General features: G+C 38.6%; 6 protein-coding genes and 2 long non-coding RNA genes across 15 annotated transcripts; 4 read left to right on the top strand and 4 right to left on the bottom strand.

Annotated features, from left to right (window-relative positions):
- Window positions 1-5,553: 5,553 nt before the first annotated feature.
- On the top strand, window positions 5,554-58,386 carry LOC110835132 (uncharacterized). Its single transcript, XM_022075054.2, has 3 exons — window positions 5,554-5,734; window positions 41,236-42,672; window positions 54,797-58,386. Exons 1-3 carry the CDS (start codon window positions 5,720-5,722, stop codon window positions 55,037-55,039), a joined length of 1,695 nt encoding a protein of 564 aa, XP_021930746.2. The 5' UTR covers window positions 5,554-5,719; the 3' UTR covers window positions 55,040-58,386.
- Window positions 58,387-66,846: 8,460 nt separating this feature from the next.
- Window positions 66,847-70,899, bottom strand: gdl (gonadal protein gdl). The gene is made up of 4 exons (XM_022075165.2): window positions 70,579-70,899; window positions 68,745-68,905; window positions 68,389-68,522; window positions 66,847-67,655 (listed from the first exon to the last, which is right to left on the bottom strand). The coding sequence occupies exons 1-4, from the start codon at window positions 70,674-70,676 to the stop codon at window positions 67,506-67,508; spliced, it is 543 nt and encodes a 180-aa protein (XP_021930857.1). The 5' UTR covers window positions 70,677-70,899; the 3' UTR covers window positions 66,847-67,505.
- Window positions 70,900-71,102: 203 nt separating this feature from the next.
- On the top strand, window positions 71,103-94,723 carry LOC110835168 (osteopetrosis-associated transmembrane protein 1). Of its 2 annotated transcripts, none has more exons than XM_087349642.1 (6): window positions 71,103-71,489; window positions 78,035-78,215; window positions 83,126-83,243; window positions 84,481-84,725; window positions 86,603-86,771; window positions 94,499-94,723. In XM_087349642.1, exons 1-6 carry the CDS (start codon window positions 71,389-71,391, stop codon window positions 94,552-94,554), a joined length of 870 nt encoding a protein of 289 aa, XP_087205768.1. In that variant the 5' UTR covers window positions 71,103-71,388; the 3' UTR covers window positions 94,555-94,723. The 2 variants fall into 2 exon arrangements, with proteins under 2 accessions (XP_087205768.1, XP_021930819.1); XM_022075127.2 differs by lacking the exon at window positions 94,499-94,723 and adding an exon at window positions 90,053-93,051 and having other exon boundaries at window positions 71,104-71,489.
- A 3,256-nt stretch (window positions 94,724-97,979) lies between these two features.
- Window positions 97,980-101,181, bottom strand: Eaf6 (chromatin modification-related protein EAF6/MEAF6). Its single transcript, XM_022075151.2, has 4 exons — window positions 101,030-101,181; window positions 100,459-100,662; window positions 100,281-100,317; window positions 97,980-98,445 (listed from the first exon to the last, which is right to left on the bottom strand). The coding sequence occupies exons 1-4, from the start codon at window positions 101,120-101,122 to the stop codon at window positions 98,177-98,179; spliced, it is 603 nt and encodes a 200-aa protein (XP_021930843.1). The 5' UTR covers window positions 101,123-101,181; the 3' UTR covers window positions 97,980-98,176.
- Window positions 101,182-101,186: 5 nt separating this feature from the next.
- Pex2 (peroxisomal biogenesis factor 2) lies at window positions 101,187-114,242 on the top strand. Of its 3 annotated transcripts, none has more exons than XM_022075131.2 (6): window positions 101,187-101,360; window positions 107,637-107,777; window positions 107,898-108,077; window positions 109,444-109,647; window positions 110,864-111,058; window positions 114,118-114,242. In XM_022075131.2, the coding sequence occupies exons 1-6, from the start codon at window positions 101,322-101,324 to the stop codon at window positions 114,205-114,207; spliced, it is 849 nt and encodes a 282-aa protein (XP_021930823.1). In that variant the 5' UTR covers window positions 101,187-101,321; the 3' UTR covers window positions 114,208-114,242. The 3 variants fall into 3 exon arrangements, with proteins under 3 accessions (XP_021930823.1, XP_021930830.1, XP_087205769.1); XM_087349643.1 differs by lacking the exon at window positions 101,187-101,360 and adding an exon at window positions 107,478-107,498; XM_022075138.2 differs by lacking the exon at window positions 107,637-107,777.
- Window positions 114,243-116,445: 2,203 nt separating this feature from the next.
- Window positions 116,446-129,948, bottom strand: LOC147873771 (ubiquitin). The gene is made up of 2 exons (XM_087349647.1): window positions 129,769-129,948; window positions 116,446-116,878 (listed from the first exon to the last, which is right to left on the bottom strand). The coding sequence occupies exon 2, from the start codon at window positions 116,875-116,877 to the stop codon at window positions 116,644-116,646; it is 234 nt and encodes a 77-aa protein (XP_087205773.1). The 5' UTR covers window position 116,878; window positions 129,769-129,948; the 3' UTR covers window positions 116,446-116,643.
- A 24-nt stretch (window positions 129,949-129,972) lies between these two features.
- On the bottom strand, window positions 129,973-141,708 carry LOC110835210 (uncharacterized). Of its 5 annotated transcripts, XR_015535330.1 has the most exons (7): window positions 141,353-141,708; window positions 138,806-138,868; window positions 136,901-138,395; window positions 136,261-136,407; window positions 133,614-133,809; window positions 131,796-131,898; window positions 129,973-130,115 (listed from the first exon to the last, which is right to left on the bottom strand). It is a non-coding gene; the product is annotated as an uncharacterized LOC110835210 (long non-coding RNA). The 5 variants fall into 5 exon arrangements; XR_015535328.1 differs by lacking the exon at window positions 136,261-136,407 and having other exon boundaries at window positions 131,792-131,898; XR_015535329.1 differs by lacking the exons at window positions 136,261-136,407; window positions 141,353-141,708 and having other exon boundaries at window positions 138,806-140,074.
- On the top strand, window positions 140,676-143,682 carry LOC110835218 (uncharacterized). The gene is made up of 3 exons (XR_002544838.2): window positions 140,676-141,112; window positions 142,166-142,271; window positions 143,429-143,682. It is a non-coding gene; the product is annotated as an uncharacterized LOC110835218 (long non-coding RNA).
- Window positions 143,683-144,179: the final 497 nt, after the last annotated feature.

The raw sequence follows: 144,179 nt of genomic DNA, 5'->3' as shown, positions 1-144,179 counted from the left end.
ATATTTAGTGTTCTGTCTGACGACAGGTCCATATGAACAGGATCCTTCCATCCTTTTCTCGGACTGGGACCTGTTCATATACGTTCTTGGCAGATGATCCAGAAGTGGTTTGCCATTGCCTTCTTCTGTGTGTGAATGGAGTAATTGTTCGGATGACACGGAGAAACCGGGGAAGTCCCCGGAGGAAAACTCCGTGTTGCCTAGACCACGGCCTTGCCCAACACAAGTTATAAATCCGGGCACCGCCGGGAATCGAACCCGAGACCCCCAGGATTACAAGGCCAGCGTTCTAACCGCTAGACCACCGTGGTTGTTTTATACTGAATTATCAAAATTAATTTTCAAAATATAAGCGGCGATTTAATTTAACGTGATATGCATTATGATTTTCGAATATAAACCTTCTCATTATTAAGTAGGATTTGAAGTTTTCACGGCTGTGAGTCTAAACATCACAGTCTTCTGGGTTGTTGCGCCGTGAAGTCTGGTAGAAGTTCACCGACGTTTTAGAGGTCCTTGCTGCATCCATCATCAGGGCGATTATCGCACTACCACACTACGTGGCTCGACAACCCAGAAGACATGAATCTTTATACTCGTCGCAGTAATAACCTCATATCAACAAGAAATTAGTTTATTCAAATCCTAACTTTAAAATACGCATGTGTTACTATTTCCACACCTCTTTCAGCAAGTCAGCAACTTTCGAAAGCAAAGAATGGACCTTCCTTCTTATACCGTCTCATAAAATAGCGTAAAAGGATTCTTTCTCGACTATGAGTTCTACTGAAGCAGATAATCTGCACAGTTATCTGTAAGTTTAATTTTACGCGTAAATGATCCGTTTTGTAGCAAGCCTTTAACTTAACACTAATTTACCGAGGGCAGGAACATGTAAGCATTGCCCTAGGGCCTCTCTTTCCCGCACCAATTTATTACGTAACTTGAACAATACAAATAAAGACAAGAAGCCCCTGTGAGAATGTTATGGCTTTACATAGTTCAATAATGGTTTTACAGAGTTCTAATGTCGACGGAACTAGTTGTTCTGTGCGCATGAAGAATTACGACTTCAAAGCTTGTAGTAAGCAAAACAATATGACAGAATCTGTCATACATCTCTGTTGTTATTGTTCGTATCCTCAGGTATCCTAAGTTTTATAACAGTTGTCTTAAGAATTAATGTATAACAACGTCTATGAAAGTAACACTAAAATTAATGAATATTTTATGCATTAAACATTAAACATTACTTTTATTTTAACCCCTTCGAGCCCAATGGTAATTGTATAACCCACCTGATTCAACAGTCAATAATTCTTCATTTTATGTTTCGCATGATTCTTACTGTAAACAGAAATTACTTTCTGGAACAGAATTAACTATTGATCGTTATAATAATTGTTTTGTTTTTGATTTTTAAGGAAAATACTGAATTCTTAAATGCTATTTAGATGAATTCCAGTTCAGATATTTAAATTGGTTTGAGTCTGTTAATATAACACGTAAGTTGTAATTCATTTCTATAACACCCTTCTTCAATTAGAGTTAAATAGTAAAGATATAAAACGTAATGCTTCTAAGCACTGTATCATTAAGGTGGTGGGCGTGGAGGTTAACCTACATTTGTTCTTGATCGTGACATTAGATGGTGGCGACGGTCTGACACGCGAGGTGTCTTAAGGCGTGTCCGGCGAGCAGACGAGTACAGCGTACAGATTGCTCAGACTCGCGAAACCGTCAACATCTGCTAGACGCAACTCGAGAAAGAATATTCTGTGCGCTCCTTTATGGATTCACGGCGAAGTCTGAAGCCAGACACTTCACCGAATAAGACAACGCGATCTTTATCAGCGAAGTGGCTGCGAGAACATTTTCAGAGACCCGACCCTCGTCAATTTATGATTTCATGTCCGCGATTAATTGCTTTAATAACTCAACCACAATATTGGAATTGCAATCAAATTATGAAGATTAAAACTGATTTTCACAGAAGTTGAATGGAATAAAAAATATATAAAATGTGTTTAATAATCTGGCCTCTTCATGTAAGTGTAACAAAGTTTTAGAAACTGAATATATCAGGTCATAAAGGTCCACTGGTTGAGATCAACCCCTTCTATGGGATTCAGCTATAGATTATTCCAACATGAACTCTTAAAAATTAGTGCTCTGCTTAGGCACACTGAAACACACCAGTACAAATTTTGATATACCATTTTCACAACCGCCTATGTCTGATCTTATATTACGTTCGATTAATTTATTTTGTTTTTACATATTTTGTTCCTGACTATATTCATATTAAGCCACGGTGGTCTAGCGGTTAGAACGCTGGCCTTGTAATCCTGGGGTCTCGGGTTCGATTTCCGGCGGTGTCCGAATTTATAACTTGTGTTGGGCAAGGCCCGTGGTCTAGGCAACACGGAGTTTTCCTCCGTGGCATCCCAACAATTACTCCATTCACACACAGAAAAAGGCAATGGCAAACCACTTCTGGATCATCTGCCAAGAACGTATATGAACAGGTCCCAGTCCGAGAAAAGGATGGAAGGATCCTGTTCATATGAACCTGTCGCCTGTCGTCAAACAGAACACTAAATAAATAAATGATGGCCACGGTGGTCTAGCGGTTAGAACGCTGGCCTTGTAATCCTGGGGTCTCGGGTTTGATTCCCGGCGGTGCCCGAATTTATAACTTGTGTTGGGCAAGGCCGTGGTCTAGGCAACACGGAGTTTTCCTCCGGGGGCTTCCCGGGTTTCTCCGTGGCATCCCATTCACACACAGAAGAAGGCAATGGCAAACCACTTCTGGATCATCTGCCAAGAACGTATATGAACAGGTCCCAGTCCGAGAAAAGGATGGAAGGATCCTGTTCATATGGACCTGTCGTCAGACAGAACACTAAATAAAAAAAATATATATATTCATATTATATATTGAAAGGGTTGTGACATCCCAAACATTGATAATCATTTACCTGTCATCCGTTTGCATTCTTCGTCATTTTATTCTCATATTACATTGAACCTAGTTAAATTTCCTTGTAGATCATCGTCATTCTTTGGTGTATATTCTTGTAGGATTTGAGGTTTTCAAGACAGCCATTTTCTGTATTCTGTTGTCTCCGTATAATAATAATAATGGATTTACATATTTAGGATGTATTTGCCTTCTATATTTCTCAAGATATTTACTTTGCTTTTGTGCTCGTTAACACTTTATTTGCAAAATTAATTAATTAACTATTAAAAACCGAAATAAATATTGAAGGGCAATGGTATTAGGCACTGCGTTTTATATGGGGGACAAATTTAGATTTGCAATTACGAAGATCCCCAGAAAGTGTCCGCTCCTCCTTCAGGCAAAGGTAGGTTTGCTTAAAGCCAAAACGTGCCTGAAGAAAACTTCAGAATTCACTTCGTACCGCAAAGAAAACACAACACTATACCATTACGAAGATTAACACGTTAAAACCGCTGTTTGTAATGAAAATCATAAGAATTAAATGAACATAAAACAAAAACTTACTGATTGTTATATTTGGTGGTACATATAATTACCATTCGTCTTTAAGTGTTGAAAAGAAAACGAGAATATTCGAAATGCCTGTCTTAATCTCAGGCTAAATGTCTGTTTTAACCCGTTATAGAGAAATTAAATGACATTCAACAGATTTTAGATTATGTTACAGACGTTCAGCAGGATTTGTACTGTATTTTGATTCATTCCGTCAGTTTCCAACACAGAAAAAAGAGTGACACATTACACTTTGTTCATTCGGTTACAACTAAACGTTATGTTCGAGTGGCCATCACTCCTGCTTCGTATTCGTGAAATTCCTGGATAAAATCGACCCGGAGATCGACTCTCCTGAGGTTCTAGGGGGTTTGTGTCAGTTCCTTCAGGCAAATACTGGTATAACAGCCAAAATTAGGCCACGACCGCTTCCTTCCAAACCCTTTCCAGTTCATTACTCACTATATCGTCATCGTCCTCTCATTCGATGCTAGTCTGAGACATTGAAGCGTTGTTATAGAGAGTTAGAAATAAATAAATCTGTTTGTCGTAAAGTTTTTGAGCCATGCACGGACTAAATTTACAGAAAAAAACGTTGCTCCTTTTTTAAGATAATTGCTTGAGTTGTTATTCTTACTGTTACCATGTAAATATTGAACACCGAGTAAATCCATAAAAGCAGTCTATAATCTGTTCTCTACACTTTGTTTCTTTTGTGTATATCCTGCTTCTCGTATGTCGCTGAACACCTGCTAGATACGTGACTCCAGTTTGTGACTTCCACATTTCAGCAGTTCCACATGAATTCTACGATTTTCAGTGTTAAAGTTCTTCTTGCATCAACATGTTAAAAAATTCGTTTTCCCTCGTAATTTTTTTAATGAGAGGATTAATGTAAAATTACATCAACTTTGAGTTTTGAGGTCCTCAATGCAGCGAGCATGAAGATGTCTGTCTTCTGGAATGTCGCGCCGTGCAGTCTGGTAGAAGTTTACCGAAGTTTCAGTGTTGCTTGCTGCCTCCGTCATCAGGGCGATGAGTAAAACATCCGTAAACGTCTACCAGGCCACACGGCGAAATAACACTTGTTGACAAATCAAAAACAACTACCAAATCGAAAGGTTATACGCAAGCAAAATAATGGCTTATAAATCTTAATTCCTTTTGTTTTAAACGCCCAAGAAAGTAATTTTCCGAGACAGTAATATGTTAAATAAAACTGATAACTGATATGATGGAAAAATAAGAAATCCTACATAAAATATAACACACGAAATCTTAATCCATAAACCACATTTTCAAATGCAGGTCAGACATACTACTCAAGTTTGTGAACTAATAATAATTACTTTATTCCACAAAGTACACTGCTCGTTGAAGCTTAAAAATGCCTCGCATTTCATGGAACCAATATACTAATAATATGACGATGAATAATCTCAACCAACCACAAAGACATTGGAACGCGTTGAATGTCCTGTTCACATAAGCCTGCCATTGAACCATCTTCACACATTATTTATTTAATACTCACTTCTATTTCCCAATCTTTCAGATTTATAAACTAAAATTTTCCTTGCATTTATCGGCTGCTTGCTTTGCTTTCCATTAAATATTCATATAGCATTCTTTTCAGTGGGACGAACGAACTTGATTCATTTCTCCGTTTTATTCTTACGTGAAACAGTTGAAGGTGTAACAGAAAAAAACCGATCGATTTCCACCCCTCTCACATCTCTTCTCCTCTCACCATCTCACACACACACACACACACACACACACACTCTCTCTCTCTCTCTTTCTCTTTCTCTCTCTGTTGTCCAGTAACTGACGAGAAGCGGTTTCTATCTCACTAGCCACCATATTTCTTTCACCTGTGTGTCTCAGTATGAACTGAAGTTGGCGAATGTAGAGCGGTCCCAACACACATACACACCTCCCCCCCCTCCTTCCCCCTCCCCTAAGCTCTTTGCAAGACGCAGTGCTCCCAACCTGCCGTTACACTCATAGGCTGTTACAGATTACTTCTGCAGTTGCCACATGAAGAATTGTTTTTAAAGAGGTGGGAGGTATGTAAAGGGGTTGTGATAAAAGACACAAAACAGGATTTAGAACGTATATAAATGTGACTACAGTCGCACTTCTCCTATCAGTTTGTGTGTGGATTTTCTGTAAACAAGTTCTCCAAGACTCACAACAATGGACATAGCCAAGGTATGATACAAAATAAATGAACGTCAAAAACAGCAGAATTTTGTGATTACTTTGGTTTGTTATAAACGTTTCGTAACATTTGTTATGTTGTACATTTAGCTTCGTGTTTTTGTTGAGCGTATGTTATGAAGAATATTGTTCAAGAAAATGAGGATCTTTCATGTTGAACTGTGACAATTCTTTGTTTTATGTATGGCTATATTCAACTCCTTATACAATGATAACATTTCTAAAACACGTCTTTTATATTAAACTTTATTCATAATACTTATTATCAGGTTAGATATTAGCGTATCAGCACATTCATTCAGTCGGTGTTCAAATTACATAAAAAAGTATGGAAATCTGAATAAATTTCCGAACCTAAAGAAAGTTTAGTGGTGGAAAACAAGCTTCCTGGAATTAAAAATATATCTGCTACATAACGCATAATTCTTTTTAAACTACCTTGTAATTCAAACTCTTTACATACAATCTGGAAGGTTAGTCAGACTGCATTTTCTTGTTACGTAAACCATACTTTTTTAAAAATGTGACACAACATGGAACGTGTCTACGATACTAAATGCAGAGGTCATTATATCGGACATGTGCTTTAAATCATAAAACTAAAGATGCATTACCCATATTTCTTGCAAGAACTTTCATAAAAGGAGCTGTAAAAATTCGTAATTTTATAAAAGTAAGGTAACACCGGGATAATTACATAGTTCCGTGTATCCAGCCAAGATATTGCCACTTAAGTCGAGAACTGCAATGTTTGCAGAAACACTGACGAGATTTAAATTAATAAAGCCACTCAAACAGACCTTAAGCGTCAACCAGAAGACGCATGAAGTTAATAAGATAATGTTGGTAGTATTTACAGCAAAGCAACTAGCAAGTAGCAACAGGCGACAAGCAATATCACATCGCCTGTGCATTCACACCAATGTAATAAAGTTGCTAGTTTGTGAAAAATGTCAGTAAATGAACTGATAATGTAATAGTGCGTGTTGTGTAATTTGTACTAACCAATATTTTGTTGTTTGTGAGTAGCGATGCGCTGTAAACAAAATAGTTAATTGAATAAGGCAATCAATAGACTGATGAAAACAAAACCCAACCATAGCAACATGTGATATGTATCGCTTTGTGATATAGCAGGAAAGTTGCTTTCAACAATGATTGTTTGTCACTGAGAGACAATTTTAAAAGCCATGTAGTTATCGTTCCGGTGTGAACTATTCGTATTGTAATGAACGTGTTTCTATAAGCGATATCAATCATTTACCTCTCGTAGCTTGTTACTAGTTGCTTCGGTGTAAATTCTGCCCATAACCATCTGTTTTATTAATTCTTAGACTACAATAATTTGGAATTCATGCCGAAAATTGGGGCAGAAAGAGTGGATGGCAATCCTGCTTCTTATCCGAGACGTACCAAGTTCAAATCCGGGCCCGAATACCGCCGTCCCAGATCAAAATTTTTCGTACATTTTCTCAGTTCCTCAGACAATACTCGATTCGTACATTAAATTAGGCCACGAACGGTTCCTTCAATATCTTATTCAATTTATTTAACATCACATCAATCAACGGTGTAGAGTCCGAGCTACCGACAGGGTAGTTTAATAAATCACTAATCGATAGAGAAATCGAATATTTCTGTCTTCTGGGTTGTCGCCCTGATGACGGACGCAGTATGACCTCTGAAACGTTGGCAAACATCGACCAGACTACACAGCGCAACGAACCAGAAGACAGAAATCTTCATACTCACTTCTGTGAAAACCTCAAATTTTAGATAGGAGAATCATTTGAAATTATCATTTATTTGCCATCTTTCAAAAATTCTATCTTTACGCACAGAGAAAAATAACCTTTATTACCTGCTGTTAATTCATTGACGTAGCCACGGTGGTCTAGCGGTTAGGACGCTGGCCTTGTAATCCTGGGGTCTCGGGTTCGATTCCAGGCGGTGCCCGAATTTATAACTTGTGTTGGGCAAGGCCGTGGTCTAGGCAACACGGAGTTTTTCTCCGGGGGCTTCCCCGGTTTCTCCGTGGCATCCCATTCACACACAGAAGAAGGCAATGGCAAACCACTTCTGGATCATCTGCCAAGAACGTATATGAACAGGTCCCAGTCCGAGAAAAGGATGGAAGGATCCTGTTCATATGGACCTGTCGTCAGACAGAACACTAAATAATAATAATTCATTGACAGTATAAATAGAATAGAGCTGTAAAATAATTCATGGAAGGTGCAACAAAAGAGAGGCAATTAATATTTTATTGCGAGGTAGGGAAAAACAAAATAAGCATTGGATTAGAATAGTTGAAGACTGGTATTTGGAAGCAAATCGATCAATCCAGAGAAGTTTTGAGGGGAAAAGACGCCCTCAGTATAGAGAGGAAGAGGATTCCATACGTATAGCTACTATTAAATTCAATTAAATCTTCTTGCCCGCCAGACAGCCATATGAGGTGGTCGCAAAAGATTGACGTTTCGAGAACCGCCTCGATTCTCATCATCATGTATCTGACGTCTGCCAAGCCCAGGAAGTCCTAGGCATCTGATGAGAAGGAGTCGTTTATCGAAACGTCGGTTTTTGCGATGGCCTTAGAAGACTTCACTGAATTTAGTTGTGGCGAAGGCTGTAGATGAATATTATCGAATTGTCCTTCAACTGAGAAGGGCAAAAACAACGTTATAGAAGTACATGGCTTAATTTTAAGGAAGACGTAGCTTATAAATCGTACTAATGTAACAGAGTTAAGAAATATAAGAAGATTCTTGTATAGAATTGATTATAAATGGGAGAAAAGTTAGTAATATATACGTACGTACGACATCTCACCTTAGATAAATGGTTGATTAAATTTAGTAATACAGTAAAAAGGACTGAAACCAAATTTGTCACCTCACATTAAATCCGCGTTTCTGCAATTAGCGGCATTAACTGATAGAGTCTTATTTTATTATTTAGTGTTCTGTCTGACGACAGGTCCATATGAACAGGATCCTTCAATCCTTTTCTCGGACTGGGACCTGTTCATATACGTTCTTGGCAGATGATCCAGAAGTGGTTTGCCATTGCCTTCTTCTGTGTGTGAATGGAGTAATTGTTGGGATGCCACGGAGAAACCGGGGAAGCCCCCGGAGGAAAACTCCGTGGTGCCTAGACCACGGCCTTGCCCAACACAAGTTATAAATTCGGGCACCGCCGGGAATCGAACCCGAGACCCCAGGATTACAAGGCCAGCGTTCTGACCGCTAGACCACCTCATCTTATTATTTATTTAGTGTTCTGTCTGACGACAGGTCCATATGAACAGGATCCTTCCATCCTTTCCTCGGACTGGGACCTGTTCATATACGTTCTTGGCAGATGATCCAGAAGTGGTTTGCCATTGCCTTCTTCTGTGTGTGAATGGAGTAATTGTTGGGATGCCACGGAGAAACCGGGGAAGCCCCCGGAGGAAAACTCCGTGTTTCCTAGACCACGGCCTTGCCCAACACAAGTTATAAATTCGGGCACCGCCGGGAATCGAACCCGAGACCCCAGGATTACAAGGCCAGCGTTCTAACCTCTAGACCACTGTCTTAAGGACGTAAATTGTTTCATTGTTTCTCTTTACCGTCTTTCGACGACATTTCTCTCTTTCTGTCCTCCAATCTTACACAGCACAAAACATAATTCCTTTCCAGTAAGTTTTGACCATTTTTTTTAATTAAACCTACTGTTACGTATCAATGCCCTGGTTATCCCTTAATCTGCGCCAGTTCAATCCCACATTTTTTTTATCAATTTATTAATTATGCCCTCAACACAGTACATACAAGTTCCTTATCGGTTTTTACAAGAGATTTCAACGCATTTCTTTGTCCCCCATGTACGTTACAAAAACCGTTTGTTTAAGAATGTTCTTGGGTTTATCACCAAAATAATAATCACGAGGTCTTATAAATTACGACGTTCTCGGGTAAAGGAGTTCAGTCTAAAAATTAATAAGCCAATCATGGCTCCTAATTTAGGTCCTGTGTTTTATGTTACTTTAATTTAGCAAAATTTTTGTTTCAACTTGAACTTTATGTATAAATAATATAATCATATTTCTAAAAAAAAAAAAAAAAAATAATAAACCTGAAATAAACACGAAAGAACTGTCTGAAAATTGTTATTCGTCTGAAGAACATTTGTCGGTTATTCCCCTTCGCCTTTGTACCGGTGAATTACTTGGCGAACAGAAATTACAGACAAAAATTGGTTTGTGTTGTCAGAGACAGATTGTTGAACAATTAATTGCATTGTATGAATCGGATTTTACAAAATTAAAATCAACCTAAACCTTCACATCAGGAAATAAAGATTTTAAAAAATTTTCTACGTCTTTTGCGTTTTATTACAGTCCCATGTAATTTTCTCGGGCATAAATATGGAAACTGAATTAAGAATCAAAATCATGTTTTTAGCAGTGCCATATTTTCCGACACTAAGTAACATTCACAAATAGTCTGCAAACTACATTATTTTATGTGATTAAGAAAATGGGTTGTTGGCTTCCTGATGGTCAGCTATATTACCAGAATATCAAGTCTAAGTCTTTTTTATAAAACAAGACGAAAGACTTTTACAGTTGTCTGGAGTATCCTACGACATATATTAAAAATGCATTCTTCGAGATTTACTGGAATATCGCTGTCCTGTTAGACACAAACTCATTACAGATGATACAAACTTTTTTCTGTTCAACTAATCACACTGCGTGAATCAGAAAATAGTCGTGTTTTGTCTCGCATTTCGTTGACAACCATAAATAAAGCTGCTTCAAACACAATTTCCACACTTTAATAATTTGTATGTACTGTTTTCAACTACGTGTATATGAGTAGTTGTTATGATAAGCCTATCTGTCTCTTTAGGCGTGTTTCTTCGGGGTATATTTGACTCTGGGCAAAAATTATTGCAACAGATTAACTTCCATTATTTTGTAAAAATTCCGGCCATGAAATGTAATATGAAGTATGTAAAGGTTTTTCGTGTCAGATACATGAAAACAAGGCAAAATATCGAAAAAATACAAATGACCACTAGGAGTCCGACAATATGCAAACTATAATGAATTAAATCTTAAAAGATTTTTATAAGACATAAGAACTGGTGTGAAATCGCAAATAGTTCATTATTAAATTCCATTACGTTATACTTAAAAATACATTAAGAAACGATTTAACGCAAAACCTGGATGTCTAATAGAGTATTATTTTGAATAAGAAAACGTAATTACTGGGCACGCATAAACAGGTAGAATTTGGTTTCTCCGCTAAACAGGATACCCATATCTTACGTTTATATAATTTATAAAATAGTGTAGTTGCGTCATATTGTGATTTATTAAATTAAAATTAAATTATTCAGTAATAAACCTTGATCGGATACGGTAATACTTCTGGATCACCTCCAGACACAACTGTGTTGTCTACTATTTCATCTCTGACCGATGTAAATATCAAAAGCATCACTTCAAACAATAAAGTTGATCCATTATATGAAAATATCTGGACACGACCTCCAAAAAATTACACTATGAAAAATTGTAAAAAATTGTAATTGAGTTTTAAATTTAATATAATTTTACACCTGATGATGGTTTAATAAAACCGAAACATGTTGTAACTGTTCCAATTGTAAATCGATTATTCGATATGGAACACAGAATGATATTTTAATTATTTTAATTATCTTATTTTAAATACATTGTGATTTGACGGAATAACCAAATAATTTAATTTTAATTTATATAATTTATTTTATGTTATAAAAATCCCATACAATATTTATATTTCCTCCAGTTTTCTCATTAATCAAATGCAAATTGTAACTTTTCTGTTGCTCTATTTAATTGAGGGGACAATCATATGTGTGCACCCTTCGTTCAAAATGTGTGCAGGCAACGACTTATATGTGGAGTGGCCAAATGAGTCAAAGGACTTACATTTTCAAGGCATTCGACCCAGAATTTCAAAAACTTAAAAATTATACTCTTAAAACATAACAAGGCATGTGGAAAAACCTACAAGACATCAGCTGATCCCCAAGAGCCCTGAAGAAATATTTAATGACCGTCAATGGTGATATACTAAAACTATAACATTTTGTCATTGAAGTGCTGAAACGTGGGTCAAAGTTACGCCAGTTGACGGCACCACTTAACGAATGCCGATAGAAAACAGCAGTTTTTAAATAATTTGTAAAAGAAACAGACTAACTATTACATTTCTGTAACTGTGTGTCCAAGCTGTGCAAAAATTCTCAGATTTTAGAGTATGCTGAATAAAACAATTAATTTTTAAACCTTTTTATTCAGAAACTTGCAAAGTAAAATTCGTTATTCTTATCCTTTAAGGCTTAATTTTTAAGTAATTTCCAGTCCCGAAAATATAGCAATTAAAAACAAATATGACCCTCTGGAGAACTGAACGAACCATCACAATATCGTAAAAGTCGACTTACGTTCTAGTCAGGACAATGGTAATTAGTCTGTCGATCATTTACCGAGTTGTAATGCCTCCATCTTTAAGGCGTTTGTGACGTAGGCACTGCGATGCGCCTTGAGAACCTCAAAATTCAACAACGATCAACAACAAATATCATTTCACGTTCCGCATCGAATAATCGATTTACAATATTTTATATTTTATTATCTTATTAAAATTGTGATTTGACGGGAAATATTAAAATATTAAAATAATAATCAGATTTGTTAATATTCAAATAGTTTTTCTTTTTCATTCTACCTGTAAACTTGCCAACTTCCATGACAGTCTATATAACCTTCCCAGCAAAGTTGTGGAATGTAGAAAATGTCACACTTTGCACTAATTCAGAGGAAGAAGACATTTCTGTTGACACAAAGGAAGACAGTAATTTTATTCGATTTCAGGACGCATTTGTAAAGCGCTTGAACAAAAACCACGTGGTTAGGGAATGTAATTTATGTAGTATAATACGTTTAAGAGAACATGTTGCCTGCGGCCGTTATCTGAAATGGTTGGAATGCTTTAGATACCTGAATTAAGTCAAGTACAATACAACTCCACTTCAGTCAGAAACATTAAGGATGGATTAGCTTAGTATTAATTGGATGCTGTTCTCAATGATGCAATCAGATTACATGTGCTGACCTGATATGCTCTCTTATCGTGCTACATCTCTTACAGTGGCTTAATTCATTTAACCTGCGTTCAAGCCCAGTGACATTAATGGATCTGAAACATGTGTCTTACAACGCAAATACGCTGTTTTATTAGGAAGCAATTAGGCGAATTCGCAACCCTGCGGAGCACATATTAAAACTACCCGTCTGTCCGTCCATCAGTCTGAATGTTTGTTAGCACGGAAAATTTTGAAAATGGCTAAACTAATTTCGATTTGATGGTAAGGACTTTCAATAAAAATGTTAGAAGCCTGCATAGCTAATTTGGTTTAAATCGGACAAAAATAACGAACACATTACATGAAGCCTTAATTGCGTTCTGTGCGCATAAGAAGTTGAGTGGGGGAATCCCCGAGTGGGGAATCGACACTCGACAGGGAATATTTTTAGCAACAATGAGACTGAAGGTCCCATTCTTGTAACACTGTCCCTCAAAAATTACCTAGGATCTCATTATTACAATAATGACCGAAGGTCATAGTTGGAACAATTTGCTGCGAAACAATGACCTCTGATCACATTAATGCAATAATGTCCTACGTAATGTAGTGTGAAGAACACTTTCGAAAGTTAGAGTACTCCAAAGAGTATACGATTTTAATCTTGGACGGCTAGTAACAGGAAGTCGAAAGATTCTGAGCCATTACACTTAATCTGCTCGTACTCTCTGCACTAATGGAACGATTAGGTAACTGCAATTTATATAGAGGCAGAAACAGTCATTTGGGTCGTGACAACCCCAGGCACTGGATACTGGGTACGACCCGTTCTTCAAGTGCCTGAGTACTGCGGGTCCCAAATTTTCGTTGGCTCGATCTATAGACATTCGACAGGACTCCTTGGACGAGGGGGCCCGTCGAACAACACAGAAAACGCGGACAAACATCCATGGCTTGAGTGGGATTCGAACCCACGGTCCCAGTGACCAAGCGGTACAAGGCCCGCGCGGCCACTGTGACCCCACCCCAGGCACACGCCAAGGTTATGACACTAACTGAACAGATTCGGAATGAGGACACGTCAGTCAAGGGGGTAAACAAATATGTCTTTAAACAAAGACAGAGAAATTTACATAACACAGCATCATCACAAGTCGTTTTTAATTATTTTTGACTGAGAAACAAGACAGATAAAGAGTTATCCGCAGTTCTTATATCGTATCAGGACTTCCAGATTTACTAACTCTGTTACCACGTTGCCCTCTTCACGGAAAACGGTTCAAATAACTTATTTCAAATTGTTTGTTTATACAAATGCTTCGTGCTTTCTTAGTTTGATTTATAGAACTAACGTTAAAATCAACTATTTATGTTGAGTTGATAGAGTCTCTGTATCAAGTATTAGCGAGTTTCTTTTCTCTGTGGAGAACGCAAATTGTGTAACATACCAAACGTTTCTATTTCATGTAAGTTTACGTAACACTGGAATTGTTTATTGATGCATATGCACATATTATGCTTAATCATAACTCGAAAATTGATTCGCCAATTTGACGCAAAATTGGCATATTTATACTTTGCAAGAAAAAGTGTATATAGGTCAAACGAGAGGAAATGGCCATTAGTGAGGATGGTTTCTGTAAGAGAATAACGACGCTAAGATCAAATTTGTTGTTACCGCGACAAAATTTGTTATCCTTATTGCATTTAGCAAAAAAAAATACCAATGTTATAAAGGAGAGCTGTATTGTGTGGCATTCACGTTTTAAAAATGGCCGAACCTCTGTCGATGATGACGAGCGTTCTGGACGACCATCTTCGAGCACAACGCCCGAAAATGTTACGAAGATTCGGCAGGCCATTCACGAAGATCGACGTCGTACCATCAACGACTTGTGCGACATTGTTGAGATAGGCTATGGGACCTGTCAGTTGATTCTAAAGGAAGAACTCCACATGCGACTCATCATGACAATGCGCCAGCGCACACCGCCTTCAAAGTTCGGCAGTTTTTGGCCTCAAACACCATGGCCGTCATCCCGCACCCTTCTTATTCGCCGGATTTAGCTCCGTGTGACTTCTTCCTCTTTCCAAAGATGAAAATTCAGCTAAAGGGAAGGAGATTTGAGACGATAGAAGAGATTCAGGCAGAATCGCAGATGGTGCTTGACAGGCTGACAAAGAAAGATTTCCAGAGATGCTTCCAGGCTTGGCAGCGGCGCTGGGATCGTTGTGTTCACTCCCAGGGGAACTACTTCGAGGGTGATGGATGAATTTAATACCTGAGATAAGTGTACGGGTTTTTATACGCGCAGTCTTGAAACTTTCCGATCGCACCTCGTACAGTCATTTTAAAAGTTTTCAGTTTAAATCAGCATTTAAACTCATGAAGAGAAGAGTTAAGATCGTGTCAAGTAGCTACTTACACTGAGTGACGGAAATGTTTGAATGGTATTACACCAGGGTTCTGTTTTACTGAAGGATAAAACGCCAACCTTTCCACGTAATAAGTCAATCCATTAACAAGAGCTCGTACTGAAGTTAAGAAAAGGCAATGAATAATGAAAGGTTTTGAATAAAATGTTCAGAAGGGTCCCAAATAGGATTTGCTGAAAAGATACTTCCCGTCGTCTGAAACGACAGATTATGCAATTTTAACTTTTTTGTTCAGTTTCTGTTTATATGAAGTGAGTTGTTAGGTTCGTAAAACGCTCATTAACGACCAGCTCTGTTAAAATTGTTCTCCATGTTTACTGCAGGTATCGATGCAAAGGGGAACTTTAATTTCGTGTTCTCAGCTCAGTTTAAAGACCTAGACAACCGCTCGTTTCACGGGTCATTAATTTTTGTGACGGATGAGCGGAAGCCACTTTGTTCTGCAACAAGCGTGAAACAAAAATAAACATAATTTAAAAGCGTAGTTAAACGACCTTAAGTAGCCAAGTAAGGTGTAACAGAAGAATATTTCAACGTAAGACGGCTGTTGGGAAGTTTCCACATACTTTCCAGAACTTGTGTTGGCAGGAGCATTAGGAATAGTTACGTGTAAGTTGCTTCTTGTCTGCAGATTCTTGACTCGCGCATTCAAATTAAAAAGAAGTCACCAAGTCTGGTTCTCAGGGATACACTTATTCCATAATTGGCTTACACACTTTTAAAGCCATGTTTTATTATTTACTTTCGTCTTTGACCGTCTCATGTCCTGACCAAAATTTTACCTTCAGCAAATTGATCTCTCATTTGCCATGAAATTTAAAATAATGAGAAACCTTATTTATATTAGAAAAGTCTTATTTTATCGTATTCTTGGAAAATACATTACGTCAATTTTCCAAAAAGTGCTTCGAGTCTGTAAAAATTTGTATTGAACAAATAATAGTCTCTCAGCTGATAAAAAAATCCCTGTCCTTAATGAAATCCGAAAGTTCATTACCGTGTTCGACACTGGAGCCTATCCTGAGCCAGATTAATCCAATTAATATTCTAAAGCTTCCTCCGTCAAACTTAGCCTCAAAAAGTATTTTGTGTTTCCACATAAAATTATCTGCGTACCCGGCATATCAAATTCCAAAATAAATAGTCATTTTCGTTGTTAGGCCCTTCCAAAGAATGCGTCAAGAGTCCGATGTGTTCTCAGACATTTCTATCTGTATAAGCTTTTCGTGGTTACGGGGCAGTCAGCTTTCCGCTCAACCTCCAAGCTAACATTAAACTTCAAAAGTTTAGTACATAAAATTAATGTGTGTATTATAGACAAATAGATTACTTGTAAATTGTTTAAGTGATAAACAATACTTTTATCAAAAAAGTGATGTAATCATAAGCTTGTGTAAGTCTCGTAAGATATTTAAGCTTCAAAAACGTCATTACTTTATATTGGTTACTGACTTCGTAGCTTCCTAGGAAAGAGAACGTATGCCTTTCTTCCAGAGGACTTCTGGTCCCTGAACACAAGCAAAGAGAGAGAGCAGTCAGTTCAACCAGTGCTGAAGAACGCGTTCACCACTGGAAAACACCGAACATCGCGGAGGAGTGATTATGTATCTATCCTGTTTCTTATTCGGAAGGCCCTAGGCTCACATCTCTGCCGAAGACCGACTGTCCTGAAGAATTTTATGAATTATCCTCAGTCCCGCTAGGCAAATGATGAGCAGTCCCTTAAATTATCCCACGATTTCTTCTGATCTGTTATTCATTAATCGCTTTTTCATTTTACTCTGAATAATCTAAGTTGTTGTCAGAGTCGTTCAGTGAATGATAAACAAATGCCCTAGAATACCCGTTAAAATTTCAAGGGCGGAATTAGAGAAAATGTAATCAGTCACTCATATCACACGTATTTCCACTTTGCGGAAAATCAGCCAGACAGACGTCTTGAACGTGATTGTTTGAAAGCTTGTATTGATTTATTAACATTGAAAATAACTTTCATGAAGAAATTGCAGGAAGATTAATTTGGAGAAAGCTTGCAAAAATTCATTTCTGAACTTCATCTTCCAGTCTCTGTGTACTAAAAGTGTGAAATTTTCAATCGTACCTCTTGTTCTGGTGAATGTGTACGGATCTAAGAGAGATAAAGCAGCGAGAAGTGGGAACAATTGTAATATGAGGGGTTTCACAGTTTGTTCTTTGCGTCATTTGTTATAAGGGTGAACAAATAAAAGAAGAATACATAAAAACCTAACAGAAAAGAGATCAGTTGCAAGACCAAGGCTTAGATGGATCATATTAAATTGTATCTCAAAGAATCTTTTGTGGATTCATAGTTACAGTAAGAGAATTCTTGAGGAAACGGTGATGAACCCTTGGACAATGTTTAAATTGGTGAAAGGGTTATGTAGCACTTATTGGAAGAACTGATGATTTCGTACACAATGTCATATAACCTGAAGACAAATTACTACGAGAGAGAAAGAGGTGAAGACGGGAGGATAATATTAAAATTAACCTTCATGAAAAGAAAGTGATGATGGAGGTCGGGTTCATTATATTCAGCGTAGAGTCCTATGGTTGTATACTGTGAACACGGTAAGAAATCATAGATTCTATAAGAGAGTGGGAATCAGTTAACTAGCTGAGAGAATATTTACTTCTGTGAAAGAACTCTGTCTTGGTACGATATAGAAATTTATCGTATTTTCTATTCATTTTGAATATCAGATATATTACAAGACTGTTATAGTTACTACGCACAAATAAGTGTGTAATGTAACACGGGTATAACGAGGAAGCTCGAGTCTTTTATTGTCAGAAAAAAGTTTCAAAAATCTAACTCATTTGTCAGGCGCACAACCGGTTTCGGGTGCCAGAGGGCACGACAGCCTTATAAGGCGAGAACGTTGCCGGGAAAATGAATTAGTACAAACACTTTCGAAACGAAATGTGATCAGAATTGCTGGCTGTTTCCCGGTTCGCCTAGCTTCCTTAATTATGCAATTATGGACACATTCCTTTCGTTGCTGGCGTCACATGAAACAATTCGCCACCTATTTACTGCTCAGCCTGAAACTACTGCAGAAGACCGACCCACCTTGCCTTCAGGGGCTGCAACTTCATAAAATAAAGACCAGATGGACGTGGCTATAACAACTGTGTGATGAGACCTGAAATGGCCCGAGTATCAATTCGTTGAAGTGAGACCGACTTCGAACTCGCTCTGTTGTTAATATGGGCTCAAGATGCGCACACTAACATGAGGACCCGGTCGGTTCAAACCATTAGATTCGGCTACGATTCCGTAATATTGGGTGGATCTTAGTCTGACTTCCCGGCCAAAATATTAGGTGATTGTTTTGGAGGTCGTAATACTTCAATTATTTTTTTAAATATTTTTATTTATTAATTTTCTTTTATTCACATTTGAGAACGAGAAAACAGAATTTTGTTCCTCTTTGAAAATGTTAGAAACAAATTTCTCCTTTCCTGTCTGCAGGATGAGTCAGAATTTACAAAAGGAAACACAAAATTGCACAGAGACATTTGAAAAAAATGTATTAAATGCGACATATGAAGAAGTTGTTTGAAACTTCTTAATTCCTTTCAAACCTTGAAATTATTTAAAATAATTTATTCTTTTTAGAATTTTAACAAAGAACGAAAATATTTAAATAAATGTAGAGTTAACATTTAAAATTTTACTATCTCCAAAAGCCGTTTTTACATATCGATTAAATATACCTCATCAGGAATCGAATCCCAGCCGCCCACACTTTAATCAAACACGCGCCTAACTGAATCATTATGGGCATCTTGAGGACCCTCCCCTTTGATGAGAATTACGAAGCAGCAGTTAAGGAAGTTCAAAACAAAACTGCGTATTACAAAGAAATGGTTGAGTGTCGACGCCTAATGTTTTGGCCAGGAAGTCAGAGGACGATCCACTTCCATATTGCAGACCCGGAATCAGAATCGACCAGGTTCCCTTTTAAGTTTGGTCTAGATCTGTAGAGATAAACCCGAGAGCAAAATAAATAATGTATGTACTTTCAGATTTATTTCTTGTGAAAGATAATATAAATACAAATTATATTTGCAGACTAAGTTAAGTCAAATTAATCCATTCGGTTCCACATATTTTTGTACTTGTCTCCAGTCTGGAATTGTAGCAAATAAAATATAACTAACTACAGGGTCTGGTGGAGGGCTTTGGTTAATTCGGTGATGAACTTTCGGGCTCCCTAAGCTATCTAGTTAGTTAGTGAGTATTGTATGGGCGTAAAACAGATTCTCGAATTAAGGAATTAGAGGAGAATATTTGAGAAATAAATGGGAATTGAAAGTTTGTAAAAAGAACTGCTTAATAAGATTTTCCTTATTTCCGCTCTTCACAAAATATTATTAGTTTGGACAAATCGAGAGGGGTAAGATGAGACCCCTTGACAAACAAGGCTGAATGAGGAGATAATATTAAAATGACTATTACATTAACAAAGTGTGGTGGCGTTTACACGATTCACGTGGCTCAAAGTAAAATCCAGTTGAGGACTCTTGTGAACAAGGAAACGAATAATCGAGTTACATGAAAGAATGGGTAATTTATTGAATAACTAAGCAACTATCAGTTTCTCAAGGAGTTGCTCCATGGAGCTTGGAAGGGCGTTGGTTCGAGGCAAGTCGGCACCTATTTCGAGTGAGTAGTTGGCAATAATTACCGTCTGCTACAACGGTTATAATATTAATTATAAATATATAGAAATAATTAAATAAATATTATAATTCATAATGCGGGTGAATATTATTGTCAGTTAGAATATACAACCTTCTCGAAGGTATCGCCAACTTTTCGAAGACAATTTGACGGGTGAGGAGGCTTGCGTGCTCAAATGACCCTTAGGGCTATGCCGGCCGGAGCTTCGGCTCATGGTAGGGTCACCCAAGCCGGACAGGTCTAAGGAGATGCGCTAGACTAAGAGTGATACCCTGGTCCTCCAGGTTGGGGGTTGGGTGTAGGGCTAACAACCTTTCACCTTTAAAAAAAGCACCGTTAGGAGAAAATTAACTAAGCCTCGGACCAGGACAGACTCTTTGGCACGACCATGGCAATTGAAAAAGGCCCAATATTGTCAGGGTGATTAAGTCGAGAAGAATGAGATGGGCGGGGCATGTACCACGCATGGATGGGACAAGAGGTATGCACCGGGTATTGGTTGGGAAGCCTCAAAGAAAGAGACTACTGAGGAGATCTAGACGTAGATGGGAGGATAATCTCAGGCGGGATCTACGGGAGATAGGAGTTGAAGGAGACTGGATTTTGTTGGCCCAGGACAGGGTCCGGTGGAGGACTTTGGTTAATTCGGTGATGAACCTTCGGGTTCGGTAAGCCATCTAGTTGGTTAGTTAGTTACAGTATACAATAAAAACTGCAAAAATTCATAAAAATAACTAGCTAGTATGACCCGTCAAATTTCACGGAAATAAGCCATTTTGTGTATAAATGTAACACTATTTAGTACAGCATTTATAACATTTCTGCAAAAGGAAACTGAGTATGAAAATATTTTTACGGAGACCGAAGCCAGATTCTTGCCAAAAGCACCAACACAAAATCGACCGCCTGACTCCAGACCTCGACACAAACGCTACCATAACCTCGTCTGCATTTTTCGTTACCAGAGTTTCCACCACAGGAACTTAACTCCAATTTTCTCCGCATCGCAAGAACGGCGCACTCGTCCAGCCAAGCGTGACGGACATTGGCTGTTGTATTAGGAGCAGAAAGAAACACGTCTGCAGTGAGGTTCTTCGAGGCATGATGTTTGCAATTAACCAACGCCATTCACTCTCTGCTCCTCAGCGGGTCATTACATGTCTTCCCTTAACGCTTACTGATGACAGCCTCCAGTAAACAAACTGACATCCCAGTTACTGTTCATGTCGTTAGATGTCTTAAGATTGCGGTCCTCTGAGTTGTAACACTCGTACAGACTCGTAGGTACATACCATCGTTTCGGGGAAACATACTGGGTCCATCTTCAGGGCAGGCCAGAAATGTTGGTACGAGTCTGCAAGGCGTTAAAATCCAAAAGAACAGCATCATCGTTCTCATCCGCCGAGCAAACCTTAAATATCCAAATTTCGTAATTGCATATTGTTTCGAAGCTACATAGACACACATACTCGTGGAAGTCAAATAATTATATACAATTAATACATTTATATTGAAGGGCATTTGGTTAATATGACAACATAATTGATGAAAAGAAAAACTAAGTCATCAGAGTATGATTTCCGTAGTAACCACCAAGCTTGAATTACGCTTCTTTTGACGAGGTAAAAGTTCCCCGTGTGTTTAAAAATGATTCATCTCCATTACGCACTGAATTATGGTTTTGGGCGGAGTCTTACATCCACCTCACACAGCACCCGCAACTTTCAACCTCAAACGTGCTGTTCTGTACAACTTCCTGGAAGAAACAAATTGAACACTTTCGCTCGAGAAATCACGCATATTATTGGCGTCTTAGTACTGATAATTGCACCTTAAAAGATTAACAATAGATCGAAATAACAAGGCAAACAGTATCAGATGCACGATATCATTATATGATGTTAGGTGGATTAAAGATATTAGCTGAGAACTTTTCATAAAAGTCAAAAATTTTGTGTACAACCTGTTTGCCTAATAATATTCGTAGGCTATGGCTAATGAGGCTAAACATGTTCTTAAAACTAATTCAAGTTTGGACCAGAAATATCTGTCGGTTTTCAAAATCTTCTGATCAACAAAACTCAAACAGCTGGATGAGAGGCATATCACATGTCTTTAAAAGAACTCCATGCCCGAGTGCACGTGGGATTTGTGCACAACGTCAATGAGAGACAAGTTTTTCTCTGAGACCTTCGGTTTTCTCCACTGTTGCTCCATATTCCTTCATGTATCGTGCGGCTGAAGTTCCACACAGACAGCCTCACCACATCTCCTTTTCCCGCGAGCTGTGTTTATCTAAATCTGTAAGACTTCAACATTTTCCTACTTCAGCAGACACTGAACACGTTTGCGTCAAATGTCATGACCAGATATTCCAAATAAAGTACAAAAATGTTATTAAGACATTATTAAACATTTAACAGTAGTTGAAAAATACCAGCAGGAATGCTTCACTATACTCTCACCTGAGAAGTGAGTTGTGATAACACGTAAAATATTCAGTTTATGGACTTCAGTGTTTGGACGGTGGGTGTTATCTGTTACTATGGCAAATCCTCAAGTTTCAGGACATTTTCTCTGATTTTTACGAAAACAAAATCAAGGAACTGAGGTATAGGCGAACAAGCGAGATTTCAGGTTTTCAATGCGACGAGTATGAAGGCGGCTGTGTAGTCTCGTCGAAGTTCACCGACGTCTTAGATGTGCTTACTGCCTCCATGAACCCATCACCTTGACGATTTATACGAGAGTGCACGGCGTAACAACCCAAAGACAGTCATATTTATAAGCAAATAGTTTATTACACAACGCCACACGAAATTCATTGCGGTCTACTCACTTCCAGGAGAAACTACTTTCAATATTAAACAGGATCCAATTTTTTATACAAAGATAGGAAGACTCTAGGAAAAGAATATTCCATTCTTCCGGCTTTAATCGTCAAATTTACGTAACCTATGGCTGAATGTAAATATTTGAACCAAAAGAATTGATACAAATCACCAACAGAAAGTATTATCACTTAATTTCAAGTACGTTCTTGACTTAATTCTCTCAACGGGTAAATAAGGTTTGAAACGAAATATCTAGAGACGCCAACATTGTGAAACAAAATTATATTTTTAAACGTTTGTCAATGAATTTAAAATAAACCACAGACCTCGGCTGTCGTCAGGAAATACCCGAGATCTCGTCTCAGACAGGTTTACCTTAATTCTCTAAGTACCGGATAACACTAAACACCTTAATGTTACGACCGAGCATTTGGCAATCCTGTTTCTATTTCGAAAAGGTGACGGGTACAGATCTACACAATGGAAACTGGCTATTTCTACTGAGGTTTTCTTTTCATTCCTCGGTCCCTCCGAGCAAATGCGGAATTGTACCATAAATAAGGCCAAAACCGCCTCCTTTTATATCCTTCACAATTCACCATTATTTAATCACCCTACCTTTCGAAGCCTGAGCTAATCATAAATCGCAGATGATGATAATTATGAACAGACCGGACACTTACTCTTCTGTAGTCGTATTTCATATTTCAATGCCAGAATTTAACCTCTGAAGTTGTTACAGTCAGTGCTTCTTCAGAAGCTAACAGCCCCTCAAGACAATTAATTAAATTCGCAGTGTATTACAAAAAAGAAACAAGGTCATTAAAGTGTTCACAAAAGCCCGCCACTGGACCTTATCCTAAGTTAGATTAGTTTAGTTCACATCTGCTGCTCGAAGACACATTTTAATATTATCCTCTGATCTACGTCAGAAGTTTCCAAAGTTGTCTCATCTCTTCAGATTTTTCGTCTAAAATGTTGTACGCATTGCTTGCCTCTTCGTAACGCCTATTTCATTGTCACTGGTTTCATCTGGTGTGTTATAATGGTCCTCGTTAAGCTATTTTCTCCAACCTCCTCTTTCGAGCCATTCTAGTGTACACAGTCTTCAAATAAACTAAGTGATAACACAATTTTCGTGTTTAATTTTGGTTCATACAAATTAGTCTGTAAGAATGGAAACCCAAGATTAATCTAAATACAAAAAGACTGGAAAGGATTACTCTTTGAAGTACATCAACATTCCAAAGGCGTACTTCACTCTACCGCCACGGTGGTCTAGCGGTTAGAACGCTGGCCTTGTAATCCTCGGGTCTCGGGTTCGATTCCCGGCGGTGCCAGAATTTATAACTTGAGTTGGGCAAGGCCGTGGTCTAGGCAACACGGAGTTTTCCTCCGTGGCATCCCAACAATTACTCCATTCACACACAGAAGAAGGCAATGGCAAACCACTTCTGGATCATCTGCCAAGAACGTATATGAACAGGTCCCAGTCCGAGAAAAGGATGGAAGGATCCTGTTCATATGGACCTGTCGTCAGACAGAACACTAAATAAAAATAAATACTTCACTCTACATCATGTATGACACTGTTGCGTTCTAGAAAACTGAGGTTATCTGGCATCTCGTGTCTAAGGCCATTTCGCAACATCGTCTTCAAGCGATGACTTCGCCCAAAAGTTGTTTCGCAACTATGGGAGGTCTTTGATCCCATTGTTGTACAACAATAGTTTCCAATAATGGAGTTGACTCTTGCGGGCAGATAGACAATTGTTATTTGCTCGCGCTTTGGTGTGAAAAACCTTGAGATTTTACGCTCTCACAGCGGTGAGTCTGAAGATGGCTGTCTTCTGGGTTGTTGTGCCGTGTAGTCTGCTGGAAGTTTACGGACGTCTCAGAGGTCCTTGCTGCTGTCATTATCATTGTCAGCGTATGATTAGGATGACGGAGTCATTAAGCATATCTGAAACGTCGTTAAAATTTTACTTTACAATATACATGGTGCAACGTCTCAAAGGATTGTAAACTCCGCCTAACAGTCTAGTTTTAATATTTATTCCACAAAACGTCGGAAAAGAAAGTTGTACAATCTTAAAAAATTTGTTGCTGAATTATCTGGCTTCAAATGATGACTGTTAAGAGGGTTAGTTGTTAAGTTTGTCTGTCAGTCAAACGCGGCTTAACCCCACTCCCTTGACAAGAGGGCTCTTCGACTTAAGAATGAATCTTGGTTTGTAAGTGAATTAAAGTTTGACTGCTGTAACACAGGTTGATATAAATAAATATCTGACGTCTGTGTTCATTTCGAATGTATCAAGTTAGCAAATCTATCTCTGACGAATAAAATCATGTATTATTACATTAAGGCTGTACATCGTCGTTGATAGATTGTCTCTGATGTTTCAGTCGCAAATACCAGCATATATTTACGTATTTTTAGGGAACGTCAAGTTATAACACATATTTGTTAGCAAGGTAAAAGACTTGAGGTGTGACTTGTCAAATATTCTGCCAATCTATTTTAGCTAAACACAAGTAATGTTGCAAATATTATATAAATTGTCTCCTATAAATTACTTTTTATATCCACACTGAGAATGTGTAAGAAAACTGAGAAGAGCGTGATATATATATGTTTTATGAAATGTAAAATTGCATCGATTTTAAAATCAATTTAATTTATATTAACTTTTTAAAAACGGTACAACTAATTGCACCAATCACTCGATATACAAACGTGATTCTTTTGAAGAAATTTGTTCACAAAGTGGAAATTCGTAAATCGAAAATGAACTTATTAATTTAAATTTAAAAAATCACTCAATGTTTTCCGACACATGTCAGAATAACATGCAATCACAAAAAATAAGGACAGTATTGGTTTTGATGATAGTTATTAATTTTAATTAGGTAAAGCACTGCTGAAATGTTAAATAAGGCGTTTACATTGTACAGCATATATATTGTTTAAATCTTGTCCGTCTAATCACAATAAATTCTTATTAAATATTAAAATATTACATTAATTAACATTTAAAATATTTAAAATATTAAATGATGTTCTTTATCGAAATATTCGACATTTACATTAGACCATTTCGATAAAGAACTTCATTTAATATTTTAAATGTCAATTAATGTAATATTTTAATATTTAATAAGAATTTATTGTTATTAGACGGACAAGATTTAAACAATATATATTAATTATATCACAATATGACGCAACTTTACCATCTCATTGTACAGCAGTTACTGTGTTACTATTTTTACAGTAAAATCATCAGAACCTGTTGTTTTTCTCCGCGTTCCTTACTTGCGAAGCGGACACTCAACCATAGGAGAAATGTTGGCTATTCTTTGTAACGAAAATAATGTTCATAAAGTTATAAACAGGAATAAATTTACGTGGTTCGTTGTATCGAAAATTTGTAAATCGGAAGTTCCTAAATCAGTGGATATCGATAAGAAAGGGATTTATGACGTATCATAATTATCGTTTAGTGGCATTCAGCGACAGTTTGTGGCTCCATGTTAAAATATTTTCTTTTGTCAAATCCATTATACAGATGTCCGAAAAATATGTATACATAGCAGAAACTTTGGTGGCTGTTCGTCGCTGTCAGATGTGCCACGAAGCTAATGGTGATCACTTTGAATCGCTAATTCACAAATTGACAGTACTGACGTATGTAATGATTTCGTTTATTAAAATTTATTCATTTCGTTTATGAATGTGTGTACACATATTTCGAAACACCGTGTAGTTATGTAAATAACGCCAGTTAGACGACTGCTTACGCCTTGTCCTTCCTTACTTGAAACTGTTGGCATTAGCGTTCTTGTTTGAAGATCTAGACTTTCGCCTTTGTTTACTTTTGGTTCATCAATTAATTTTAAATCAGCCGAAAATGTATGATATAAATATATTTAATAATAATATTTAAGTGATCCGTCTTCGTACAAATAGTATAGAACATCACTAACATGGAAACAGAGTGAGTTTGTGTCAGGTGAAATTATAACTATCATAGTTATCCTTTCACGTGGTTCCAAACAAAGTGGCCTCTCTGGACAGTGGAACGACAATTATACTTTTCATAAAATGTCGGTTTATCAAAGATCTTTCATCTGTTTATGTTACATATATAATAATAATAATAATAATAATAATAATAATGAATTGGAAGGTATGTGGAAGTCAGCGGTCATGGTATAATTTTTATGCCTGAAAGGACTGAGAATATCCTCGAAATTCTCAATCAGGATAGCTGTCCTGGCCAACATTCGAGCCCAGAACCTCCCGTCTGCCAACAGCCAGTTTCATAAAGCTGCTGCCCTCAGTGTTTCTTACCCACAGACTGTTGTATCTCATTACAAAATTATGCAGTGTTCAGGATTGGAACATCATTTGCAATTTTTGGAATATTGCAGAACAATTCTGGTCGCCCCAAGCACAGCATCATTCTTCTACATCGAGCTGCGTTCCTTTCTCTTCAGAGTGATACCTTTGTTTGTTGTTTGACTTATTTAAAGACCTTTCCTCAACTACATAAGTTATATAGCTTCGAATGGGAAGATAGCGATGGATTGCAAAGAATGTAGAAGGACGTGCTTATGGCATCAGCCGAGCGTTTCCAAACGTTTCTGTTCGCGATCCAGGATTTCAAAATTCTTCTGCCTGACGAACTTCGTCAGTTATAGGCAAATTAGAATTTTTTTTGTAAATATAACAGTGTTATATTTTGATATTTGTTGTTTGAATAGAGGTGCCCGAATTTATAACTTGTGTTGGGCAAGGCCGTGGTCTAGGCAACACGGAGTTTTCCTCCGTGGCATCCCAACAATTACTCCATTCACACACAGAAGAAGGCAATGGCAAACCACTTCTGGATCATCTGCCAAGAACGTATATGAACAGGCCCCAGTCCGAGAAAAGGATGGAAGGATCCTGTTCATATGGACCTGTCGTCACACAGAACACTAAATAAAAATAAATAAATAACATTTACAAGTACAAAAATAATCTAAAAATCGTTGGCAACACTTGCTTGGCCAAATTAACAATAATATAAACATTTTTACGTTTTGTCTTTCGCAAAGTGACCAATCAAAGTTTCCTCGCGCCCCAACTTTGAGTCGCGATCCAAAGTTTGGGGCTTTTTGCAATAGCCTTAAATCATTAACAACTTCGTTGAGACAATAATCTTAAAATTGAGATTCGAACCAGTGACCTCTAAACTTTGTACCAGGAATGGAAATCATTCCCCTCCGCCATACTATCTGTGAATTCGCTTCACCCTTTCTCATAGCTTTCAGAAGTTCCTCACGTTCTAGCTCCTTATGGGCCTAGGCCACACGCATGACACCAGGTCATTGATGTAACAAACAATGCTAACCGGGATCGTATTTGGAACAAATTCTTGCAACGATGGGAACAGATTATTGACTCGTAACAGTGGTCTCGGATTACATTCCAGAAGAATTAACAATGGATATCATTGTTGTCCCTGATACCATTGTTGCATTTGTAATTCCGTTCGAGTATGAAGCTGCAGTTGTTTTGAGCAGTGGTTATAAACGAAACAACCTGGTGACGTTATGTGGCGTCAGAAACTGCAGTCGAAATCCTGAGAGTACACATTTGTAATAACGTTTATTATTTACGGTTTATCATTTTACCAGCCCACAAAAAGTGTAGCAGTTTATAAATGACACGTGACTAGTTTACTAATTTTAACGTATGATGAAGCCGTGATTCTATATAAATTCTAATCCATTAATCATTTCAAACGAAATTATTCTGGTTGCCGAGTAACAGAACAAGCGAACACTTAATTTTCACCTTGTACCAATTTATTTCTCGTGTCTAGACGAGGACAAAGATTTAAAAGTTTGTTACATCTTATTTGGGCCTACATTTAAGCGTAATTAGCTTACAGTAGCTGCTAAAAAATTGCATGATTCAGGATCATAACAAAATCGTTCAGCATTGCGACAATCAGCGGAGCCCAGAGAAGTAAAGACAGAATGATTTGAGGTTCTCACAGCGGTGAGTATAAAGATTTCCGTCTTCTAGGTTGTTGCCCCGTGTAGTCTCGTCGATGTTTACCAACGTTTCAGTGGTCATACTTCCTCCATCATCAGGGCGATGAAGATTTCTGTCTTCAGGGTTGTTGCGCCGTGTAGTCTCGTCGATGTTAACCAACGTTACAGTGGTCATACTGCCTCCATCATCAGAGTGATGAAGATTTCTGTCTTCTGGGTTGTTGCGCCGTGTAGTCTGGTCGATGTTTACCAACGTTTCAGTGGTCATACTTCCTCCATCATCAGGGCGATGAAGATTTCTGTCTTCAGGGTTGTTGCGCCGTGTAGTCTCGTCGATGTTAACCAACGTTACAGTGGTCATACTGCCTCCATCATCAGAGTGATGAAGATTTCTGTCTTCTGGGTTGTTGCGCTGTGTATTCTGGTCGATGTTAACCAACGTTTCAGTGGTCATACTGCCTCCATCATCAGAGTGATGAAGATTTCTGTCTTCTGGGTTGTTGCGCCGTGTGGTCTGGTCGATGTTTACCAACGTTTCAGGGGTCATACTGCCTCCGTCATCAGGGCGATGAAGATTTCTGTCTTCTGGGTTGTTGCGCTGTGTAGTCTGGTCGATGTTAACCAACGTTTCAGTGGTCATACTGCCTCCATCATCAGAGTGATGAAGATTTCTGTCTTCTGGGTTGTTGCGCCGTGTAGTCTGGTCGATTTTAACCAACGTTTCAGGGGTCATACTGCCTCCGTCATCAGGGCGATGAAGATTTCTGTCTTCTGGGTTGTTGCGCTGTGTAGTCTGGTCGATGTTAACCAACGTTTCAGTGGTCATACTGCCTCCATCATCAGAGTGATGAAGATTTCTGTCTTCTGGGTTGTTGCGCCGTGTAGTCTGGTCGATTTTAACCAACGTTTCAGAGGTCATACTGCCTCCTTCATCAGGGCGATGAATATGAAGATTTCTGTCTTCTGGGTTGTTGCGCCGTGTAGTATGGTAGATGTTTACCAACGTTTCACAGGTCATACTGCCTCCGCCATCAGGGCGATGAATGTGCCAATTGGCAATTGACCCTGCAAATGCGGGACAATTGCGAATGAAAAGAAAATTATTCTAATGATTTCATTCATTTTCCATTAATGCGTACCTATTTTATACTTAACCGTCACGGTGGTCTAGCGGTCAGAACGCTGGTCTTGTAATCCTGGGATCCCGGGTTCGATTCCCGGTAGTGCCCGGATTTATAACTTGTGTTGGGCAAGGCCGTGGTCCAGGTATCACGGAGTTTTCTTCCGGGGCTTTCCCGGTTTCTCCGTTGCATCCCAACAATTACTCCATTTACACACAGAAGAAGGTAATGGCAAACCACTTCTGGATCATTTGCCTAGGAAACATATGAACAGGTTCAGAGGGAACTTGTTCATATGTCACCAGGGGTCGGCTCCGACCCGATGGTACCAAAAAATGTATACTTGAAAATCCAAGTCTTCGTAGCTCTTGAGTACACCGTCCTTCTGTAGCCTGGCCTTGGGCCGTAACAGGAGACAATTTATTCATATCATCGCATACAATTTCCATAACGTCTCTCCACAAAGTTTTCATCAAAATATTTCCTTCCATGCTACATACGTGCTACGTGTCCACTGTACACGTTACCCTAATTCAGTTAAATTATGAATATCAAATAATGATTTTGCAATATGTATTTTAAGCTTTAGTGCAGCGTACAATGAAGAACTTCATAACAACCATCTCTTTAAGAAACATTATTAAAATGATAAAATCAATGAAGAGATTTGTTTGAGGCATGTAACAGGCAAAATTTTGATCGTAAAGCCCGGAAAGGAAAAGGCCTCTTGGGAAACAAGAGGAATAGATAAAGGGATAATATTAAAATACTGTTTAAACAAATATGGTGTAAAGATTTCACTGTGTTTATCTGCAGAAAGGGGCGAATGACTAAGGCTTGTGAAAAGGTTCGGGTTACGTGAAAGCAAAATGTTTCATCAAAACTAAATAACTCTAAGCCTCTGAAGCATTTTGCTAATGAGCTTCGGTAGTTATTTTCCTTGCATCATTTTTTGAGGTAACGAATGGGAATGGAGAACCAAGCGAACAGATAAAGACCGATCAGAACGGAGTTGGTCATTTGTAAAACCACGTGAGTATACAAAATTCACTTTAGAGACAAGTAGAAATAAATATGCTAACAGGGACACTACTTATTTTACGTTTGATTTAGTTTTCCCCAAGAATATTTGGCAGGAGATCTAGTTTTTATAATTATAATTCATTAACATAATTTGTAACTAAAGTTATTTTTTGGACTAGTCTTGTTTTGAAAAGCACCCGCATAATATTAAAATATCTCTGTATGATTCATGTTCTACCACGACTGAGGTGAGAAATTTAAAAACCCCATAGATTTCAGTGATTTCTGTATGATCAAAATCTAAACAAAACTTAGTAATAAAATAACGAGTCCAGGACTTATGTCGTTTCACCAGGAAACAGACTATGAGGCTGCCCACGCACAGTAAAGGATTTGACTGGTGTGGTTCTTGTGGGAAACGATGTATTTGTCCCTGGTAATTGCCATTGTAACAGCAGTTCAGTTCACTCAGAAAAGTAGACTCGTTTGGTTCTTCAGATTATCGATTCATTTGGTTTTCGAGAAAGAAGGAAGTGTATCACAGAACGCGGTTTCAGTAGTGGTTTAGTTGGCATGAGTCATGTCTTTGTTTGGAAGAAAATTGTAGTTAGGTCAGTCTCGTTTTATGGCACGCACGAAATACGCAAGACTTTCACGATACAAGGAGATTGTAAGCAGGCACGTAACAACCAAAAAATGCCCAAATGCAGCTCATTCCAGGTGAGCCAACTCCACTTCCTGGCGTGTGATCTGGGACACATTGTGTAACTTATCTTACATGCACAGAGCAAGTCAGTTGCCTGCGCGCGCCGTCCATTTGCTACTACTGATCGTGTTTTGTTTTCTTCCGGGTCCGTTACGTATTGCCAACAATTAAGTAACATAGAACATGCTCCACTGCTAACAACCTACTGTATAATTTTGCGTGCCAACGAAAATTAATCAGAAGTCGTTCTGTCGTAATATATAAACGTGTACAGAGCCGTGATTTGGTCTGTATGTGTTCTGAACATTATTTCCATACCACAAGATGTTATGTCACCACGTAATTAAATAAGAAAGTAGTTACTGCCGGTTAGGTTTCAGACACTGTATATGGCGACTAACTTTCTTTGTTTAGAAGGTAAATAAATCAAATCCTGTTTGTTTCTCCATACGTTTCGTCAGTCACTGTTTTCTTAAAAGTTTTGCGGGGAATGTCATGACAAATTTTATAAAACTTTCGAAAAGTTTAATAGAAAATGTAAAAGAAAACTGAAATGTGGGCCTTACGAAACGAAACAAAATATCGACTTGTTTCACGTTGACTTGATTTGAGTCAGAAAAGGCCCTAGGCTGACAAACAGCTATTTAGACTGAGAATTTTACTCAGCTCTTGAACACGAATTTCTGAAAATATTAACAGAAACAGTCATAACTAATTTCTTATATAATCTCTCACGATTTTATAGCAATTTTTAGCCTGTGGCTGAACTTCGGTAAATGTGAAGTTTCAAGTTTTCATGGCGGCGAGTAGGAAGTTGGATGTCTTCTGGGTTGTTGTACGATGTAGTCTGATATAGGTTAACCGATGTGTCAAAGATGTCTGCTGCTTCCATCATCAGGGCGATGACTCATGCTGAACTAAAGAGTGCTAGAGTCGTGACAAAGGACAGATATAGCATAATATATGATAAAAACAATGGTCTATGTTTGGTGAGTTCAATGTCACCGCGGCATGGCACGTCCTCAGGTTGAGAATAGAGGAGAATGCCTCCAGATATAGAGAGTAGCTGAGAATATGTTTAATAAGCAGTTGCGGACAGCTGACAAGGCGTGGTCTTCCCTAATCTTAAAAACGTATTTTGTTAACGAAATGTTCAAAAGGGCCTCGGATTTGGACGGATTCTTTGGCACGAACGAAGCAATGTTTTAAGGACATTCGATTGGGCACGTAGAATATTAGGAGTCTCTAAGGGCAGGTTCGATCAAGTCAGTACCGGGGGGGGGGGGTTAGAGAAGTAAAAGCTAGATTTAGTGGGAACACCAGAGGTTAGGTGGGGAGGGGAGGGGTATCAATCAGCAGAAAATTGCACATTTTTCTATGGAAAAAGAAACGTTAATCACCACTTAGGGACATGATTTTTCGAACGTAATAGAATTGTTTCAGCAGCTAAAAGTAGAGTTTGTTAGTGACGCGATGTCGTATGTAATTCTAAATGGTCCTTGGTGTGATTGTACTGAATGTGCATGCCCCACCTGAGGATGAAGATGAAACACTTCTACAAAGAACGAGAACAAATATTTGACAGTTCCCTAGGTGTCATATTATAATATTTCCAGGCGATTTCAATGCGAAGGGAGGGAGGGAGGGAGGATAATTTTAAACCGATAATTGGCAAGGAAATTCTACATGGAATTAGTAATGATAGTGGGGTCAGTGTAGTTAATTTTATAACTTCAAAGAATGTAATTTTCAAAAGCACAACATTTTTTCACCGTAATATTCATAAACATACTTTGACTTTTTCTGATGGTGTCACACATAACCAGATAGTTCAAGTTTTAACTGGCAAAAGACGACATTCCAATGTATTAGAAGTCGCATCTTTCAGAGGAGTAGACTTTAGTACTATCATTACCTGATAGTAGCAAAATTAAGTGAGAGACTTTTAGTACGTAAACAAGCAAGGCAAAAGTTGGATTTAGAAAGATTTGATTTGAAGAAACTCAATGATGTAGAAGTTAAAGGAAAGTACTAGATAGAAATCTCTAATGGATTTGTGGCTTTAGAGAACTTACATGACAGTTTGAATATTAATAGACACACGGAAACAGACTAAATTACAATGATTGCAAAATCCAAGCTAATTCAGTGGAGACAATCTGATAAATTGAAGACATGAAACCAGCAGAACATTTAAGAATAAGAAGAGGGAATACCCCCAAAACAAAATTAATGAACTTGAAAACAATTATAGAAATAAAAATACCTGAGATTTATAAAAACGCATAAATGAATTTAAGGAATATTACCAACCTATAGTTAATATTATTAAAGATGAGAATGGTTATCTGTTCGCAGATCCCCACAGGATTTTTAATATTCAGAAAACATTCTTGAACCAGGTGTTAAATGTTTACGGGCTTCATGATATTACTCAGATAGAAACGCAAGGCTGAGGTATTAGGGCCAGAATCTAGCTTTATTGAAGTGGAAACTGCTATCGAGAAGTTTAAAAAGTATAAATCCTCGGGTACTGGTCAGATTCCGGCCTAATTGATTGCGTTTCCAAACACACAAACTTATTTGCTCTATATGGAATAAGGTGAAAATGTCACATCAATGGATAAATGGATCAATGGAAGGAATCCATAATTATTCCTATTAATTGGAAGGGGGACAAGACTGAGTGTGGTAATTGCCGAGGAATTTCTCTGCTATCAACCTCGTTCAAAATTCTATGAAACATTCTTCTGGCGAGATTAACTCCACATGTGAATAAAATTATTGGGGATCATCAATGTGGGTTCAGACAAAACAGATCAACAATTGATCAGATCCTTTGTATTTGTCAGATACTAGAGAAAAAATGGGAGTTCGGTGGGACCGTACATCAGTTATTTATAGATTTCAAAAAAGCCTATGACTCTGTGAAGAGAGAAGTGCTATATAATATTCTTATTGAATTTGGTGTACCAAAGAAGCTAGTGGGTCTAATAAAAATGTGCTTAAATGAAACTCATAGCAAAATTCGTATAGGAAAATATTTATCTGTGTAATTTTCTATCAAGAACGGTCTAAAACAAGGAGATGCTTTGTCTCCCTTGCTCTTTAACTTTGCGCTAGAATACACCATCAGGAAAGTCCAAGGTAGGCAGGAGGGTTTGCAATTGAATGGGACACATCAGCTATTGACATATGCTGATGATGTTAATTTATTGGGGGACGATATGAATACAATAAAGAGGAACACAGAAGTTTTACTAGAGGCCAGTAGACAAGTGGGGCTGGAAGTAAATTAAGAAAAAACTAAGTACATGTTAGTATCTCGTCATCAGAAGACAGGTGGGCAAAATTGTCTTAGGGTAGCTAATAAGTCCTTTGAATGTGTTACAAAGTTCAAATATTTGGGAACAACAATAACAAATTAAAATGACACTCATGAGGAAGTTAGGAGGAGATTAAATTCCGGAAATGCTTGCTACTTCTCAGCGCAAAATATTTTATTTTCCCGTCTGCTTTCTAAGAACCTAGAGATCAAAATGCACAAAACAATAATGTTGCCTGTTTTGTATGGGTGCAAAACATGGTCTCTCACTCAGAGGGAGGAACACAGACTGCAGGTGTTTGAGAACAGAGTGTTGAGGGGGATATTTGGGCCTAGGAGAGAAGACGGTGGGGCATGGAGAAAATTACATAATGACGAACTTCAAAATTTATACTCCTCCCCAGTATTGTCATGGTGATTAAGTCGAGAAGAATGAGATGGGCTGGGCATGTAGCGCGCATGGATGGGACAAGAGGTGTGCACCGGGTATTGGTTGGGAAGCCTCAAAGGAAGAGTCTACTGAGGAGACCTAGACGTAGATGGGAGGATAATCTCAGGCGGGAACTATGAGAGATAGGAGTTGAAGGAAACTGGATTTTGTTCATCCGGTACAGGGACCGGTAGAGGGCTGTGGTTAGTTCGGTGATGAACCTTCGGATTCCGTAAGCCATCTGGTTGGTTGGGTCCACTATTTGGGAAGCCTCAGGGGAAGACACATCTGGGGAGACCTAGACGTAGATGGGAGGATAATGTCAGGCGGGATCTATGGGAGATAGGAGTTGAAGGTGACTGGATTTTGTTGGCCCAGGACAGAGTCCGGTGGAGGGCTTTGGTTAATTCGGTGATGAACCTTCGGGTTCCGTAAGCCAGCTAGCTAGTTAGTTAGTTAGTTAGTTCTGAGGGAAATATTTGGACCTAAAAGTGACAGTACAGGAAGCTGGATAAAACTCCAAAGTGAGGAGTTCCATAATTTGTACTCTTGAGCATATTATTATGAGAATGATCACAGAGAGAAGAGTGAGACTGGTGGGACATGGAGCGGGCATGGGGAAGATGAAAAATGTGTACAGAATTTTGTGTGGGAAGTCTCGAGTGAAAGAAGGGCTAGACAAATGGATGTGTGTGTGAGGGGGATTATAAAGAAACCGGTAGCACGCCCTTGTAAAAATCATGATGAACGTCGGGGTTTCAAAAGGAGGGACATTTTACTAGCTGAACGACTTTTAGCTCCTCAAGAAGGGCTGCTTCATGGAGTTAGATCCCGCACAGAGCAAATCTGCATCACAAAGTCAGTGTTTTGATCGTGGTCAGGATAATAACCCCTGCTTATTTCAAGAACCAAGCCATGTCCACTCCCATCAACGTGTTGAGTGAGCGAGTCAGATGAAGCGTGATTATGTGGTCAGTGACTTCTGTAGGCCGAACGACCACGTTCTAAGACCAGTAAAGAACCCGCTAAGAAAACCGGCTCTCAGTCGACCTTGGAAGACCTTGGAGCCCAGTGGTAGATAGATGCATAGATTACCTCCTGCCAGCGCGTCAGTAGAGGTCACATGAGCAGAAAGCTGGCCATTGGTCCGCGTCGCTGTCATAGCTTCGCGTCGATTAAGTAAATATAGCTTTCCGTTTTCCATCACGACACTTCACTGTAAATCTCTTCACCTAGCAGGGCACCTCATGTCTGCTTCACTAATCTCCCCGTGCCATTAACCAAGTGAGGAACTGTCTTCGCTTACCCTCGCCCCATTACTGACAGATATAATGAGAAGCAAATGTCTCTCAGACTGTCAAGAAATTCCCCGCCTTTAAGGAACTTGTATGTTGATCAGTGTTCATAAGAGCCTTCATTGTTTACTATCTTCAAATAGCCAATCTTCGTGTATTATTTCCTCAACATTCATTTTAATTTTATATTTTCGCCTGTATTAGGACTATCAAATGATATCTTTCTTAAGATATCCCGACTAAAATACTGTACGCATTTCTCATCTAGCAGTTGCTGTCTCCCCGAAAGCGACAGACCAATTTCAAGGTGATAGGAAAGCCAGGCAACCCTTTCCTGACATTATTTTTGTCAAGAAACAAATTAAATTGAAAGCAATAAATGAAAAGAGAACGTCATATTAATTGTCGAAAATATCCACCGAGTTCTGTATCGTCACTTAATACCGAAGGTTAATGGAAACGTTTTATGTTCTACACGCTTCCCGTGTCACGGAAACGATTTACCAGACGAGATATCGTCTATTTGTTCTGCACGGGAGAATCGGGAAATGCGTCCCTAAATTCATTTCGGCGAAGTTGTGTGTTTATTAGTCCAACCGAATTGCACTGAATTGCAACCATCAACAAGAACATGAGATGTGTGACTTTTCCACCAAACTATTCTTCCAGTCAGTGCTACTGTTTTCAATAAGAGAGTGTTTTCATGTCAGACAATTTATGAAACTTGTATGCTATTCCTTTGAAATTAGAGTCCGCATTTTCAACATCGCTGTCACAAATCCCCTTCACTGGACGCAATCCTAAGCCAGTCTAATCCAATTGCATTTCTAAAATGCATTTCATTCAAGTTTTTATCACGTCTTGCAAGTGGTCGCTTTCTGATATGTTTCCTTACCATGACCTGTGATCCTAACCGAATGTCGGTACAATCGAACAGAATACTGAAACAATAAAAACAAAAAAATTAATTTCCGTCTCTCTCAGGTATGGAAATAATTAATCATAATGATCAAAACGTATGCAAAAATAGATCGTTTTATTATAAAATGTTATAATTGACAATGCCCAATATCTAACATGTCATAATGCGACTAACTTTCTTTGATGCAGATTATGTTAATTTTATGGACGGGAACATAGCAAATACGTTGAAGAAAACGTAGGTGCTCTATTACATTCTAGTGAGGACGCTGGTAGTAAGTAAGCGCGGAGAAAACTGTACGAGGTGCGATCGGAAAGTTTCAAGACTGTGTCAATAGAGGGCGAACCGGATGTAGTACGAGCTTCTGCCGCTAGGGGGTGCGGCCTACATTCATAGTGAATCAGTATGCCAGCCGGCATCATCGAATTAGCATTTGGTTTTTAGTTACGGGCGTTTTGGTAGTGCATTACACCGATGGTGCTTGACAGGCTGACAACGAAAGATTTCCAGGGATGCTTCCAGGCTTGGCAGCGGCGCTGGGATCGTTGTGTTCACTCCCAGGGAAACTACTTCGAGGGTGATGGATGAATTTAATACCTGAGATAAGTGTACGGGTTTTTTTATAGGCGCAGTCTTGAAACTTTCCGATCGCACCTCGTATTCATGTCTTGTCACCAGACTGCATGTTAGAACCTTAATACAAAAAGTATGTAATAATTATTTCGCAAATTGGTAAATTTTAAACACCGTATCTCCTGGATTTTAAAGTGCATTTTTTCACATTTTAATTTGTTTTTAAGTCTGGGAGAGAAAGGAATCAAAATTACATAAACGGAGAAATTGTGAGCTGATTAAATTTAGGGAACGCCACCACGCAGTCTAGAATCTTTCGTCTTTCCCCCATTTTCTGTAACTGCAGATGTAAGATATTTACCTGTGTTGTGTGGTTTCTCATCTAAGGGAAATAACGCATATACTGAATATGTTTGAAAATTTGGTTGCTGACGGAAACATTGGAACTGAGAGGCTGGAAGTAACAAGTGAACGGCAAAAGTTATAAACGAAACTTGATAAGTTACTCCAAACATTGTCATCGTATTCAAATCAAAGAGAATAGGATGGCCGGTTCATGCAACACGCTTGGGGAGATGGGAAATTCTGACAAAATTTTGAAAGAAAACATTAAGCGAAGATGACACTGGGAGACGTAGTCATTATTAATGGATATACTGTCCCAGAATTTAATTCAGTAGCTGGGTCTTGTGAACACAGTAGTGAACCTACGTGTTCCATAAAAGAAGGGGAAACTTGTTAACCAACTAATTGAATCTATTCAATTCTTTGCACCAAGCATCATGGAGTTACTTAGCTAGTGGAGAGAATTTTCTAGTTGAGTGATAACGTTACTTCGCAAATTATTAAGAATTCCACTACAGAAACTTCTCACCTAATATCCCAGATATCAGAAGCAGCTATAATCTTCAGTCTACATTCTGTAAGATGCGTGAATGATTAAGAACTATTTATCATTTGGTTCAACGAAAGTAATTGCTTTCTTCTACGGTTCATGCACGCTTGTTTTCTTCAAGATATGTCGTAAATTAAAACTTCTCAATTAAAGAAAATAAAATACCAGAACAGACGTGAAGTGTCGTGACTCGGCGCTAAATATCTTAATGGTCACTAAGAATGTCAGTGTCTTTGTTAGCCTAGAGTTGTTCGTTCTGATTCTGATCCTAGAACATGGCTTCTAACGAGGCAGACGTCATAAAATAGCAATTAGAGGCAAATCACTTCAAGGCTGTTTTCAACCCAAGTCTTCTTTCTGCACTAACTCATTCGTAGAAGGAACGTAAGAAAAATATAACAAAGTAATGTGATTATACTTGTTATGTGTTTCTTAACTGGCAAATCGCGACCTCCTTTGTCAATGGAGACGCATTTTGAATAAATTTGCACTGCTGTGTAGTTTTGTGAACAGGGTGTTGAGGAGGATATTTGAGCCTAGGAGAGAAGACGATGGGGCGTGAAGGAAACTGAATAATGATGAGCTTAAAAATCTGTACTCCTCCCCCAGTATTGTGAGGGTGATTAAGTCGAGAAGAATGAGATGGGCTGGGCATGTAGCGCGCATGGATGGGACAAGAGGTGTGCACCGGGTATTGGTTGGGAAGCCTCAAAGGAAGAGACTACTGAGGAGATCTAGACGTAGATGGGAGGATAATCTCAGGCGGGATCTATGGGAGATAGGAGTTGAAGGACACTGGATGTTGGTGGCCTAGGACAGGAAACGGTGGAGGGCTTTGGTTAATTCGGTGATGAACCTTCGGGTTCCGTAAGCCATCTGGTTGGTTGGGTCCACTATTTGGGAAGCCTGAGGGGAAGAGACCGCTGGGGAGACCTAGACGTAGATCGGAGGATAATCTCAGGCGGGATCTATGGGAGATAGGCGTTGAAGGGGACTGGATTTTGTTGGCCCAGGACAGGGAACGGTAGAGGGCTTTGGTTAATTCGGTGATGAACCTTCGGGTTCCGAAAGCCATCTGGTTGGTTGGGTCCACTATTTGGGAAGCCTGAGGGGAAGAGACCGCTGGGGAGACCTAGACGTAGATGGGAGGATAATGTCAGGCGGGATCTATGGGAGATAGGAGTTGAAGGAGACTGGATTTTGTTGGCATAGGACAGAGTCCGGTGGAGGGCTTTGGTTAATTCGATGATGAACCTTCGGGTTCGGTAAGCCATCTAGTTAGTTAGTTAGTTAGTTAGTTAGTTAGTGTAGTTTTGTAGAAGCTGACCACTGTTTCAGAGCTGATGATAGAGGCACTCGTCGCCCAGATGATGGCGTCATTACGCACTTCTGAAACGTCGGTCAATTTCTGGGAAACTACACGTTGTAACATCCCAGAAAACAGCCAACTTTGTACTCGCCGTTTGAACCTGAAATCCAGTGGCAATGAATGATCGGGTTCCATAAAACTGAGGGAATTTGTTGACTAGTTCAGCGAGTCTCAGCTTCTAAAGAAGGATTCTATTCCGTACAGTGAGCAGCTGCGTCTTCAAATTTTGTTGAACATGCAATTGAAACTTCCTACGAGTGTATACGACGGACGACGCACGAGCAGAAAAAGTACAAATTTACCAAAGAAACATTGCGATGTTCTGCATAAATCTGACACATCAGCTGATAAAATTATTGGGCCCAGTCTCTTTGTAAAATGTATATTTTAACCAACTTATGCCTTTGGTGTGGACATATCAAGGTGATATGTTATTCTTCAGTTATTTAACAACACTTCTTCAACTTGATTGATAACGCAGTGTAGAACTTCGATATCGATGTCTTTATAACACAGCCTTTCGTGTTTAAGTCCTTATAACTTCTTCATATATTCAGAAGTTTTTAACAACTGCTGAACATAGTCCAGAAATAACTATTTTCGTAATCCTTAATTTATTTATTTATTTGCGTTTATTTATATGATTTAAAATGACTTTTCTTAATTTTTACAGGTTATGATGATACTAGCCGGCGTCCTTGTCCGTAACCATGCTTATTACACTCCGGAACACCAGCATAACCTGAGATGTGGGCACCTTGGTTATGGCTACGGGGGGCTCGTAGGTTATGGTGGCTATGGGGGTTATGGTATAGGCCAAGGTCTTGCCTACGGCGCAGTGGCACCTGCCATACAGACGTACAACACTGCACCTGCCGTAGCCAATTACGCCATCGCCCCAACAGTCAAGTACACAGAAGCGAAACCACAAATCTCCTCCTACATTTCTGTGCCTGCCCGCACAGAAAGTTACGCAACCGCTCCCTCGGTTCTGTCGTATTCGGCAGGATCTTCTGAGCTATCAGGTCAGTCCACTCTTGCTTATTCCTCTGGCAACACCGCCACTGTTGCGTCTTCTTACCAGTCCGCAGCTCCGGTCGTTGTCAAGTACGCCTCACCTGTTATCAAGTACGCCGCTGAGGCCCCTGCAGTGACTTCCTACGCCAGTGGTCCAGTCGTGAATTTCGCGTCTGTAACACCCGCTGTGAAGTACACGACCCTGTCATCTGACGTTTCTGCATATTCAGTAGCACCAGCTGTGCAGTATACATCATCATCATCATCAGGTGGTCACGCCAGCTTGTCTCTTGCAGCTCCATCTGTCCTCAGTGCTTCAGTACCTACTTCGTATTCTACCAGTAACACAGTGAAACATGTTTCTATAAAGCCAGCTGTCGCCACATACTCAGTAACTCCAGCGGTTAAGTACGTTTCTGTAAAGCCTGCTTTAAACTATGTGTCCGTCAAACCGGCTGTAAAGTATGTTTCAGTTTCACCCGCTGTTAAATACGTATCTGCAACACCTGCCCAATTTATATCCCATTCGTCGGGTGACAATGAACTGTCCTACTCCTCTGGAGGTGCTTCAACTTCATATTCATCTGGCAGCGCCTCAGTCCCATACATTTCTGGTGGCGCCTCTAACACTTATTTATCTGGTGGCGCCTCTAACACTTATTTATCTGGTGGCGCCTCTAACACTTATTTATCTGGTGGCGCCTCTAACACTTATTTATCTGGTGGCGCCTCTAACACTTATTTATCTGGTGGCGCCTCGACTTCTTATTTATCTGGTGGCGCCTCTAACACTTATTTATCTGGTGGAGCCTCGACTTCTTACTCTTCTGGCGGGGCCACCAAATACGCATCTGGCGGTGTAGCTTACCAGGCCGTAGCAGCGCCGGCTCTATACAGAGCCCCAGCTGCCGTAGCAACTCCCCTGGTGGCAACCGCGCCTGCTGTAGTGACTGGTGTCGCGCCTGTATCCACGGCCTACGCAGCTACCGCCCCTGCCCTTGCAACCTTCGTCAATTCGGCCCCCGTGATCGCCACTCCAGTGAACGCCAAAGCTGTTCTCAGTCCAGTGCTCAAGAAGTACCACAAGGATCACGTGAGTGACTCTGGATATTTGTTGTCTGTCTGCATTACGAATCGAGATATTTTGTTTGAAATATTAGTAACCATGTTCCCACTGACGAAAGGTCCCGGACAGATAAAGTGGGAAAAAACAAAAGGGGGTTATCGGGACACATCTCTTTAAAAATAGGTTAGGTTAGGTTAGGTTAAGTTAGGTTAGATTAGGTTAGGTTAGGTTAGGTTAATGTGTTTGGATAAATGACATAAACTTGAAAGTTATTATATTTTATTTGGTACTTAACCTATTTTTAAAGCGATGTGTCCCGATAACCCACAAGTACCAAACAAAATTTCGACGGATTTTATATAATTTTTTGGTGCATTTAAAAATGCCACAAAATGTTTCGTAAATTAAGATAGCCCGGTACTGTAACTGATTTAATTGTTAGAAATAATTTTGTTTGCTGATAGCAATCTAGTAATTTCTGAACCGATTCTATAAATAACAATTCTCTTCCTTCCTTTTTGATTATATTTATGGATGATGCGACATCTTTCTGCCAACTGCAGAACTGTTAGTACGACATCAGTACAGACGAGTGACGACAGAATTTGAAAATAGAGTAACAAGAATTACTTTTCAATTCTTTGAGTAGTCACTATCCCGAAACTCCCCTAGAAAACCTGGAGAACACTAATAAAATCTCAACAGTTCGTTTCACTGTGTCGATATTCTTATAGAACTTAAGGTTTTCGCTCTGACGTACCAATATACGCTCCCAAACGTGAACATAAGAATTTCCTAAGATCTCTACCCTCGACATTAAGTTAAGGGCTTCATCTCTGTCAAAACACTTTGATGGATTAGGTGTATGGATAGATTTTTCAGCAGCTGTCCTGACGAATGTTGGTTGGTAGCCCGTTTGATTTTGTATCGATATTACAATATCACGGTTGCTTTCTTTTCGAAAAGTACTCGATAAGAACCCTGACATAATAAGCCTACAGGATCTATCGAGCAAAATTTGTGAGGTTTTCCTCAGTTCTTCCTTAAAAATATCAAGATGCGCTCTTAAAGGAGACCATGATCTAGTTCGTTTTCATCCTCCTCAGCTTAACTTTCAAACCGATTCTGTAGTTCGACTATTAAATCAATTTAAAAACAAGTCTGAAGATGTCGAAATATTTGTCTGTTCTACTCCGTCTCCGAAAATGTTCCTTTGAGGACTAACTCAACGGAGCAGAGTCCAGTGCGGACTTCTCCAGCCTGCGTTTGAGAGTATCGGCCATAATTGTTCGATTTAAGATCTCAAAGTGTGCGTGTTCTACACGCGTAAAGAAATTGCATCTCAAATGAAAGTCCTTTTAATAAACCAACAGCCCCTGTCGTGCGGTGATAGAGAAGGCGTGGCATTATGAGTGTTCATGACGCAGTGAGTCAAGAAACGAGCACATCTTACAGGACCGCCCAAACACCGCATTCCTGAACCGGCAGGTGACGCATCCAGGTGGTCAGAGAGACCATCTGCCTTGACTGCACGAGTGCGATGCGAAAACACATTTGAAATTAAATTCTGACGGTGGCGACTCTGGTAGTAAGGAATTAAAACGAGGCTAATAGCAGTGAAGTTGCTTCAGAAAATAGTATATTTGAGTCTTAGAACCTTGCATATAAAATCATGTACGTTGTTTGTATGCATGATTTTGTATACTATATTTCAGTGCCATTTCCAAAGACAATGTTGCAATAAACTGCATTTGTTAGAGAAATGCTTCATTCCCGTCAAGTTTTGTGGGTCATATACTAGGTTAATTTTTTTAAATAAATCATTAAATACTGTTTTGAAGTAGCTATAAGTCACCATCTGTCTTTATATTTCATAATTCATGAGGAACGGGGAAAATGTTAAAAACTGTAACTAAGTCAATTGAATAAAAATTTTCTTGGATATTATCCATCGTCTAGTAAATATAAAACGTAAAACGACGTTTCGGAGATGGGATGGGATTAGCTCTATCTAGTGGGCCCAACTGTGTAGGAACCTGAAGACGGAGATAGAGTCCCATCTCCGAAACGTCGTTTTACGTTTTATATTTAGTAGACGATGGATAATATCCAAGAAAGGTCCGGAGATAGGGATTAGCTCTATCTAGTGGGCCCAACTGTGTAGGAACCTGAAGACGGAGATAGAGTCCCATCTCCGAAACGTCGTTTTACGTTTTATATTTACTAGACGATGGATAATATCCAAGAAAGGTCCGGAGATAGGGATTAGGTCTATCTAGTGGGCCCAACTGTGTAGGAACCTCAAGACGGAGATAGAGTCCCATCTCCGAAACGTCGTTTTACGTTTTATATTTACTAGACGATGGATAATATCCAAGAAAATTTTTATTCAATTGACTCTTCACCATCGTCAAGAAGTTTTAGATTTGATATACTGTAACTAAGTGATTACGAAGGAAGTTCGTTCGGAAGCTGGTGACGGAATAAATATTAGATTTACATCTAACTCGGTTCTGCTAGTAAAGAGCATCGTGTCACAATATGTGTCAGGCAGATCAGAATAATCCAAGACGCGTTGTACTGAAGTCATTGACCCATAAACGGTCAGACATCATTCATATGAAATGATTTAAACCATGAAAATAAATCTCATACTTGTCAGCTAGTTTCTTATCTCGAGAGGTAAACTACGTTAACTCCACTAAATTAAAATGACCTTATAACTCAAATAAAATATTCTGTTGGAACTTGTGTACATTTTAATTAATCAAGCGTGGTTAATGAGTCCGGGTGTAGGGTAACGCTCCATCCCCCTTTACCTCTACAAAAGTAACCCCGTTATTATTATTCAGTGTTCTGTCTGACGACAGGTCCATTAAAGTAAAGTAAAGTTTGTCCCACTATACGCCATGTAGGCGTTTGGGGTGAGTGGAGGTATAGCTCCTCTCTTCCTTGACCTCGGCACTAGATGGGGGTGAGTGGTCAGCATCACGCCCCGGCCGGATTTACCCCCGGGAAAGGACCCCGGTACCCATTGTAGAGGAGGCTGGGTGGGCCCCAGAGCCGGTCTGGACGCAGAGTCTAGAGGAAAAATCCTCTGCCCCCGTCGGGGATCAAACCCCGGGACGACAGGTCCATTGCTCTGCCCAAAAAGAGCTCTCCAGTTTTCCCTATTCTCGGCTTCTCGTTTTAATTCCTGGAACGTCACCTTCTTTCCATGTTTAAGGTCGTCGGTTAGCTGTATCAGTCTTCTTCCCAGTCCTCGCCTTCCTTCAACCTGGCCTTCGATGATATCACTCAGTAACCCATTCCTTCTCATAATATGTCCCAGCCAGTTAGCTTTCCTTTGTGTAATCGCCTGAAGAATGTTTCTTTGCTCGTTGACTCTCCTCAATACTTCTTCGTTGGTCACTCGATCTCTATTCTTCTCCAACACCACATTTCAAAACTCTCCAGGTATTTCTGTTCCTTCTTCCTGAGTGTCCAAGTCTCTGCTCCATACAGCGCGACACTCCATACGTAACACTTCACTAGTTTCTTCTTCATCTCCAAGCCCAACTTGCTAGTGAGAAGTATCCTCTTCTTGACGAAAGCTGCCTTGGCCATGGCTATCCTTGCTTTTACTTCCTTGGTGCATAGGGCGTCCGTCGTGACTATGCTTCCCAAGTAACCCCATATAGATTGTAAATTAGATAGACCGAATAGTTGGACATTGCAGTGAAGAGACAAATTCCGGATTCTTGTGCGTAGCAAAATGCATTACCATTGTTCGAACGGAGGCATGGCATAGTAACTTCCACGGGCTCAGAAATAATTAACATATTCTCTATTATAATTCCTATATATTTGCACAAAATAAGTTTCTGAGAGCTGCTTTTAAATTGCAGTCTTCTGGGTTGTAAAACCAGATAGTCTCGTAGTAGTTACCGACGTTTCGGAGGAACGTATCACCTTCATCCTCAGTTGAAGATGGAGTTGGTAATTATCTACAAGACTACAAAACGTCACGACCCAGAAGACTGAATTTTATTATCACCAGTCCTTCCGAACGTGTAACAAAATTTTGGCAGAAGATGCAGATTCATGTAGTTTAGTTCTTAAATAAGTGTATTTATCTACCCGTGGTGGAAATGTTTGCGTATTGAAAAGCTCTGTAATATCACGGTTATTCCTTTCTTCTCCCTACTGGGATTCTGGGATACTGGGAATGACCCGTTCTTCAAGTGCCTGAGCACTGCGTGTCCCAACTTTTCGTTGGCTTGATCTATAGACATTCGGTAGGACTCCTTGGACGAGGGATCGGCCCGTCGCAAGGCCTCCACCTGTACAGACATCCATGGCTTGAGTGGGATTCGAACCCACGGTCCCAGCGACCAGGCACAAGGCCCACGCCTCAGACCGCGCCCCCACTGCGAACCCCCCTTCTCCCTAACATCATTTCAAAAGTAAATTCGTTCATTTACAGTTGTTTAAGAAGCTAAGCAAATGTGTTGCTTTCAATGTTTGTACACAAATCTACTAAATTCGCTTATGAGATAAAGCTCGGTACGATAATGGGCTCCTGTACTCCTACTGTTTAAACAGAATACCCACTTTAATTTCAGGCTTTCATAAACGATGTGTGTTCATTTAAAGACTGGGAAACCGGCTTGGATATCACAAAGCATTGCCGTCTACTTACGGATTGAATAACAAAGTTTCACCTAACACAGACAATTGTAACTTCGATAAAACCTGGTAAATTCGACGTAGTAACATTTATGTTTTGTATTTTGAAGTACAAGCAGTTTTTAATAAAATGTGCTCCACGGAAGATTTGATTTCAAGAGATAATGTGTCTGATTTCAATTTTGCAGTATCGGATTCGAGTCTCAGTTGAATCATTAGTTTCCATGACTCAGATTTTTGGGTATTATTCAGTCCCGCCGGGCAAATACAGGAACAGCTCCTTGAAATAGGCTGCGATAGTTTCCTTTCGAATCCTTTTTATTTCGCCCCGTAAGTAAAGGCATTCCTCCACACGTTCCAAATAAAATGTGTTAATCATATTTAAATAATCATTTTTGTCGTGTATGGAGTGTCGCGCTGTATGGAGCAGAGACTTGGACACTCAGGAAGAAGGAACAGAAATACCTGGAGAGTTTTGAAATGTGGTGTTGGAGAAGAATAGAGAAGATCAGGTGGACGGATCGAGTGACCAACGAAGAAGTATTGAGGAGAGTCAACGAGCAAAGAAACATTCTGCAGGCGATTACACGAAGGAAAGCTAACTGGCTGGGACATATTATGAGAAGGAATGGGTTACTGAGTGATATCATCGAAGGCCAGGTTGAAGGAAAGAGAGGACTAGGAAGAAGATTGATACAGCTAACCGACGACCTGAAACAAGGAAAGAAGATGACGTTCCAGGAATTAAAGCGAGAAGCCGAGAATAGGGACAACTGGAGAGCTCTTTTTGGGCAGAGCAATGGACCTGTCGTAAGACAGAACACTTAATAATAATAATAATAATAATAATCAGTATTTTTACTCTGAACTCCTCTTTGTAGAATTAAGTTAAAATGTATCTTAAGTAAATAAGATGTGGGCTTACGTACTGGATTAATCTGTCTCGGGGTAAAGGCAGGTAGCGAAATCTTTTGAACACTTTTACGAAAATTTGGGCTCCATAAAACGCAGAACATTTATTTATAGGACTGCCTGAGCGACTATCAGCTTCTTAAGAATAACTGCTTCTTGGCGACAGTTAGATTTAAGGACAGGTTTGTAGTGATTGGTACTGACCAAATTAAATATTCCTGACGCTTTCTAGTGTAGAAACAATACGACATTTAATACAAATCTATTTGAATCGTTTCAAAGATGAAATAGACAGACAGACAGAAAATCATACAGAGTTCAATTACATCTTTCCGTCAGTAACTACACCTACATAGTCCACTGTACTTAAGAAGGTAAGCTACTTAAGATAGTCCATTACATAATCAAGTCAGCAACAAAAAATGTTCATAAAAATTAGCAGTCATATCTGTTAGTTTTTAAAACTTAAAGATAACTACCTGAAGATGACGAGTTAAGGTCGAAACATATAGTGGATTCTTAACTGACATTGAAACTATAATCCAGAATTGTTACATAGACGGAGTGTCAACCTAACGAAACAGACAGACACTCTTTCCCCTTAATTTTAATCACTTAATCTTAAAAATAAAATTTCCGTTTCATTCTTTAGTGGTTTCAACAAAACAATTAATAAACGTCGCGTGCGAATGGTTAGCACTCCTCTTTTGTATTCCGAAGTTCTCGGAATTAACTCTAGGTCCACGGACTGGTTCATTGTCTCCAGACAAATTCTAGGAGAGAATCTTAAAATATGCCACGACCACTTCCTTTCACGTCCTTTCCAATTCATTATTTACTAGTCATCCTATCGTTCGTCTTTATATATGCATAAACATTGAGAGGATTATTAAATAAATGAGAAACAAACAAGTAGAAATAAATAATTTGAAACTGTTAACACACGGACTATAAATTGTCGAGAATTTGACCGGTAATCTGCGCCAAAAAAAAACAAAAACTTTAATTTCTAAATCCGTGACAGCCACACGCCCGCATTTCTCATGCTAAGAGATTTGTTCTTATAATTACATCAGAACTATATTTAAAGTAGCATTATTCTGTCTGTGGCCAGATTCATTGCATCGGTAATAACTAGTACACACAACTAATAATTAATACAACACAGCGGCTTACATATTTTCTCCAACACAGACAAGAAAAGTCGTTTCTGTGCTGGGAACCAAAAAACAACCACGAAAGAATACGGATTTATGATTTCCTCGAGGGGTTCCCGTCATGGTTTATGACAATTTAAATTTCAGCCCCGTCTCGTACACTTGAATCTGTTAGTTTCACTAATATAAATTATTAATACAGAGTATGCCTTTTAAAACGCGATAAAACTACGTATAATCACGCACAACGGTGCAGAGATTAAGTCACGATCAGGACGCCAACTTCGTACTCACGGCCGCCATAACCTCAAATCCGGACATTTCTGTCGCATGCCAACCCTTTGTAGCAGTGCTGTGTGTCAGCAGGAGGTTGTATTTATTTATAGTTCGTTTAACTACGCTGTTTCAGTACCTCAGACTATATAGCGTGAGAGGATTATAATGAATTGGTAAGAATGTAGAAGGAAACGTTCGTGGCCTAATTTAAAGTACTATCCCGGCATTTGCCTGGAGCGACTCAGTAAATCAACGAAAAACCCCAAGTTATGATAATTCTGTGCGACATTTTAACTACATAGGCTATGGTTTATATATCGTGAATTATGCGTTCTTTTTTTTCGTTTCGAATTACTTACTCTTGGAAATAATTTCCTGATGAATTTGACTACTCTTGAAAACGGGTGAAAGATAGCAGAATAGGTCTACACGAAGCCCTGTTCTTTGTTTCGCTTATGTTTTGACAACTATTTTATTTTTATTCAGTGTTCCGTCTGACGACAGGTCCATATGAACAGGATCCTTCCATCCTTTTCTCGGACTGGGACCTGTTCATATACGTTCTTGGCAGATGATCCAGAAGTGGTTTGCCATTGCCTTCTTCTGTGTGTGAATAGAGTAATTGTTGGGATGCCACGGAGAAACCGGGAAAGCCCCCGGAGGAAAACTCCGTGTTGCCTAGACCACGGCCTTGCCCAACACAAGTTATAAATTCGGGCACCGCCGGGAATCGAACCCGAGACCCCAGGATTACAAGGCCAGCGTTCTAACCGCTAGACCACCTCATCTTATTATTATTTAGTGTTCTGTCTGATGACAGGTCCATATGAACAGGATCCTTCCATCCTTTTCTCGGACTGGGACCTGTTCATATACGTTCTTGGCAGATGATCCAGAAGTGGTTTGCCATTGCCTTCTTCTGTGTGTGAATGGAGTAATTGTTGGGATGCCACGGAGAAACCGGGAAAGCCCCCGGAGGAAAACTCCGTGTTGCCTAGACCACGGCCTTGCCCAACACAAGTTATAAATTCGGGCACCGCCGGGAATCGAACCCGAGACCCCAGGATTACAAGGCCAGCGTTCTAACCGCTAGACCACCTCATCTTATTATTATTTAGTGTTCTGTCTGATGACAGGTCCATATGAACAGGATCCTTCCATCCTTTTCTCGGACTGGGACCTGTTCATATACGTTCTTGGCAGATGATCCAGAAGTGGTTTGCCATTGCCTTCTTCTGTGTGTGAATGGAGTAATTGTTGGGATGCCACGGAGAAACCGGGAAAGCCCCCGGAGGAAAACTCCGTGTTGCCTAGACCACGGCCTTGCCCAACACAAGTTATAAATTCGGGCACCGCCGGGAATCGAACCCGAGACCCCAGGATTACAAGGCCAGCGTTCTAACCGCTAGACCACCTCATCTTATTATTATTTAGTGTTCTGTCTGATGACAGGTCCATATGAACAGGATCCTTCCATCCTTTTCTCGGACTGGGACCTGTTCATATACGTTCTTGGCAGATGATCCAGAAGTGGTTTGCCATTGCCTTCTTCTGTGTGTGAATGGAGTAATTGTTGGGATGCCACGGAGAAACCGGGAAAGCCCCCGGAGGAAAACTCCGTGTTGCCTAGACCACGGCCTTGCCCAACACAAGTTATAAATTCGGGCACCGCCGGGAATCGAACCCGAGACCCCAGGATTACAAGGCCAGCGTTCTAACCGCTAGACCACCTCATCTTATTATTATTTAGTGTTCTGTCTGATGACAGGTCCATATGAACAGGATCCTTCCATCCTTTTCTCGGACTGGGACCTGTTCATATACGTTCTTGGCAGATGATCCAGAAGTGGTTTGCCATTGCCTTCTTCTGTGTGTGAATGGAGTAATTGTTGGGATGCCACGGAGAAACCGGGAAAGCCCCCGGAGGAAAACTCCGTGTTGCCTAGACCACGGCCTTGCCCAACACAAGTTATAAATTCGGGCGCCGCCGGGAATCGAACCCGAGACCCCAGGATTACAAGGCCAGCGTTCTAACCGCTAGACCACCGTGGCAGGTTTTTTGACAACTACTGAATGATTAAACTAAAGTTTTAATCAATTGAATAAAATTTTTGGATATTATCCATCGTCTAGTAAATATAAAACGTAAAACGACGTTTCGGAGATGGGACTCTATCTCCGTCTTCAGGTTCCTACACAGTTGGGCCCACTAGATAGAGCTAATCCCTATCTCCGGAGATAGAGTCCCATCTCCGAAACGTCGTTTTACGTTTTATATTTACTAGACGATGGATAATATTCAAGAAATTTTTATTCAATTGACTCTTCACCATCGTCAAGAAGTTTTAGATTTGATAAAGTTCTAATCCTCAACACAACGCCGCGCCTGGTAAACTCACTGTATCTGTCAGACCGGTTTACGTATTTGTCTTTGCTTTCCTGCTCGTTCTTCTTCGGTTATTATTTTCCTCACTTTTCCTTATGTCCATCCTTCTACCATCTTTTCCTAGGTATTTCGGATGTTCATATTTATACGTGACGCCTTGGCCTTGAGACGCGCCAATTGAAACGCGTTCCTACGCTCCAGTACGGGAAAGGATTCAAACGCAGAAGACATAACGTAATGCATTTAACTGTCAAGGCAAATAAATAATGATATCGATTAAAAGCGTTTTATGATAAATAACCTCTTATTTTTCAAGTGGTTCTCTTGTTGGTGCGTCCTTGGGTCGCAGATGGAGACAGCCTCCAAGCAGCTGTAAATATTCTGAATAAGCAGTAGCCGAAAGTCAACAAAAATGGGGTTCCCCACTTTTGGGGTCATACCCCTCACCTGAGAGTCAGCATTTTAAGAAATGTTACAACAGAATTCGAACTTGTACAGGTTTTTTGGAATGATCTAAGTAAGGGAAAATGTAATAAATATAAAATTTATTTCGCAAAACCTGGCATGAAGAGACCTCAGCGATAGTATTCTTATGTTCTCAGTAATTACAATAGATGGCAGAATTTTCTGTTTTAGAAGTGCTGCTAACATGAAGAAACTTTTAGATAATTTCTGATATGAGTGATGAAAACGTTAGGAAAACGTAGTACGCAGCACGGCTATATTTTTTATTGTTGTTCTAAGTTAAAAGGGGTGAGAAATAGAGACCAAAGGAGTTAAGGAGACAAAAAGTAAAAAAGGGGGCAAAGGTGTGGAATTTCAAAGGACTTTTCCTAATAGCATAGAAACCGTTTAAAGCGTAACAGCTCAGCTTATGAAGTTACAGGACTGATGGCAAGACACAGACACACTGGAAACTACTGGTCAGTATTTGTCCCGCAGGACCTTCCGATGGAGCTCTGCCCCTTGGGTAAAGCCGGACAGTTACCTTCATCTAGCGCAGTGGTTCATCAGACTCTCGAAAAATCTGAGCGTACTGGTGCAGAACACACGCGATGGAGGATCTTCTGCTTTCCAGAGGCAAATTAATAAAAACTGAAGGGTGTCCCAAAAATATATATACTACACATTATAAAACGGAATGCTAACCTTGTTATCGATCTCCGTGTAGCCCGCACGCACAAAATTACATCGCAATATCTTTGCCCATGGTTCAGACTCAGAGGGAATGTTGAGTTTCATTGAATAAATGCAAAAATCTTTCTTGGACACCCTGTGTGATAATTTAACATTTGTCTGTTCCAGTTGATTGAACTTTTAAGATGTCACATTTCATAGTCGCTCATTTGGCCTTTAATAAAAATTAGATTCATTACCGTCCTCGCAACAGAGCCTTATTGTTAGAGCCAGATTAATCCAGTTTAGGCACTTTCATCCTGTTAGGTTGTTGTCCTGTCATCTGAACAAGGAGTTTCCTAACGAACTCTTCCCATTGTTTATATCTTAATTGCATCATGATTGTGTTCCTCAATACAATACTTTTATTTCCGTCGTTACACAAGCTTGTGTAACGACGGAAATAAAAGTATTGTATTGAGGAACACAAGCATGATGCAATTAAGATATAAACTGTACAATTGTCAAATAAATTGCATATATCAATTATTAAATTTAAAACGTAAGGTATTGAAGTGCAATGAAAAATAAGCTTGTGTAACGACGGAAATAAAAGTATTGTCTTCCCATTGTATTTTTCGATATATTTTGTAAGTATTTCTCACCTCTGTCAGCTTATATCATCCTGAGAGTTCTTAAAGCCTTAAACGGGGCCACATCAACTTCCTTACACGTATTTTCCAAGTCATTCAATATCACACAACCATTCGATATAACAATCGATAAAGAATCGCTATATAAACCGAAAACCAATCAGTGACAGATAGAACATACATAAGACGTGTTTACTGAACCTCACTGGACATGTGTCCGACGATCTAACAGCACTGTCAAGACAGGTTTGTGGCTAGACTTCCGAACATGACAGCCTCTGAAAAAGGATTACCCTGTCTTGTACGTGCTTGGTGACTTACGATTTCTGAACTTTAAAATAGTTTCCATCTAAGTATTTCAATCCACCGTTTTCTATAAGTCTGACATCAATAAAATTAAAAAATATATATAATTCAGCAGATTTGATGTTCTCAAGGTGGCGAATATGAAGATGGCTGCCCTTTGGGTTGTAGCGTCTTGTGTTCTGATAGAAGTTTACTGGCATTTCAAGAGATGCTTGCTATCTCCATCATCAGAGCGATGAGGGCGCCCTGATGATGGAGGCAGTCTTACCAGACTGCACGGTGTTACAACCCAGAAGATTTTATTTTTAATCTTACTTTGACAGTTTTCCTCGTCTAAGAATTTTAATTTCATCTGCCGTTGTCGTATTTATTGTAGGCACGTTCATAACTCACTACAAAGAAAATAGTTTTTGTTTCTGTATATTGTGTTATTTGGAAGTTTGTTGTTTATTACTTTTGTGCTGTACCCGTGGGACCAATAAAGTGTCCGATCGTGTGTAGGAGTCTGAGGTACTGACACCTAAAAGTCTGCAAAGGCCTGAGCACAGATAACGTTCGGGTCCGGGACTAGTTCTGAGCTTGTTCCTTCACAAATTACTGTAACTCGTAATCACCTTTAGCGCCACAGCCTTCCTGCCTCTGAAAGTCTTGTTTTCTCCTGTGATTTTCTCTTTCAGAAAGACCACCCTCGCTACGCCTATGAGTACGGTGTAAATGACCCACACACTGGCGACATCAAGCGGGCGTGGGAAAAACGCGACGGTGACGTAGTGAAGGGACAGTACAGCCTAGTCGAACCCGACGGCAGTGTGCGAATTGTGGACTACGTCGCTGACTGGGAGACTGGTTTCCACGCTACCGTCACGAAGCAGGGACCATCCGTTCATAAGAAGAGGGAAGCACCGTCCAAGACTGAATAATACAAGTTACGATACTCTAAATAATCTTCAGTAACATGTACATTACCCAAGCGTGCAATGAGAATCAAAACTTTCTTGAGCGGGAGGGCAAACGCATGAGCTGTAAATCTGTAAGATTCTACCTACAGTTTACATAACTCACACACTTAATGGAACTGTGAAATTGATATCCCAAAGAAAAATAGGATAGCTCGTTCCAGGGTTTCGCCATGTTTAAATCATAAGATAATCTATACATCACACAATTCACCATAACAACCTCTTCTCTTTAATAGCAAGTCCGTATTAATCAACAATACATAACATTGCATATAACTGGAGGATAATGTCAAACATTTGAACTGGTAGAATTCAGTAGCGCCATACGTTTAATGCTTATTGCAGTCATGCATTGGCCATGTCATCCATAAAGATTTGGCTGTAATAGTGAGTCTTCTTGCCAGAGTTACACGCTTCTGTTATATCCCGACCACCGGCCGGAACTGCACGGCTCACCGCTACAAGATTTTTCCCATATGAGTCAAATATCGATCAGTAAAAAAACATAAACTTGCCTGTGTTGTAGAAGATGTTGAAAATTATGTTCCTGTGCACGCTAACACACTCGCTGTGTGTTTAAGTAGGTTTAAATTCACCCAAAGTTCTTCCTGAGGAACTTACAAATTTTTCTTTATGTATTTTCCTTCAGCCTTTCTTTCATAAGGAGATTTGTTCTGCAAATCTTGTTCTTCAAATTTAAGCATAAATAAAAGTCGTATGGAGTAAAATCAGGTGAATGTACTGGCCAATAAACAGGTCGTATTGTTCCGTCGCCAAAACACTTTCCAGAGTCGTCAGAGAATTGTCTGCAGTGTGGAAAAGTGCTGAAACCCTTTATCCCTTGGCATTTACTTGGTCTTGTTTCTTTCTCAATAAGCATATGGCGTTTGTTAGGTTAGGTTTCTTGTCCAGAAGTGATCCAGCAGACCTGACTTTATTAATAAGTTTAAGGATGTCTTTCGTGCTTCGAAATGCTATCCCGGGATATAAACGACAAAATTTTCTCCGAACCTTTTTAGCAGAGTCACGTCTCACATAAAAACACTCTGTTCAACAGTGTATCAAACCACACACACCAGCAGTTAGTCCTTAACGATCGTATAGTCAGCGCAGTAGTTTTTGACCGGTGGAATTTTCAAGGGGAAGGCTAGGAGCGAGTCTCGGACTGAACGCCCAAACAAAAGAAATGCACTGGCCGTGCCACCTCAGGTACACAGAGTAGGCCCGTCCGCCAGCTTCTCCACCGGCCAAAAACTACTGCGCCGACTATACAAACAGCTGCTCGCTGCAATGGTGTATGGGTAATTTCAGCTGCAGTTGCTGTTAGCGCTGGGCGGTGACCCACGCAGTTCCTGCAGGGAGCCGGGATGTGAGAGTTTGCGTGTAACTATGACAGCGAACGCACTTACTAACCGAAGACTACGTATGGGGACTAACCGTGTCACACATGCAATGTAATACTGGTCAATTTTGAAGGGTACTGACGATGGTGTGTTACAATCGGGATCACTAAATTTTAGGATTTTGTCCATCGTCTGTGTTTTTAAGAACACTACGTTTCGGAAGCTGGATCTGTTTCCGTATCCAACTTTTAACCTGAGGACGGAAGCAGATCCAGCTTCCGAAACGTAGTGTTCTTTTTAAAAACACAGACGATGGATATAGTCCAAGAAATAAGTGATCCCGAATTTAATAACGGGTGTATTATTTATTTCCAAATATATTCAGTAAGCACACTGTTAATGGACACTTCATATATTTAACTAAATATCGTTTCTTGCAAAGTTATTTTTGAAATGAAGTAATGATAGCTGAATTTCTGATAGAGTTATACGCCTATATTTAATAGTCCTTTTTATTTCTATATACATCTTTTGAATGACGCGTTGTCACGAACTGAGTTCGTGACACTCATTCTAAGTATTGTTTGAAAAATATCCCTTTCGCTATTGAAAGAACTAAAACCTGTACTTCTAGCAGCCACTAAACGTATTCCAAACTTGCCTGTTAGGTATCTCTGTTGTTACACAGCTACATTCAGTAATTTTCATTTCCCTGATTATGGTTTTACAAAATATTCCAGCATCTGATCCACCACCAATGGCAGAACACAGTATCATCACATCAAGAACAATTTTCTTTTCACTTAAAGACAATATGTAACGACTGTCAAAAATGGTATTTTATCTCGCACATTATAAAAAACACACTTATGGCCATGTGTAATTTAATTAATTCTTGTAATTTTACAAAAAAATTGACCATATTGTGTTCTACTGAAGGAACCCTAAAAGAATTACCTTTGCTACAGGCATCTCTCTTTAACTGATATTCATTATCTGAGTTCTATTTGGACCGGTTTGTAATCGGGTGTCCACCCCACTCACATATTTTTGCATGGATGGGACTTCCCTGCACATCGCTTACCAAATGGTTGCCATTAATCCTCAGAAAGCAAAGGACTCGTTTGCAGTAGACGTCTGAATTACTGATACAATTCAACCCACACTTTTGATGACATTACTTGGTGAACTGAAAGTTACCATCACGTATTTTTAACTCCTAATGCCATCTCATTCGTGACTTGAAACTGTAGATGTTCCTGTCTTATTTCATTTTGTTAATCAGCTGTATTTTAAAATATTAGATAAGGCATTCCTGACCATACAAGTGGCCATGTATGTATAATGGCTAATGGAATGAGACTCGCTATCCAAAGCACTTATCAATGCAGCTTTTATACCCACTGCAGAAACAGGTTCATATTTATTATTCCATGCTCTGTACCCTGTCTGACGCCATTCAGTTTACCAGAAAAGATAATGCAGCCCATGCTTCCATATTAAATAACATATTACATATTAGTACGTAATTTATTTCAGCATTATACCTAGTCCAATCTGTATTTGTATATAACCTTCATATAATAATTCATGGTGATCAAGATTTCCATTTATAGGCTTATGTCTTTTAAACATTCATTGTTCTTATTTTTGTACAATTATTGTAATTGCACTTTGGATGTAGATTTAATTTCATATTGTCATTTTCAGTTCATCAACATAATTAATAAATTGGTATTTTGTATATTTAAACAGCATGAGACACCAGTGTGTAGACAGTTGCTACAAAATATGTTCATAAAAGTCCACATTTTAGCAAACTTTAGTTTAGTAGACAGAATTTTAATGCGGCTGAAAGTGAGTTCAGCGCTTGAATGTGAACAACATGAACATTATTATGTTGGTAATTTATTAGAAGTTTATATGTTTTTATAAGGACATTAATAAAAATATTTTTTCAAGAAATGTTTACAGTGCTTTTCTTATTGTGAAACATAATGGAATGATACATGAATCACGCCTCACTTAATGGTACCTGCACCTTGTCCTGGTGGTGGGGCTTGAGTACCTCAGTAACCCCAAGAGCTACTGGTAGGGCCTCCCTAGCCAGATTGGTCGAGGGGAAGAGGTCAGACTACGACAGGTACCCTGGTCCTCCAGGTTGGGGGTTGGTCGCAAGGCTAACAACCTTGCACCGTAAAAAGGAAGATGTTTCGAAACCTCAATCAAAGCCTCGGACAGACGGACCTAACAATAGGACCGAATGGAAGAGCTGAATTGAGGAGGCCATGGACCAAATACAGACCAGAGAACCATAGAAGAAGAAAAAGAAGAAGACATGAATCACGCAGAAAACAAACCATTGCATACTCCGAAGTCCATTCTTAATTACTCTAATTTACACTTCCCCCTGACCTAGCCAAGCAGAAAACACACAGCATGTACATTAGAGGCAAGTTTTGGAGCTCTGAAGAATAACCAGATGTGTCTTATTGTGCTGGTACCCAGAGTCCTTCTTGAGAAGCGGAAAGTCTCTCAACTAGTCAATCGCTTGCATTTTTTGGACCTGAAGGTGAATTTCTCACAAGATAATGACTGGGCTTCACCCTGAAACAGTTTAATCCAGCCCACAACCTCACACAGTGTTTCTTGATCAATTTTAATTTGCCAGCACTTCAGAGGTCCTTCCTACCTCCATCATCTGGGTGATGGTAAACTTCTACCAGTCTACATAATGTTACAGCCCAGATGACAGCCATTATTGTACTCACCACCATCATAACCTCAAATCCTACTTGTAGTACAATAGAGATAAGTGCAATTATTTATATGGCTTTTACTTTTACAACTTTAAGTTTAAGGTCTGGTGTAGCTCAGTCAGTATAGTGACTGACTACAGAGTGGATGACAGGGGTTCAATTCCCGTCATTGGCAATAGCCACTGCATCCAGACCAGCTCTTGGGTCCACCTACTTTGCTATCCAACTGTTACTAGAGGCCTTTACCCTGGGAGTGAAGTGATGAGGGCGTGAATCTGATCACTCACCTGCATCTAGTTCTGAGGTCAAGAAATGGTAGGTGTTATGCTCCTGCCTCCCTAGACATCTTCATGGTATATATTAATTTTGTCATTGGTGAATTTCAAATAAGCTGCATGAAGGAGGGGGGTTAAAAAATTGAGGAGTAAGAAATGTTAAATTTCACCCACTGAAGAAGAAAATTGTTAACTTGAGCGTGGTCCCTCCAAATTCACTTTTAACAACTGATGTATTTTGAAGAGTTGAAAGGGGTTGTTTTCCCACCATTCACTAGAACTGAAGGATCATGTGACGGCCTGCAATTAGAGTATGTAAAGTAACCTACGTAATGTAATTATGAATGTCAGATTTCAAGTTCTCGTTGCAATGAGTATGAATTTACTGTCTTTTGGGATGTTCTGCCGCGTAATCTGGTAGAAACTGACAGAAGAATTTTGTATGTCCCATAATATTCTTAACTGCGCTATTACACAACTCATATTCCTTTGATGTTATACATGAAGATACACTGGCCTCCATTATTGCTTCACCATGCAGATACAACAAAAACAAGATCCACCCAGGATTGCATTAATATTAAACAATTTAATTACTATAAAAAAGTATCCTTCAAGGATCCAACTAGGGCTAATAAATGTGTGCTTAGCTTAGTTACCTGTTTATTTATTGTACTTTCACTCTTTGATAAGACAATATTTTCAAAATTACTCTGTTTCATTTCAAACATTGGTCTAATGTACAGCATGTTGCATATTTTTATATAAATCATAATTTAAATATTAGTAAATCATAAGCCACAAACAGTTTAATAATAACCTCATGGTCCACCCGAAGAAAATGTTAAGACTGAAACACGTAGTGGCATTTTGATAAGAATAAGATACTGAAAAGCAGTTGTACAGACAGATAATTCTTATATCATTGCTTCTTCAAAAAAGTTCCCATGAATTCTAGTATTGTGTCCTGCTGTCAAAGCAATCTCGGAAGTTATTTAGAATGGTCATTGTAACCATCTGAACCTCTTGCACATTCATCCAAATCTACTACTGCATAAAAATAATTACTGTTACAAAGCTATCAAGAAAGAGAGGAGCTATACCTCCATTCGCCCCAAGCGCCTGTATGGCATGTAGTGGGACAAACAAAAAAATTAGTATCAATAGCACACACACAAGTGGCAGTGACCTTGTAAGACCTTTAGTTATAATGGAAACATGGTCCTGTGCATAACATTTTTTTTTACAGAGTAATAACTTATTACCTCTTTTAAGGGATCCATCCTGTTGTGTGTTTACAGTCCATCTAATGCCTTAAGCAGCTTACCTATTTAAGTAGAGTGGACTATGTAGATGTAGTAATATATTATTTATTTCCGTCAGTACACAAACTTAGTTGTTAAAGACAAAAATAGCCTGAAGATGATGCGGTTGCATTGAAACATGTTGTGAAATAAAATAATGAGCGCTAAAATTGTAACATCGTAATAGCAATGATAAGCGCCAAATTTTAAAGTTTTAGCTTTAATAACACCAATTTTAACAACTAAGTTTGTGTACTGACAGAAATAAATAATATATTACTGAATTAAGCACAAACATGACGCATTCAAACTACAAATATGTAACTCTGTAGTTTAACTCGTCTGTCCGTATGTTTCTCTGTCTGTCTGTTTCATCTCTGAACTTATTCAAATGGATTTGTATTAAATTTTGTAATGTTTCTACACCTGAATGACCAGGTAGATTTAATTTGGCCAGTACCAAACACTGCAAACCTTGTCATACATTATCCTTAAATTTATCTACCTCCAAGAAGCAGAGATATTCTTATGAAGCTGAACTCAATTCAGCTACAGCTTTCTACCAGAAACTACCCCTGCATAATCCACTCTACTTAAATAGGTAATCATTACATAGTGAAGTCAGCAACAGAAAATGTGTATACAAATTAGCAGTCATATCTGTTAATTTTGAACACTTACTGAGAACCACCTGCAACATGTAGTGGATTCTTAATAAACATTGAAACTATAATAAAGAATTATTGTGTAGACAGACTATCTTAATTATATTATTTTCATGATACGTAATATAAATTCCTTGAACAGCATTGTTTCCTCCAGAGTAAAACCCCTCTAGTTGGACACCCCTATATCCTGGACACCCCTCTATATTGGACACTTTTAATTGGAACCGGCGAATATCCTATAATTTTACATGTCCACAACACCCTATATCTTGGACACCCCTTTATCCTGGAACTTGGTCACCCCTTTTGTTGTAAGTTGGACAGGTGCACGCATGCACTTAGTTTCAATGCTTTTATGGGAAACGTTTACAGTTAATATTTTGTTGTTTTGAATTTCTGACTGATGAATGCATTCTACCTGAGGGTGAGACACATTGAACACATCATTGGAATGCAGTGAAAGTGAATAGTTATTCTTTTGTTAAACCCCTCACTGGAGTTTTAACTTTGTCAGTACTATGCTTGCAACTGATTTAAACAGTGTTAACAGAAATTAGAATGGTATGCTTTCGCTCATAACCAACAAGGAATGGTTGAAACCTTATTCGGATTGCGGCGAAAATTAGAAAGAGGATGGCAAATTCCAAGATATAAGCAAAAAAGCAGTTTTTTGTGACAAACTTTTTTACAAGAAATAAGTGACATCATATGTTGAGCTACAGCTTAAGTACAATTAAAAAAATACATTCTGAATATTTAAAATTTCATTGAGGCTGGGGTGTAATGTGCAACCATGAGAGTGGGTTTCAAAATATTATTATAATTAATAATTAAATTAGTCTTAATTCAAGTAAGCCTACAGTAGTTAGATTATGTAAGTAAATAGATTGCATTGTCGGTAAACGTAAAGTATTGGTGCCCTTCCCTTTGAGCTTATCCATGCAAGTTTAATTTAATTTAATTTACTTTGTAAAAATTTAATTTACCCTTTTGCTTTTTCTTATCAATAATTTCTCTACAATTACCACACTGTCATTACACCACAATTTGAAAGGATGATTTTCCCCTTTCCCTCTATCCTGGACACCTCTGTAAGTTGGACGCATTATCGTGGAACCGCAAGTGTCCAAGTTAGAGAGGTTTTACTGTATTTCAAATTAATTTTGCGCAGGCACTGGTCCTCCAGAATAATTAACATCATATAAACTCAGGGTAAAAAATTAATATACTAGTAAAGAGAATTTTAGCTGGATTATGCATCACATAATGAAGATGTGTCAGGCACCAGAGTGAAGTAACAGTCTGTGATGTGATTTGTTGGCTCCCTCTATACCATGGGCACTGCTAAAGGCACAGAACATCCCTTACGATTCACCCATGTGCTGAGTTTTGATGAACAGGTAGTGCAGCATGTGTGTGGAGCCCAGTTCTTGTCCTGATCGCCTACTTTACACCCAAAGTACAATTATAAGCCTTTTTTATGACTTAGTTAACGTACACTTTCTTGAAGCAAATGTGACTTCTCCACATATGCAACAGAAGTTATCCGGACTATTCACATAATTACGAGGCATATTAATCCTACATGACACAAATACTGTGCAAGAAGTAGGAATCTCACAGACAATTGTTAATTGAAAACAAATTACCCAGTACCTGGCCGGATTCGAGGAATATTGCAAGAGTTGAAGATGCATTTAAGGCGGCAACAACTTATCACATAATGCAGAACGGGGTGACTGTAGCTGATCACGTTTTAAGAGTATGGTGATACTATAACTGATAATAATGTAGAGTAACTCACTAATATGAGACCCCAATCGTAATTCGAAAATACAAGCCTATTGACAAATTTTAATGTGATTTTCATGTTCAGCAGCCTAATATTAGTCAAGATTGGTTAGTTTCGTTTTCATAACATTTTATGTGTTGACCAGTGTTATTGTTGTACAAAACATATTATCTGCCAATCTTGTTATATGATTCAGAAACTTGGAAATGGACAAAAAGAGATGTAGATCATTTGCAAGCTACAGAAATGAAATATTTTATGTGGGATAGTTGGCAAAACCAAGAGATAGGATAAGAAATGAGAAAATAAGAAAGGAATTGAAAGTGAACGAACTGAGAGAATATTTAGAAACGAAAAGAGCCTATTGGTATGGACACATGAAAAGAATGGATGATAAGTGAATACTGAAAAAGGCATGGGAAATGAAGTTGAAGGGTAGGAGACCATTAGGTTGGTGGGAGGATCAGGTCCAACATTACATCTAAGATGGACTCGGAACAATTTGGAGTAAAGTCGATGAGGAAGAACTGAAGAGATGGAGGAAGCTTTGAATGGTGACCCATAAATGAGTGGACACATTGGAATAAGATGAAGAAGAAGGTCCAAATATACTCCTCAGCAACTTAATCTGATACCTTCTATCAGTGTTCTGTTCTTAAAGTAAGGATAGACTTAAACATTTTACACACCAGTACAAACAACAAGCAACAATATATGTGTATTTTTTTATTTATATTTTAGTGTATGCCATTGAAGATTGGCCCTTCTCATCTGTAATAATATAAGTAGAATTTAAAAATATTATCCTACTTTATAATATATTGCAGTTCAAGTATTTAATGGCTAGGTTAGGTGTGGTGATTTTTCAAGCTGTTTGCACCAGTATTAATTCAGAAAATCAAAGCAGCTGATTAATATCCTGCAGTTTCATACTCCACTAATTTATTCAGCATAACTACAGTCATTTAAATTTAAGTGAAGTTGTTTCAATAGCACAAGCGATATAGCATTTTGTTTGGGTAGCAGTAAAGATAATCTCTTCATAATCTGTACTCTCTGACAAACATACATTGTGCGGGGGTGGATTTATTGAGAGACTGCAGATAGGTTTTCACAGCAGTGAGTATGAAAATGGCTGACTTCTGGGTTGTAGTGCTATTTAGTCTAGTAGAAATTGACCAGTGTTTCAGAGGTCCTTGCTGCTTCCATCATCAGAGAGGCAGCAAGGAACCCTGAATCATAGGTAATCTACAAGAATACATTGCATTACAACCCAGCACCTTCTTTCTGCTTATCCAATAAAACTCACTGTATCATGAGAATCAAAACTTGCTGCAAAAGATCAGAAAATACAGACACAGAAACACCAATCAGACATCTATGCTAGATTACTCCAGTGAATACACAATTATGTAGTGGTTCATTTTATATTTTAATAGTACAGTATTGTTTTCTACAAAATGGATGATGAATTCTTAAAGTAATTACATATAGAATATATAGATCAGAATGTACAATACATATATTTTAGTAAGTGTTCTTCCACTGTAACAGAAGATTGATTTAGACATTTATATGTTTGTAATGGAAAATACAAAAACATGGGTCTACACAAGTCACCTTTGCACTTGAAGCCTGGAAATTTTGTAGTCATTCTTTACTTCACTCAGCTTACATGGCACTCACAAGTAGTGTCTAGTGTGTCAATCTTCAAGATGATTCATTTGATTAGCTTTGGCTGGACTGAGCTTAAAGCTGTCTTGTATTAATTTACAATATATACTGAAATGAAGTCTTAAGAAATTTTGTGTCTGTTTGGCTATCACAGCATGTTAAGGAGTAGATTTATTTTAACATGACACTACATTATATGAACCCTTTGTTCATATTATGTGAAATGTATAATAGTATGAATTATGTAATATGTATTGTATTATTATGACTTATTCTACAGCTTATTGTAGTCTGACTAACTTATTGATCCTTGGACTGTAATAAAGATGTAACTAAAACTTTTAATATTCTTTGATTGAATAGATGAAAAATGATGTCTTTGTCCACTAACATGATTCCCAATTAAATGAATAGCTATTAGCTTTTCTGCCCTGTTTGTCAACACAACTGATGTGCCTTCTGCTGTTGGCTTGCATACATTTTTCAGTATCCAAACATCTGTTGCCCCACTTAATGGTACCTGCACCTTGTCGTGGTGGTGGGGTTTGAGTACCTCAGTGACCCCAAGAGCTATGCTGGTGGTAGCATAGCTACTGGTAGGGCCTCCCTAGCCAGATTGGTCGAGGGGGAGAGGTCAGACTAAGACAGGTACCCTGGTCCTCCAGGTTGGGGGTTGGTCGCAAGGCTAACAACCTTGCACCGCAAAAAGGAAGATGTTTCAGAACCTCAATCAAAGCCTCGGACAGACGGACCTAACAGAGGACCGAATGGAAGAGGAGAATTGAGGAGGCCATGGACCGAATACGGACCGGAGAGCCATAGAAGAAAAAAACATCTGTTTTCTTTTCAAATCATTGCTGTAAGGCACTTATCACTGCAGCACGTCACCCCATTTAAATTTTAGTATCTTATTGTCAACGTTCTTAGCATTCTTTTAAGATTTTGTGTTCAGTTAAACAACAATTGATAGCCCTTATGGGCAGGTTATCAAATAAATTTGGAGAGGAGAAAAAATACTGAATATGAAGTTTATGGCCAAACCCCTCCACTCTCCTAATGAGACTTTTCACTTTTGCATGGGTTGCTGTCATTGTCTGTGTTGATATTTGCCAGTCATTTCCCTGATATACACTCATGTCATAAGTTCAGTCGGTCATGTTGCTAAGTTTGTAATCTTCACACCAAAGTATTTGTTTCTTAGCAATATATTACTTGAAAACAACTCTCCCTTTGAGCAGCACAGTGATTTCATCTGCAGCTAAATGTTCATGTGGATTTTTAAAAAATACTTATCAATGAGCATATCAAAGAAGGATCTTATTTGCCAAGGTCTGTTTTTGTCAGTCTTGACTAGTTGGTTTCTATTGTTGCAAAAACACAGAAATCTTAGTATGTGGAGATACTGATCTTGGTTTTCCATGTTTTTTAAAATAGCTGAAAGAACTATTCAAAAGTGAACTAGTAATCTCTCAATGTGTAACACTTGTCATGTCCCACTTGGATGACTAAAAAATACATACTCTCCTTACAGTCTTATCAGGGAGGGGGGAGTCATGAGTGCTCATCACTGTTTAGTGTGCCTAAACATTTATTAGTCTATTTTATATTATGCTTCTTTCAAAACATCTTTATCTGTTTATATCTGAATTTAAGGCATTAATGCTTTACGTTATGGAACATCAATAATCCTAACAATATGGATGGATATAAGTGACTTATTTGTTATGAACAGTGTCCATTTTATTAGTAGCAGAAAATCAACCTGTAAGACGCATGACTTATGTTCAGCAGATCAAACCTTCAACAGGTTACAGTCTAACATAATTCCCACAGTTTTCTGAAGTCCTACATGTAATACATTAAAATAGGCCATAACATCTTCTTCCACAGTCCTTTCTAATTGTTATCTTGCTCAATGCTACATAATCTCACAACTGATATAAAGCCATTAAATAATCTATAAATGCATTTATTAAGTTATCAGTAAATCTATGAAAGCACATTATAATGTTCCCATGTTCTACAGCAAGATTCAAAAAGTATTTATGGTAGATAAACAATTTCTGGACTAATCTTTTCCAAGGAAGTAGGAAGTGAGAACATGAACTGGATTCATCTGGCTCAGGATAGGGTCTGATAGCAGGCTCTTGGGATTACTGCATTGAACCTTTTGGTTCCATAAAAGATGGGGAATTTCTAGCTAGGAGTCATTATCAGCTGCTCAAGGAGAAGTAAGTTATTATATCTAGCAATTTTCATAACTCTTTTTCTACAGATACACAGAAAACGGACATTTATTTGTTCAGGCCATAATTTATTATAATACTGCATAAATTATTATATAATGTTAATAAGTGTGAGATCCCTCATACTAATTGGAATAATGAACAAATAGCATGCATTTATGTAACTATCAAGAGTTTGAATCTTTGTGTTCACACTACACTATACCTGATTTATTGGTAGCTTTCATTGCAATAAATTACCAAATTAATTTTCAATTAAATTATACAGTACCCATAAATTACAGATGTGTATGAAATATAACTTTCACATTTCATACCAGTAATACTTTGTTACGCTTCACAAAACTGAAAACAAGATACCAAATTTCAGTTTTCTTCTTTCCCATACTTTTGGTTTTTACTAAGTCGAAGAATGAAGTCCAGCAAATACATCTGCAATTTTACGTCTAATGGGTTGTTTGTTACAAAAAATCCTGGAACTCCTGCCTTTTCTAATGTGACTTGTTGATCACTAACCTGCACACAAACAAAAATAAGTCAGATCAAAAAAATTATTTACACAAGAAAACACAAAAATTCCACAGGCAATATGAAAGAATATATCCTGTTTTGAAATTCACAAATTTAAATCTCCATCTCCTCTAAGTAAAGAAAGATATGTTGAACATAAAGTGATAATTTTAATGCAACAGAACTCTGTATTTCAAATATTTGAAGCTTCTATCTGTGTGTCCACCTCTTACTCAAATAAAGAGACGTTAAAGGTTATGATTAGAAATCCTTAAAATCCACACTAAAATACTCAGCATAATAAACAAAATGGCTGAATTTTGGACTAGGGATGGAAAAAGTAAATGCAAAAATATACAAACCACTCTTCTTAATCTGAGTTACAAAATTTGTAACAGAAATTATGACCTACAAGCAAAACTGTAACCTGTCAAGCATGATTTTATGCCCCTATTGTGGTTACAACTACCTGTGGCTCTCCAGTCTTTACCCAAAGAGGATTTGTGGATGATGGAGGATAAGTATTGTATTTTGTAAACACTGATGCTACATGATTATAGCTTAGTTTACAACAGCTGGCAGAACTTGGAAAAACCAAGAAAGATTCCACTCTTCATGCTTTAAATCTTTTGTGGAATTGATACTATCACATTACAATATACCTTAAAATCAAATTCTCAAACAGTACAATACCTTTGTAATCATTACACATTTGTAGGGTTAAGGACAATGATCTTACCTTTTGGTCAAGTTGAAGAACTAATTTCATATCAGTATGTTTTAATTCTTCTTTATGTTTCTGCTGGAGAAGTATTCGTTGTTTCTGCCTAGCCACAGAATCACTCGTATTTTCAAGCATGTCTTGCATTTCCACTAAAACAGGGTTGTAGTTCAGATGAAAGTTATAAAACATGAATGGATATACAACAATAACAAAAAATCAGATTAGATGCTAGTAAGGAGGTTGGGCTAAACATAAACACAGGGAACACTAAATAATATGTTCATAAGTATTGCTTACATACTATATGCTACTGTTTTTGTGCTTAAAATTAGTATACTCTAGACATATTACCAAGTTGACAATGTACTCACTTGAATGCTTATTGATTAACTGCAACCTTTGCTGGAACAGGTGTTTTTCAGTTACATGTTGAATTTCCATTAAACCCTTCACAATTTCAAATATTGTGTCATTTAAAAGAGCATTTGCTAAACCAGATAGCAATTCACATGGCACTCGTTGCTGGTATTTTCTGAGAGGGAAATCAGAATATTAGAAATGAGTAATATTTAACAGCTCTTTAATACCAGTACTAATAACCATTCCATTAATTTTCATGTCAAAATACAGTAAAATATTGAAAATAAGTACAAAGTTCAGGTTCTTCAACTTTATTGTACGAGAATAGAGAATTTAAACCCCTGTACTGCAGAGCTGCTGCTCAGTCTTAAACGCCAGGGGTAACAACAATTATTAAAGCAACAACTTTTATTATATATACTGTGTAAATGTTGGGTTTTTTATTGTTACATAAGACTGCATGGTTGTGAGGTTAACTTAGGTTTTGAGATTCCAGTGATAACATCATATGGTAAGCTAGTGTAATACATGGAAAGCTGGACTGCACATAAGAGAAATAAGGTACATTAAAGTTATTTCTTTTACCATATCATAATGTATTATTTTATGCCTGTGAAAAATACTTTAACATCTTTATAAATTTTGCCATTGTAATATATACAGGCAATTTATTTTTTCAGGCTTTACTACATTGGTATCTGAATCATCATGACCTGCTGTAACAACTTGTGTGGGTTAATGTGTCGAGTTATAAATCCAGTTCTTTGCTAACTATAAACAAGACCAGAGGAATGATCCATAGTGCAATACACAGCTTCAACTAGTGTTTTCTGCACCTTAACATTTTAAATACTCCTATGTGAAATAAAAAATATACTACAAAAGTGCTACCATAGTTATAGCAATAGATCATGGACAATGTAAAAATAAAAACATGTGTTTTCAAAGTAAGATTCATTCAGGACTCCTACCTAATTATCCTATTATTCATAAAAGTAACTGAACTGAATTGCAATCCAGTTTACATGCCTTCAGCTGTTATTACTGTTACCATCACTAAATTAATTAACATACATTTTAAACAGAGTTCTTTCTTGCCTACTAAATTATTTGACAGAAAATGACCTTGACTTTATTTCTGTACATATTACTATCTAATCAATAAATCAATAAATACAATCCATAACAGCATAAGACAATGCAAGTTAGATCTGTGGTAGCATACTGACCTGATGACAGGTGATCATGGGATCAAATCCCAGTTAAGTCAAAGGTTTCTTATTGTTTCATGCATTTGTTGTTGTTCTACATTGCACAAAGCCTTGCTGTACAAAAGTCGAGTATTTTATGAAGATCTGTTACTAGACATCATTGTATGATGCTCTATTATGTGATGATTAAGTGTTCAAACTTCATGCGGTTTTTGTTTAGCTTATTTTCAACCAGATTTTGTAATTATATCTTGGTAAACAGGTTGGATTAGGTGAAATTACATTTCATTTTCTTTGACAGAAGGAGGGTAAAAGGTAATTTCCAATACAATTCTTTCTTACAGGGGATAGTGAAAACCACATTCCTAATAGTATTGCAATCTGTACAACGTGCTTCTCACACATTAAGCTACATATTGTGCAAATACAAATATAACACAGTAAATAAACAGAAACCTTTATCGGTGTCAGTTACAGTGTAATCTGTGCCTATCGTTCCCACCTCCTAATAAGGCAGATATTTAATTCACAGATTCTAACACTTAAAACAAAATACAGTGTATCGGTGCTATAAATTAAGGAAATAAAATATTCTAAAATAACACAAACAAATTTAAAAGAAGCTGAGTCTTACGGTGGCAATTCTCTAGCCATCAGCTGTAACTGTTCCAGTAGAAAATAAACTTTCTTCTGTAAATCTTCTGGCGTAGGATTTATACTTTCTACAGCCATGAATTTTAATTTTCATCACCACACTACACAAACCACTGATAAACCTTTAAATTAGAAGATAAATACGGCCTATCAGGAGCGTTCAAATTTTAAATTCTAATTAGATTAGAAACATATTTCTCCCAATTCATGTTATAGGAAAGTACCACAAGTTTCGCTACACAGTAATTCAAAACAATACCCGTGACTATACATCTCCAATATATAGACAAAACTACTTATTATTCATTGTATAGCCAACCATATTCGACAAATCCCATAACGTATCAAAAAAGGATTAATAATATAATTTTATTATTTCATTGCTCAAAACCTATTATTATACTCATTTCATAATAATCGAAAATCACATACAAACCAGCTGCTTAAATACAACAAATTCTATCCGTTACTCAATCCATATATTTTTCCTTGAAAATATGAAAGTTGGCATTGCTGGAAAGTGACATCTGCTTCATCATGTGCACTGTGTAAATTGTAGATTGACAGTCTGTGTCCTTGTAACTTTAAATTTTGGTGAAGAGCTCAGACTATATAAACAGTAGCAGAAGACGATTTTGGTCTGCATTTATCATCGATAATTTTTACATTTGAGGGATTATAAAGGTTGTGGAAGATATTGCTCTTTCTGGTAACCCGTCAGTGGAACTGTGTTTGACATGAATATAGATATGAAGGAGGTTCTATCATTGTGAAGTGTAGATGAAGTTTAATGGCTTATACTAGTTTGCAGTATGTGTTGTGTGCCATATTATTTTCGTATGTTAGCAGCGACCCATCGCAGTTTGGTTTATTGGTGCAAGAAAATTTAAGGTGAGGGAGTTTTCAAGTAGTGCCTACATTTGGGTTGCAAAAGATGGTGTCGATAAGCATACAAAATTTCACTAAAACCTTACACCAAATAGTATCATGTAAAACCGTTTTACCATGGCCGTAAAAGATGTCTGCATGGATCTCAGTCTTTTCCAAACATAGCGTTTCAGAAACTATCTGCATCCTTCTTCAGGTATAAAAGAGGGAGGTTCCTACTCAGTTGGGTCAATTTGAATAAGCCAATCTAGATCACTGGGTTCAACTTGGAAGTCTACATAGAGTTTTGTGATGCTGTATTATCCTGTGTAATGAAAAAAAAAATGATATCCTAAATTAAATAATAATACTAATTAAATTAATTGAAGACAACAAGTAGAAATAAAATCACCAGATTTAAATAATACCACTTATTCTAATTGGGGCATTATAAATGTTGGAGTTTGTCAAGGTTCTATACTTCGTCTTCTGCATTTTCTCATATATATTAGTGATCTGCCCACAACCATTAACTCTCAGTCTGAACCAATACTTTTCTGATTACACTAATGTTATTGTTTCACATCCAGAGACCTCAGCTATTACAAATAAATATAAGCAGCAGTGGTGATGCTTTCCTGTGTAATTATTTTTGCTGTAATAGATTATAAATCTTGATCACACCTATGTATTTTATATTTCTGTTAGAAACAGTTATTGTATATGTGCTATGACAGAGCTTAGTTAAACCTGTGAAGGATGTGTGGAATGTAAATACATTCTGTTCTATTCCACTGAACAATTTATTATTCAACTAGTAATTATATACATCACAAGATATTATCTACTGCAAGCTTGCTGAAAATTTTTATTTTCATCTTGTTTACCAGAACTGACACAACTAACTAACTAACTAGATGGCTTACCGAACCCGAAGGTTCATCACCGAATTAACCAAAGCCCTCCACCGGACCCTGTCCTGGGCCAACAAAATCCAGTTTCCTTCAACTCCTATCTCGGATAGATCCCGCCTGAGATTATCCTCCCATCTACGTCTAGGTCTCCCCAGCGGTCTCTTCCCTTCAGGTTTCCCAACCAGTACCCGGTGCACACCTCTTGTCCCATCCATGCGCGCTACATGTCCCGCCCATCTCACTCTTCTCGACTTAATCACCCTCACAATACTGGGGGAGCAGTACAGATTTTTAAGCTCGTCATTGTGCAGTTTTCTCCCCGCCCCATCGTCTTCCCTCTTAGGCCCAAATATCCTCCTCAACACCCGATTCTCAAACACCTGCAATCTGTGTTCCTCCCTCTGAGTGAGAGACCATGTTTCGCACCCATACAAAACAACAGGCAAGATTATTGTTTTGTATACTTTAATTTTCAGGTTCTTAGAAATCAGACGGGAAGACAAAATATTTTGGACTGAGAAGTAGCAAGCATTTCCGGAATTTAGTCTCCTCCTAACTTCCTCACAAGTATCATTTTGATTTGTTATTGTTGTTCCCAAATATTTGAACTTTGTAACCCTTTCAAAGGATTTATTAGCTACCCTAAGATAATTTTGCCCGCCTGTCTTCTGATGACGAGATACTAACATGTACTTAGTTTTTTCTGAATTTACTTCCAGCCCCACTTGTCTACCAGCCTCTAGTAAAACTTCTGCGTTCCTCTTTATTGTATTTATATCGTCCCCCAATAAATTAACATCATCAGCATATGCCAATAGCTGATGTGTCCCGTTCAATTGCAAACCCTCCTGCCTACCTTGGACCTTCCTGATGGCGTATTCTAGCGCAAAGTTAAAGAGCAAGGGAGACAAAGCATCTCCTTGTTTTAGACCGTTCTTGATGAGGAATGTCTCAGATACATATTTACCTACTCGAATTTTGCTGCAGGTTTCATTTAAGCACATTTTTATTAGACCCACTAGCTTCTTTGGTATACCAAATTCAATAAGAATATTATATAGCACTTCTCTCTTCACAGAGTCATAGGCTTTTTTGAAATCTATAAATAACTGATGTACAGTCCCACCGAACTCCCATTTTTTCTCTAGTATCTGACGAATGCAAAAGATCTGATCAATCGTTGATCTGTTTCGTCTGAACCCACACTGATGATCCCCAATAGTTTCATTCGCATATGGGGTTAATCTTGCCAAAAGAATGTTGGATAGAATTTTGTATGAGGTTGATAGCAGCGATATTCCTCGGTAATTACCACACTCAGTCTTGTCCCCCTTCTTATAAATAGGAATAATTATGGATTCCTTCCATTGATGTGGCATCTCTTCCTTATCCCAAATTAACTGAATAAGCTTATGGATCCTCATATGCAACCCTTTGCCACCTGCTTTAATTAATTCGGCCGGAATCTGATCAATTCCTGGAGATTTATAACTTTTCAACTTCCCAATGGCTAGTTCCACTTCATCTAAGCTAGGTTCTGGCACCAACCGTTCAGCTGTATGCATTTTAATCTGTCTAATATCACCAGTATTATGAACATTTAAGAGCTCGCTAAAGAAATTTTTCCACCTATTCACAATTTTTATTGGATCTGCAAGCAAATTGCCACTATCATCCTTTACCAAATTAGTCTGGGGTTGATATCCTTTCTTAAAGTTATTAATGCCTCTGTACAGGTCTCTGATGTTTTTTTCCTTATTATTTGTCTCAAGTTCAGCAATTTTGCCCTTCAGGTATTCCCTTTTCTTAGTCCTAAAGGTTCTACTAGCCTCACGTCTCACGTTACATAGATTATCCGCATTTGTTTTGTTTGGGTTCTGCAACCATTGAAATTTTGTTTGCTTCCTTCGATCTATTAATTTTGAACATTCTTCATCAAACCACGGTTTATTTTGCTTTCTCCTGTAGTATCCTAGTTTCTCTTTTGCTGAAATTTTGATGCAGTTTCTGACATTTTCCCACTCCCTGTTGATGTCCACACTTTCATTATCCTCATTTGTCTCTAAAATTTGAAACCTATTCGAAATTTCAACTTGATATTGTTCCTTTGCCTCTCCCTCACTTAATTTTTTCAAATCAAATCTTTCTGTGTCAAAATTTTGTTTAGTTCGTCTACTTACTGAAAGCCGCTCCCTCACTTTTGCTACCACCAGATAATGATCAGTGTCGCAATCTGCTCCTCTGAATGATCTCACATCAATTACATTTGTCTGCCTTCTCTTATCTACTAAAACATGATCTATTTGATTGTGTGTTCTGCCATCTGGGGAAGTCCAAGTGTATTTATGAACATCACGGTGTGGAAATTTTGTACTTTTTACAATTAAATCTTTTGACGTAGCGAAGGTCACTGCTCTGACGCCATTATCATTACTAAGTGCATGGAGACTCTCGCTGCCTATTGTGGGTTTGAAGACATCCTCCCTCCCAATTTTTGCATTGAAATCTCCTAGCAGAATTTTCATGTGATACTTGCCAAATGTATCAAATACTGATTCCAATTCTTCATAAAAGCTATCCTTGATATCATCGCTTTTGTCTTCAGTTGGGGCATGAACATTAAGGACAATGATGTCGCACCAACGTCCTTCCAAAATTACGTAAGACAACCTGTCACTAACAAATTCTACTCTCTTAACTGCTGCCCTAATTCTGCTATGAACAAAAAAACCCGTCCCTAGCTGATGATTGTCATTCCCCTTTCCATAGAAAAATGTAAAATTGTCCACTGGGATCGTGCCCTCCCCCTCCCATCGCACTTCCTGCACTGCCACTAAGTCTAACTTATAATTCCCTAATTCCCTACACACTGATTTCAGTGCCCCAGCCCTATAGAGGCTCCTAATGTTCCAGGTACCAAATCTCATGTCCTTTTTCAATTGCCGTGGTCGTGCCAAAGAGTCCGTCCTGATCCGAGGCTTGGTTGATTTTTTCGTAACACATATTTTTTTTAAAGGTGAAAGGTTGTTAGCCCTACACCCAACCCCCAACCTGGAGGACCAGGGTATCACTCTTAGTCTAGCGCATCTCCTTAGACCTGTCCGGCTTGGGTGACCCTACCATGAGCCGAAGCTCAGGCCGGCATAGCCCTAAGGGTCATTTGAGCACGCAAGCCTCCTCACCCGGCAGATTGCCTTCGACAAGGTGGTGATACCTTCGAGAAGGAGAACTGACACAAGCACATCATAAATTAAATTCTCTTAACATTATCTGTAACCAAATTTGCATTTGTTAGTTTGGCACCACCAGTTTTATTAATGTTATTACCTGATTGTAATTGTCTTTATTTACTGATGTCTACTACATTAATAAATGCATTGAATTCTAAGATGCAAACACAAGTTGTGACACTTTATCTCTTTACCTCCCCTCTCTGTAAGTTTCACTTTTCTGTATTTCCCTTTTACAGTATTTTCCCTTGTTTTATCAGCTTTAAGCTCTGAATGCAAATAGGAAGTATAAAAAGAAGGATGTGAGAGAAATGAGTCTTGGTTTTTTTCTGGAAAGTTTAACAACTGAAGTCCCTTTTGCCTGAAACAAAACATTCCAGTCATTGAACATCAGCTTCTGTTTTGAAGTTATACTGATGATTCAGAACAGAATATAATAGAACAAAATTTGTTTACATTCCATAAATTCTTCATAGGCCTAAGCCTATGATGTAGAATATGTCTTATATTTGCCTCTTATTGTTGTACCCAAGATGCTTAATTGTGGTACATTTTCATAGAATTTATTAATAGTGGTATATACTTACCTCCTGCATGACAGAAGGAATGAAAAGTTGTCCTCCTGCTTTGTACCACATCATGAATGTGTGAGGAATTATGGAGGGAAGGCCAGACCACTGAATTTAGGTGACAATACAGAGAGTAGCTTTTATGTGTTTATTTTAATAGTTTTGCTCAGGAGTGATTAATACTTTATTTTCAGATTCACATGAATTACTTCTGTGAATAGTGTGCTTTGAATTAATTAGTAACATATTTATCATATTGTAACATGTGAGGAAGTTAGGAGGAGACTAAATTCCGGAAATGCTTGCTACTTCTCAGTCCAAAATATTTTGTCTTCCCGTCTGATTTCTAAGAACTTGAAAATTAAAGTATACAAAACAATAATCTTGCCCGTTGTTTTGTATGGGTGCGAAACATGGTCTCTCACTCAGAGGGAGGAACACAGATTGCAGGTGTTTGAGAATCGGGTGTTGAGGAGGATATTTGGGCCTAAGAGGGAAGACGATGGGGCGTGGAGAAAACTGCACAATGACGAGCTTAAAAATCTGTACTGCTCCCCCAGTATTGTGAGGGTGATTAAGTCGAGAAGAGTGAGATGGGCGGGACATGTAGCGCGCATGGATGGGACAAGAGGTGTGCACCGGGTACTGGTTGGGAAACCTGAAGGGAAGAGACCGCTGGGGAGACCTAGACGTAGATGGGAGGATAATGTGAGGCGGGATCTATGGGAGATAGGAGTTGAAGGAAACTGGATTTTGTTGGCCCAGGACAGGGTCCGGTGGAGGGCTTTGGTTAATTCTGTGATGAACCTTCGGGTTCGGTAAGCCATCTACTTAGTTAGTTATTAGGAAAACATTTGACTTGAGGCTTTCATGGTGACTAAATGCAATAAAATCCACTCAGGCAACAAGCTTCTTGAAAATGGAGCAGTAGTCCAACATTTCACAGACACTACTGTCTCCATCATTATGAACGATGATGGAGACATTGCATCGTTCCTCATAATTTAGATAGAGAGTGTCTATGAAATGGACTACTGCTCCATTTTTGCACAGCTTGTAGCCTGAGAGGATTGTATTGTAGAAAAAAGTTGCTAATGTAAGTAAAACAAATACGTATAAGAACTATAGAAGTTATATGTGGCCACATGATTTCCATACAGTTACAATACAATTTTATATTGAAGCATGCTGTTGAAGATTATACTCAGAAATTGTGGCTCATGTAATTAGGTATGGGGTGGTAAGAAGTGAAAGCTTGTGCACTAGATTGTGGGTTTGTAGTGGTTGCATAAATCATAGGTGGACTTGATGAATTATACATATAGTGTGTGTGATATATTGTGCAACCTTGTGTCACCATAATGAATCAAATATAATGTGATGTTCAACGGGGAAACAGGCTGTGCTTAAATAATTATGGCTTTTAATAGTTCCTCCAGGAAAATGTTATGGTAGAACTTTAAAACAGGCCATGATTGTAACCTTATATCCTCTTTCAAATTTCTGATTCATAATCTATTCATTTTTCACTCAGTTCCTATATTCTGTGCAGCAGTTTAGTGGCATTGATTGAACTAACAAACTATCACTAAGAGGCTTGGGTAGAATTTAATTGTCTTGTTTATCACAGAATTTGTGTCCTGTAATTCTCGTTGCTGGTTTCAGGTTGGTTATTTTAAATGCATTGTGATGGTAAGAAAGTTATTATTATATTTCATTTAACAGCTTGTCACATAATGTCATACATTTATGCTGTAAGATAATGCAATAAAATTTGACCAGTAGTTATAGTTACCCAATGACTGCCTTACAATGAGTGTTATACTGTTTTACTATCAACTATATGTGATTTTCAGATGCAGCCAAGACAAGATTATAAATGGTGTGGAAAGCTGCAAGAATCGTCTTGAATGTTTTGCCAGTTCTACCTCAAATTTCACACAGTGTGCAATAAGACATGCTCGTCCAATTAGATTGTGTGAAAGATGTGTTGGTTATTATATGGATGTACTGAAAGCCCATGAAGATATTTTGAAGGTACAATAGAACAAAGAAAATTGTCTTTTAAACATTTTTGTGTTGATATATATGTTTTTTTCTCTGGTTCATATTTATATAATTACAAAGTTTATATTTCATTTACCACAATATGTGGTTTTGCTGTCATGCCATTTTAGCATTGACCAGTAACTTCATTCATCCACAGCCCTTAAGTGTACCATACAAGTGACTGAACTGAACGTAGGCAGCTCAGTTGCTTGATTAGATGTAAACCTTACAATAGCGTCACTCCATTTTGATCTTCATTGTGATATATTATAAAACTCAAGTCATGCCACAACAGACTTGTTAAAGTTTTGTTTCTATACGTCTATAGCCATATAAACTGTTGTGCCTCCAGAATATGAAGCAGTAACACATAATTGCAGGTGGTTTCAGAAACACATGGTCAATGGTTCAGCAACTTGTGTGTTTTTTCTCTTTGTTTATACAAGGCATAATTTACTGTAAACTGTTAAAATTCGAAACAGTCTTTTACACCAACAGGTTTCTGTGATAAATACTGCTCATCAGCATAAACGAAGTCCATTAAAGTCCCATGCAACTAAAGTATGATAAGTCAAATCAGAGGGTTAATTAATTATTTTCACTAGATCCAGTTTCATTACAAAGATGGTTGTTTTCTGAGTTGAGGCGCCATGTTGTCTGGTATAATTTTACCAACATTTCTGGGGTGCTTGCTGCCTCCATCATCAGGGTGATGAGTGGCCCTGATGATGGAGGCAGCAAGCACCTCTGCAAGATCACTAAACTTTACCAGATTACGCATTGCAACAAAGCCATTTTCATACTCACTGCTATGAAAACCTGAAGTCCTGCAGTTTAATTATTACTAATATTCATCGCCCTGATGACGAAGGCAGTATCACCTCTGAAACGTTGGTTAACATCGACCAGACTACACAGCGCAACAACCCAGAAGACAGAAATCTTCATACTCATCGCCCTGATGATGGAGGCAGTATGACCTCTGAAACGTTGGTAAACATCGACCAGACTACACAGCGCAACAACCCAGAAGACAGAAATCTTCATACTCACCGCTGTGAAAACCTCAAATCTTACATAATTATTACTAATTTAACAAGTTAGGAAATGTATCATGGTATAACAGTTCAACTGTATTTGCCAAGTTGTCTTCAGTCATTATGCTTTGCATGGGTTGGGTATCTGGCATACATCTCTGAGGGATTGTGTCATTACAGGGATTCCCCTATGACATTGTTTTGCTGAATGGTAATGTCACACCCAGTCCTCTGTGAACAGAAGCATGTAGGTTTTCATGTAAAGTGCTTTTGTTGTTCATTTCTTTTACCACAGTTGAAATGTATTGACAAATTTTAGCAAAACTCCTGTGTCATATTTCATGAAAATCCATTTAGCATTTTTCAAGTTATGTACGTACAATAAAATATTCCAGGTGACAAGCCGCATCACAATGGAGTGTCTCTGAAACGTTGGACTATGACTCCATTTTGACACAGCTTGTTGCCTGAGAAGATTTCATTGCATTAAGTCACTGCAAGTTTTATATTATGTACGTACAGACTAATAGGCACATTTTTTAAACTTTTACTTGCAAACACACCTAGATACCAATGTGGGAGAAGCTGCTGCTGTATGGGGTGATAACAAAAGTCATGCAACCCAGATGAGAGTATTACATATATTACATGAAAGTTTGCAAAACATACTTCATACAAACATTAAAACTTTATGGTTACATCAGCAACAGTAATGTTTTCAATTGCAGCTTCAGTTCCCCCAGTGTGCGTAGGTTTGTCATGTAGACCGCTTCTTTAAGATAGCCTTAGAGAAAGAAATCAGGCAAATAGTCCAGAGATCTTGGGGGCCACAAGTCTATGGAGATTAGGCGATCACCAAAGAACTCCCACAAGAAGGTATTGGTTTCATTAGACTTATGACTCATCACCATCTTGCAGAAGCAACAAATTGTGTTCATTCACTTCAAATAGTGCGATGAACTGGTGATAATATCCTAGTATATGTTGTCATCAGCTGTCACCTCAAGGGGGGGGGGGGCACCACATGCCAGTGAGACAGGATATAAGGGCACTTTGTGGAACAAATTTGGTTTTTTGCTGGACCAAATCCTACTTGTCTGGTTCTTTTCAGTACCTCTTAAGATGAAACTATGCTTTGCCAATGAAGGAAACTATGTCATGGAAGTTCATTGTGTATTCCTCAATTAAGGCCTGAAAGCATTTATAGTGCTGTAAGCATTTTGCTTTGTCCAGCTCCTTCAGTTCATGGCGAGCATAAATGTAATACAACTACAGGTTCCATTTTTTTACAGCTGTCTTTGCCTTTAAATAGGGCATAAACACTTGCAGTGCAATCTTCTTAACACTTTTCTTTTGAGACTGCTCTAACCATACACATAATCCAGTTTTTCTTACTTTCTCGTCTCATCACCAGAATGCAGGGAAGAATTGTAACATACAGATAGTTAATGAGTCCTGTGAAAATGTGGCAAAGTTCCGATATTTGGGAGCGACAGTAACAAATCAAAATTTGATTCATGAATAAATTAAGAGCAGATTAAATTCTTCTCTTCTGCTGTCCAAAAACAAGAGATTAAAATATACAGAACTATAATTTTGCCCATAGTTTTGTATGAGCTTGCAACTTTGGTCTCCTACACTAAGGGAGGAACTTAGACTAAGGGTGTTTGAGAATATGGTGCTGAGGAGAATATTTGGACCTAAGAATGATGAATTACAACAAGGCTGGAGGAAGTTGCATAATGAGGAGCTTTATAAGTTGTACTCCCCACTGAATATAATTAGACTGATTGTGTCAAGGAGGATGAAATGGACAGGGCATGCAACCCACATGGGAGAGAAAATGAATGAATACAGGGTTTTGGTGGGTAAACCGGAAGGAAAGAGACCACTAGTAAGACCAAGACATAGGTGGGGAAATTATATTAAAATTGATCTTAGAGAAATAGGATAGGGTGGTACAGACTGGATTCCTCTGGTTCAGGATAGGGCCCGGTAGTGGGCTCTTGTGAACACGGTAATTAACTGTTGGATTCCATAAAATGTTGGGAATTTCTTGAGTAGCTGAGTGACTCTTGGCTTCTGAGAAAGGACTCAGCTCCATAAAGTAAGTATTTTTGACCCAACTTGTGTCAGCTCTATCAAGCCATCCTTATAGGTATCGTATTTTCATTACCTTAGGAAAACTTACTTATTGCAATGGTTACTTCATTGACAGACTTTGACATTATACAACAAATATAAAAATCAATTTATGTAAGAAAACTCTAATCTCTCTATTTATGGTTTATTTTCCAACGCTTTTAATATCTAGACTGTATAGCATTGGATGAGCGGATGATGGTGGGTAATGAATTAGAAAGGATGTGGAAAGAAGTGGTCATTACCTAATTTAAGGTGATATCCCAGCAGTTGCTTAGAGGGGCTGAGGAAAGCACCAAAAAGCCACACTCAGGATAGCCAGTCTTTGGGCTGAAATTTGAACCTACTTACCGAATACAATGCGGGAGTGTGTATCATGTAACAATGAGGAGACCCTAATCAGGTGACCTGGTAATAAGCTAGAGATACGTTTCAGTGACCTTCTAACATGACACCCAGCATACGTTGCGCAACTGTTAAAATGGCCATCATTATGATGCCTACATTTTAATGCTGATAAACCAATTGTCTAACAGGGTGATACTTTCATTTTTCATCTCTCCATATTTTTATTTCTGTTCTTTCATCATGGGAGGTTTTATTTTAAGTTAGCATTTAAATGGTAGATATGTTGTAGTATTTTAATACTTAATATGTTTTAATGTATTAATTGTTAGATAATAGTCATGTACATTGTAATCAGAGTTGTTCTAAGGTAATAAAAACACTTTATCCCAGAGAATGGCTACATAGAGTTGAAACATGTTTGCTAATAAATAATTAAATATCTAATTATAACTGCTTTGATAATTGACTGTAGTGTGCTGTATTTGATGTTTTTTTAATTAATTAATTAAATTATAAACATGGAATGCAACAGCAATAAAATGTGTTTTTATGTTATATTTGTATAGTTGAATTGTTAACCACTTAACAAACTTTACGTGCCTATAACCTCATGTTATGCTTCATATATTTATTTTTAAACTTTCCACCAATATGTTAACTTGCTAACAGTTAGTGAGTAAGCATATTTCTGGAATCCTGCTTCTTTTTTGTAAATGTTAAAATGAAACCTTTTAATATTAAGTTTAGAAAATACTTATCTGATTGTGTGAAACATGTCATAGTGGATTGTAGTATTCAGGGTTATGATGCCATGTAGTAATGTAAGTGGTTATCAGTGTTTCAAAGAAACCTATATATAAAAACTATTTGAATAAAACACATCCTGATACAACTAGTTAATGTTACTTAATGGTCTTCACTTAAGATGACATGTTTCGGATATTATATTTCCATCATCAGGTCAAAGAAATAAGACCCTCTAAGTTGCAATACCAATTGGCTAAAACCATTAAAAGATAAAAATATAAAAAGTTTTAAGATTTTAAACCGCCAACGGTTTAAAATATGATGGAAATATAATTTCCGAAACATGTCGTCTCAAGTGAAGACTATTAAGTAACATTAACTAGTTGCATCAGACTGTGTTATTCAAATAGTTTTTATATTTGTGAAGAGCAACATAACACAACCTATTGACTCCAGCTTCATATTCATCTCCATTTTCACTTCTTCCTGGAAAAAACAGTATGTTCCTTTAAAATATTGGTAACCATCTGGAAGATTACACAGCATCATAACCCTAGAAGACCACAATTATTTTTACACCCATTTAACTCTCAAATTTCCGACTAACAATTTGTTTTGTATTAGGCTCATGATGAAGGTGGACATGCTTGTAAAATGGAACTTGTGAATTTGGATCGCCTTCAAGTAATTGAAGGTGCTTTTAATTATGTTCACAATCTCTGGCAAAGAGGTCAATGCAATAGTAAGTACCTTTTGTTATGTTTTGATGAGATTTTTTGTTGATGAATTAGAAGTAAAAAAGCATTGTTTGCATGTAGTTGATGGTCTTTTGTAATCACATATCTGAATAGAATAACATAGTCTCTGCCACAAACAATAAAGTAATAAGCAGAGTATGAGGTTATCCCTGTGTATTCAGAAGGTATTACCTATGGTTTCATAACAAAAACATTTACTGCTGTTATGACACAAGATGTCCATTATTGGGTCTCATCTTGACCCAGTTATGTTCAGTTATCCCTTTCAACTTAATAAAATCTCCATATAATAACATTTAGAGATGAGAATTTATATACTCCTTTATATTTAAATTTGTTTAAGAAAGAATTGTATTATATCTTACAGGTCCCCAAAATTTTCTTTCTTTTTGAGAGGTTTATAAGATGATTTTGTTATGCATGAAAACTTAAGCCTGTAGTTAACAAACTAGAATATGTGGGAGAAGATGATTAACAGTTCATGGTGTTGTTTGTCATAAGGAAATTATTATTTGAAAATGTATTTTATGTTAGGTTAACCTATATTCATAGGTTATCAGCCAATTTTTAACATAATTAATACTTTCATAATTGTTAGAACTTCGTGTTTGGAACTATAATAAATAAAACCTTCAAATGAAATAATAGCAGTGCTTTCAAATTGCATCCTTTATTAGGTGTTTTTCATGCTCTAGCGTGAGCAGAGAACACCCCATGGGCCCATCTCTGTCTGTCTGTGTTCTATGTTTTTCATTCTCCGTGTACTTCCTGCCTCTTAGGTTTGGATATTCTCCTCAAGCAACTTTGTTCTGTATTCATCTCTTAATATGAGATATTTTAATTAGGTTGGTTATGTTTAAGTGCCAATGATTGTATTACTAATATTAACCATCTCTACAACAATGTTTGTAAATTTATGCAAATATAAAACTTCACACCAACAGAAGTCTTCACAGAATGAAACTTACATCTGAGCACCAGTCCAACAATATATCATAACTACAATTCATGAATGTACCTGAAGTTAAATGTTACTTCAGGACCATACAACAGCAACAAAACAATAAAGAGTACAGTTCAGCACACCTAATCTCAAGCATATATCCACTCTCTATGTGGAATTATAGTTCAAGATTATGTGAATTAATTAGACATAGTGTAACTGACTACATATGTATGACATAAATGAAGATAATTTTATAATGTTGTCTTTTATTTCAGGTTGTTTTGTTGCAAATGATAATGGAACATTAACACCGCAACTTTCAAACATTACTACTAAATTTCAACAACTCTACAGTGACACTCAGAACTGTTTCAATACATTTTATAATGTGACCAGTAAGAAATATGACCCAGCAATATGTGCTAATTGTACAGACAAATATTGCTCTCTTAATAAGTACTATGAAGCTCTGAAAGCTGATACAGGCGAAGGAATCGTGTGCATGGATATTGTGGATGCGGTAAACTCTTTATATAATTTATTATTGTAGTTTTCTTTTCTTGTGAAACTTGGGTGAAATTCAATCAGAATAACACTACACAACAGGGTGGGGAGTGTGGAGTGGGCCAGCTATTTGTCTACTTCTTAGCTGGCTCCAGTTGGGTCACGTATAGAGCTGAACTCACAAGTGCCAGGCATACCTTAAAGTTGAGTGTGATGGCTCAGATAAGAGTCACATTGACTATGTAGTAAAACATTACTACACTGCAGTGCTCAGGAGAGAAATGTCTTGCACTACTGCCAAGCTGCAACTGAAGGCTGCCCCAGCCCCTTATTTTGATTGACTGTTGTATTTCCCGACAGTATTCAGACTTCATAAGAAAAAGAATGAATATAACTTAGGGAATTTCAAATTAAAATAAAATATGTGGTAAGTTATAGACAAGTAAATGGGACTGTAGTAATGAAACAAGAAAGTTTGAGTCCTATTATTTTATAGTCCATACAAATTAGATCATACTGTATGTGAGTGCACAAATTAGTGGTTGCCCATGTTTTAGGATGATGATGATGATGATCTTTTTTCTGACATTTGTTTTAGAAAACATAAATCCAAAATGTGTTACATTATTTTAAATCTTTTGGTAGTATAAGCTTATTTTTAATACTTCATATTATGAAAGAAATTTGGCCTTTCAGAACATGGGAATGCCAGTTTTTTGACAAAGCGTTTTACATACGTACAGTGAGCTTCTGATCTGGTCAGGGGTGTGAAGATAGAGAAATCGTGGACTACATTAAAACACCACCAGATACTCGGTTGAAGTTTGTTAGCTGTTCTTTGTCTCAGCTTGTGTTCTTTTATGTCAATGGGTACATTATATCAGTCATTGTTTTATTATCTTGTTTCAAATACGAAGTTGGATAGAGTAGTAATGCTCTAAACTTTTCAGGAGGCATCCAGTTTGAATATGATAGATTTACTGGCTATCTTGACGAAGGTTATAGGTATTGCTCGGTCTTCCTGGGTGCATGAAGGGATAGTAGACTGTCCTAACATAGTCCTTGACAGTCTCATTTGAAGTATTGCCATACCATTCATAATAATTTTCCCATCTCATTTTATAGTATATGCCTATAAAAACCCTGAATTGAAACTTAGGAATCGACCAGTCAAATATTTTATAGTAATTACTAGAAGCGTTGAGCTTAATATTGTGTCTGAATTCTACATAGCTCCATGTCACTCAGAACTTACCCACTACCATGTGACTGATTTACCAGTACTTTGCTTGCAGCCGCTGTCGTAGTAGGTTTTACATTAACTGAGACACCTGCGTATCTAAGAGTCATCCATTATTGTTGAACCATTCTTTTATATTTATATGTATCTTGAACATCAGTTTCTTATATTTGTGTACAGGCTGTCATGATTGTAGCAGTTGCAAAACCATGTTGTGCCTACATTTTAAATATCTTTTATTTTGCAATTTGGAATTTAGCTGCATTTTGTATAAACTAATTGATACTTAAGGGAAAGTAAGAAATGGGTTTCAAATATTATTCTGGAATTTGTTATTTTTCATTAATTATTGTTATTTCTTCATTGATTTTTTATCTCCAGTCACATCTTGGAATAAAAGATAGTCTGCAGTCTAGATAACCAGCATTCAGGTAATCAAGTATTGACTGTACCCATAATAAAGTTGTTGGTACTTTTCATAAATGGCATTATGGGCTATCCAAAATTCAGGAATAAAATTTTGTAAAATTAATTGTAACTATTATTAAAGGAATTAAGTATTATTAGTGAGTGACAGTGAATTAATTTCAGTAGAATAGTTAATGTGGAATCATTATTAATACTAACAATAACAGTTTTTATTTTGGTTGCAGATGAATTCGACTAGAACAAAATGGAGTAAAGTTCTTGGTTGCCACATACCAGAACCAAAAGCTGAAATACTCCTTATAATATCAGTAGTTCTTACATCTATTGCTCCTGTCATATTTTATGTGGCAGCAAAACGATATTCAGGAAAAGCTGAAAGTAGGTTGCTAAAACGTAAGTAACACTGTGTTATAAAGTTTACAAAATAGGTCCTATGCCTAGCATTATAGAACTAAAGAGCTTGTCATCTTAGATTTATTTTAATATTATATTTATTTATATGGCTTGGTCTTCCAGGTACCTTTTTGTGTATACGGTATAGAGTCCTGATTATCTGACCTTCAGGTATCCAACATTCCATTTATCTGTGTCATGTCAGAATTCTCCATTTTATCAATAGTAAACTCAGCATGAAGCAAAATGAATCGCACTCTGTGACCGTGCACCTCCTATATTTTATGTACTCATGCTACAGGCTGTTCAGGTGCTGGTGTGACCTTACTGCTAGGAGAAGAAAAATGTTCAGAGGCAAATACTTGTTAGTAATTTCTTAAAAAATAAACCTGTTTAAAAATGTTTTATTATGCTAAATAATATTTTTGTTTGTGAGATTAATATTGTAAATTGTGGAAAAAATTGAATTGATACTTACTGTCATTGTATTAATCAGTATTTTATATTATCTGATATTTTTTATTATCTGTCTGTCCTTTGGTCTCATTTAGGTCAGATAATGAGGAGTGCTGTACTTCATTCAAAAAGTAGTATATTCATATCTTATTTTGGCAGTGTGTACTGAATGCTCAGACAACCTAAACCTTCATTCTTTTCCCTCAGTTTTAGGTAATGACTACAAACAATTATGTTTCCTATTTTATGTATTCATTTTTCAGTCAGCTGTTTAGTATCTGGTCCAGACATTCTTAATAACACTTTGTATTCAAATTTCAGTTTATGTTTTTCCAGTACCTGCATCCTTAAGCAGTTACATACATATTATAATAATAATAATAATTTTAGACTGTTTATGTAGTCTCTTCAGGAAATAATGATTCTCTACCTCAAAATTGGTCACTCCACTGTCTCGTCATATACTTGCTAATTAATGTGTATCTCTAGGTGCAGGCTTTACTGTCACTGTAAACATGTGAAATGTGATAATGGACTCACTTTTCTGAGACATTTCTGGTGAATACTTGCATGGTACTTGGGTTGCTACTATGTTTTAGCTACTTTCATTCCATTTTATGTTTGTTATATTATTTTGGTTGGCTGTTATGTGTCATGTGATGATGCTCTAGCTGTTGGATACTTGTGATCAACTGATTGAATATTCACCAAGCACCGGGAAATTTAATAGCAAGCTACAAGTGTGCAAAGGAAATTACAGCCATGCCTTCTTGCATAGAAAACCATAAAGCCAGTACCAACACACTGCAAAATAATAACTCACTTTCATTTTAATAATTAAAGTCTACATTCAACATTAAATATTTTACTTCTTACCATAATTATTTGTGAATTCATCTGTTTTTGTTAATACCTCCAGGATCAGTCTTATAAATCTTGTTCACCTTACACTGTGCAAACTTCATTCATATGAATCTATTACCATGAAGTTCAAGAGTCTGAAAATTTAATAACTTATCACAACTTAAACAGTTAGTTGTACATTTGTTCATTATTTGTATATTTTTCTATCTGAATTTGACTAGAAGTCAGTGGGAGAATAGAGTGGAATTTTGCTTGCTAAATACAGTGATGCATTGTTTTTGATGGGGGAGGGAAATAAAAATGATGAATATGGGAAAATGACAGTTGTAGGAAAGCATTAAAAATGAGGGAAAAAATAGTGTATTTTTCTCTTTGACATACACAAAACAATCCTCAGAAAACCAATTTCAATGTTACTTCTTTTTGTAAGATTTGAGGTTTTCACAGCAGTGAGTATGAAGATTTCCGTCTTCTGGGTTGTTGCGCTGTGTAGTCTGGTCGATGTTAACCAACGTTTCAGAGGTCATACTGCCTCCATCATCGCCCTGATGACGGAGGCAGTATGACCTCTGAAACGTTGGTTAACATCGACCAGACTACACAGCGCAACAGCCCAGAAGACGGAAATCTTCTTACTTCTTTTTGTAAAAAAAAGTCTTTAATGGGTAACTGTTTTGTCAAAACTTTACATTTTAGGTGAAACAGAGCCCTTTCCATGTTCACAATGTTTTCCTTATCACCTTCTCTCTCGGTGTTATATTTAGTGTGCTTTCGCAGTTGGTTTCAGATTGTAGCTAATACTGAAAGCCTTGTTATATTGAACCAGCTGCATAACATACTGAGCATGTGAAAGATCTGATTGTAGGATTCTTTTTTGAAAATATGGTAAATGAAAATTAATTTCCAACAGTTGTAAGGGCAGGGGCAAGAGGAATGTTGGGTATGGTTGAAACATGTATAACTTGGCATGTTTTCTTTTAAAGTAAAAATATATTATGTATAAGTAAAGGAATATTAAGTTTTCAAATGAACAGACACAGTGATTGTTAATTGGGGTGTTCATTAAGCAAGGATTAAGTGTAATTATATTATGTATCATTCATATTTTTGCTGGTATCCCATTACTGTTTCTTCTTGTTTCCTTGTGACATTACTTACATCAGTCTTGCTGGTGTAACTGAAGGGCCTTCAAGTAGCTAAAATTTGTTCATCTTGTCAAGATATTTCCTTCCTTATGGAAGCTGGAGGTTCATTACTGCCAGATGAACCCAGTCCATATCCTCAGACCATATATCTGTAAGACTTCATGACTAAATGATTTAGTTACCTATGTTTGTCTGTTGTGAATTTATTCACAAAGAAACTGTATACAAAGAATGATAAATATGAATTATCTTGTAGTAGTTTTATTAATTTGTATGTGCTGTCTGTTGGATCACAGAATTAATACAATCTCATGGCCATGACATCATGCTGAATGCTGCCCAAAAACATTGCCTCTTAATAAGAAAGTTCCCAATGTTGGAGCAATCTGCATGATACTTGGCACTATGATTGTGTAACCAGTGACTGACTGAACTACTGAATTATGTATAAACTATAAAATACTAAAAGTATAGGAATGAGACAGAACTCTAGAAAGTGTCACGGAGAGCTGATAGTCAACTGATGTTTCTGTACCGTGTTTTAGAATGGCTGTGCACTTGTGCAATTGGGTACATCTGTTAGAAGCTCAAGTCACTTCTCTGCTCAGACAGACATTATTTCTGCCACATAAATTCTGAAAATGGTTGGGGTGGTGGTTACTCTGTCATTTCTATATGTAATGTGCTACATTACATTTCCTAACATCTAAAACATATCCAGCACCTCGTGTAACATAAATTCCTATTTCACTGCATTTAGAATTGGTTTATTATATGTTTCAAGAATAAATATTGGTGTAATTTTTAAATTTTCAGAGAGAAGGCTGTCATTGCAGTTTAACGGCCCTTCAGCTAGTGGGTCTTGACACATATTTTAACTACGTGAACAGAAGAAATTCTTAGTCAGATCTGTGATATATGTGTATATATATATATATATGTATGTGTGTGTGTGTGTATATATATATATATATATACACACACACACACAAACACCATTTATATTAATATAATATGTAATTTATGGTAGTTAAAGATGTAAAATTTCATTACTGAAGACTGTTGTAGAATCCACAGGAAATGGAAAGCATACAGTTATGTAATAGATATAAGTTGATTAAGAAAATAATTACTGTTTGGACAATATGTTTCATATTCATCTGCATTTCACTTTGTCTCTATAACAGTGGTCTGCCTGCCTGCCTTAACAACTGTAATCTGTAATTATAAAAAGAACTTTAAAGAGGTATTTAAAAAATTAATGTGAAACAAGAAGTGAATTTATAAGCTTACGAAATGCCATGTGTTGTGCAGGATGGCTAAAAGGAAATTCATCAGTTTTGAGTGCTACTTGAGAAACAAGTCTAGCTTCAGAATACGTAGTCAACGGGAAGCTCTAAATTTATTGTTTGCAAGTTTGGTGGTGCCCTTTTATGCCTACTTCTAGAATGAGAGACACACTTGTAATTTAATGTGAATGACATAAGATCTTCTCACAGTTGGCTAATAAAATCATGATAAAAGTTTTGATGCAGAGATGCAGCTCTCATTTGGGGAACAAAGACCAAACTGACACCTTGGATCTGAAATGATGAAATTTGTCTGTTATACTTACATATTTACTAAACATGTTCTTAAACACAACCCTCCAGTTTTTTCTTTATCTGTGTTATTCATATATTAGTCACTGACAAGAATTGAATTTCACTGAAGTGGAACAGCTTGAGTATTAACCCAAACATAACACAGTAATGTATGGCCTGACTTTAGCAAGTAGGTCCATTTTAGGCAACTAACTGGGTCACACATTTTATTAGATATAAAACTTGATAATGCATAATAATATAAAAGGAACTGATATAAATCATATTGGTTTTTTATATGTAGAGCAAATATTTCATACCAAGTCATTATTAGCATAAAATAGTATTTTTTGTTTATAATTTTTATGTGATATGAAGTGTGACATCATGTGGTAAAATATGAAAAAAGCAAGCAATATAATGTTACAGAGGATAAAACTAGAAAGCCTTCTAATTGGAAGGACAAAGACAGTTAAGGTTTCAAGAAGCAAATGTTGAAAGCTTTGTATTACTTTTACTATTTACTGTTTGAACGTTTCTCTGTATCTCTTCACTCCTTTAATTTATCAGTAAGTAGACCAATTATGAAAGTAGACATCACTCACAGCTCTCAGGTTTGCCAACTGTAATTTTTTGTATGAAGTGGTTGAGAATTCTGTGGTCATTACAACTGAAATAGTATTAACTTTAAGGTACATTTTAAGACATGCATAGTGTTCACTGCCACTAAATTACCAAGACTAAAGAAATTCAGTGGATTTTTACTTTTATTTTTCTTACTCATCTTCCTTTCTATTTACATAGGTCACTGATGGTGAAATATTTACAGAGTACTGGTATGTGTTAAAATTTTGAGGTGATGTGTAGTAGCACTTTTAATTTGGTTTTGCATTCATAACTTTTAGACAAGCTTTGTAGTTATGGTTTTTAACTGGTTATTTTAATTGGTTCTGCAGCTACCTGACTAATAGGCAGTGCTATGTTTGTTTTTCTGGAACATTTTCATTGCTTTTGACTGCACTGTCTGGTGTTCCTCAGGGTTCAGTTTTGGGACCGTTGTTGTTTTTCTTTCACTAACAATCTATGCAGTAATATTACACGTAAATTTATTCTCGTCACTGATGATATCAAAATGTTTTGCGACATTACCTCGACTGACAGCTACTTCTGTAGTCAGATTTAAGCTGTGAAAAATTGTTGTACTGCAAATCGTCACTCACTCACTCACTCACTGTATGGTGCAGGATATTTTTTGAAAAGTCAAAGTGTGCTTGCCTTGTATTGCAGATCATGTGTAGATTAATGCTGGTAAAACAAGTCATTTCATTTTCCATAAGAACCAGCATGTTAACTATTAACTGTTACTCGTAATTCAGGTATTCTATGTACAGACTGTATTAAAGATCTTGTCTTTCCTTACTCAAAACTTTACTTTCATCTGCATATTGATTACTTATTCTTTTGTACCATAATGCTGTTAGGCCTAATATGAGCTATAAATTTTTTCCATTTCTTTTTAGATAGCCTTATGATTCTTTATAACAGCCTAGTTAGATCAAAAATTGAATATGCTTCTGCTACTTGGAATTCTTTTACCACCACTGACTCCAGCAGACTTTAACATATCCAGAAAAAGTTTGCTAACTTAAGTCACAACATATTTTCTTAAAATTCAATTCAATTCTTTATTATTTGTGTGCTGTATCAACAGCCTGATGGCCAATTACAGATACAGCACAGAGATAAAATCGTAATGGATATAATTCTACTACATTTTAGACAGCTTAAAATTTAAAACTTTATATGACAGACAAAATTGCTTTGATATCTTATTCATAAGGAATGTTTATAATGGCTTTATTACCTGCCTTTCACTTCTGGAAACGGTTGGTATCAGAGTTCCCAAGAAAAATTTGAGAGTCCTGAATAATTCCGTACCTAATTTTCATGCAGCAAATGTCTGTTCATTGCAACTTAGCTGCCAGTCAGATTTGTAATAGACCTAATGTTAACATGTTTTACAATAAATGTTTTAACATAAATCTTTAAGTGTATTCACCAATAATTACTAGTTTTGGTACTTTAAGCATTATTATTCACTTTGTACTACAGTGTATTTGTGTTCTTGTAGGTATTTTTATCCATGTATTTAATCCCCTTGTCATGACTCGGTAATTGGCTCATGTTGTTGAGTCAGCATGTTACAATAAAGAATTGAATTATTGAAATCATCGTCGTTGTTGTTATGATTTCTTATCCTTCTTTTTTCACAGGTTTCTCCTGGTACTTTTCCTCTTGAACCAGTGGTGAACCCCACCACTCTGACTGTAACACTTTCCTTATTGTGCGATGTTCCTAGTATGGCCATTTTTTGTAGAAATATATTTATTGCTTTCCTGTTACTGTTTCCAGAGATTTTTTAGTCCTTTGGTTACAATTCCTGTTGCCTCAGTGATTACTGATATGACAACACATTTCATGTTCCACATTTTCTGAATTTCTGTACTTAGATTTTTGTATTTAAATTTCTTTTTGGACTCTTTTTTCCTTCCTATCCAGTGGTATTGCTACATCTATTAGTAAGTAAATTTTATCTTGTTTTGAATTATGTCTGACCTATTTTCCAGAACCTCCATATCATTTGTACCCCTTCCATATTATTGTTATATCTTCATGTTCACATACTGACTTAGGTATGTGAGAGTACCAGTTTTCTGTTGGTTAAATGCCTTATATATTGTATATTGGGTAAAATACATAGACTTTATTGTGTCTTATTAATTATTCATTGTCAGAATAGGACATTGATGTTAGGTGGTCAATAGTTTCTTTGTATTCTTTACATAGTCAACATGTACTTTCAATTTCTTATTTCAGAATTTTTTTCTTAAAGTATTTTGTGCTGATTGCCTGATCTTGAACTGCCACAATTGTACTTTCTATTTCTCCCTTAATATCTCCAAACTTAAGCCACTGGTACAACTGTTCCTGATCCATCAATTTTTCATTTATGTTATGTAGAAACTGTCCATGCATCATTTTTTCTTCTGATTTTCCTTTTATATTGAGCTACCATGTTTTTTATTTCCTTTGTTTCCCTTTTACAGGATGTCTTAAATTTGTTACCTGTTTGTAGTATGTTGGCATCTCCTAACAGTCTTTATCAGTGGCTCTTCTTTACTTTCTACATATTTCACCAATTTAATAGTTCCACCTGCATCAGTCTTCTTCCCCCTCCTCGTCCGAGACCACATAAGGGATCGATGTCTGCTCTTGGGTAGAGCTGTCCATGGATGGTTAGCATTTTTCTTGTTTTTTCTATAATTTCCTCTTGTTACCAGTTAATAATTATAAAGCTGTATTTTAGTTTTGGTACTGCCAGTGATCAAATTGATTTATCATCATCATCATTTTTGTTGAATACATGTGACAGCAATGATGATGAAGTGATACTTGTATACCAAAGCAGAAATTAGACTCATATGTAGACAGTTCTATTCATGTTCATGCTTGACGATGGGTGGAAGTAAAAACTTCAGGTCTACCACACAGCACCAAACATCCTAGCACACCCTGAAATAACTCAGAATAATAATGATGCTGTTTACATACAGAAAACTTTCATGTGTTATAAAATGTTTTGAAAACATATGTTACCTGCATTACTTTATGTTCACAGATCATCAACTGAACGAAAATAGCATGCTTGCTTGGCTCCAAATTAAAATAAAATAGTACAGCACATGGTCATTTAAGGATGAATCTTGTAAATTACCTAAATGAATCAAAGCAGGTGGGAAGATGCCCTGTGCAAATGGTACCAAAGCTTTAGTTTAATCTGGTCTAAATCTATATAGAACATGTAATAAAAACTACAATTACATATATGCATATTCATGCATGGAATTGTCGGCATCTTTAGGTGAATGACTAAAGAGAAAGATATGAAGTTAAATTTATTGAAAAGGAATACTGAATATAATTATATTATAAAGTAGAACTATGAATAGATGCTTTACAGAAATCTGAATGTGCTGATATATATATACATACATACATATATTATGTTCATTACATAAATGATTATGCAGCTTAAAGCATTATGTATGCATAAAGACAAAAACAGAATTCTAATTGATGCTAGTAAGGTGGTTATTTTAGAAATAAACACAAGAAAAAATTAAATATATGTTGATATCTCATCACCAGAATGCAGGGCAAAATCATAACATAAAGATAACTAATGGATCCTTTGAAAACGTGGCAAAGTTCAGATATTTGGGATGAATTGCAAGGAGGCTTGAGAAAGATGCATGATGAGCTTCATAAGATGTACTCATCACCAAATAGAATTAGAGAGATCAAGTCATGGAGGATAAGCTGGGCAGGGCATGTAGCCTGCATGTGAGAGAAGACTAATGCATAAAGGGTTTTTGTTTGCAAAGTAGAAGGAAAGAAACCACTAGGAAGACCTAGACATGGGTGGGAGAATAAATGGATCTTAAGAGAGACAGGGTGGGGTGGTATGGACTGGATTAAAGTGGCTCAGAATAGGTATCAGTAGTAGGTTATTGTTAACACTGTAATGAACCTTTGGGTTCCATAAAATATTGGGAATTTCTTGAGCTGCTGAGCAACTGTTGGCTTCTGAGGAAGGACTCAGCTCCATTATCTGAAGCTTTCACGGCAACTAAGTATAATGAATTATTCTAGGACTACTAGTCATGTCAGGTGGTTGGATGTCAGAAATCTGAGCTAAAAATAGCGAATGTCACTCCACACACCAGTCCCGATCGGCTAACATGCAGCTATTAACGTTGGGGCTGGGGCAGGTATATATAGAGCATGGACAGGAACTCCAACAACCTCAATACCCTGAAGACAAGGACAAAGATGGTTCTCAAAACTGTTTTCTCTATTCAACCACCTGACAAGGTTCGTACCCTGAGAAAAATTCATTACAAGTAATAATCATTATGTATGAACTGGATTAGCTGAGTTAGTATAGTGTTTGACTACAGACTGGATGACCAGGGTTCAATCCCTGGCAGGGACAAAGGAACTTTCCTCTAGCCTGTGTCCAGACCAGCTCTAGGGCTCACCCAACCCCCCAGCCATTGGGTTCCAGGAGTCCTTTCACCAGGGGGTAAAGTGTGGCCAGGGTGTGATGCTGACCATTTATCCCCATCTAGTGCTGAGGTCAAGAATGAGTATTAGCTATGCTGTCTTTCCCCCAAGTGCCTCCATGGACTGTAGTGAGACAGCTTTACTTTATAATTGTTATGTAGAAAAACATTTTCCCATTTTAAACCAAAATGTGTGAACAGTTTGTAGAGTATGGTACACAAAATAAAAATATCCAAATTTAACCAATAAAACAAATATACAGATTAAATTAAAAGGAAAGAGGAAAACAGTGCATAAATTTTCTTTGTAAATTACATTTTACATGGAGGACACTGGTCTCAGTGAATAAGTTTTAGAGTGCTGAAATTATTTTTGATAAAAGTAAATAAAATTATAAACCAGAAAACTGAAATAAAAGTAATGCTGTTGATATAATTTTGGTGCACATTTGGCAGCTGTACCAGTGGTCTAGTGGTTAGCATATTGACTTAATTATTATAAAGGTCCTAAGTTTAATCCCAACCACTACCATGAATCTCAAAATAAAAAAATCTTTCAGTATAAACATAACCAGCCACTTAAAGATGAGACTACAGCAAGTGCTTAAACCATGTACATTTAATGTGCATCAGACAGTGGGGAATGCACAGTGAGAATTATACTGCGGATTAAATTTTAACACAGTTTTAGTACAAATCAACCAGCATCATAAACCTTTAGAGAATTTTTATGGAGCCATTAGTAATTTTTCTCAATACCTGTTACTCCTTCATTGTGATTCACTTCAAACACCAGACTACTGTTTCAAGATAACCTCTGCAGATATCAGTAGGTCTTGACAACATGGGCATGTGGTTCCACTGACAACTAAAACCTAAACGAAGGTAATAACATATTCTTATATGGTCTACCATCCATCGAATTACCTGTGGATTTTAAATGTTAGGCCAGATTTGTCAAGGACTATCTACAGAAAGTGTTATTTGTTTTACATTATTCTTGCCAGTAATGCATTGTAACTAAAAATGTATATAGTGCTGTTGAAAAGTTGCAGTTACGTCCAATTAGAAAGCAGTCTAACAGAGTATGCTGTCATAATATTACTTCTACAAGACCTTACCCAACATCCTCCACTGACAGCCAAGCACATTTTAAACAGCAGCCCACAAAGCTAATGATACTTGTCATACGCACACACCAAGTTACATTTATAAATTATACTTCTATAGCTCATTAAATATCTGAACTCACGTTCGTCTTTACACATCTACTGCTCACAAGATGCATGAAAATTTTGGGACATACTGTTTGCTAAGTTTCCTGCTAACTGAAATACAAAGTATACAAAAATAAATGTACAGATTGCAGTTCTCTGATATTTTCTAAAGTTTTAATGAAGAACAATTTTTATTTTTAAACTGAAGAATCACTATTAGAATTTTCATGAACAGATACAAGGAAACAATGAAGTTGTATGTGCTGTTTTGAGAAGACTACAGAAATTTATTAAATGACAGTCAATGCACCCTCAAATTGTGTAATCGTCTTTAGAAAAGATCTGCATCGCTATCAACACAGAGTGTATAAGAAAGCCTTCTGACTAATTCTGTAACTTGCATGTTGTTTTGAAAAACACTGTTCAAACTCTTATCTGAAAATGAATGTCTGATTTTGTCTCTTCATAGTACACCAATCACATCCAGTAATGGTTTCACTAATGAACACAAATGTTTATCACTAACCATTCCATGTTAAAACACCCTTATGAATGATGTAATGAGAAGAAACAAATTAGCACAATGCTTTTGACATTATGCTGTTTGGGCTGTAGTGATGAATTACTTCTTTTGAAGATGTGTTCATCATTAACAGAATTATGCTCAATTATTCACTTGTCTACTGTGAACATCCTAAATGTAATTCTTCAATGCGAAGTATGAGAGGTGTTTTCCATTAATACTTTTAGAGAAAATGATAATGTACATAATACAGAAAATTATTTGAAGGTTTGCACATACAAATCATACAACATCTAAAAAGAACTTAAGTGCCATGTAATTAAGAATGAAAATTTAACAGTGATTCATGGAACAGAGTGATGCTATAACAATTTGTGTATAAAATAAATACTGTAAATACCCTTCGAACCATGGAAAAGATAAAGACAAAATGTTCATGACATCAGTTCCATTACATATTAAAATTTGTTCAATGAACATACTTCACTTTGTCATCGATGTCTTGCTTTTTTATTTGCATTTTTCTTTGTGCCTGAACGATGCATAGTTTTGCTTTCTTTGCTGGCTGTCTCTTTGGTAGGAGTTGCTGGTCTGTCCATGCTTGAGCTGCCATTGAGTGCCGGTCCTGGGGTAGAGTTATTGCTTCCATTTGTAGCAAGATGATGAACACTTATAACATTATTTTTCCCTGATTCCTTCCCTATATTGTTGTCTTCACTTCCACTATTTCCAGTCTGAGATTCTGTTTCACTGTTTCTTTCTAGAGAAAAATATCATCATTAATAAAATAGTTATAAAATGTCCTTCAGAAATCAACACAGATGCTGGTGTATAAGTATTCACAAAGAGGGCAAATGATAAAAGGCATATCTGATATGTTTATTGCGTATAGTTTACATGCTGAAATACATCATACTTTTAATAGAGGCTGAGCTCTTGAGTATAATATTTTATCAGTTTACATAGAGTTACAGTTTTGAAACAGACAGTGACACTCTACTTTACAGCTGCATATACCAGGCGATTCAAAAAGGACTTTACAATTTTGAAAGTTTATAGAAATTTATTCAGAAGGCTTACAGAATCGGTTGAGGTGTCATTTCATAGCAAAACAAATCAAGTTTGACTCACGTTGTGCTGTAGTACCGAATGGCTCAAAAATTTTCTCATACCACAGTTAAACGAAGATGATCAAAAAGGACGCATTCACTTCCAGCAAGACAGCGCACCACCTCACTACCTCACAGAAGTCCGGGATTTCCTCAATAACCGTTTCCCAGGTCGGTGGATTGGTCGAACAGGGTCGATAGCATGGCCACCTCGTTCTCCAGATTTGACACCTCTCGATTTTTTCTTATGGGGTTTCATTAAAGATCGTGTGTATGTTCCACCCTTACCTGCCAATTTCACTGAGCTCAAGGCTCGAATCACCGCCGCAGTTGCAGAAGTGACACCGGATAAGCTGGATCGTGTTTGGCAAGAAATTGATTTCAGGTGGGATGTCTGCCGTATTACCAATGGCAATCACATCGAACCAAAATGACTGTTTGAGGTAAAACTTGATTTGTTTTGCTACAAAATGACACCTCAACCGATTCTGTAAGCCTTCTGAATAAATTTCTATACACTTTCAAAGTTGTAAAGTCCTTTTTGAATCACCCTGTATTATACTTGTGACAGACCCCAGTAATTAGAACATTACCTGTCAACTACCCTCATCAAGTTCTATCCCTCTGCACAAGTTTCTATCATGGTATGTATCATATACATTTTCTGTAGTGTCTGTTCAAATTATACTGTTTGTATCAAGTAACCACCCACACTAAACACATTCAAAATGTGTTTTGGCTACATGTGCCATCCTCTATATATTCCTGCATGAATTAACCTGCAGAAATAAAGTGAGGATGTTTCATGTTGCTGGAATGACAAAAATAAGTGTGGATGGTCACTTATACAAACACTGTAAATTCAGCCATGATATTTATGAATGTTATATATTTATATGGTCAGAAGACTTTTTGTCAGGAAACAGATTTATATGGTTAACATATTTCTGAAGGAGAAAGTAGTAAACAACTGGTTCTACTAAGGCGTGCTGTAAAGGAATGCCTTCCCTATTCTTTTCTAAGAAACAAACATAGCAGTGTGAACTAAACTGCACTCATTCAAATGGACTTCCCTACACTGTAAAAATGAAGGGAACATATTTGAAGTGTTCATCCTGACATGACATTGCAAGGCCCCACACAAGCACACGAATAATGATTGAGATTTACCACCTTGGACTAACCACCACATAGTCCAGACCTAACTCCATCTGAGAGGACATCACTTCTTGTCAGACAGGTCAAGGCAGCAGTAAAGATGTGGTTCTGTCAACAAAACTAACCGGTTTAATGTGATACATTCATGAAACTACCTGATGTTGGTGGAAGTGTGTGGACCCCAGTAGCGATTATGTCAAGATGTAATTGTGTAAAAAACAGTAGGGTTCAAGAAAAGAACCCATTTTGTTTCAATGAAGTATGGGGGAGGCATTACATTTCAGCATGTCCTTTTCATGTACTGTGAGTGACAATCTGATATTATTACCTTTGTCCTGTGTTTGGTCCACCAGCCCACTTACAGCCTGCAAGATAAAATAGGAGGAAAAAACCTAAGCTTATATCCACAGTTCAGAGCTTTCTATTATTTATTTTATTCAATTTACATGTTACACTAATGTTTCTGGGGATCCACAAAACCAAAGAACTGACTATGTTGAACTTACAGCCATTGATGTAATGGAAGATTTTGAAAACAGTCTCTCTGCCTCCTTAAACTTCCTGTTACGCTTATCTGCCTTGCTGTTTGTATTTTTGTTGCTTGCTAAGTAGCGATCCCATCCTCGGATAATGTTTCCATACAGCTGAGTATCTTCTAAGTAACTTCCTTCAAAAGCATATATTTGTCTTTCTAGATTAGCTAATGTATCCTGAAACAAGACAGACAGTGGTAACAAGCCAAGACTCCATATTCAATCAATTTCATCAATTCATTTCTAAAACACTCTTTTGAAGATGCTTTCACTTCGATGTGCGTAACACAAGCACAAAATATTTAGTATACAATTCATAAAAGTAAAATGAAAATATAAAGTCGGAAGCATCATACGCTACAGTATTATTCTAATGAACGGCATTAATATGCATATTACTGTCATGTACCGTTAAGCAGATAATTTAAAGGCAACCTAATTAACAACAACTTTATCAAATGCTTCCTAAAATGCTGTGTTAACTCCTACTCATGACAGTCATTACAGATACTATATTAATTGTGTAATTGTATCGGAACCATACCGCAATTTCTGCTTTTCTTTTCACTAATTCAGCCAATTCCGCTCTAGTATCCACAGTTGTTTGATTCTTTGACGCCATTTTCAGCTCTGTCATTGTTTTTCAGCATGCAGATACAGTAACATACAAGGCTGCCAACTACATACGATCAACATAACTATTGGATGCATTCACAGATGAACTACATGTGTATTGAGCTTGCGTTGTGCATGTGATTATGGGGATCTGAAAGAAGTGATGTGTGATTACATATGCATTCACTGTTATAAACTGAGGTGAAATAAGAAGGAATAAAATGACATCGAAAGAAAGATATGTGCCAAGAGTTACACAAGTATGGATACATGACTAAAAATCAATGACATAGTTAATTAGCCGTATTGACACGAAACTCGTAGGCTCGAAGAGTCTAATTTCCATCTTGTACTTAATTTGTACTTTTTATTGACATTTTGAAATTGTTTTTATTATTTGTTGTATTATTACCGTGTCGCTGATTTTGATTATGTGACACGATAATACAATACGCACGAGTATGCATCTTCTGTAATACTCCCAGCATTCAGGGGCTATATAGACTCCATAACTGGCCAGAACGTATTTGCCATGAGAAAATATCTGTGTCGTTGATACAGACCGAACAGTGGGGTGAAGTCTCTTTGGCCATGAGCTGTGTTTCAATCACGTTTATTTACATAGTTTTCTTGGCTGGCATATAAAAATATATATTTATACATCTTGCAGTTGGTATCATACTAAAAAGGGAGACAGGAAAAATACATTTATCAGAACAGATGCCATCTCTTCTAATAAGCAATGAAAAAGTACAGGATCCAGGAACAGTGGCTAATGCCTTCAATAAAAGCTTAAATTTATATCAAACAGGGACAGGAGATGTTGTTTCATTTTTAAAAACTGCATTTCCTGAAAATTTTCTGGTCTTATTATTCCAACCACTGAAACTGAGGTGAAAAGTGTAATACAAACTAGACGGCTTAACAAACCCCGAAGGTTCATCACCGAACTAACCAAAGCCCTCCACCGGACCCTGTACTGGGCCAACAAAATCCAGTCTCCTTCATCTCCTATCTCCCATAGATCCCGCCTTACATTATCCTCCCATCTACGTCTAGGTCTCCCCAGCGGTCTCTTCCCCTCAGGTTTCCCAACCGGTACCCGGTGCACACCCCTTGTCCCATCCATGCGCGCTACATGCCCCGCCCATCTCATTCTTCTCGACTTAATCACCCTGACAATACTAGGGAGGAGTATAAATTTTTAAGTTCGTCATTATGTAATTTTCTCCATGTCCCATCGTCTTCTCTCCTAGGCCAAAATATCCTCCTCAACACCTTATTCTCAAACACCTGAAATCTGTGTTCCTCCCTCTGAGTGAGAGACCATGTTTCGCATCCATACAAAACAACAGGTCCAATTATTGTTTTGTATACTTTAATTTTCAAGTTCTTAGAAATCAGACTGGAAAACAAAATATTTTGAACTGAGAAGTAAGAAGCATTTCTGGAATTTAGTCTCCTCCTAACTTCCTCATGAGTGTCATTTTGATTTGTTATTGTTGTTCCCAAATATTTGAACTTTGTATCACTTTCAAAGGATTTATTAACCATCATAAGATAATTCTGCCCGCCTGTCTGCTGACGAGATACTAACATGTACTTAGTTTATTCTGAATTTACTTCTAGCCCCACCTGTCTACTGGCCTCTAGTAAAACTTCTGCGTTCCTCTTTATTGTATCCATATCGTCCCAAAATAAATTAACATCATCAGCATATGCCAATAGCTGATGTGTCCCGTTCAATTGCAAACCCTCCTGCCTATCTTGGACTTTCCTGATAGCATATTCTAGCGCAACATTAAAGAGCAAGGGAGACAAAGCATCTCCTTGTTTTAGACCAGTGGTATTCAACCTGGGGTACGCGTACCCCCAGGGGTACGCGAAGACATCTTAGGGGGTACATAAAAGTAAAGTAAAGTTTGTCCCACTATACGCCATGTAGGCGTTTGGGGTGAGTGGAGGTATAGCTCCTCTCTTCCTTGACCTCGGCACTAGATGGGGGTGAGTGGTCAGTATCACGCCCCTGCCGGCTTTACCCCCGGGAAAGGACCCCGATACCCATTGTAGAGGAGGCTGGGTGGGCCCCAGAGCCAGTCTGGACGCAGAGGCTAGAGGAAAAATCCTCTGCCCCCGTCGGGAATCGAACCCCAGTCGTCCAGCCCATAGCTAGTCACTATACTGACTGAGCTATCCCGGCTCATCTTAAGGGGTACGTGAAATTTAAAAAGAAAAAATATATATATTATTTTATGATAAACACCAAATAATCAGTAATGTAATTTATTTAATTTATTTTAGATGTAGATTATATACTATGTATAACTTGAATTATACACCAACAACTTTGGGGGTACAAAGTTGAAGAGAAATTATTAAAAAAGGTTGAATACCACTGTTCTAGACCTTGATGAAGAATGACTCAGATACTCAAATTTTGCTACAGGTTTCATTTAAGCACATTTTTGTTAGACTCACTAGCTTCTTTGGTACACCAAATTCAATAAGAATATTATATAGCACTTCTCTCTTCACAGAGTCATAGGCTTTTTTGAAATCTATAAATAATTGATGTACAGTTCCACTAAACTCCCACTTTTTCTCTAGTATCTGACAAATACAAAATATCTGATCACTTGTTAATCTGTTTCATCTGAACCCACACTGACGATCCCCAATAATTTTATTCACATGTGGAGTTAATCTTGCCAAAAGGATATTTCATAGAATTTTGTACGAGGTTGATAGCAGATAAATTGCTGGGTAATTACCACACTCAGTCTTGCCCCCCTTCTTATGAATAGGAATAATTATGGATTCCTTCCGCTGCTGTGGCATCTCTTCCTTATCCCAAATTAACAGTATAAGTTTATGGATCCTCATATGCAACCCTTTGCCTCCTGCTTTAATTAATTCTGCTGGAATCTGATCAATACCTGGAGATTTATAACTTTTCAACTTCCCAATGGCTAGTTCAACTTCATCTAAACTAGGTTTTGGCACTAACAGTTCAGCTGTATGCATTTTAATCTGTCTAATATCACCAGTCTCATGAACATTTAAGAGCTCGCTAAAGAAATTTTTCCACCTATTCACAATTTTTATTGGATCTGCAAGCACATTGCCACTATCATCCTTTACCAAATTAGTCTGAGGTTGATATCTATTCTTAAAGTTATTAATGCCTCTGTACAGGTCTCTGATATTTTTTCGTTATTATTTGTCTCAAGTTCAACAATTTTGGCCTTCAGGTATTCCCTTTTCTTAATCCTAAAGGTTGTACTAACTTCACGTCTCACATTACATAGGTTATCCGCATTTGTTTTGTTTGGGTCCTGCAACCATTGACATTTTGTTTGCTTCCTTCGATCTATTGATTTTGAACATTCCTCATCAAGCCACGGTTTAGTTTGCTTTCACCTGTAGTATCCTAGTTTCTCCTTGGCTGAAATTTTGATGCAGTTTCTGAAATTTTCCCACTCCCTGTTGATGTCCACACTTTCATTATCTTCATTTGTCTCTAAAACTTGAAAACTATTTGAAATTTCAACTTGATATTGTTCCTTTGCCTCTCCCTCACTTACTTTTTTCAAATCAAATCAAATCTTTCTCTGTCAAAATTTTGTTTAGTTCGTCTTCTTACTGAAAGCATCTCCCTCACTTCGCTACCACCAGATAATGACCAGTGTCACAATCTGCTCCTCTGAATGATCTCACACCAATTACATTTGTCTGCCTTCTCTTATCTACTAGCACATGATCTGTTTGATTGTGTGTTCTGCCATCTGGAAAAGTTGAAGTGTATTTATGAACATCACGGTGTGGAAATTTAGTACTTTTTACAATTAAATCTTTTGACGTAGCAAAGGTTACTGCTCTAACACCATTATCATTACTAAGTGCATGGAGACTCTCGCTGCCTATTGTGGGTTTGAAGATATCCTCCCTCCCAATTTTTGCATTGAAATCTCCTAGCAGAATTTTCATTTGACACTTGCCAAATGTATCAAATACTGATTCCAATTCTTCATAAAAGCTATCCTTGTTATCATTGCTTTTGTCCTCAGTTGGGGCATGAACATTAAGGACAATGATGTCTCACCAACGTCCTTCCAAAATTATGTAAGACAACCTGTCACTAATAAATTCTACTGTCTTCACTGCTGCCCTAATTCTGCTATGAACAAAAAACCCGTCCCTAACTGATGACTGTCATTCCCCTCTCCATAGAAAAATGTGAAATTGTCCACTGGGATAGTGCCCTCCCCTCCTATCACACCTGCACTGCCACTAAATCTAACTTATAATTCTCTAATTCTGTACTCACTGATTTCAATGCCCCAGCCTTATAGAGACTCCTAATATTCCAAGTTCCAAATCTCATATCCTTTTTCAATTACCATGATCATGCCAAAGAGTCCGTCCTGTTCCGAGGCTTAGTTTATGTGTTCATAACAATGCTTTTATTATGGCGAAAGGTTGTTAACCTTATGCCCAACCCCCAAGCTGGAGGACCACCCCTCGATTGCTGTCCACGACTGCTTATTCAATATATTCGCAGCTAACCTGGAGGCCGTCCCTCTATCCGCAACCTGAGGATGTGCCATGCGGTGGAACAAGGGGGCCCCCACCATACATGGAAAAGTGTAATACAGTCCCTCAAATCAAAAAACTCATCGGGTTTTGATGAAATAACAAGTAAAATTTTAAAAGCTTGTTCAGCTTTAATTGGTTGTCCATTAACCCACATTTGTAATCACTCATTATACACAGGCATTTTCCCAGACCACCTTAAAATATCAGTAGTACGACCGCTGTACAAGAAAGGGGACAAAACTAGTATGACAAATTACAGGTCAATTTCACTTTTAACTACTTTTTCTAAAGTGCTTGAGAAGATTATGTACAATAGATTAAGTCATCATATGCATACTAACAACATATTGGTCCTGGAACAATTTGGCTTCAGGAAAGGTGTATCCACTGAAGATGCGGCATTCAAACTAACACACAATGTGCTTAAATGTATTAACCAAAAAATGCATGTTGGAGGAATTTTCTGTGATTTAGCAAGAGCTTATGACTGTGTAAATCATGAAATTTTGTTGGATAAATTGCATTTTTATGGCATTCAAGGAATAGCAGCGCAATGGTTCAGATCCTATTTAACAGATAGAAAACAAAAGGTTGAAGTAAAAGCACCTAAAAACAAACAAAATTTTTTCTCAAACTGGGGAACAATAAAACTTGGAATTCCCCAAAGGTCAATTTTAGGGCCCTTGCTTTTTATAATATACATAAATGACCTTCCTCCAACAATAAAAACAATAAATAATTTAACAGAACCCATAATATTTGCTGATGACACAAGTGTCAGTATTTCTAATAAAAAGTTTGACGATATCTGTTCAACATCAAACATAGTTGTGTCTCATATGAGTAAGTAGTTTACTGCTAACAAGCTGGCCCTAAATCTAGATAAAACGAATATAATTAAATGTACATATAACAAATAACTCACCACAATATGCCTTAAGTATTAGCTATAATGGGATGTAATATACAAGTGTCATTAAATACAAAATTCCTGGGTTTTCAAATTGATAATCACCTAAATTGGACATATCGTATTGATAAACTGATACCTAAGTTAAGTGGAACATGTTACACAGTTTGATCTCTGTTGCATGTCAGCAACACTGACACACTCAGATCAGTATATTTTGCCTATTTTCATGCTATATTGAAGTATGGAATAATTTTTGGGGGTAATTCATCAAACAGTAAAAAGATATTCACTTTAAAAAATAAAATTATTTGATTATTGGATGGTGTAAAACCTAGAAATTCATGTAGAAGTCTATTTAAGAGGTTAGAGATCTTAGCTGTTCCTTGTGAATACATATTCTCGTTAGTGAACTTTATTGTAAATAAGTAAGAACTCTTTCAAACTAATTCTGCTGTACACAATGTCAACACAAGGGAAAGAAATCAGCTTCATAGACTAGTTGCCCTCTCATGCTGTCAGAAAAGTGCATGTTATGCAGGAATCAAAATTTTGAACAGTCTACCTTCAAGTCTCACCCGTCTTGTAAATAAGAAGAAGCAATTTAAGGTAGCATTAAAAAGATACTTAATTACACACTCCTTTTACTCTGTCAGTGAATTTATGTTGTTTACAAATAAGTGATAAATTATCTTGTGTGTGTAATGGGTAGATCTAGTTGTAACTTATCATTTCTTTAGGTGAACCCTTTGTTTGTTTTATGTGAAATTTATATAATAGTATGAATTGTACTTTATAATATGTATTACAGTATATTATTATTATGACTTTTTCCACATCCTATTGTCATCTGACTATCTTATGGATCCATGGAATGTAATAAAATATGTATGTATGTATGTGCAGACTTCTGTTATATATTTTCAGCTGCATGAATGTCTCATGTTTTTATCACTTCTAATACTGCACTATAACAGAAGTGGTATAGTTTTTTATTCCTCTGATCACATTTTGTTTTCATATTTTTCAGTTGGATGCAGTAGAATTAGATAAAGAAATTGTCAGCATTCTAAAAAACCAAGTTATAAATGTTACTAAATTTATGACAATTGGATTTCTCAGTAGATGGGATCCAGAAGTTGATGTATTATTGAGATTAATTATTTGGAAGGTTTGTATAAGATCCAGCTGAATTGCTGTTTCAAGTAGAAGTAGTAAAAATTTAATTTTCTTTTATACCTCTGAGGTATAGATATATATTCTCACCAATACTATTCATTTTTCTTTACAGCTTTCTGTGAATAAAATATGTGGTACCTTTGGTCAGCAGTTGTTGAGTGTCAGATATGGAAGAGAATTTAACAAAAATAAAGCATACCTTCTTGCTGTTCTAACAATTGGATCTAAGTATTTGAAGCAGCGTTCTCATGAAATAGCAAGTGCTACAAGAAATCCTAGTATGTCTGAGAAGGTAAGTATTCAATAAAATCTTCTTGGGCGATCAGCCGCATCAAATGGTTAAACAATGAAACCGACGTTTCAGGGACTGTCTGTTCCCATCATCGGGGTTCTGATGGGGACAGATAGTCCCTGAAACATCAGTTTTATTGTTTAACCATTTGACGTGGCTGATCGCCCGAGAAGATTTCATTGAGTTATGTCACCGTGAAAGCTCCAAAGGTAAGTATTATCTCTGTATTGGGACATTCCACAGAAAATCAACACAGCTGAAAGAAAAATTTATATCCCACAATCTCAAACTGTGATTATGTTTGGTATATAGATGTTCTAAAAAAGCTGTATACACACTGCTGACATATGTAATATACATTTCTTTGTCACTGTAGGTGGACTAGTGGTTAGTGTGCTCGCCACTGGATCCATGGTTTGCGGGTTCAAACCCTGCCGAGATCAATGGATTTTTAAGGATAATAAAAATCCATAGCACAACTTCCTTCAGAGGGGAAATAAAGCCGGCGGTCCCATGTCATAAATTCACTGCATGTAAAAGGACCATAAAAGCATGAAACGAGATATTTCGTAAGCAAAACTCAGCAGCCATTTCTCACCCATGTCTCCCCTGATTTTCTGCTAGATGACTGTTGCAGACAAATCAGGATTGCATAGAAATTGTGCAAAGGCAGTGGGCTTGTCACTCACTGCTCATAAATACACACTTCAAATACAAAGAAACCTCCCACATGGGAGGAGGCCAAGGCTTGACTTGAGGTTGTTGCACCATTAAAAAAAAAGTATACATATTTTTAGGACACTGTACATAACTTTCCTATAGCCAAACATCTTTCCCTAACATTTTGAAATGTGTGTTTTCTTTAAATATAGGGTGTTTAGAGTGTATATACATATACACACACACAATTGAAATAGAGGTAATTATATTACATTAGAAGTCTAATGGAACAGTGGTAAATATCCTGCACAATAGTATCATGTCTTTTGGAAATGAGTGATTAATATTTTTTGTCAATTTGTATCTCCATTGCTACTACCTGTCCTCTTGCTGCTGATATCATCATATAGCAATAGAACTGTACATAAATTACACATGTATCATGAAAGAATATTTTCATAAAACTAGTTTTCAGAGATTCACTGATATAATAACTTCCATCTACTAAGTGTGCCTGCCATCTTAAGTATTGCCTAGTTTCTTGCTATCACTGTACCATTTTCCTGATATTCATTCAGTGTACAATGCATAGTATATACTTGCACACCAGATTGACGTCTGTAAATGAAGTGTGCCATTTTAATGTAATCTGTAAGGGTAAACTTGCTTGTTCTTGCTATAATGTATTTTGTTTTATTGTTTACAGGTAAAATTACTGTTTCAGTGGGCAGATAAAACTATTCAAGTGGCAAGTTTGGTAAATTTATTGATGTTTCTGTCAGAAGGCAAACACCCAACTTTAGCAGATCGAATTCTTGGACTTCAACCTGTTTCTTTAGCACCTTCAGGTCAGAGTCGTACTGTGGGTTATAGTTATATGACACGAGAACTTCTGTGGCATGGATTCATTGTAAGTACTGTATGAAATAGATTTTTGGTCTCTGAGTGTTTTGGATGTGCAGTGTATTTCAGATAGCTTGTTAAGTTGTTTCCTCATTCCAGTTCATAAAATGTGGCTGTTCAGTTTGTTTCCCACTACCTTACATCATAAATGTTGGATGTCCCCATGAGTAATGTACTGATGCTTACTAAGGAGTTTTGCTCCAACCTGCTGGTTGCAGTCCAACTGCTATTAGTAGAAGGAGGGGGAACATAAAGATTTAGTCAACAACATGGATTGTTTGCTGCACAGTAACACAGTGCCTCACCTTAACGAAAGTCACATCAGTGATTTAATCCAACATATTTTGAACGAGAATATGATGGGTTGTTTTGTTAGAGGGCTGTTTGTTTCTTCACCCATACCTGCACTTATTGACAGAGCTCAACTACTTAGCTACAGCATCGCATAATTTTTATCTAAAAACTTTGTGCCATTCTTGATTGTCTAATCTCAGAGGAAGTATTTTTCTGGATAGAAACTACATCAATGTTATATAACACATCAATAAATGTTGATACAATGAAAAACGAAGAAATGATAAGAAAATTAAGAAATTAAAAATTAGTAATTGAATTAAGAGTTTATAACATACACCTGATGACGGCTCTATGAAAGCCGAAACATGTCGAGAATGTTCCATATGTAAATCGAGTACTCGATACGGAACAAAGGATAATATTTTAACCATCTAATTATCTTATATTACTTTATTGTGATTGACGGACAATTTTAATATATTTTAATACTATTTAAATAAAATCACAATATGACGCACCTACAATATCTTAGAAACTTATATGCTTTTCCTGTATTCTGTTTTTGTTGTTGTTGTTGTTGTTGTTTTGTTTATTATTTAATTACACTGTTTTAAGCTGCATGAATTACTGACAAGTGGAAAGTAGCAGGATCATTATGAAACATGAGTGCAAAAACAGTCATTTTTTAAAGTAGGCCTGCTGTCTTGATTTGGCATGGATAAACTGGAGAAATTGTTGTGAAGTTCCAGTAAGGCCTCATTGAAGACACTGTACAAGCACTTCCAAAAGATTTAAAAAAAAATGAATTCATGTAGAGTAGGATTTTTCTCCATTCAGCTAAATTTATCTAGTATTCCATATTTTTGACATAACCATATTCACTTTAATTTAAAATAATTTAAAATGACATCTCTTTTATATTTCAGGAGCTTCTTATTTTTGCTGTGCCACTTGTCAATTACCACGCTTTGAAACGAAGAGCAAGTAATTTATTTTTATGGCGAAAGAAAGACAATGACAATAGAGGTGTAACTTTTACTAAATGTGCAGAATGTAATGAGACACCAGTTCTTCCACATCATATGGGATGTAGTCATATATTTTGCTTCTACTGCATTAAGGTAAGAATTTCTTTCTTTGTGCATGTAACTGTTTTTCACACATTTACTTTTCTGTCTGTTCTTTGCTTGTTTTGCCATATGTATGTGGTAGCTTCAGATGTTTTGACACAGGGGTCATATCTCAGATCTGGCAGCAATAAGAAGTCCATAGAATCAACTATATTCCAGATATGGTTGTTCAGCATCCACACACTTATGTCACCAGGCCACTGTAAACACGTTCATTTAACGGTGTGTGATATTTTTGTGGTGCTTTGTTCATACTTCCATGTCCAACTTGGTTAGATAACTTATTCTGAGAAGACAGAAAAGTCTGTCAGAATGTGCTTTGAGCACACAGTATTATCTTCTGTTGCTAAATGGTGCATACAGATACCTTTTGCATTTTGATGAACCTTCTAGTAATTTCTTTACTATGTAATATTGAAAAATTTTAGTATACTGCAAAAATAAAATTGAGGTTGTCAGACCAGTTCAGTAACAAAAATGCACATTTTAAAGACCAGAACTGTCCAGTGATTGAGGTTAGGTTTCTAAAGGACCCAACAGAACAGGTGCCCCCCTTCTGTACACCTGAGGATGAAGACAGGTGTGGTTTTAGAATACCAGATGATTGATAAAGTTGATAAACTCAGTAATCCAGACTTTCATCATCATCATCCTTTTCAAGTGATCTTCATGTCTGTCAATAACAATGGTGGCATCAAGATGGAGGATTGTTAATTTCTGGGAATTATGCATATAATGCCTGCTTCCTTTGCCTGTGACAGTCTTTAAGTGAAATCTGTAGCAGTTATATTGATAACCTTATTACTAATCCTCATGTAGTTGTCACATTGTTTGTGCATCAGCATTTTGGCATGTTGGGCTGGTATAGGTACGCATCTTCAGATCTTCACTGTACATCATGTGACAAATGCTAACTCAAATTCTGACATACGCTATATTTGTCTACTTTGTGGGTGTGAGTGTACTGCCTCCTTCATCCATCTCACATTGTCCTTATTGTGTGATGATGCAGGTTGTCTGGCCATCTGGTGATTCACAACTATTTTGTGTGTATGATACAACTGAGACACTTTGAATCAGAACATGGCTTGTTTGCCATACATCATCCAAAAAATCTTCATTGTTTCTGGTGTCAAAATTTGGTGTTTGCCAACTACCACGTTGGCTTTCCTCCCTTCAGAACCTCTGCACTGGTCTAAAGGCAGGTGATTACAGTAACGTTTGTCCTTAAACTTTTTGACATGCTATGTTTACTTACTGTAATTTTAAATCACTCCATTGTAAGTAATTTATTTAGGATGAATGTCCAACACTTTGAAATTTTGTTGTGCAGTGACACATAGCATTTTAAAGATTCTTATGCTGATCTTCATTAAAGCACTTGGTATAGAAATATAATGGTCACAATGTGTGTTGTGCATTAAGCAACTAAGAGCCCATTGGTGATTTGATTAACTGCAACCATTGTAATAACATTGTGGTCGAGTAGAGTTACATTCAGAAATGAAGATTTGGAATAAGGCATAGGTCGAAGGAAAACCGAAAGAAGACAATAGTGATATGGTATGTAAAACATGACACAATTACTACTTCAAAAACCTGCTGTATTATGAAATAAATATTGATGTTTTCAAGTAAACTGCAACAGGGTGTTTAGGAGAATATTTTGACCTGAGAGGGATGAAGTAACAGGAGGTTGGAGAAATTTGCATGAGAAGCTTCATAATTTGTACTTTTCACCACATATGAATATATGAATGATGAAAGAGGCATGTAGCTTGCATGGAGGATATGAGAAATGCACACAAAATTATGTTTTGAGAGCCTGAAGGGAAGGGACTACTTGGAAAACTGGGCATAGATTTGAGGATAATATTAAAATGGATCTTAGGAGAAATAGGATTTAGGACTGTAGATTGGATTCTTGTAGCTCAGGATAGGGACTGGTGGCAGGCTCCTATGAACACAGCAATGAATGTTTGGGTCACATAGAAGCATGAACAATGATAAGTCTCTCATCTTTTGATGTTGGCGCCAACAAACCGGAATCACTATTGTCAGTCCAATTCTTTGGTCTGGTATGGCTGCCATGAATGTGTCTCATCTTCAAATATGATTGGATGTCCATTGGCTTTATACTTTCTTAGTGCAGTCAGGTACGATACGCGCATAGATCATATATATCGTGCCTTTCAGTGAGCACCCTTCTGATTGTTCTGGTCTTCTTCCACCTAAAACCAAGGTCCCTAACAATTCTTCTGAGACTTCAACAACTTCCTTTAAAATCAATGCTCTCTTAGAGCTTTACAGGTAATTTAGCAATTGTCAGAACAGTTCCCTCCTGTGCATAGAAATTATGGATGGTGCGCCAAACAACATATATATCAAAGTCATCTATTTCAGTTATTAGCTTAGGGATGTCGTGCTTCTTGCCAGGCGTTCCAAATGAAGTGCCTTGTTCCTCGTATTCTTCTCGCTCTTTCTGGATCCTTCTAATTGTTCTTTCAGACACTCCAATAACTTCTGACACTCTTTTCTGCACTTTTTGTATTTCTTTATAAAGTATACTGGCGAAGTCACTTTATCTTTACTTCTTGCCTCTCTTTTCATAAAATTTCAAATGTTCGTGACAATTTCTCGGCTCTGACTGCGTAATGTTTTGGAACCTAACTTGGAACGAACAGGTGGTATGTTGTTAACTCAGCACAGTCACAAGACAACGATATTAGGCTTCCACACTGCTGCACTGACACAGACTGTACTGACTGACAGAAACAAGTGGCAATTTTAATTGCTTCCTTTCCTCCCCACTCTACTTTTTATCTTCTTTGAGCGGTCCGCTTACTGGGCTCTCCCTACAAGGTCAGCGGCCTTAATCGCTGAATCGAGTTATAGCACTGTGTAGTCTGGTATAAGTTTTCCAGTGTTTCTGAAATGCTGGTTGCTATATTAAGCATAGATATGGATATTGTTATTCATTCATCTTTGTTACATGTAATTGTTTTGTAATTATAATGATAGTTTGTATCTGATATGTTCTTTGATGACAGGCAAACCACCTTGCAGATGAAAAGTATGAATGCCCACTTTGTGGATTTACTGCTGATGATGCTACATCTGTTATACCTCTTCATTTGTAAAACTGAGCAATAAATGGTGATTGGTTGAGTACATATATCCTGTTTTAGAAATATAATTTAAAATTTATAAGTATATTTGAACGATGACCAGATTAATGAGAGAAATCGGAAGTGTATAAAACCCCAACTACATGGAAATTGGGCTGTTAGGCCATGTTATGTCCCTTTAAGTTGTAGGTTTCCACATCCTTCTCCTGACCTCACAGATTGTATATTGAAAATTTGATATTTTTCCTTTTATTTTGATACTGTATCAATTTGTAACACTTTTTCTGCTATCATATGATACTTACAGATCTCATAATCTGTTAATCCAGAGTTTGACTGTATATAGTGTCAGTGATGACAGTGAGGTGGAACATCATATTTATTGAATAAAAATTTACTTGGATATTATCCATCGTCTAGTAATAAAACGTAAAAAACGTAAAACGACGTTTCGGAGATGGGGCTCTATCTCCGTCTTCAGGTTCCTACTCAGTTGGGCCCACTCCGGAGATAGGGATTAGCTCTATCTAGTGGGCCCAACTGAGTAGGAACCTGAAGACGGAGATAGAGCCCCATCTCCGAAACGTCGTTTCACGTTTTTTACGTTTTATTACTAGACGATGGATAATATCCAAGTAAATTTTTATTCAATTGACTCTTCACCATCGTCAAGAAGTTTTAGATTTGATATCATATTTATTGTCTTTTGGGCTTTAAGAACCCTTGGTAAATGTTCCCACTGTCATAATAGGAGCATTGTGATAACAGACCATACAGTATACAGATATTTACATACATATATGTATATACAGTGACAGTTGAGGGGTTGAGAACCAAGAATGTGTATGTAACCTTTTTTTTAAAAAAATGTTGTGAACCTCACAGTTTGTTTGTTTGGTGGCAAAAAAATGGAACTGTATTTCCAGCCACTGCTGCTGTCTGATGGAATAGTGTGTGTTCAGAACAAGAATTGGAAGAATGGGTAGTGAAGATGTAATCAAAAGTAAGTACACTGCAGTTCTGTTTTATTCCTAGTGGGTGAAGCTCAGTCATATGTATGCACATGAACTCTTTATGAGTCCCTTTAATACACTTTTTGAACAAACACGAATATAATTGATATCTAATCCTTTAAATATTGGGACAGCGTAATTAAAAGATGGCCTATTAAAGAAGCCAGGTGTTATCCGGCATTAGCGACAATGGGGCCAGTTCCATCACCACGAATCTTCCGAATTTTAACTGCAGAAGAATATGATATTCATTGAAGTTTACATCACCCCAAAAGAAGACAGCTTCAAATGAAACTGCGTGTCATTCAGGTCAATGTCCGTTGCAACTCATCTCTTATCCAAAGGAAGAAGAAAGGACAGCATCTGGTACGTGTACCAGAAGTGAGAAATTCATATGAAAATTAATACTTAAAATCTGAAGAGAATAATTGACTGGGAGATATTAACATATGACAATATCAATACGAATACGTAATCTGCGTAAATCAGAGAGAGGACTCTGGTTTATTGACAGCTGCAGCGGAAGAAGTCAACTGCGAAGACATTAATACTAATACAGGCTTACTATTCAATAATTTTTTCTCCTTGACTGTAAACAGTTGTTAAAAATGGTAGGTATGTGTATTGAATTGTCAGGCAAATGTGGTTCTTGCTGAAGGAAAGTCAAAGGTGTGATGTGTGATGATTGTGACTGGTGGTTCCATTGGGAATGTGCCAATACCACTAAGAGTGATGCAGATGCTGACAAGCCTTGGTATTGTATTGTGTGTCAGCAAGTTAGGAAGTGTAAGGTACAGGAGGAAACCATTTTGAGTCTGCAGAGGGAGCTGGCTTTGGCTCATAATGAGATTGCTTTTTTGAAAACTGCAAAAGCTCCAGTTGTAGTTGTATCAGTAACTGTTCATCCTCTTTGTGGACTGATGTTAAAGCCAGAGGCCAACGCAGAATCAAAAGTCTTTCCTCCATAAATGATCAACATGTGAATGTAAAACTGACCAACAAGTTTGAGTCTCTAAATATGTTGGAGCCAAAAATTGTTGCTCAGTTGAAGAAAAGTAAGAAGGTTCTGCTTCTAGGCAGTAGCCATGGTAGAGGGTTGAGTGACTGGCTTCACACAGACATGGGGTCTGAGTAGGCCCTTTTTAGATTAACAGCAGGATTATGAGAATGTTTACAACCTTTAATACCAAAAAGAGAAAACATGTTTATATGCAGATTAACAATAACAAAGCACATATTTACTGATTAAGATGTTTATTAAGTGTATTAATTTTTATTAAATCAATAACTGCAAATCTTCTGTTCATTAAGAGAAACTAAATTATGACTTAAAGCAAATTCTGTCAAGCAGCTAATAAAAAATAAATGACACATCTTATTTAACAGCTACACATTAAAAATGTATGCTGGTGCTCTGAAGTTTGAGGTGGGCTCTTCAGAAACCACCTCGGAGGCGAAGAACCAAGTGCAGGGTTGATTCTTTATGGATGTTGTAATCTGATAAGGTGCGGCCATCCTCCAATTGCTTGCCAGCAAAAATTAAACGTTGTTGATGAGGAGGAATTCCTTCCTTGTCCTGAATTTTTCGTTTCAAGTTTTCAACGGTGTCAGATGGTTCAACTTCAAGAGTAATGGTTTTTCCAGTGAGAGTCTTCACAAAGACTTGCATCCTGTCAATACAAAATTCACTACTTGTACAACTTCTCCAAAGGTATAAAAACACATATGTAAGTACAGTAATCCCTTGTGCAGAACCCTCAAGAATGGATCATTATGTAAATTTGTTAAGGATAAATTAAACATACACTAGTAAGTCTCCCATTGATACCAAGATATTTAAATTTTTAGAGGTATAAAAAAGTTGACTGTGGAACCATGGTTCCGGAGAATTTGACGTAAATACGTCTCTGTATTTAAATTACTAGAGCAACGCGCTCCTTTCGGAGAGCTTTCAAGTGATTGAGTAAGAAACTAAACTAACCCCCCCAAATGGGGGGTTAAAACACTTGACCAACCCCTCCTTCGGGGGAATGTAATGTTATCTTCAATGTCATCCATCTTGTTATGAAAGCAGATTGTTGGCGGCAGTAATATAACACAACAATGCCGAGTAAACATAACGTTTCCTAGGTAACATAACAATGCATGCAAGATAACCATTGTTGTAGGTCCATATTTACAAATTGTTGATATTTCCTAGGTAACCATCTTACACATTTTACTTTCACTTTTTTTCCGAATGACCCTTCCGTATAGGCGTATTTACGTCAAAAGCTGACAGTGGAATCTGACTTAAATACGTCTCTGTAATGTAATGTAATAATTCTTATATAAGGTAAGTACTTGTGATATTCTAAAACGTTTTAACCAGCAAAAATTTTCTACTCTACGACGCACTTCTTCTACAGCCGATTCACAGCTCAGCTCTTCCGCAACAACGAAAGCGGATTGTTGACGGCAGTAATGTAACACAACAATGCCGAGTAAACAGATGGCACAATGCAAGCTGACCATTGTTGTCGGTCCACATTTACACATTGTTGATATGGATCTTACACGTTTTCCTTTCACTTTTTTGCCGAATGATCCTTCCATATAGACGTATTTACGTCAAAAGTAAAGCCTTACCTACAATGTTTGGAAATTACACACCTACTAAAACCATAATCATGAACTTAACGTGGTAGCAACATAAGCAAGAATTAGGCGAAGGGTGAGGTGAAAAACAGATGTAGGAATGTCAAAGAGATTAGGAGAGAACACACGTGCATTTTCACATGTACAGTTCTATAACATGTTTGCAAGGCTACGTAAATTCAAATTTTCCACTTACAGGAAATGATTGTATGCACTTATTTTTGAATGTATATGAAAATTTTCGTTGGACAGTGGTGTAAGTTTATACTCTTAACTTACTGCATTTTGCAGAAAAATTTACTGAATTTGTCAAGGTGTCACAATATAGCACAGCAGCAAGAACTGTAATTTGGGAAAGAAAGAGGCCCATGGTGAAAGAATCATACCAGTATAATCATTGTATCTGTAGAACATGACATGAGGGATGAACCTCCGTCTTTAGGACGAAAGTATAGGAATTTTTAGGTTATGTAACTAGTCTTGCGTCTCAACTAATTAAGTAACTATACTGTGCAGAGATCTCGAAAAGCAATGCTTTGTTACTCAAGAAATTTCCAGCCTTTTATGAAACAATAAAAGCACTACCTGTAATATGTGTGCTCACTGTTGATTTCATAGGAGCCCCCAAGGACCCCTCCCCTGAGCCAGTTTAATCTAGTACGCACCCTCCGATCTGTTTTGGTTTATAATACTGACCCATCAATGCCTAAGTCTTTTTGGATCTCCTACACTATTCCTATCCATACCATTTTAACAATGTTACTGTACTTATGTTGTTGGTGCTTGTATGGATAAAATAAATTTTCAAAGAAACATAAAACTCTACAAAAGACCCCATCATCATACGCTGCTAACACCATACAAAATGTAAGAATTAATTAGTCTTATACATGAGGTGGTACGTCTCCAATCATCATAAACACGTTCTTTAGAGTCGGATACTACCTAGTTTCAAGTCGTACTATGGACCGAATAAAATTGACAAAGTTGGGGTTCCCATTTTTCGCGTTTTTAGAACGTGAAACGCACAAATCTGGAACTTCTTTTATAAGCGTCAAGCGACTTCATAGTGCGTCGGAGTGTGTCCCTAGCAGCTCATATATGCGTGTAGGCAGCAGCTTATCCGAAACACTCAGTGTATTTGAAGTACAACAAATTCGTGCTGCAGAAAACGGTTCAATAGCAAATCTACCTCAAATTGTTTAATATTCATGACAGCACAAATAAAATCAGACAATCGGGCGTTGCCACTAACATGACATAAATATAACCAGCTGCTATCCTCCCTTAAGGAGGAAGGTGGCTACAGAATTCCTCCGGTAGCCAACATTACAGACGTAAAGTCCTCTAGATTCACGAGATCTTACATATGGCGTTGCTGGCATGTGAATGTTTAATTACACACCAACCCTCATGATACCATAGACAAACATAATAATGGTAATAATAATAACAATAATATTATTATTAATAAAGAATATCCCTTACCTGAAACTTTGTTCAATTGTAAGATACCACAGCACAAAATTATCTAGTCTATGACGCACTTCTTCTACAAGTGATTCACAGCTCAGCTCTTTCCGCAATAATGATAATAAGCGGATTGTTGACGGTAATATATACAAATACAACAATGCCGTCGAAAACTGTGACGTAACAATTAGTAAAGGAATGGAGTGCAATACGGTTTATTCAGGCGTGCATAAGAAACGAGAAAAGAGCCTTATGGCACGCCCAACCAACATTGTTGCAGGTGTGGGTTAGAAATTCGAATACATTTCTTACATTGTTGTTTCTATTTTAGAAAATAGAAAGTGCTTATCTTATATAAGAATTATTAAGAAATCTGTGACGTGGACGTCGTGGTCTCTTACAATTGAACAAAGTTTGAGAAATCTGTGACGTGGACGTCGTGGTCTCTTACAATTGAACAAAGTTTGAGAGACATGGAAGGAGGTGAGCTGGCCTTTCTGAAGGCCCACCTCCCTGAAGTGTTCCAACAGGTCCAGAAGCAGATCCTGGACGCCATCGCGGCGGAAAAGCAAAGACAGCGGGCAGCAGTGGCAGCAGCATTAAATACAGCAGCTACGACCGTGGTCGGAGGGCCTACTCGAGCCAACACTGGCAAGAGGAAAGCCAAAGAGTTGGACTTGTCCAATTCGAGCGGTTCGTTGGAACCCGCATCCAGGCGCCCGACGCCCGGGCCACTGTCCGGAGCCCAGTCACCTTCTCTGCCGGCACCGGCAAAAGTTCATCGGCCCGATGGACCGTCGGTAGCAGCAACATCATCCACCGCTTCCATGAGCAGGACAGTGCAGCCCTCAGCCAAGGGACCCGGCTCCCAGCCGGGACCCTCTTCCTCGATGGAGGTGACTGGGGACCTGTCCGGGCCGCTCACTGGTGTGTCATCTGACGCCGCTTCTTCTTCCAACGCTCAAGTGGACAAAACGGCTCCGGGGGAGCGCCGTAACAAAACCCCGGTGTACGTCTCTGGGGTGAAGGACGTACGCAGCTTCCTGCATAGGATTCGCGCGGAGTTGGCCTGCGGGATCGTGGCGCAGATGAAGGGAGACCTTCTGGCTCTTGTGCCTGAGACCGCCGACGGGTTCCGGGCCACCGTCAGGGTCCTGCGGTCCCTCGATGAGGGCGAGGGTGTGAGTTTTCACACATTCTCCCTCCCTGAGGATCGGTGCGTGCGCCTGCTGATTAAAAACCTGGGAGTGCGCATGCCTGAGGCCGAGGTACGCGAGGAGCTGGCCGCCATGCACATTGCTGTGCAGGGGGTCATGCAACTGCGATCGAGGCGCCGGGCCATGGACCAGGACGGTGACCGTCCCCTTACGCCACACTTTATAGTGTCGATAGCACGAGGCCCCGACGTGGCGAAAGTGCGTTCCCTTACTGAGATCTGCGGTCTGCGGGTCAAGGTAGAAACATATGTTGCACCAAAGGGGCCCATGCAGTGTAAACGGTGCCAACGCTTCGGGCACACGCAGCGGAACTGCGGTTATGCACCCAGGTGCGTGGCCTGCGGGGACGCTCACCCATCCGGGTCGTGTGCCACCCCCAAGCAACAACTTAAGTGCTGCAGCTGCGGAGGCAACCACACTGCGAACTATAGAGGTTGCAGTAAGTGGAAGGAAGCCAAGACGGCCGCTGCACAGCGTGCGAAAGGGGATCGCGGCCGAAAGGACGACGTCTCCACGCGCCTGCCAGCGCCCAAATCGGCGCTAGCTAAGCCTTCCCTCGAGCAGGAGAACTTGGGCCCTGGGTGGAACCACGTGGTCCGTGGTGGCCGCGTCGTCAAGGCTGCGGCTATGAAGAACCCCGCCCCAACGCCAACTGGAGCCATTGTACAGACTGAGCGGCAGACTATCCCCAAGGGCGGCCGTGCCAAGCCCGCTCGTCCTGTGGCGCCGGTGGCAAATCCCACAGCACCTGCTCTCAAGAAGACTGACCCCACCCCACCCAAGGGTCAATCACCGCTCCAGGACATCTCAGATATCCTGGAAACCCTCTCACCACGGGTCTGCATTGAGTTGACACGACGTCTCCTCGCCGCGATCCATTCACTCCCCCCCGGGGGGTCTCGTCCGCGAGCCCTCCTCAAAACCGTTCTCCTCTTCATGGCCGACAATGACTGCACGGCCTAGAGGACACGGTAGCAAGGCCTTGCGGCTGGCTTACTGGAACGCCGACGGTGTCCGCGACAGGAAGCTGGAGCTGGAGCAGTTCCTCGGTGACTACGGAGTCGATGTTTGCCTCCTGAACGAGACGCACCTCACGTCGGGTCGGGCCTTGAGGTTCGCGAACTACGTTTGCCACCGTACGGACCGCCCGACGCTAGGGGGTGGCACAGCGATCCTTGTCCGCAGGGGCATTGATCATTACCCTGTGCCGGTATCGGGTCTACAACAACTAGAAGCAACCGCCATTCACCTGGTACTGGCAACCAGGAAAGTCAAGCTAGTGGCGGCATACCTCGCACCCACCCGGCCATGGATAGAGTCGGACCTGACCGAGTGCTTGAGCGGGGGTTTCCCGGTCCTCTTGGCTGGTGACCTCAACGCGAAACACACGGACTGGAATTCTAGCCTTATCTCTACTAGGGGCTCGCTCCTGCGTGATTACGCCAACAGAAATTCCTGCTTCATCTACGGGCCGGATTCTCCAACCACGGCTCCCTACACACACAACGCCACACCTGACGTCCTTGATATTGTCCTCATCAAGGACTTCGTCCTACCGGTGCACCTGACTGTCTGCCCCGCACTCAGCTCAGATCACCTGCCCGTCCTCGTCGACACCACGTGCCGATCGTCCTTTCAAAACCTGCCTGATCGCCCGGACTTCGCGAGAATGGACTGGGCTGCATTCCAGGCTTGCCTCGAAAGCAGACTACCGGGGAACCCCGTGGTAAACGACGAGGAAGAAATTGACAAGTGCGTCGAGGAGCTGACCAGTGCTATCCTGGAAGCCACAGCAGCGTCCGCTCCCAAGCTTCGACCCCGCATTGACAGGCGACCGCTTCTACCCGCTAGTATTCGAGATGAAATACGCCTGAAGAACCGGCTGAGGAGGCGATGGCAGGTCACAAGAGACCCCGCTCTTAAGACCCAGGTCAATCGACTCCAGAGGTCGGTGACCTATCGTCTCAACGAGTGGCGGAACGAACAGTGGAGCGACACGCTCGAATCCTTGGACTGCGAGGACCAGTCGCTTTGGAAAATGACCAAGCGTGTGATGCGAGTCCCCACTCCGTCGCCCCCCTTCTTAGTGATGGGAGGACTGGCTCTCTCGAACCCCGAGAAGGCAGAAGCCCTAGCCGACAGCCTTGAGGTCCAGTTCCAGCCGGTAGACTACCCGTCGGACCTGACTACAATTGACATGGTTAACGAGGCGATGCGAGCATACGAGTATGCCCCTGTAAATGAACCAAAATTAACCAGTCCATCGGAGGTCGCCCAGGCCATCAAGGGACTCAAGCTTGGCAAGGCTCCGGGCCCCAACGGTATACCGAACAGGGTCCTGAAACATCTCCCACGACGCGCGGTAACCTTTCTCACGAAAGTGTTCAACGCGGTCCTTCGCAGGCAACACTTCCCCTCGGCATGGAAACACGCTCGAGTGGTGTCCATACTGAAGCCGGGGAAGGACCCCACGCTACCTTCTTCCTATAGACCCATCAGTCTTCTCGACACGGTCGGCAAACTCTGCGAGAAAATCCTACTAACGAGGGTCCTACACGAGGTCAGTGAACGCGGGCTGCTGCGCGACGAGCAGTTTGGGTTTCGACCCAGACACAGCACATCGTTACAGCTGGCTCGCCTCGTCGAAAGGGTCAACAGAAACCTTGATGAGAAGCGGCTAACCGGCGCGGTTTTCCTGGACGTGGCCAAAGCCTTCGACACAGTCTGGGTCCAAGGCCTCCTATACAAACTGACCGTCCTCAACTTCCCGTCGTACTTGGTAAAAACCATCTCTTCCTACCTCGCTGACCGGACATTCCAGACATCCTTCCAGTCGGCCATGTCCACACGTCGTACCATGCGGGCTGGAGTTGTGCAGGGCGGAATTCTCTCCCCTGTGCTCTTCAGTCTGTATGTCAACGACATACCCACACCGTCCCGCCACGTCGAGTTAGCACAATACGCGGACGACACGGCTCTAGTAGTCACGTCCCGTAGCCCAACGCTTCTCGTCAGGTATCTGGAGACCTACCTCAGTAGACTTGAGCTCTGGCTCAGGGCCTGGAGGATTGCTATCAACGTCTCGAAGAGCACCGCGGTTCTCTTCATTTCCGCGAGAAGACACATCCAACAGCCCCGAGCAGTGCAGTTCCTCGGACAGCCGATCCAATGGGTCAAAACAGCACAGTATCTGGGGGTCACCCTTGACGCCGGGCTTACTTGGTCGGCGCACGTCAACCAAGTGGGAAAGAAGGCAGCGCAACGATTAGGTGTGCTAGGCCCGCTTATCAATAGGAGAAGTGGCCTGTCAATCAGGAACGGTGTACTACTCTATAAGCAGCTCATCCGTCCCATAATGGATTACGCATGCCCGATCTGGAGGTCAGCTGCCCACAGCCACGTCCAGAAGCTGCAAGTTCTGCAATCCAAGTGTCTTCGAATTGTTACTAACGCGCCCTGGTACGTTAGTAACAGGCAAATACATGAGGATCTGGGGGTCCCTTTCTTTGCCGACCACATCAGAGCACTAACTGAGAGGTTTGACTCGAGGTTAGCTGGTGTGGGGAACCCCTTAGTTCGGCAACTCGGAAGACACTCGTGCCGAATGAGGGCTGCCAGAGTTCACCCAAGGGCAACCGAGGGCGACTGATGTTCAGCAGGCCAGCCGAAGCCATCCCCAAAAGACGGCCAAGTCAGCACAACGAGTGGTTAGACTACTCGGCTACCCTGACTGAGGTTTTTCGTGCTTTCCTCAGTTGTAAGGCGAATGCCAGGGTATAACTTAATAGGGGCACGGCCCGCCACCCTTCCCCCCGATCATGGAGGCCATCAGCTGAAGTGATCTTCCCCCCATGCCGCAGAGGCCTTCAGCCGAAACGGCCCCTCCCTCTCTGGGTTCATACCCCAGAGACCCAACCAACCAAATTCCTTCGACAACTTGCCTGACAGGATAACCTCCCATCAGCAGCAACAAATCCCAGTTTGAATGGTCGAGGCTCCCGCCACGACGAAACCCCGTTAGCGTTAGCAAAATTTCCGTTCTTATATTACGACCGTTTACCATTTCCAGCAATGCGTCTTGTGCGCAGGAATGGTTTCACCTAGGTAGGGACGATGCTTGCGCTTGCGCAGGCCTCTGCCCTCAGTTAGCTTCTTTGGTTGGTTGGTTGGTCCATATTTACTTACCCTGTGCCGGTATCGGGTCTACAACAACTAGAAGCAACCGCCATTCACCTGGTACTGGCAACCAGGAAAGTCAAGCTAGTGGCGGCATACCTCGCACCCACCCGGCCATGGATAGAGTCGGACCTGACCGAGTGCTTGAGCGGGGGTTTCCCGGTCCTCTTGGCTGGTGACCTCAACGCGAAACACACGGACTGGAATTCTAGCCTTATCTCTACTAGGGGCTCGCTCCTGCGTGATTACGCCAACAGAAATTCCTGCTTCATCTACGGGCCGGATTCTCCAACCACGGCTCCCTACACACACAACGCCACACCTGACGTCCTTGATATTGTCCTCATCAAGGACTTCGTCCTACCGGTGCACCTGACTGTCTGCCCCGCACTCAGCTCAGATCACCTGCCCGTCCTCGTCGACACCACGTGCCGATCGTCCTTTCAAAACCTGCCTGATCGCCCGGACTTCGCGAGAATGGACTGGGCTGCATTCCAGGCTTGCCTCGAAAGCAGACTACCGGGGAACCCCGTGGTAAACGACGAGGAAGAAATTGACAAGTGCGTCGAGGAGCTGACCAGTGCTATCCTGGAAGCCACAGCAGCGTCCGCTCCCAAGCTTCGACCCCGCATTGACAGGCGACCGCTTCTACCCGCTAGTATTCGAGATGAAATACGCCTGAAGAACCGGCTGAGGAGGCGATGGCAGGTCACAAGAGACCCCGCTCTTAAGACCCAGGTCAATCGACTCCAGAGGTCGGTGACCTATCGTCTCAACGAGTGGCGGAACGAACAGTGGAGCGACACGCTCGAATCCTTGGACTGCGAGGACCAGTCGCTTTGGAAAATGACCAAGCGTGTGATGCGAGTCCCCACTCCGTAGCCCCCCTTCTTAGTGATGGGAGGACTGGCTCTCTCGAACCCCGAGAAGGCAGAAGCCCTAGCCGACAGCCTTGAGGTCCAGTTCCAGCCGGTAGACTACCCGTCGGACCTGACTACAATTGACATGGTTAACGAGGCGATGCGAGCATACGAGTATGCCCCTGTAAATGAACCAAAATTAACCAGTCCATCGGAGGTCGCCCAGGCCATCAAGGGACTCAAGCTTGGCAAGGCTCCGGGCCCCAACGGTATACCGAACAGGGTCCTGAAACATCTCCCACGACGCGCGGTAACCTTTCTCACGAAAGTGTTCAACGCGGTCCTTCGCAGGCAACACTTCCCCTCGGCATGGAAACACGCTCGAGTGGTGTCCATACTGAAGCCGGGGAAGGACCCCACGCTACCTTCTTCCTATAGACCCATCAGTCTTCTCGACACGGTCGGCAAACTCTGCGAGAAAATCCTACTAACGAGGGTCCTACACGAGGTCAGTGAACGCGGGCTGCTGCGCGACGAGCAGTTTGGGTTTCGACCCAGACACAGCACATCGTTACAGCTGGCTCGCCTCGTCGAAAGGGTCAACAGAAACCTTGATGAGAAGCGGCTAACCGGCGCGGTTTTCCTGGACGTGGCCAAAGCCTTCGACACAGTCTGGGTCCAAGGCCTCCTATACAAACTGACCGTCCTCAACTTCCCGTCGTACTTGGTAAAAACCATCTCTTCCTACCTCGCTGACCGGACATTCCAGACATCCTTCCAGTCGGCCATGTCCACACGTCGTACCATGCGGGCTGGAGTTGTGCAGGGCGGAATTCTCTCCCCTGTGCTCTTCAGTCTGTATGTCAACGACATACCCACACCGTCCCGCCACGTCGAGTTAGCACAATACGCGGACGACACGGCTCTAGTAGTCACGTCCCGTAGCCCAACGCTTCTCGTCAGGTATCTGGAGACCTACCTCAGTAGACTTGAGCTCTGGCTCAGGGCCTGGAGGATTGCTATCAACGTCTCGAAGAGCACCGCGGTTCTCTTCATTTCCGCGAGAAGACACATCCAACAGCCCCGAGCAGTGCAGTTCCTCGGACAGCCGATCCAATGGGTCAAAACAGCACAGTATCTGGGGGTCACCCTTGACGCCGGGCTTACTTGGTCGGCGCACGTCAACCAAGTGGGAAAGAAGGCAGCGCAACGATTAGGTGTGCTAGGCCCGCTTATCAATAGGAGAAGTGGCCTGTCAATCAGGAACGGTGTACTACTCTATAAGCAGCTCATCCGTCCCATAATGGATTACGCATGCCCGATCTGGAGGTCAGCTGCCCACAGCCACGTCCAGAAGCTGCAAGTTCTGCAATCCAAGTGTCTTCGAATTGTTACTAACGCGCCCTGGTACGTTAGTAACAGGCAAATACATGAGGATCTGGGGGTCCCTTTCTTTGCCGACCACATCAGAGCACTAACTGAGAGGTTTGACTCGAGGTTAGCTGGTGTGGGGAACCCCTTAGTTCGGCAACTCGGAAGACACTCGTGCCGAATGAGGGCTGCCAGAGTTCACCCAAGGGCAACCGAGGGCGACTGATGTTCAGCAGGCCAGCCGAAGCCATCCCCAAAAGACGGCCAAGTCAGCACAACGAGTGGTTAGACTACTCGGCTACCCTGACTGAGGTTTTTCGTGCTTTCCTCAGTTGTAAGGCGAATGCCAGGGTATAACTTAATAGGGGCACGGCCCGCCACCCTTCCCCCCGATCATGGAGGCCATCAGCTGAAGTGATCTTCCCCCCATGCCGCAGAGGCCTTCAGCCGAAACGGCCCCTCCCTCTCTGGGTTCATACCCCAGAGACCCAACCAACCAAATTCCTTCGACAACTTGCCTGACAGGATAACCTCCCATCAGCAGCAACAAATCCCAGTTTGAATGGTCGAGGCTCCCGCCACGACGAAACCCCGTTAGCGTTAGCAAAATTTCCGTTCTTATATTACGACCGTTTACCATTTCCAGCAATGCGTCTTGTGCGCAGGAATGGTTTCACCTAGGTAGGGACGATGCTTGCGCTTGCGCAGGCCTCTGCCCTCAGTTAGCTTCTTTGGTTTGGTTGGTCCATATTTACACATTGTTGGTAGTTGAAAAAAATTTGAAGAGAATTACTCTAACATAATTTGGTTACATTCAATTATAAATGTAAAGAGTGAATAATTAATATTAAATGTTTTCTATATAAGGAAATTTAATAATAATGAGAAGAGGCATAAGAAAGAATTGCAATTTCATTTGACCTTATTTAAAAATAACGTCTTGTTTTATTATACTTGATTAATTTTAAAAAGAATTTTTCAAGGGCCCGGAGCTATTTACTCCATCACTCCTGCGTCAGTGAAAATGTTTCCGGGGACCGCATGTGGCATACAGAACGCATGTTTCGCAGTTCTGGCGTAGACAATGGTAGTGTATTTGCCTCTGAAGTTGGCAGATCCCTTTTCAAGGAGACTGGGATGGAGATCATAATTTTTATCTCTTTCTGGCTCTAATCCATGTCACAATGGAGACTTATATCGCTCTTGCGTTTAAAGCCCAACATCTGAACGTGTAATTTCGTTCTGACTTGTTAAGATCCTATTTGATTCACGTACATTCCCACAAGACTCGCACATTTTTATTATAATATATATATATATATATATATATATATATATATATACACATATATATATATATATACATATATATATATATATACATACATACATATATATATATACATACACACAATAAAGTATTTAAAAATTATTAAATTAAACTGAATAATTGTAACTAGTGTAACATTTTATGCTGCTAATAAATAATGCAGTAAGTTAAGAACAGACCTGATGATAGTTATGTAATAGCCTAAATATGTGGTCTAAACAATAAGAGAAACATTGCACTAGTAAGCTTTCGGGAAATAAACACCGATAATAAATGTGAGGATTTGTCTAATGTTCCTGCTCTGACATTGTGGACACTCTGCTAGTAATAAGTGGCCTACGCATTTTGAACATTTCAGTAAAACTCACTTCAAGAAAATCCACGGAAAAAGATGGCATTCTGCCTAGTTCAGGCAATTTATCGGTTTGTTATTATAATCGTCGATTTTATCTACTTTAAATCTGAGAATACTTTATTCCAGACGGCAACACCTCGATGCGTTATTTCTTGTTAATGTTTTTAAGGGCAAAATAAATTGCAATTCCATTATGGAAGCTGTTGGTTTACTTGTGCCGGCGAGGCAAATAAGAGAATTTTCTACTTTTAGTGTGAGCAGTGCACTAAGACATAGTCCTTCAGCCAGGTGCGTCCTCGCTGCAAATGACGTACGTAAATTTTTATACGTATTTAGTATAAACATTGTCTCCCTTGAGGGCACGTTCTCAGTAAAGGAAATGATCTAGATAGGTTGTCTTGATAGATGATCTAGCTTCGTTATCTGTTTTTTGTATTTCTTTAACGTTTTACAATTATATTAGTGTTCCCTAGGTGGATTATTTGTTTTTATTTATATTTCTTCATTTATTATCATTATATCACTTGGATGGCTTCGTCATCCACTCTCCGTACCGTTTTTAGGCATAGTTTCCTACAACGATCCCAGAATACCTCGGTGGATTCACTTTTATTTTATACAGCATCCTGTAGCTGTGTACAATGATACTAATCAGGTAGCTTATCTGAGAATCGATCAATTAAAGCCTTTTTCATAACTCCATATGGACATGAATCTTTTAGTAATTCTTCTTTCCCGTTTAAATATTGCAATGCTAGACCCTGTAGCTTTGACTCAGCAATCAATGCCATATCCAATTCCGTCCAGTGGTTGACTTTTGTGAATGACTCGATTTGAGTAAAATATTCTTGTACCGTTCCGCTTTCTGAATCTCCAGACCATTCTTTCAGACTGGCTACTAATGATACATCTTTAGTCAAGCTTCGTGATAGGGCAGTCTGTAGTCCTTCCAGACGTTCTCTCAGAATTTCTATCTCACCTGCTACTGCGGTTGCCATTTTTGAAAACTAATATTTATCGTCTCTCTTTTGTTTCAGACTGACTCAGGACATTTGGCAGCTCTACAGTTGTATTTCGGGGAAAAGCTATAGCTATAGAAACTCAAGGTTTTGTTAAATTCATATACTGAGGTTTTTCTCACTTTGAGCATTTAGGAAGATCATATTCTGGCTTTTGAACAACAGGCTCCTCATATCCCCTGTATGCGGGTCGACTGGACACTCGATATTGTGCCAGTCCAGGTCTGTGGTTCAATTCCCGAACGGACTGAGCCTTGAGATGAAAGGTAAACCAGGCTTCGGCATGTTGATCTGGCTTATAAGAAAAACGAAGAAGGTGTAATTACATGATTTCTGGAACGCCTTACTTCACCTAAATTAGACTGAATGCTTAATTTTGGCTTTGTGGAACACATTGAGTTGAAGGAATGTGACCCAGATGGCCACTTGCGGGTCACCCTCCTCGGCCTTCCTTCTGTCCCAAGGGAGCCTGAAGTAGAAACAAAAAAAAAAAGGGGCAAACATAAACCAACAAAGAAAATACTTAAGCCACCCCACACATGGTGTGCATCCCTTCCAGATGCGGGGTGATGACTGCATTACGACCATCGCATCATTGCGATGGACCAATTGACTTTAAGCTCAGCTTAAGGCGCGTTCCCGCCGTTGTGGAGGAACGAATCAGGTCGCAGCTTTTAAGCCAAATTCAATGACAAATTACATAATGCAGGGGTATTTAAGCGCGATCGTGGTTGCGGGGCGCTCTCAAAAAGTTTTGGTCCTTCGGTCGAGCGGGGGTGTTTTTCTTAACAAACGTACGAAAGCACAAAGGAACAGCCGAGCCATCCAGCTGCCACCGTGAATAGTGCTTAGGATATATATGTTCCTGCGCGTATTAAGGAAAAATAAAGTGTTGTCGATCAGTGCAACACAGAAAGACTTTGTCGTCCATTTGTGCAGAAACCTGCTCCACCTTCTAATTCCCGTATATTCCCAGGGAGTCGGAAACTCGTGCTCACCGACAACCTCACACCATGATCAACAATCCCTTCCTGTATCTTTACACATCCCACGTCAAGAAGCTGTAACCATATGAGCAAACCAGGCTACGAATACGAGTATACTAAACAAGCAGTGTGACGTGTGGTGGAAGGAAAGGGACGGTTACAATATTTCCCTTTGTAATGACCCACAGGTTCAACTACACTCTGTGAGGTCCCTGGTGAACAGGTGGTCTAATCAGTTGGGTGGTTGACTGTCAAATGATTTACTCCTCCACAATTTGCCAAACAATCGGTACGCTCAATCTCTAAAGCTTCGTATTCATACCCTGGCGCAATGAATCGTTCAATGATCCTCGTTTCTACTTCAAAAACTATGGTCCCCGTTGAGGTTTCGTTCGTAAAAACTTTATATGATGGAGCGGCAAATCCCTTTGGTTTACCCTCAAAAGCAATTTCCAATTGCGAATCAACTTCTAAGTTCCCAAAATTATGCGCAAACTCGTTAACAATCTGTGGATTGATCTTCGTATACTTCCTAAAGAAGTTTTTAACAAGATTTTTAGCAAATATATTTGAGCCTATAAGAGCGTCACTATTCGTTGCTCCTACAACGTGTACCAATAAAACCGTAAATTTATGAGTCAAGGGAGGAGGTCTACGACAGCACGACATGCTAAAACATTTCTTAAAAATTTACTCACATTCCCTTTCTGCTTTTGAAACACCTCCTCAAATCACTCACTCAGGTATGTATTACTTTTCCTGGAGTTAAGGATTTTTTTTTTTTTTTTTGACACAACCCTCCAATTGAAGATGTGTTTAATCACGACGCTGCCTCCAATTTGTTGTATATACACATGAGTGGTGGTGATATTGAAGGTGGGTGAGACGAGGGGTTACCGTTACTTAATGAACTCTACTTATAATAATATGATTATATATTCCACAATAAGTATTTGAATGAGGTTACCAGAACGGTTACACAACTATCAATGATTATCAAAGTATACACATATAAACCCTAAAAACATAAAACAATATACTTATAACCTATACTTAACTATGACATATTCAACTAGAACCAGTACCTAATCTGATACTCTTTTACAATTCTCATAAGTACTTTACTACCTTACTACCTTACAACACACTCTGAACTCACTCACAGAGCTCCACAAAGTTGTCATACACGTCACCCTCTGCTTAAAATGGCGTGAATCCTGTGAGCATCTCGTACAAGATGATACCCAGACTCCACCAGTCAACTGCCTGCAACAAAAACAAATTTGGGGAAACAGACAAAATCAGTCACTTTTCATTTCTAAAGACTCTTAACACATTCACAAGAATTTAAGGAAAACAAAAGCTGTGGAATGAATAAAGTGCTGTTAATTTATTCCCATAAGCTTTTACGGACTATTCCTATGTATTATATATATGAATTCTCCAGTTACGTAGTTCACATTGGTATCACTTTTAGTCCAACCAGGCAAAGACTGTGCCACGTTTTCATATGATCTGCATAGTTGATGCCGCGTCAGAACCTTAAAATTGCTTTATTATCCATCGTACTAATTCCTGTTACCGAAACGGTTCGTCTGTACTTTAATTCAAAGGCTCTTCATTCACTACTTATATTCTTTAAATCTCAGTTTGTATGTAAGCCGGTTATATATTTCACCATTTTTGGGGGGATTTTGGAGGAAAAATTGACACTCTAAGCTACTTTCCTGTTTTGGCGGATAAAGTGACAAAGACTACAGAATAATCACTACCCATTTCAGTGTTTCTTCACTAAGTGCATCCTAAATAACATTTTCTGACAAATATGTAACACTACACACACCAGATGGCACAAAGTAAACTACACCAAATACAGATGAAAGGTTCTGACACTGCAATGTGCACTTACCACGTTATCCTTCAATGTTATGAGCAGTTAGTAAACACACTCATTTTAAAACCATTTTTCAATGTTGGCACCTCCTGGGGGTAGGGAAACAGCATTGGCAGAAGAACATCTCATCCCCCATGGAATTTATAATTATGTATCCATACCCTCAGATTATTATACTGCGATGATTGATTTGTTTATTACTGTTGGTTCAGTCACGTTAAACAGTGAAATCGTTATTGTCGCATTGTCCGTGCGTAACGAACTTACCGTGGTATGTCCTTTGCCTTCAACCATTTCGGGAGCTATGTAGAAAGACGAGCCGCAGAAGGAATATGCGCATTTACACTGTTCATAGAAACATTTTACATAACTGTGATCGCAATCTGAGACACAAAACAACTAATAACTAACGCTCTAGTAGTAAGAACAAACTCTTAATATTGCTAATTCCAAAGCCCACCATTGGATACAGTTCACATCCATTCTCATTTCTCTCCTCCCTCAGAATCAATTTTCTAGTATTCCTCTTAATCAGTGGTCCACACAGCTCCTACATTTTCAGCTTATGCATTTCAGACTCAACAACTTATGAGCCTAAGGTAAAAATTAAATTTACCTTCTGACGAGGGTGGAACTTTTTACAGACTAGAGCAATGCGCTCCTACCGGAGCGCTTTCTCGAGAGTCCTTGTCGTTCTTTCTCGATAATTTCACGTTTTTCGTCTATCAGTTTCTGTTGATATTTAATACTTCATATTTCAGCGTGTTTTTTTTCTCTCTCTTCTGTTCTTGTTGATTAAGTTTTTCTACGTGTATTGTTAATATGGTCTCGTTTATCAATGTATGTTTTCTTTTGCTTTTCCTTATTTATTAAATAGGTCTGATGTTTTAGTTCTTTACATCGCTGTTCAGAGGCCAACTGTTCTTGGTCAGTCAACTTTCTATGTCCAACTCCACCCTTGCCAATCTTCGATAAAGACATATTGTTCTGTGAAAATGCTATGAGTAATAATGAAAGGGGATTGTTGATGGCAATATACCAACATAACAATGCAGAGTAAACAGAGTGCAGTTCTTTATGTACTCACCCATTATCAGGTGCAGGTCAGAATCCGTCTGGAAGGTGTAGTGTGCCTTCACCAAGAACAGGCTGTCACCTACATCCTCTGACACGCGGCACTCTGTCATGGTGTGCTCGTACATCTTCCTGTCCTCCATTCATGGCGCAGAGCCATCCTTGATCGCTCCCTCACCTCTTCTTGACTAGATGGACCTTCCCGAAACCTGTAACATGGCATTTATGTTACTTATTGAAGTCTGTTCAACAAACGGTTCTTGTGTCAGAAAACAATCTTTTCCTACAGATGAGGATTCTGTATAACTTTTTATGCAACGTCTGAACTTCATAATTTTCAGTGTATGTTCTGTAGTCAAGTAAAAACGCACTAGAAGCAGTTGGAGTTGATGTGATAGCTTTTGTAGTTTCTAATGATTGGAGCACATAATTTCAAATAAGGGAAATGAATAGCCCTACTAGGTGACAAAAACATAACAAAAATATATTTAATATTATACAAATACTTCATAATTACAACATTTTCTGTTATAATACGAGGTGCGATCAGAAAGTTTCCAGACTGCGCCTATAAAAACCCGTACACTTATCTCAGGTATTAAATTCATCCATCACCCTTGAAGTAGTTCCCCTGGGAGTGAACACAACGATCCCAGCGCCGCTGCCAAGCCTGGAAGCATCCCTGGAAATCTTTCTTTGTCAGCCTGTCAAGCACCATCTGCGATTCTGCCTGAATCTCTTCTATCGTCTCAAATCTCCTTCCCTTTAGCTGAATTTTCATCTTTGGGAAGTGGAAGAAGTCACACGGAGCTAAGGAGGGTGCGGGATGACGGCCATGGTGTTTGAGGCCAAAAACTGCCGAACTTTCAGGGCGGTGTGCGCTGGCGCGTTGTCATGATGCGTCGCATGTGGAGTTCTTCCTTTAGAATCAGCTGACAGGTCCCATAGCCTATCCCAACAATGTCGCACAAGTCGTTGATGGTACGACGTCGATCTTCGTGAATGGCCTGCCGAATCTTCGTAACATTTTCGGGCGTTGTGCTCGAAGATGGTCGTCCAGAACGCTCGTCATCATCGACAGAGGTTCGGCCATTTTTAAAACGTGAATGCCACACAAAAGTTTGTGCACGACCCATTGCGGACTCCCCAAATGCTTGCTTTAGCATTTCATAGGTTTCCGTAGCCGTTTTGGCGAGTCTTTGGCAAAATTTGATTTGTTCATGAAAATCCGCCATTCCGAAACCGCAGGAGGGTCGGTGTAATGCACTACCAAAACGCCCGTAACTAAGAAACAAATGCTAATTCGATGGTGCCGGCTGGCACACTGATTCACTATGAATGTAGGCCGCACCCCCTAGCGGCAGAAGCTCGTACTACATCCGGTTCGCCCTCTATTGACACAGTCTGGAGACTTTCCGATCGAGGGTGATGGATGAATTTAATACCTGAGATAAGTGTACGGGTTTTTATAGGCGCAGTCTGGAAACTTTCCGATCGCACCTCGTATATTTCACTCTCAAATCAGTTGCAGTGAACATGAATTAGTGCCTGGAAGTTAGTGGTAAGATGCTGGTCTACTTAATGTCCAGCAGTTTAAGAATTGCATTAGTAAATGTGTCCCTAGACACATCCATGGAGATGGCAAATGATTCAGTGAGGTTCCTTGCATTTGGTGCTGATGTTAAGAATTCACACATCTATGCCTGCACCCCCCCACCCCTCTGTCCCATTATGAACCAGACCTAATGTCACATAGAGGATCTGTGAGATGTCACGGCAATGACAAAGCATTCATAACAGCTCAGATTTGCCAATGTACCAGGTCTACAATTTCTGAGACTGCGGTTCTGCCAGCGATCTGTTGACATGGACAGGAGTATTGGGCGTTCTTCCCATGAGTGACCGGCGAATCAGTTTCATTGCGTCTCTCGTTGCGGATTGGCGTTGATAATATGGTGTATAGTACTAAGTAACGTGTGTTCTTGGTCGAAACATATGCCAAATATTTATCCTACGGAAGATGCCTCCGTAAATTTCGCAGACATTTTCCTGGTGTAAGTGTTCCTAGCAAGTCCATGATAGAGAGATTAGTAACAAAATTTCGTAGTACGGGATCAGTTTTGGATAAAAAGAAGAACAGGAAACGGAGTGTATTGACAGAAGAGAAATTGGATGAAACTGGGGCTTTCTTATAAAAAAGTCCAAGGAAATCTTTGGCACGTTTAGCTGCACAATCTGGCGTGTCATTGGGATCTGTTCACACAGCAATGAGACTTCTGAAATTGCGACCATATAAGACCACTGTTGTTCAAAGACTCACAAATCCTGACACTGGTGCTAGGCTTCGTTTCTGCAATTGGTTGTTGGGATCCGTGCATGATGGAATTGTTAATCCTGAGCTATTGTTTTTTAGTGATGAAGTATGATTGCATTTAAGTGGATATGTCAACACTCAAAACAACCGCTACTACAGTTCCAAAAATCCACATCAGTTGCATGAACATCCTCTTCATGACATTAAGGTTGGAGTCTGGTGTGCAGTTACCTCCAAGAGAATAATAGGGCCCATCTTTTATAATGAAACCATAAATTGTGAACGTTATGTAAATTTAATACTTAGACCCTTTTTCCAAGAAATGACCAATGAAGAAAAGACTTACGGTTTCTTCACGCAAGACAATGCTACAGCTCACACAGCTAATCGGTCGATGTTAGCATTAAGAGAAGTGTTTGATGAACAAGTTATCGATCAGTGGCCTCCGCGTTCCCCAGACTTAAACCCGTGCGATTTTTACCTGTGGGGCATGCTGAAGAACAAAGTTTATGTAAACAATCTGCACACTACAGAAGAACTTAAAGAAAATATTTGACAACTGATTTCGGCAATTACCCCAGAAGAGCTTCGTCGAGTATTTCGAAACATGTCAACGAGATGTGAAGCTTGCCTACAAGCACAAGGAAGTCACTTCGAACATCTTTTGTGATTTAAGGTAAGAACAATTAATGTAATAACATGTATTAGTGACGAGAAATATTCGTAGTTCGCTGTTACTAGCGCCACTGAAACTGATTTGCCGGTCACCCACCAGAAGAAAGCGCTCAACTCCCGCCCACATCAACAGTGCGCCGGCCAACCACGCAATGCAAGCACGACTGCAGCCTCATAAATTGTAGACCCATATTATATAAACAGAGCCAATGAGGTGGGCCCAAAATCTTTCTGAATTTAGTAATAAAAATAAGGTTTTAGCAAGATGAAGCAATCAGGAAAATGGCGCAATAAACATGAGTTGTCTGTACCTGGGGTGTTGAATGAAGATGGTCGAGCTGGGTGAGAGTCTGCAGGGAACAGCCTCTTCAATTCTTCACACAGCCAATCTGGGTGCAAAGCTTCTATATCAAAGCCCGAGAAGTGGCCATGGTTTGGATTTCGCTCCTGGCGTTCAACGTGATGATTAGTATTCAAATTTGATCTAACGCTATTTCTAAAGTACCTCTAAATTCACGCGGATAATAATTATTACACAAATCGTCACAACTTTCAAAATCTGGGTCCATAAAGCCGCAAATTCTGCATCTGTTTTCCATTGGTATATGAAGATTATTTGCATATATTATTTCAGACTAATTATATTGCCCAAATGCATAAAAAATAAAGAAGTTGCTCGCAATATAAGTAAAAACGAAGCACAACATACGATTGTACCGGGTCTACAATTTATGAGGCTGCGGTCATGCTTACATTGTGTGGTCGGCTGGCGCTCTGTTGATGTCGGCGGGAGTCGTGTGTGTTCTTCTGGTGGGTGACCGGCGAATCAGTTTCAGTGCCGCTAGTAACAGCAAACTACGAATATTTCTCGTCACTAATACATGTTATTACATTAATTGTTCTTACCTTAAATCACAAAATATGTTCGAAGTGACTTCCTTGTGCTTGCAGGCAACTTCACATCTCGTTAACATGTTTTGAAATACTCGACGAAGCTCTTCTTGGGAAATTTCCGAAATCAGTTGTCGAATATTTTCTTTAAGTGCTTCTGCAGTGTGCGGGTAAATTGTGAACGTTGTGTAAATTTAATAGTTAGACCCTTTTTCCAAGAAATGACCGATGAAGAAAAGAACTTCGGTTTCTTCATGCAAGACAATGCTACAGCTCACACAGCTGATCGGTCAAGGTTAGCATTAAGAGAAGTGCTTGGTGAGCAAGTTATCGATCAATGGCCTCCGCGTTCCCCAGACTTAAACCTGTGCGACTATTACCTGTGGGGCATGCTGAAGAAAAAAGTTTATGCAAACAATCCGCACACTGCAGAAGCACTTAAAGAAAATATTCGGCAATTGATTTCGACAATTTCCCAAGAAGAGCTTCGTCGAGTATTTCGAAACATGTTAACGAGATGTGAAGTTGCCTGCAAGCACAAGGAAGTCACTTTGAACATCTTTTGTGATTTAAGGTAAAAACAATTAATGTAATAACATGTATCAGTGACGAGAAATATTCGTAGTTCGCTGTCACTAGCGGTACTGAAACTGAATCGCCGGTCACCCACCGGAAGAACACGCACGACTCCTGCCGACATCAACAGTGCGTCGGCCGACTAAGCAATGCAAGCACGACCGCAGCCGAATAAATTGGAGACCCGGTACTTTGCTGGGAAAAAATTCAATAATGTCAGCCATCAGAAAAGGAAAGTAAAAGATTGGTATTGTTGCTAAAACATTTCCATTGTTATAGATACGAGATTAACAAATTCTGCATTATTTTGAATTATCTTCCATGACATATTCTGACTTCCTGAAACAAAAAAAATGCACATAATTATGATGCGTTAATTCCATGGTCTACGGAAGTTTAATGGCGATATGGATCTGAGTCGAGAGACATTCTGCAGTTCTGCTCAGACAGTTGTTAATAATTGCAATTTATTATATAGTAAAATATTCTGTAACCATGTCCAATATCTTTAAATTTTTTGTAGTCACCTGCCTATAAAAGTTGTAACTGATGCGAAACTGGGGTTGGGTTCCACTTTTCTTGCTTCCAGAGCTTCTGCTGCAGCAACTACTACTATTACTACTACTACAACTACAACTAATAACTTTACTACTAGTCTGCTGCCCACCTATCCATGAAAGTTCGAGTAATCAGGTTCGTGTTGTATAAGCAGATAAATTGGTGCAGAATTAAGAGAAACCTGCACTTACCTCCTCCTAGAAGCTTCAGGGATTCAAAATCAGGTTCGCTGACACTGACGGTCCCTGTTTGTTCTGCTGTAACAGAGTATTAGAATTAAAGACTTGACCAGGAAGTAAATTTTTACACTAATAATTATATTAATCTTACAAATAAAATAAACCATGATTGTAAAATCTATATGTCGCACACATGGGGGAGGGCAAGGTGTACATATAAAATTTTGGTGGGAATCCTTTGGAAGATGACCACTGGGAAGACCAAGGACAAGTTGGGAGGATGATATCAAGATGGATCTTAGGGAGGTGGGCTGTGAGGATGAAAAATGGGTGGAATAGGCTCAGGATTGTGTTTGGTGGCAGGCTTTAGTGTTGCCGGTGTTGGACATGCAGCTTCTGCTACCAGGAAATTACTTAGTAAAATAAACCACAAAACTCCCCATCATGCATAGTATTAGTTATAGTTGTGGAGAACCGCCACTTCACATGGCTGTCTGTTTCCTGATCTGCAAAGTTATTGTCTTTAAAACTAACTGTTTCAAGTATTACCAACAAACATAACACATAGTTTAATGTTCTTGCTGTCCCTTAAATTATACTAGCGGCTAGCTAAATGAAGGGGGTGAAGATGCATGTGGCTGTGTATGCCTCCAGACAAAACACAAATGCAAGATAATATGCTGAGTTCAAGACATCTTTATCAAATCAAAATTGTCACAACAAAATTAAGATCAGATTACAATCATAGAATGCATGCTACATATAATTCGTTGTATTAACCTTTTACATTGTATGTCCTAATGTTCAGAGGACTGTGGCTGCTAATAGCTCAGACTCTATAGCGGAATTATGTGGATTAAGAAATCGTGGCCAATTTTAATGTGATATCAAGTATTTGGCCGGAAGAAACTGAGAAGATACTGACATCACGATTTAAGTTCGCGACAGAGTTTTCTCGCAGAATTTATACAGTTGCATCGTGTGTCATGCCTCACGATTAATATAGAACAATTTTTTTTAAGCATGCAAAACAGTTTACAAAAGATTTCAGGTTGCATTGGTCTTGACATTGTCGCTTGTCCAGTAACATTTTATATAAACATTTACTATCTCATCTCGTATCGCATGGTTTAATAGCTTTAAGGTTATTGTTTCGTATCATCCGATAGAGAATTCTCTCGACAATAAAATGTTTAAGACTTGAGGTTCTCACAGCGGTGAGTATGAAGATTTCCGTCTTCTGGGTTGTTGCGCTGTGTAGTCTGGTCGATGTTAACCAACGTTTCAGAGGTCATGCCCTGACGACGGAGGCAGTATGACCTCTGAAACGTTGGTTAACATCGACCAGACTACACAGCGCAACAACCCAGAAGACGGAAATCTTCATAAAATGTTTAGTATAATTTGAATATATTCTACACTGCAAGAGCACGGTATCTACAAAATCAGAAATTTCGACGTCCAGAGTACCTACAGTCCATGTTCTCTTGAACATAATCATAGTTAACCCTTTAACCCTTCGGCGTGTATGTCAGTATAATCTGGTAACGCTCGAGGGCATTTAAATTTCGCGAGCCGTATATGTCAGTGCAGTGCACGCCAGGCTGTTAGCTTAACTTTTGCAGCCCATAACTATGGAACGAATAACGACTGATATATGATGTTTGTAGTTTATCTGTTGCGAAAAGAATGCTCTCTCTGTTCATATAGGACTAGCTTTGTATTTCATGCGGCTGGGATGGTCAATCTCAATATTACTGCGTGACCTCAAGAGTTATCGGGACTTGCCTCTCAACACATGGTGTTTGTTTCTGAATGCAGGATATTCATTTTATCAGTGTCTGGAAGTATCAAATGATACAGCCATAGTTCCTGGAACTAAAGAGAGAGGAAAAAAAGTCGTATCTGAAGCATTCGAGACTGATCAATCTCGCTTTACGTATTCATTAGGCATGTACAGTTTTGTTGCATATAACAAACTTTTACACCCCTATACTCAGAAATGTATATAATGAAGGCTAAGATAACTCTATGTGGACATGTTGCAACACCGCTGAATTCCATTGAGCTGTGCCCTTGAGTCAAAAAATAATCGCCTGACCTCCTCATAGTCAACATGAAATTCCCTTCGACAAGTCGTGTGCTGAATGAAGCTGAGCGAAGGGCACTTCTAGAAGAAGTTCTGGATGAAAGTGACTGTAAATATAGTTCGGACACCGACAGTGAAATAGCAGACATTGCTTCAAGGACTTCCATACGAAGATGAACTTCTGATCCACTTCCTCACACTGCTCACATACAAGGCGTTCATATTATAAGGTAAGATTATAAAACAACCTTTTAAGAGGATTTCAGTGAAATTTCATTATTATGTCTCATATAATTTAAAAGTTATGATAAAAAAGTGTTTTAGTGCAAAATTTAAATGGACATCGAAACAAAATTACCGCTGTACGAGTTCAACCGCGGTATTTAATTTACCGCGTTAATATCACAATGAACAGATTTATAATCCTTCTGAAATTAGTAGCTAATGACGAAATTTAATAAATACTTTACCAAAAGTCAAGAAGCTCGTTGTTGGGGAATCCATCAATCTTCTAATTAAAACCTTCATCACTCACTCACTGGTACTTCTTACAGCTATTTTAACATATACCTATTAAATTAAAACTTAATATAACTGCTAATATTTAGCACTACAATGAACAGCCCACACGTCCGTGAATTAGATGTATCATTAATCTATAACAAATGCATTTTACGACTTGCTAATATACCATATTATATCTTAACACTGCTTAATTCTAAGACTTGTATTAATATTTTCTTAGGGGTTGCTTTTTAGTTATTGGTCACAGCCTTTTTTGCTAAAAATGCCTCTACACATCACGACACCAGCAAAGAAAATCAAATTGCAGTAATAGGAAGATCCTGTCACAGATTAACAACTCAACAGAAAAGTTACAAAATCAGAGGCCTTTAAAATTCTGTGACATTAGAACAGGCCACACTTGTTGATTACAGCTTCAGTCTTTAATCAAATTATTTACTCAATTGTAAAGCAAGTATAAAGGGAATATTTAGTATAAAGCTAATATATAAACTTCCTCTCAATGTATTTATTCCCTAAATATAATTTAAATACAAAGACGTATTTACATCAGATTCTCCGGAACCGTGGTTCCACTGTTAATTTTTGATGTAAATACGTCTATACGGGTCATTCCGTAAAAAAAGCGAAAAGAATATGTGTACGATCCGTGGTAATGTATGGTTGGTGGTACTGTATGTTAATAGGGTGTGAAGTTGGCATGTATGTAGTTTGTCTTGCCTTGAAACAGATTTTACATATAATCATTTGGTTTTCAGAATACGTTGCGTATAGGTTAAAAGAATGGTCGAGCTAGAATGTGCCGTGTTGATAGGGTCAGGGGATTGTGACAAGTACTCAAAGATTAATATCATTCATCCAGAGGTAAGTTTTGCACCTTAAATTGGAAGAAACACATTGAGTATATTATACCTAAATTAAGCTCTGCATGCTTTGCCATGAGAACAGTCGTACCACTCATGACAATAGATACTTTAAAGCTAGTTTACTTTGCTTACTTTCACTCTGTATTGTCATATGGATTAATCTTTTGGGGAAATTCAACAGACAGTAATAAAGTTTTTTACATGCAAAAGAAAATAATTAGAATAATGTCCGGTGTCAAAAGCAGGGTATCTTGTAGAAAATTATTTCGTAAATTTAATATACTTCCACTTGCAAGTGAATTTATACTCTGCTTGCTATCATTTGTGGTGGAAAACATGGATAAATTTAAAAAAAATACAGATGTACATAATTTAAATACAAGACGTAAACATGATCTATATGTGCCAAATGCTAACTTTACTAAATATCAGAAAGGGGTGTACTATACAGGTATCAAGTTGTTTAATAATCTTCCACCAACAATTAAAAGTCTAAATTATGATATAAAGGTATTCAAGCCTGCATTGAAAGATTACCTCTTTACTCACTCCTTCTATTCTGTAGATGATTTCATCTCTGCTGAAAATGTTTAAGCTTTATATACATAATCTACGTATATGCAAAGCAAGTTTTGTATTTATATTTAAAATTCTGAGGTTTATGTATATTAATTTTGTAAAATTATTTTTCATACTTGTATTGCAGAATCTGAAATTTATGTACATTGATATGTGAAATACGTTCTTGTACTTGTGTTGAAAGTTCTGAAGTGTATGTATATTGTATGAAATGATATGTTCTACATCCTTTGGTTGAGTCCTAAGAAGGATCTATGGAATGTAAATAAACTACTTTACTCAACTCTACTCTACTCTACATAGCATATACAGATTGTGATACAAATACCAAAGCGTTCCAATGAATTACGCCAGGAAAGGTTTTCGAAAGAAAATGGCCGTGTCTTCTACCAGAATGCGATAATGACCATCCACCTTCATTCATTGTTTAGGTTAAGAATGTTTGGCGCTCGTCCATAAATCTTTGTGGTATATTGCGTAAGAACAGTGATTAAACATTTTTTCCCTTCTATAGTGATAGAAGAAGAAAACTTGCTAAACTTCTTTAATAAATGTTCCTTGTTTCATCTTCACCAGGAAAATTACATACTGCAAGAAAAAATTAAGAAAATGCAAACTTTACTAGCAAAGAAGGAAAAGTCAGATGAACTGTTGTACAAAGAGCTAGGAGAAAAGGAAAAGTCCAACGAATTGTTGTGCAAAATGCTAAGAGAAGAGAAGAAGTCCAACGAATTGTTGTGTGAAATGCTAAGAGAAAAGGAAAAGTCCGAAGAATTTTTATACAAAAAGCTATAGGAGAAGGAAAAACAAAGGCTGAAAGATTTGGTAAGCTGTTTTTATCTGGGACATAAAAATTAAATTCAAAAGTAAATTCTAAGAGACGAGCGGATTCACTATTATGACAATATTTGTAACAGTTATTACAGAAACAGCTTCAGGACGAGAAGGACGTACAGAACAAAGTCCTGGTGGAAGAACTTTGGAAAGAATTTTCAGCAAAAGTAGATGGTTTTAAAATTCAGCTAACAAGACAAGTGCAGGGCCTGCAGGAAGAAAAGATCAAAATAGAGAATTATATGAGAGGTATACCATATTATAATCCTGTATTTATCACTCCTTAGTGCACTTTGACACACACTTATATTGTTATCAGCATTGACCATTCTTTTGAGATGTTCTAATATTAGTGTTAAATTCTGCCATCAAAGTCCTTTGGTATGTCGCAGCCATTTAATTCAGTTTGTTGAAGTCTGAAGAAAGTTGCATGAAAATAATAAAACACTTCCCTCATTAATTTACCTTACAGAGTTTCAGAAAAAATAGTTTC

This window comes from Zootermopsis nevadensis, unplaced genomic scaffold, assembly GCF_977971745.1.
Source record: "Zootermopsis nevadensis isolate Lab colony 2312 unplaced genomic scaffold, Znev_1.0 Znev_ptg000016l, whole genome shotgun sequence".
Lineage (NCBI taxonomy): Eukaryota > Metazoa > Arthropoda > Insecta > Blattodea > Termopsidae > Zootermopsis > Zootermopsis nevadensis.
Note: the sequence above shows the minus strand (reverse complement) of the source record. Positions and strands in the feature narration are given on the sequence as shown.

Excerpts from the sequence above, each read along its gene's own strand:
- gdl (XM_022075165.2), bottom strand. The coding sequence starts at position 70,676 with ATGGCTGTAGAAAGTATAAATCCTACGCCAGAAGATTTACAGAAGAAA. Across the intron at positions 68,906-70,578 it reads ATGGCTAGAGAATTGCCACC|AAAATACCAGCAACGAGTGC; the intron begins GTAAGACTCAGC and ends TTTCCCTCTCAG. Across the intron at positions 68,523-68,744 it reads GTTAATCAATAAGCATTCAA|TGGAAATGCAAGACATGCTT; the intron begins GTGAGTACATTG and ends ACCCTGTTTTAG.
- LOC147873771 (XM_087349647.1), bottom strand. The coding sequence starts at position 116,877 with ATGCAAGTCTTTGTGAAGACTCTCACTGGAAAAACCATTACTCTTGAA.
- LOC110835168 (XM_087349642.1), top strand. The coding sequence starts at position 71,389 with ATGGCTTATACTAGTTTGCAGTATGTGTTGTGTGCCATATTATTTTCG. Across the intron at positions 78,216-83,125 it reads CCCATGAAGATATTTTGAAG|GCTCATGATGAAGGTGGACA; the intron begins GTACAATAGAAC and ends GTTTTGTATTAG. Across the intron at positions 84,726-86,602 it reads GCATGGATATTGTGGATGCG|ATGAATTCGACTAGAACAAA; the intron begins GTAAACTCTTTA and ends TTTTGGTTGCAG.
- LOC110835132 (XM_022075054.2), top strand. Across the intron at positions 42,673-54,796 it reads AGAAGTACCACAAGGATCAC|AAAGACCACCCTCGCTACGC; the intron begins GTGAGTGACTCT and ends TTTCTCTTTCAG.
- Pex2 (XM_022075131.2), top strand. The coding sequence starts at position 101,322 with ATGACATCGAAAGAAAGATATGTGCCAAGAGTTACACAA. Across the intron at positions 107,778-107,897 it reads TGAGATTAATTATTTGGAAG|CTTTCTGTGAATAAAATATG; the intron begins GTTTGTATAAGA and ends TTTTCTTTACAG. Across the intron at positions 109,648-110,863 it reads TTCTGTGGCATGGATTCATT|GAGCTTCTTATTTTTGCTGT; the intron begins GTAAGTACTGTA and ends TTTATATTTCAG.
- Eaf6 (XM_022075151.2), bottom strand. The coding sequence starts at position 101,122 with ATGACAGAGCTGAAAATGGCGTCAAAGAATCAAACAACTGTGGATACT. Across the intron at positions 100,663-101,029 it reads AAAGAAAAGCAGAAATTGCG|GATACATTAGCTAATCTAGA; the intron begins GTATGGTTCCGA and ends GTCTTGTTTCAG. Across the intron at positions 98,446-100,280 it reads GGACCAAACACAGGACAAAG|AAAGAAACAGTGAAACAGAA; the intron begins GTAATAATATCA and ends ATTTTTCTCTAG.